The 138,941-nt window shown below is 46.2% G+C and overlaps 1 protein-coding gene across 7 annotated transcripts; it reads left to right on the top strand.

Annotated features, from left to right (window-relative positions):
* The first annotated feature begins 19,164 nt into the window (after positions 1–19,164).
* PATZ1 (POZ/BTB and AT hook containing zinc finger 1) lies at positions 19,165–111,617 on the top strand. 7 transcript variants are annotated; one of them, XM_063913087.1, is made up of 7 exons: positions 19,165–19,232; positions 85,917–87,099; positions 90,252–90,315; positions 90,689–90,748; positions 93,408–93,579; positions 108,139–108,276; positions 110,682–111,617. In XM_063913087.1, the coding sequence occupies exons 2-7, from the start codon at positions 85,928–85,930 to the stop codon at positions 111,203–111,205; spliced, it is 2,130 nt and encodes a 709-aa protein (XP_063769157.1). In that variant the 5' UTR covers positions 19,165–19,232; positions 85,917–85,927; the 3' UTR covers positions 111,206–111,617. The 7 variants fall into 7 exon arrangements, with proteins under 7 accessions (XP_063769157.1, XP_063769156.1, XP_063769155.1 ...); XM_063913086.1 differs by lacking the exon at positions 19,165–19,232 and adding an exon at positions 84,373–84,610; XM_063913085.1 differs by lacking the exon at positions 19,165–19,232 and adding an exon at positions 84,373–84,596.
* Positions 111,618–138,941: the final 27,324 nt, after the last annotated feature.

Consider the following 138,941-nt stretch of genomic DNA (forward strand, 5'->3'; position numbering starts at 1 on the left):
AAAATGTAGTGACATGTGATGTTATGTATAGCAAACAGAAGCAGAACATGTGTCCTAGATATTTACATACACAAATAATAATACTCTACTTTGCCCCTCTTTCACAATACATATGTAGGTGGGCCGACTTCAAATCCCGCCTGAAGGCAAAGAGGTCTGCGGAGTGGAATGCCTCAAGGGCTACAGGGGGAGGACCATCTGTCGCTGTGGAGTTTACAGACTTGGAGGAGATGGCGATGCCCTGTATCAGTTATGAGGAGGCCCAAGGGGTGTCAAATATGGACACGGACCTGCCTGAGATCCTGACGGGACATGACTTGCCAGGTAAGTTTACACATGTATTTGTCTGCAATTTAAACAGTATTTATAAAATTAAATCTAATTTTTTATTGTACTCTTTTCCCACACATTCTTCTATTTGCTTTCCACAAAACACAGCACAGGGGGATGATCAGTTTGAGTCACAGGAGGGTTATGTGGCTGAGGCTGAGGTGGAGGGACCTAGTGGGTCTGCCAGTGTGGGGCCACAAATCCCACCTCTGCAGGTTCCTACTGGCCCCCCCACCCAACCCTCTGCTATCCCGGAGATCCTGCTTGAAATCGCTAGGTATGGTGAGAGCCTAAATGCGTTTCAAGACGGGATCCTCCGGGAGGTAAGCCAGATAGCTGTCCGGCTCACTGAGCACCGAACCAGTGTTGAGCAAGGTGTTGCTCAACTCTGCCAAGGTCTGGCAGAGATCAGGCAGGGCCAAGAACAACTTGCCTCCTCATTCCAAAGCCTTGCAAATAACATCTTGCAAGGGCTCCAGGCCATCTCTGTCTCCCTTGCCCACAGTGGCAGAGAGCCACCCACATCGGCTCCCTCCCCTGCCCCTGCCCAGGAAGAACAGCCCACTGGGCAGGCCCAACGAAGGTCGCTCCGCAGACCAAGCCAAGAAGAACAGCCTCAGGCGGGGAGAAAAAAAAGAAAGTGATGTCTCTCCAGATGGGCAGCACCCATGTTTTTCATGTTGCCTCTATGTTATTTTGGAATTGGCTTGTGTGGCCAGAATGGATAACTCCCTCTTAGTGAAATGTATTATTTATGTTTGGAGGTATTGAAGCCTGTGAGTTTTTGGGTATAAACACCAGAGCCATCTTCCTCTTACTAGTGTGCTATGTATTGTTGTGTTTGTGTGGTGGATCCTAATTCTTTCTCAGTTGTGGCCAAATTTTTGTGTGGCAGGGTGTGTAATATGTATTATTTTTGATTACAAATTATAATTTAGTCAGAAGCTGAATTTTGCAGAGTACTAAGTTCTGCTCTATCATTTGTGTCAGTGCCATATGCTTGCTGCTTGGTCCATCTCTGCCTGTGAGACTCACGTGTAGCCATGTTGTTTTCATGTTGTGAAATCTTACTACAGTAATAAAAAAAAATTAATTAAAAATTGTGCAATTTATTCAAGGTAATGCATTAGGTAAATGTTAGTTCCAGAAAAATTAGGTCAGCATATAGACACTTGTGGACCAATCTGCAATTTCTCCCACAAAATTGCATCATCCAACAAATACAGGTATGCTTTGCACCACACTTTAATGTCCATATTAAGTAAACTGACACAACACTTTTTAGATTTATCTATTGATCAACAGGACATCATTTAAAACATTGTCAAATATTATAAACAAAAATTAATGTTACATTTCTGACAAAATGAAAGGGTATGCTGCATTATGTGGGTGTCGGTTTCTTTAGCAAAAATGTTGCAGCTTTAAATTTAAATGTTTATTTCACTTGTTTGTATTTGTTATTCTTACAAACATTAAAAAAAAAATTAAAAATGTTTACACACCAACTTTAACACTAAAAACAACCTTATTTGGCAGTGTGTGTGATTTATATGTGAGTAGAATAAACATGTAATGTTGGTTCAGACAATTGCTATTTGCTAACTTTCATCTGCGCAGTAATTAGCTAGTAATTGGCCATCAGATGAATGTGCTCTCCAATTAACAGCTAATTACTGCATACACACTTGGTAACAGTACTTCGCACATGTAGAGTAACTGCAGACCTACTCGGCTGCTGCGTGAAGGTTGCTACGGTTTCCTATGTTAGATTTAACAGCGACAAGGTATAATTGCGAAAAACACGCCCATTGCGAGTTGCATACTCCCACACTGTACGCCCACTTTCACGCCCATGTCGGAGCATTGCGAAGTCTCGCCTCCGCCACGCCTCCGCCACTCCTCGTTTTCGTTTGCCAGTTACGTGTTGGTTTAAATTTGGCATTTTTGCACTAATGTCGTACGTATGTACTCGCGCATGCGTATTTACGCTTTTGCGCATGCACAGACACTTAGTTTTCGTACATTTGCGATGCGATGAATCTCAGCGACCAACTCGGAATGAGGGCCATTGGTGCATGGCTGCTCAGTGAAGTATATAGGGCCTAATTCAGATCTGATCGCAGCAGCAAATTTGTTAGATAATGGCCAAATCCATGTGCACTGCAGTGCAGCACCACAGATATAACATGTGCAGAGAGAGTTGCAGTGTAAAAATAAAGCAGCCAGTATTTACCCTTCACAGAAACAATATAACCCACCCAAATCTAACTCTCTCTGCAAATGTTACATCTGCCCCCCTGCAGTGCACATGGGGGGTCATTCAGACCTGATCGCACGCTAGATTTTTCGCTGCACTGCGATCAGGTCAGAACTGCACATGCGTATGCACAGCAATGTGCATGCATGTCGTACGGGTGCAAAGCGGATCGTTGCTGTGCGATGAGTTTTACGAAGAATCCATTCGCACAGCCGATCGCAAGGAGATTGACACGAAGAAGGCGTTTGTGGGTGGCAACTGTCCGTTTTCTGGAAGTGTTTGGAAAAACGCAGGCGTGTCCAAGCATTTGCAGGGCGGGTGTCTGATGTCAATTCCGGGACCTGACAGGCTGAAGTGATCACAGCGGCTGAGTAAGTTCTGGGCAACTCAGAAACTGCACAAAACTTTTTTGTAACGCTCGGCTGCACATGCGATCGCACACTTGCAAAGCAAAAATACACTCCCCTATAGGCGGCGACTATCTGATTGCAGCGCTGCAAAAAATAGCTAGCGTGCGATCAGGTCTGATTTAGGCCCCTGGTTTTTCCCATTTGCTAATAAATGTGCTGCTGCAATCAGACCTGAATTACCCTCATAGTGTATGCATAGTACTAAGGGCTAAATGTAATAGCCCAGAATTTGCTTAGCCAACGCAATTCTGGCAATATAGTTATCATATTTAAATAAGATGTTGGTTTTGCCTTTAAATTATTTGCTTCTCTAAAGGTAGTCACTACCTTACTGGAATCGCATCGGCTCCTGCAAATCGTAGGCTATTACATTTAGCTGTAGGTGGTGTATGTATAAGCTGCAGTGTTTCTAATACCCCTTTTCCACTAGCTTTTTTAAACACGGGTAAATGCGCGGGGGCGCGCATTTACCCGTGTTTTTCCCTAGTGGAAACGGGTCCTCCGGCAAATTCCCGGATCAAGTGATCCGGGAATCCTACCCTGGTAGCTAGCCGGGTTGAACACGTGTTCAACCCGGCTAGCTGTCTAGTGCATAGTGCATAGGAAGGGCGGCGCTGGGAGATCATGTGATCTCCCAGCGCCGCCTCTGCCGCGTCACTAGCGCGTCACCAACCCGGCAATTGCCGGGTTGGTGAGCGCTGTCTGCAGGGGGCTATAGCACGGGTCGCAGCCGTGTCAGGCGACACGGCTGCGACCCATGCTATGCTAGTGGAAAAGGGGTATCAGTGAGCCTGACCTCAAGATTCAAAGCAGCACTAATATCAACCACTTACCTGGCATGGTCGCATCAGATGTGACCATGCCTGCAAGCGCTTTATCTGACCTGGTCGCACAGGATGCAACCAGTCAGATAAACTGTGTTAGCAGCAGCAGGGAAGGGAAACTTCCCTCCGCTGCTGCTGTCAGAGGGACCGGCCTCCCTGCACTGTCCCCTACTTATTGCCGTGCTGCCAATCACTGCTGATCGGTCAGCACGGCAGGACCCCCTCCAGCGGCTGCAGTCAATAGCAGCCGCTGGGGAGTGTAAATTAACCCTCCCAAGTCCCGCCTGTGTACCTGGAGGCTGATCCGGCGTTCAAAATGAAAGCCGCGATGGTCACAATGTTTCGCTGGTCGCAATGTCTCTGAATGATGTTTCAATGTTTGAAAAAAATATTTAAAATAAATATATATATATATATTTATTTATTTTTTTACTAAAATCATTTTGGATAGGGTTAAATGCATGTTCTTCACCTAATTCGCTCATAAAACCCCCCAACAATTTTGGAGCGCTTTTTTTTTGGTTAAGTACAAAACATGCCGGCCTTTGCATATAATATTAGTGCTGCTTTACATTTTGAGGTCAAACCCACAGAGAAGTCAGTTTCCAAAAGCTGCTGTTTTGCTAAGTCACCACTAAGGGTACACGTTTACCTGAAATGTCATTGTGCCTCTTGTCCAGTACCATGTATCAGTCTTCAGATGTATCATGTAAGCACCTCATAGCAGCTCCAAAGGAGTTGATAATAGAACTCTGTGAGGACTGTTTCTCTTTTTACGTTTGTTTTTCTTCTTCTTCTTCTTCTTCTTCTTCTTCTTCTTCTTCTTCTTCTTCTTCTTCTTATTATTATTATTATTATTATTATTATTATTTTTTTTTAATTATTAGTATTATTATTATTTTTATTATTATTATTTTACTATATACAACCAGAAATATTCGATCATAAAATAAAGATATGGGGTAGAAATTTTAATTCAATATATAAAATAATAAATATATTCAAATAATAATAATAATAGGGAAAAAACAAGTGGGGTGGGTGAAGGACTCACACTAGACGGATGAGTAAGGGCCTAATTCAGCATGGAATGCTGCAGCAGCAGCGTTCGAATGCTGAAGCCCTGTTAAGTGTGCGCACATGTAGCAATCGCACTGCGCATGTGCACAAAGTCAGATGCAAAAGCATTTCAATTGTGCAAACGCCTCTGCCTGATTGACAAGCCTTGCTAAATCATGCCTCTTTCCCAGAGGCTACGCCCCCTTTTCGGGAACGGGCATAGCTTTGCAGCGCCAAAGTCCCGCTTACACCTTCCTCAATGTTGGGAGGTATGATCCTATCCACTAATTTATTTAAACTTGTTTAGACGCTTTAAAAAGTTATATTATTATTATTATTATTATTATGTGATTCATTAAGTTATTTATATTGAGTATACACATTCGCAGTGCTTTACAGAGAATATTTGGCCATTCATAAATGGAGATTACAATCTATGGGTTTCATTCAGGACGCATCGCTAATGAGTACGAGCAGTACAGATGGTGTAGCATTACTGCCTCACAGCACTAAGGTCATATGTGCGATTCTCACCATGGCCCTTCCTGTGTGGAGTTTGTATATTCTCCCCGTACTTGCGTGGGTTTCCTCCAGGTACTCCAGTTACCTCCCACAATCCAAAAATATACTGGTAGGTTGTCTCCCAACAAATTTAACCCTAGCGTGAATGTGTGTGCGTGTGTGTATGTGTGTGTGTGTGTATGTGTGTGCGTATGTGTGTGTGTGTGTGTGTGTGTGTGTGTGTGTGTGTACACATGTGGTAGGGAATATAGATTGTAAGCTCCACTGGGGCAGGGACTGATGTGAATGGCCAAATATTCTCTGTAAATCGCTGTGGAACATGTGTGCGCTATATAAATAACTTGTAATAATAATAATAATAAGGAGACTGCATTTTCTCATCCCGGGTGGCCAGTGCGCGCGTGATCGGACCATCTGACCGCCAGCTATCAGGTCATATAGTGCCAATCATCACAAAGAAAATACACAAGTATCTGGAGTAAAGCACATAAGTTACAAATATTATAAAAATATATATCCTTAAAATTACACATTCATGCCAGCGATCTTCAACTGGTCTTGGCACATATTTGGATTTAGATTTAGACAATCTCATTGCTTATTGAATTCAGCCTCAAACTCATAAATATTTACCCATGATGCATCGCTGGTTGGTTACTCTGCCAGAGTATCTCTGGTCAGATGGTCCGATCACGTGATTATAGTAATGCTGTTGATGGTAGGCGTTATGTTGCCTAGCAATGAGCTATTAAGAAATCCTGACAGGTGATTGGATTAATGGTCCGGTGCTTATAGGAACCAAAGTGTTTCCAGCAATCGGCGTCATGATGCCTGGTAACCGAGGGTCAGGTGACGGGTCACATGATAGAGATAATTCAGGAAGGCCATCGCTGAAACATGATGACGGCGCGGTCATGTGACTGGTCACGTGTCCGGAATAGATGAGCTGGTATTATTGATATTATGTGTGATGCTGCCTAGCAAACACCCATTAAAGGAATTTATACAAAGAAACTCAAACTTAATGATGGGTTGGGCTATTATGACAACTGAAGTATTTTCGTCAATCGGCGTCATGGCACCTAGCAACAGAAGGTCAGGTGACGGATCACATGATCAGGACAATCCAGTAAGACCGCCGCTATATGGGATGGCGGACGGTCATGTGAGCGGTCACGTGTCCGCAGTCGAAAAGGCTGTTATTAAGGTTATATATGATGAAGCTTTACTCTTGGAGAAAATTGATGTATATAAAAAGTTAATTAGAAACTCCATAATTAAAGGAGTAGAGGTTATGGGCAATAGATATGTGGAATACTACTTTGTTGCCTGGTAACGATCCTTCCCCAAGATTCTGATTGGCCAAATTGGGTCACATGATCGGAGGAGGAAGTTGGCAATTGTAAATTAAAACTGTCAAAAAATAAATGAAATTTTGAAACGATTGATTAAATTTTAGTCTGTGTATCGTTAAGGTTTTAATGGGTCTGCCTCCTATTAATTATTCTGCTTATTATAGCGTGAATTTGTTGATGAATATTACCTGGTAATTAGCGTCCATATTGGGCCTATTGGTATATAAGAACCGAAAAGTGATCATCTAGCCACCTTTGAAAAAGCTGCCAGGAGCAGTGAAACGCGTAAGGTTGTCACTTACCTCATTGGGGACTTATTCAGCCATCTCCGGACCAGCCTCCTACAATTGAATATCCTTTGGAATCAAATACCGGTTCCGTGGACTGCATTTATCTTTGTCACAGATTTGGTGAGGACTTGGGACTGCAATTCACCCAGTTTAGAGAATCCTCTAGTGACCTAGGTATTTATACCAACGGACAATGCCATTATACTGGGACCATTGACCATAGTGGATAAGGAGGTATTAGAACAGGAACGGAGGAATGTTTTTGTGCTGTTGTGCAATACCCGATATGTGTGGTTGTTTTATGTCACGTGACATTTTAATAGTGTTCATGCGTTCCTGACGTCAATTCCGGTCCCGTACAGGCTGAAGTATTCGCATCGGCTGAGTAAGTCCTGGGCTACTCAGAGACTGCACAAGATATGTTTGTACAGCTCTGCTACACATGCAATCGCACACTTGCAAAACTAAAATACACTCCCCTATGGGCGGCGACTATGCGAACGCAGGACTGCAACAAAAACCCTAGCAAGTGAACAGGTCTGAATTAGCCCCAATCTGCTATTCAGCACTGAGATGAGGGTAGCAGGTCCTAGAACAGCACGCATGGTAGCTGCTGCAGCACTCATCATACAAAATATTTCTATAAACATAAATATTTCTAAAACACATTTGCAAAACTGCAAAATACTCACATTACTCACATTATTGCATAATACACATTACTCACTACTTATTCTTCTAGAGCTCTCTGCTGCTTTTGACACTGTTGACCACTCTCTTCTCCTACAAGCACTGCAATCCCTACTGTAGGTCTTCAGGACACGGCCCTCTTTTGGTTCCTATCCTACCTATCTAATTGCTCTTTCAGTGTCCATTTCTCTGAATCCACCTCCTCATCGCTACCTCTTTAAGTTGGCGTACCGCAGTGCTCAGTCTTAGGTCCTCTGCTTTTCTCAATCTATACCTCATCTCTTGGGAAACTAATCAGCTCTTTAGGATTTCAGTATCATCTGTACGCAGAATGATACTCAAATCTACTTATCCTCCCCTGATTTGTCTCTATCTGTATTAGGCCGGGTCACTGAATGCCTTTCTGCTGTTTCATCTTGGATGTCAGCTCGCCACCTTAATCTTAATATTTCTAAAACAGAGCTAATTATATTTCCACCAGCCAATTGCAATTACCAACCTGATATTTCTATCACTGTTGAGAACTCTACAATCAACCCTACAGCACAAGCTCGCTGCCTAAGTGTCATACTTGACTCAGAACTGTGCTTTGCTCCCCACATTCAACCTGTCTCAAAATCATGTTACATACATCTAAGAAACATATCCAAAATACGATCATATCTCACACAAGACACTGCAAAAACTCTAATCCATGCTCTCATTATCTCCCGCATTGATTATTGCAATGGTCTTAATAAGAAGAGACTCTCACCATTACAATCTATTCTGAATGAAGCTGCGAGGTTAATCTTCCTCGCTAGACGTTCATAGCCTGCAGACCCACTATGTCAGTCCCTCCATTGGATATTCAATATAAAATACTGTTTCTTACACACAAGGCCATTAACCATACTACACCAACGTACATCTCTTCGCTTATGTCAAATTATCTCCCAACCCGACCTCTCCAATCTTCACAAGATCTACGTCTCTCACCCACACATATTACTTGCTCCCATGCATGATTACAGGACTTTCTTCGGGCTGCACCCACTCTGTGGAATGCCCTACCACGTACATTAAGACTCTCCTCTGGTCTTGAAACCTTCAAGCGGTCCCTGAAAATTCACCTACAGTATTCAGACAAGCTTATCAAATGCCAGAACTGCTCACATTACCTTCATAGCTTTCCTATCCAATTGTATACCCACAGTACAGTCCACACATATCCCCCAAATATTTAATTCTTCACTCTCCCTTCCTCCTGACCTTGGTTTATCACTGCTGTGATGTGATATCATGCAGCCCACCAAGAACCATTGCAATCTGGTGGACAACTATGCAATAGATAGCACCTATACTTGTATATCAATGCCTATTTTTCTTACGTCCTAGAGGATACTGGGGTCCATTTAGGACCATGGGGTATAGACGGGTCCACTAGGAGCCATGGGCACTTTAAGAATTTGATAGCGTGGGCTGGCTCCTCCCTCTATGCCCCTCCTACCAGACTCAGTTTAGAAAATGTCTCCGGAGGAGCCGGTCACGCTAAAGGAAGCTCCTGAAGAGTTTTCTGCACTTATTTTCTCTGTTTGTTATTTTTAGGCAGGACTGGTTGGCACCAGCCTGCCTGCTTCGTGGGACTTAGGAAGGGGGATGGCCCAACCTCTTGAAGGGTTAATGGTCCCGCTCCCCGCTGACAGGATACTGAGCTCCTGAGGGAACTATTCGCAAGCCCCACCAAGGCGAGCGTACATTTCCGCAGCACGCCACCACCCCTAACAGAGCCTGAAGAGTGGTGAGTACTAAGCTGCCATCCTGGTTAGCAGGGCGCCGGCCATTATGGCGGCACAAGGGTACGGAGACGCACGGCTTCTAAATGGGGCGGAACGCGTCTCCAGACACAATACACATCTGCGTCTCAGTACACTGTACACAGTACCCAAACTGGCAAACACATCTTTAAACCGGTTCTGCTCCATTTTAAGCACAAAAATCACCTCAGCCAGTATGAAAAAAAGCGGGAAGACCGCTTGCCATTGAAGGGGCGGGGCTTCACTATGGGAGGATCCAGCAGCTCAGCAGCGCCATTTTCCCTCTGCAGTGGACACAGACGCTGACTGACACGGATGCGCAGCTCCTCCAGTGTGACTCCAAATTACCTCAGCGGTACCAGCGGGTCATAGCGGGGGGGAGCAACTATTAGTGTACTAAGTCCCCTATCAGGGTACTTAGTCTGCGACCCGGCTAAGCTTGGCATTAGCGGTAAGGGCGCGGTGGGGGCTGGCTCCAAACAATTCTGTGTCTCCCTGAAGGGCTCTTTGTGGGTTACTTGTGCAGCGGAGTGTTCCTCTTCACCAGGGGGCTCACTACTGGGTACTCAGGGTTCACAGAATAGCGGGGCTGAACCGGAGTGGGTTAATTCTCTTAAAGAAATGATCTCCACTTTTTCTACAAAATTGCCCTGCAATGAGAAAGAGACGCAATACTTAAAACAGACTGTGGATGAGTTTATGAACAGAGACTCAGTCCCCAAAACAGCATCTCAATCCCCTTCCATTTGATCGCAAAAGCAATCACTGGCTCATATCCTGCAGTCTGACTCCGACGCTAACAGGTCAGACATGGAGGAGGGGGAGGTGCACTCAGAGGGAGGGGATGCAGCTCTGTCACAGGGAATAGAGGCTATCAGAGATGTTCTGCATATTCCTGATAAGGAGTGTGAGAAATCTTATTTTAATGTAAAAAATAAGTCCTCAGTTACTTTTCCTGTGTCAAAGGAATTGAATACCCTGTTTGAAGAACCATGGGTTAATCCTGATAAGAAGTTTCAGATCCCTAAAAGGTTGCTCTCATCTTTTCCTTTTCCTCTGGAGGATAGGAAAAAATGGGAAAATCCACTGATAGTGGACGCATCAGTCTCTAGGCTGTCACGTAAAATTGTATTGCCTGCTCCTGGTGCAGCCTCCCTGAAAGACACGGCTGATCGTAAAATTGAGACTACACTCAAATCATTGTACATAGCTGCTGGGGTGGCCCAAAGATCCATTATTGCATGTGCGTGGATCACAAAAGCCATTGCTAAATGGTCAGGTAACCTAATTGAGGGTTTAGATTCCTTATCTAGGGGGGAGGTTGTCTTACCCCTGCAGCATATACAGGACTCTGCAAACTTTATGGTGGAAGCCATAAAATAATAGACGTGCTTAACGCACGTCCCACTGCTATGACAGTGTCGGCACGCAGGGGCTTGTGGCTACGCAAGTGGACTGCTGACGCGGACTCCAGTAAAGGCGTGGAAGGCCTACCATTCACAGGAGAGATGAATTAGACAAATGGATCTCCACAGCTACTGAGGGTAAGTCTACATATCTTCCTTCCGCAGCCCCCCCAAACAGGAAGACTTATTCAGCTTCTAAGTTACAGTCCTTTCGGACGGACAAGTTCAAGGGCAAATCCAGAGGTGCTTCTACGTCCTCCAGCGGCGCAAGAGGCAAACCACACATTCCAGCAACAGCAGGTGCTCAGGAACAGAGCTCAGGCTCTGCTTCCTCAAAGTCTTCAGAATGACAGTGGACCGCAATGCCTGGAAGGCTGTCAGGTGGGAGCCTGACTACAATTCTTTAGTCAGATTTGGTCAAATGGGATGCGGTCAAGATCCCGCCGGACGGAATACCGACACCGGGATCCCGACCGGCACAATCCAACATATTCTCCCTCTGTGGGTGTCCACGACACCCATAGAGGGAGAACAAATTAGTGTGCCGAGCGCAGCAAGGCACCATGGCCCTCATTCCGAGTTGTTCGCTCGCTAGCTGCTTTTAGCAGCATTGCACACGCTAAGCCGCCGCCCTCTGGAAGTGTATCTTAGCTTAGCAGAATTGCGGACGAAAGATTCGCAGAATTGCGAATAGAAATTTCTTAGCAGTTTCTGAGTAGCTCGAGACTTACTCCTACATTGCGATCAGTTCAGTCAGTTTCGTTCCTGGTTTGACGTCACAAACACACCCAGCGTTCGCCCAGACACTCCCCCGTTTCTCCAGACACTCCCGCGTTTTTCCCAGAAACGCCAGCGTTTTTCGCAGACGCCCAGAAAACGGCAAGTTTCCGTCCAGAAACACCCACTTCCTGTCAATCACAGTACGATCACCAGAACAATGAAAAATCCTTGTTATGCCGTGAGTAAAATACCTAACTTTTGTGTAAAATAACTAAGCGCATGCGCTTTGCGAACCTTGCGCATGCGCAGTAAGTGACTAAACGCAATATAGCAAAAATCGTCAACGAGCGAACAACTCGGAATGAGGGCCCATGCCCGTAAGGGGCTGCGTTGCGCTCACCCCCCTGTCGGGATTGTGCCAGTCAGGGATCCCGGTGTCGGTATTCCGACTGCTGGGATTCCGTCCAGTGGTATGGCGTACTGATCCCGGTCAAATTCGTGCCAGGATCCCTGGGTCATAGATCTTATTTCCCAGGGCTACAGACTGGAGTTCCAAAAGCTCCCACCTTACAGATTCTTCAAATCAGGCTTGCCAGTTTCACAAGAGGCAAGCAAGTATAACTTTACAGCATGCCATCCAAAAACTGGTACAGACTCAGGTCATTGTTCCAGTTCCACCTCATCTACTAAACAAGGGGTGCTATTCCAACTTGTTCGTAGTACCGAAGCCGGACGGTTCGGTAAGACCAATTTTGAACCTAAAGTCTTTGAACCCATACTTACGAGTGTTCAAATTCAAGATGGCGTCTCTGAGAGCAGTGATCTCAGGTCTGGAGGAGGGGGAATTTCTAGTGTCTCTGGATATCAAGGATGCGTACCTTCATATTCCGATCTGGCCGCCTCATCAGGCCTATCTCCGGTTTGCACTGCAGAACTGTCACTACCAGTTCCAGGCCCTGCCATTTGGTCTCTCCACGGCACCGAGGGCGTTCACCAAGGTGATGGCAGAGATGATGTTTCTACTCCGCAAACAGGGAGTGAACATAATGCCGTACCTGGACGATCTCCTGATAAAAGCGCCGTCCAGGGAAAGGTTGCTGGACAGCATTGCTCTCTCAAGCAAACTCCTCCAGGATCACGGGTGGATCCTGAACCTTCCGAAATCTCACCTAGAGCCAACACTGAGGCTCCCATTCCTGGGAATGATACTGGACATGGAGTCACAAAAGGTGTTCCTTCCATTGGAAAAGGCATTGGTAATCCAGTCGATGGTTCGATGGTCCGATTGCCCTGAAGCCAACCCGGGTGTCGGTGCATCTGTGCATTCGCCTTCTGGGGAAAATGGTGGCCTCTTACGAGGCACTTCAACATGGAAGGTTTCACACAAGACCCTTCCAGCTCGATCTGTTGGACAAATGGTCCGGATTGCATCTTCACATGCACCAGAGGATCCGTCTGTCGAAAAAGGCCAGGATCTCCCTTCTGTGGTGGCTACAGTCTTCTCACCTCGTCGCAGGATGGAGTTTCGGAATTCAGAACTGGATTCTGTTAACCACAGATGCAAGCCTCAGAGGTTGGGGAGCAGTCATTCAGGGGGTGCAGTTTCCGGGAAGATGGTCAAGTCAGGAAGTCATCCTTCCAATCAACATTCTGGAGGTGGCGATAGAAGCCCTGACAACTCCATTGTCACAACTGAGGGCTGGAGCTGACGAGAGGAAGCCTCAGTTGTAGGGGCTGAGGTAAACTTAAACTTAGAGGGTTGAATCAGACCCCTAGACATGCAGATGAGCTGCAGTATAAATGCCCGAAGATGTGACCACGACAAATGAGATAAAAGTCTATGGATTTTATTGAGCACAGTTCTTTAAACACAGCAGTAGTACTTTGCACAAATATAATGAATGCAGAAATAACCACAGTTCCTTAGAGCTTGCAGAATGGTGAATGCCACAGGGCACTGGTAATATCAGGTACAGTTCTTATAGAACAGGAGTTGGTATGTCCTTAACCAGAGAACCCGTCTGCAGGAAACAGAAGTAGAGATAATGAACTAGCCAGCAGGTGTTTCTTAGAAGCTGGCAATACTGGGTAATGTGGTAGACTGCTGGGGGTACCGGACGGAACCGGTCAGATGACAAGGTAACAAGTACTGTGCTGGTATGATGCTAGAGTGCGATGAAACAGTAGATACACAGCGGCAAGGCACTGGTAATGTGAGAAGACAAAACGCCACTGTTAGCTTGGTGCTGGAAGCTGGTGTAACAATAGCCAGGAGTGACAAAAAGCAGAGCACTTGGGAGTCAGGCGGCACCGCAAGGTGGTCGGCTGGTACGGGTCTCTAGTGGAGGTTGAGAGCAGGAGCTGGAAACCTGTAACAGCAATGTCCACAGCAAGGAGAGACCTGGTAACACAAGGTTTGACAACCAAAGCACTGACAGATTCTAGGCCCAGACACAGGATACTTGTACCTGCAGGGAGGCAGGCATTGGCTGAGCAATCATACAGCTTTCAGTGGAGCAGCGGATTGGAGTAAAGTGAATCATGTGACTGAAACCAACATGGCTGTGCCCATGCAGCGCTTGGAGGGAAAAGTTAGTTTGAGAAAACCATATGGAAAGTTCAGTAGTAATGGCGGCGGATGCCGCAGAGAGCAAGAGCTGTCACACAAACAACTTGTACACTGGAACTCCCAAGTGACATCAGAAGCCGCAGCAGATAGTAGACGCTATCCTGAAGACTCTGTGAATTGCAAACATAGGAGCGGCGGTGGAGGCTGCGGCAGGCCGGAGACGCCAATCTGAAACCAACATGAGGCCGCTGTGACAGCGCTGCGGGATGACAGGAGGGAAATACAGATTATGGATCTCAGCTACACCGCTGAGATCCGGCCCTGGAATGCTGAGCCAGCCTCAGGAGACAGTTGGATGGTAAGTAATGGCATCCAGTTACCCGGATCGTGACATCCATGGGTCTATCAGATGGTGTACGTGTGTTTCCTCCACTTCCTCTGATCCCAAGAATTCTAAAACAAATAAAAAGTGAAAAGGTTCAAGCAATACTCATTGCTCCGGACTGGCCAAGAAGGGCCTGGTACGCGGACCTTCTGGAGATGCTCCTCAAAGATCCGTGGCCTCTACCTCTTCACGAGGATGGTCTGCAACAGGGCCCGTTCGTCTATCAGGACTTACTGCAGCTACGTTTGACGGCATGGAAGTTGAACAGCTGACTCTAGTCAGGAGAGGGATTCCTAACAAAGGGGGTAATTCCAAGTTGATCGCAGCAGGATTTTTGATAGCAACTGGGCAAAACCATGTGCACTGCAGGGGAGGCAGATATAACATGTGCAGAGAGAGTTAGATTTGGGTGTGGTGTGTTCAATCTGCAATCTAATTTGCAGTGTAAAAATAAAGCAGTCAGTATTTACCCTGCACAGAAATAATAACCCACCCAAATCTAACTCTTTCTGCACATGTTATATCTGCCTCCCCTGCAGTGCACATGGTTTTGCCCAGTTGCTATCAAAAATCCTGCTGCGATCAACTTGGAATTACCCCCAAAGTTATCCCAACTATGATCCAAGCCAGGAAGGGGGTAACGTCTAAGCATTACCATCGTATTTGGAAAAAATATGTCTCTTGGTGTGAGAGCAGAAATAATTCTGCGGTGGAATTTCATCTGGGACATTTCCTGCTTTTTCTGCAGGCAGGCGTGGATGTGGGCCTGTGTCTGAGCTCCATAAAAGTCCAGATTTTGGCCTTGCCCATTTTCTTTCAGATACAATTGGCTTCTCTCCCTGAGGTCCAGACGTTCTTGAAAGGTGTTCTGCACATCCAACCTTCCTTTGTGCCTCCCATGGCACCTTGGGATCTCAATGTGGTGCTGCAGTTCCTCCAATCGGACTGAATTGGACTGTTACAGGAGGTGGATGTAAATATCTTAAGTGGAAGACCGTCACACTGTTGGCCTTGGCTTCAGCAAGATGTGTGTTGGAGCTGGGGGCTTTGTCTCACAAAAGTCTCTATTTAATTTTCCATGAGGACAGAGCTGAACTCAGAACTCATCCGCAATTTCTTCCTAAAGTGGTGTCCGCATTTCACATCAACCAACCTATTGTGGTTCCGGTTGTCACCGACACCTCTGCTACTTCAAAGTCTTTGGATGTTGTGAGGGCTTTGAAGGTGTATGTGAAAAGAACAGCTCGTCACAGAAATACGGACTCGCTGTTTGTTCTTTATGATCCCAATAAGATTGGGTGTCCTGCTTCAAAGCAGACAATTGCATGCTGGATCAGGCTCACTATCCAGCATGCTTATTCCACGGCAGGGTGTCTCGGCTTTACAGCTCTGCCGAGCAGCTACTTGGTCAGGTTCAAACACGGTTGCTAAGTTCTACAAGTTCAATACTTTGGCATCTGAGGACCTTTAGTTTGGTCAATCAGTTCTGCAGGAACCTCAGCACTCTCCCACCTGGTTTGGGAGCTTTGGTACATCCCCATGGTATTAAATAGACCCCAGTATCCTCTAGGATGTAAGAGAAAATAGGATTTTAATTACCTACCGGTAAATCCTTTTCTCGTAGTCTGTAGAGGATAATGGGCGCCCGCCCAGTGCTTCGTTTCTTCCTGCACTGTTACTTGGTTAAGTAATGTTGGTTCAGCCGTTGCTGTTCCTGTTTCAAGTTTGGCTAGCATGGCTTTCCTCTTGTTGTGTGTGCTGGTTCGGAATCTCACCACTATCCTTATCTATCCTTCTCTGAAGTATGTCCGTCTCCTTGGGCACAGTTTCCTAGACTGAGTCTGGTAGGAGGGGCATAGAGGGAGGAGCCAGCCCACACTTTGAATTTTTTAAAGTGCCCATGGCTCCTAGTGGACCCATCTATACCCCATGGTACTAATGTGGACCCTCTACAGTATCCTCTATGGACCACGAGAAAAGGATTTACCGGTAGGTAATTAAAATCCTATATTCCCCATAGATTGTAAGCTTGCGAGCAGGGCTCTCCTACCTCTATTACTTTATTTTTACCCAGTTTTGTCTTCTAATTGTGTCCAGTTGTAAAGCGCAACGGAATTTGCTGCGCTATGTAAGAAACTGTTAATAAATAATAATGATAATAATAATAATAATAATAATAATAATAATACAGTCGTAGTCAATAACGAGAGCACTATTCAATGTCAATCCGAAGTAACCTAGCAAGTGCTGATGACCGTCATCATCACCATCATCAGTGCTTATTTGCAACAGTCCTCAAGCACAGGTCAGTGATACAGCTACTGATAGACAAGTCTGCCACTTGGACACCGATTTCCTTCCTCATTTCACCAGCATAAGGAGGAAACAAGGGTCAGATCTGCATACAGCACAAAAAATGATTTTTGCAGCCATGCACAGTTCACATTTACAATATTTTATTCTGGTCAAACACGCATATACCGAGTTTAGCATGAGTACCAGAGTGTGTCACTGTGGCAGCTATGCACATCATTATCGACACCAGATTTTTTGAAGAACCCACTTATGGAGCAAAGTAAAATAGTTCCAGTGAGAAAAAATCTCAAGGAGAGCAAAGTATTCCTTTTTAGGCACTCACAAACTAATATAATTACTTAAAGTCATACACCCCTTGGGTAGATGGCCACTAGTTTATTAAAATGTAACATTTAATTTATTTATTTAAAACAGCAAGCAAAATATAGTGCAAGTGAAATAAGTGGAAAGGTATTTGTGATTACAGTGAAAATAAAATGCTGAAGCACTCTATCTGTCTTTGTTTTTCTTCATACAGTGTGTCCAAATATTGTATCTTAGTCGGAATTATTTGTTGCCACAATAACTTCTTCTGGTTAGAATTGTATCCACTGAATTATCTTTCAGTCAGTTCTCTGTGGCTGGGTCGGGAAGCCTGCTAACAAGGTCCAATGCCGGATGCCACCCGGGAAGGACCCGTTTCCAATTCCTGGGTGGGATCCGGCATTGGCGACGTGAAAGGGGTATTATTGGCATGGACATGCTAGCCAGTAAATTTCACAACAAACACTACTTATATTTTCCAACATGTAAGGTTATACATGGTAAGTCCTGCTGCTCCCTAACACTGGAACTCTCTCTCTCTCTCCATATCACTCGCCACCTCTCTGCAAAATGTCCAACGGCTCTGAAGACCCCCTTCTTTAGCAGAGCTTTTCAGCCCACTTCACTCATCTGCTTTTCCTTCCCTCACTTATACCATCATCTGCTTCCCGGTATCCGTTCACATGGTCGACCATGTTATGGTCGACAGTCATTAGGTCGACCACTATTGGTCGACATTGACATGGTCGACATGGACACATGGTTGACACATGAAAATGGTCGACACCTGAAAGGTCGACACATGAAAAGGTCGACGTGAGATTTTTAACTTTTTGTCTTTTGGGGAACTTTTCCATACCTTACGATCCACGTGGACTACGATTGGAACGGTAATCTGTGCCGAGCGAAGGGGTAGCGGAGCGAAGGCACCATGCCTGAAGCATGGCGAGCGAAGCGAGCCATGCGAGGGGACGCGGTGCACTAATTGGGGTTCCCAGTCAATTTACGCAAAAAATGACACCAAAAAAAGTTAAAAAAAAACTCACGTTGCCCCCTTTTCATGTGTTGACATTTCATGTGTCGACCATTTTCATGTGTCGACCATGTGTCCATGTCGACCATGTCAATGTCGACCAATAGTGGTCGACCTAATGACTGTCGACCATAACATGCTTTCCACTGTCAACAACAGCATCAATCACGTGGATGTCGCCGTCTGCTGCTCATCTGGGTATGGCAGCTACAGCAGCAATGTTTATATACCTTGTCCATGTTCTGCAATGTTTTGTATGAAAAATTAAGTTTTATTGTTCTGTTCACACTGTTTCTGTTTCTGTACTCTGTATGATGCTTAAGGGCCACTTGTGGCGCCATATAGAGTATGATGATGATGATAATAGGAGTGTGCACTGCGTGACCGGCGGCCAGCATACCTCCGCCTGCATCCCGGCAGCGTAATGCCGCCGGGAAAGGGAGGGGGGGGGGGTGTGAGCATAACAAGCCCCTAGCATTCTATTCCCAATCTATGGGTGTCGCGGAGCCTCACCTGTCATGCTCCCTATCATACTCAGAGTTCTCATTATAAAAATGATTGGAAGAACACAAAGAAGATATTTATAACTTACAGTATAAGCATCTTCTTTCTATAATTGCAATCATCTTTATAGATAAAATTCACCAGAGTTGCGGGGCTCATTCAATTGCAGGGAGAGAGCGATGAGGCAGCAGCAGCTCAGCCTCATCTCTCACACTGTCGGATACTGCCTCCACAGATGGGCGGGGCTACACAGTGGGCAATTAGACCGCGTAGAACAGAGAAATGTGAGGCATGCCTCACAGTGGGGGCGTGTGTGAGATCTGATGGACAGCTCAGTTTGGTCATGTGACCAATCCAGGAAGTGAAGAAAGGCAGACACCAGAGCTGAGCTGCTTGTCAGGGGAGGAGGGAAATAGGGACCCGCAGTTACAGCAGCAGCCACCCGTGCATAGTGACTGGGGTGAGTAGCTGCCAGAACCTGGACACTGTGTGTGTGTGTGGGTAACATCTGCAGTGTGTGTGTAACATTTGTAGTGAGTGTGGGGACAGGACTGTGTGTGTGTGATCTGTAGTGAGTGTGGGGACAAGACTGTGTGTGTGCGTGTGTGTGTAATCTGTAGTGAGTGTGAGGACAGGTGTGTGTGTGTGTGTGTGTGTGTGTGTAATCTGTAGTGGGTGTAGGGACAGGACTGTGTGTGTAATCTGTAGTGAGTGTGAGGACAGGAGTGTGTGTGTATGTAATCTGTAGTGAGTGTGGGGACAGGACTGTGTGTGTGTGTAATCTGTAGTGAGTGTGAGGACAGGAGTGTGTGTGTATGTAATCTGTAGTGATTGTGGGGACAGGACTGTGTGTAATCTGTAGTGGGTGTGAGGACAGGAGTGTGCGTGTATGTAATCTGTAGTGAGTGTGAGGACAGGAGTGTGTGTGTGTGTGTAATCTGTAGTGGGTGTAGGGACAGGACTGTGTGTGTAATCTGTAGTGAGTGTGAGGACAGGAGTGTGTGTGTATGTAATCTGTAGTGAGTGTGGGGACAGGACTGTGTGTGTGTAATCTGTAGTGAGTGTGAGGACAGGAGTGTGTGTGTATGTAATCTGTAGTGATTGTGGGGACAGGACTGTGTGTAATCTGTAGTGGGTGTGAGGACAGGAGTGTGCGTGTATGTAATCTGTAGTGAGTGTGAGGACAGGAGTGTGTGTGTGTATGTAATCTGTAGTGAGTGTGAGGACAGGAGTGTGTGTGTATGTAATCTGTAGTGAGTGTGAGGACAGGAGTGTGTGTATGTATGTAATCTGTAGTGAGTGTGGGGACAGGACTGTGTGTATGTAATTTGTAGTGAGTGTGAGGACAGGAGTGTGTGTGTGTATGTAATCTGTAGTGAGTGTGAGGACAGGAGTGTGTGTGTATGTAATCTGTAGTGAGTGTGAGGACAGGAGTGTGTGTGTGTGTGTGTGTGTGTGTATGTAATCTGTAGTGAGTGTGGGGACAGGACTCTGTGTGTATGTGTGTGGCATTTGTGGTGAATACACTCCCTCCCCAGGTGCTGTTGACAATATCACTGATGATTGTATTGCCCTGTGTAACCTGCTGCACCAGGCCAGCTGTATTTCTGCAGGTTAGGGATGCTGAAAAGGCTTTCGACCTAGTCACCTGTTTGATACCATGCACAGGTTTGGGTTCCCGGATGCCTTCATCCATGCAGTGTGTCTTCTATATTACAATTCCTCATCCCAAATTCTTTCTAATAATTATCTTTCTTCCCAGATTCCTCTTTATAGGGGAACCAGGCAAGGTTGTCCCCTCTCGCCTCTTTTATTTGCTATAGCCATAGAGTCACTAGCCATTGCCCTACGTACAACTCCCTTGTATACTGGTATTATCATTAAAACAACTGAAGTAAAACTCAGTTTGTTTGCTGATGACATGCTATTGTTTATCTCAAGGCCCCAATCCTCCATCCCTGCTATAAAACAAATGATTGAACACTTTGGTTCCTTCTCAGGCTTCAGAATAAACGATGATAAATCCTGTCTCCTCCCCTTGAGCTCTGGCCATTCTTCAACCCCCCATTATCTTCTACAATGTCACAATTCACAATTTATCGCTCCCTGCTCAAGTATTTGGGTATTATGATCCCCCCTGCCTTGGACGCCCTTTATTCTACAAATTTCCATCACATCTACTCCTCTGCGGAGAAAATATTGAAGGGTAGGATAGATTTACCTTTGTCATTATCTGGTAGAGTAGTGGTTATCAAGAACTTTGTTTTTCCCAAATTGTCTTATGTTCTCCAAATGCTCCCACTTAGCTGTCTAAGTCTAATATCCAACGGTTTGATTCTCTCTTCACAAGATTTATTTGGTCAAGGAAGAAGTCTAGAGTCTTCCGCCACACTTTGCGATTGCCAAGGGTGGGGGGTGGCTTTGGGATGCCAGACATCCCTGCTTTTTCGAATGCTGCTATGTTTCGCTACATTGCAGACTGGTTTTCTGGTGGCTCGGTATACACCCTCCCTGATATAGAAGAACACATTTTTCACCCCTTTTCTCCAGCTGCCTTACTCCATACACCTACCTCACTGATTCCTTCACATTTAAAGTCTAATGTACTCTTCTGCGACACTTTGGGGTAATCCCCAATTACCCCTGGTCTCGAAAACCATACTTACCTTACATGGAAGGAAAAGGGCATTTCATCTATTTGAAATATCTTTGACCCTGGCGGTGTAATATACCCCTTCTCTACCCTGATTAATAAATATAAATTACCAAATTGTCATTTCTTTATGTACCTACAATCTCGCCATTTTGCACACTCATTACCACCCGCGATGTCCCTTGATACTGATATTGACCCCCTTACTCCTCTTCTGCATTCAAATTTGGGTCTTGGTTATAGGATACGTAACTTGTACTCTATTCTTGTGAACTCTGGGAAGGGAACTTTACAATATAAACTTCGTTCCCGCTGGTTGCAGGATATGCCTGATTTCCCGACTATGTCGGACCTTATGTCCACGTTACCTTCCACACTCTTACGTTTTAAAATCAGCAGCCTTACCGGAAACATACCTTAAGTTCTTGAATAGAGCCTACATCTCCCCGAAGCAACATTACTATTTTACCCTGACCTCTTCAGGTCGTTGTTTTAAATGCGGGAAGGCTGACGCCACATACTATCATAATTTTTTGGCCTGTAGGAAAAATAAGATTTTACTTACCGGTAAATCTATTTCTCGTAGTCTGTAGTGGATGCTGGGGACTCCGTAAGGACCATGGGGATAGACGGGCTCCGCAGGAGACATGGGCACTTTAAGAAAGAATTTAGGTTCTGGTGTGCACTGGCTCCTCCCTCTATGCCCCTCCTCCAGACCTCAGTTAGAGAAACTGTGCCCAGAAGAGCTGACAGTACAAGGAAAGGATTTTGGTAATCCAGAGCAAGATTCATACCAGCCACACCAATCACACCGTATAACAAGTGAAAACAACCAGTTACCAGTATGATAAACAACAGAGCATCAGGTCAACCCTGATGCAACCATAACATAACCCTTATTGAAGCAATAACTATATACAAGTATTGCAGAAGAATTCCGCACTTGGGACGGGCGCCCAGCATCCACTACAGACTACGAGAAATAGATTTACCGGTAAGTAAAATCTTATTTTCTCTAACGTCCTAGTGGATGCTGGGGACTCCGTAAGGACCATGGGGATTATACCAAAGCTCCCAAACGGGCGGGAGAGTGCGGATGACTCTGCAGCACCGATTGAGCAAACACGAGGTCCTCCTCAGCCAGGGTATCAAACTTGTAGAACTTTGCAAAAGTGTTTGAACCTGACCAAGTAGCCACTCGGCAAAGCTGTAATGCCGAGACCCCTCAGGCAGCCGCCCAAGAAGAGCCCACCTTCCTAGTGGAATGGGCCTTAACTGATTTTGGCAGCGGCAATCCAGCCGCAGAATGAGCCTGCTGAATCGTGTTACAGATCTAGCGAGCAATAGTTTGCTTTGAAGCAGGAGCACCCAGCTTGTTGGATGCATACAGGATAAACAAAGACAAAAAATGTATTACCAAGAGGGTCTGGGGCGCTTGATTCAATTAGTCGTATTCACCGGGAATATGGCTCTTAAACAAAGATAACAACAAATACAAACATAGCGTATAACTGTGATGATGAATGAAATAATAAGACAGTGTGGCCGGACTCGTACCCCAAGGTGGATAAAATGCACTTTGAACAATCCAACCACTGCTGTAAACGATCCCAAATTCTATTCTTAGTTCTCCCGACAATTCAGATTCTTCCCGATACACTCACAGATGGTACATGTGGGAGTAAAATTCCAAATAGTGTAATACTGTTTATCAGATGTGAAAACACAGATAGGAGTATCAAATGGACTCTCACCATTAATTAGATGTTTAATAGGCATATACGGAGAAACCACTCCAAGTGTGTGCGTGGGTCCCTGTTGTGATTGGACTCCTTGTCTTTACTCTCCTGAAAGTCAGGATCCTCCCCAATCCATTCACAATAGGTATATGTGAAAAGAAGGCTCCAAATAGTGTAAAAACATTTATTATAACTAATTAAAACATAAACATGGGCAGAAAATGGACTCTCACCATCCAATAGATGCAAAATGGACAAAAAGCAAGTTTTCAGATGATCGCCAGGCGTCCCCAGGATTCGTCGCCAAACAACCTATTCCAGACATAGACATAGACCAATACCAGACATAGACCAAGCAAAAACCTAGTTGGTCTATGTCTGGTATTAGGTTTTTACTTAGGTTTCATTGTTTGGTATAAATACCACTCACCATGCAGTTACCTCCTACACCTTGAAAAAGATAACAGAAGGTTATCGAAACTGTCAAAGTCAGAAAAATATCTCTATACACACTGCCATATTTGCACCTCACACTGGTCCGCGCTGCGCATGCGTGCGCTCTCCCGTGAAGGCGCATACCCGCTGTTGCGTGCACCCGCTGGTGCACGGTATGCGTATTTACGGTAAGGTTTGTGTAGTCGTAGCGTGCGACTCAATCGTTACATATTTTCACAAATAATGTATTTTGTAGATCATGGTCCCTTTGATAGATTCTGAAAGTTTGGTTAATATAGAATGTTTATGAACAGAGGAATCCCTCTTTGTTTGATACGAAGGGTCAGATAGGAGTAATACAGTGGTGTTTAGTATCCATCGGAAGAATATTTAATTAGAAATATTCCGGTGTTGGTTTGAAGCAGATCAATCGCTCGTGCGAATAGTTATGGACATAAGAAGTTTATGAACATTTACTTTATTTGCACTTTATTACCCATGCGGCGGGAAACCCAGTTTCCCTCCCACCTGAGCAGTTGGAAATAGTCACAGCCCACCTGTATGAATCAACCTATGACCTTTTGTTACAATACGAAGCCGAATTCCTGTGTCCAATGAACAATGAGATTGTAGGGACCATTGAATTGTATTGTGTGTGGGGCATAAATAGCAGGCCGACCATATCCAACTTCACTCTCTTCAACGGTTCTCATTGCTGATAATCGGGAGCTGGATATCGAGGCGCATGCGATCGTTCCCCTTGTGCGTAAGTTCTCTCCGTAATCATATTGTCTTACTGTGAGCCATTTCTCTCTCTCCCTCTCTTCTCTTTCTCTCGTATTTTCCCTTGATTAGACTTAATTGTATTATATTGTATTTCCTGTGTAGTTATCTGGTTAGTTGGTTTATGTTATATTGTAGTGTATGCTTTGTACTGTGATTCTTTTTGCAAGTATAATAGTCATAATACACATAATAGGTTTCGGACCCTAAGCCCAGGTATCTGTGTATTCTTTTTTAGTGTTAAATATTCCCTGAGCGTCGGTGACGCTCAAGCAGCTTTGTAGTTAATCAGGTTACACTAGGTTGCACTTACACTTTGTCTCTACACTAAGGTTTGCTGTGTATTTCATTGCTAAAGGTATAGATATAAAGGTTTAACGTTGTGAGCGTCTGCATCGCTGGTGATCTCCTCGTGGTCCCGAGCGCCGCTGCGCTATAGCGAATCATTACGATAGTCAACAGCCAATAGTCTGCCTGCCTGTGATCACTTGGCCGTGAGTGAACGTGACGCCTGAGCGTCTCGATCACGGCTAAGCGATCGATACGCAACTTGCGTACCCTTACGGTACTTCTTACGTAGATAGCGTACAGTGTTCTAAGACCTCATATAAGGTTATATACACGATAAATATTTAGCTTTATCAATTGGCGGCTCGTCCTGTCCTTCACATATCTGCACTAGGTAGATCAGCAGACATTATCCCTCAGCAAAGGGCAGGAGGTTGTCTCGTAGTGCTGACGGGATAAGCGTCTGCTTCGCTTAGATAAAAGAGTGCTGAAGGAATCCGGGAACCGGAGGTAAGAACAAAACGCTAGTGTCTTTTAAAACTGTTTATTTTTCTGTCCTGCGTACACACGCACGCACACATATATATATCTGCATTTCTTTTTCTTTTTCATTTTCGTATATCACTCTCCTGTCTGCCAGTTTTATAGTTGAAAAAAAGTGCTAAAAAAAGATTTGCCGTTATTTCATAGTTTAAGAGTAAAGGTAATATAGTTAAAAGATAGACAAACACACAGTTTTGCCTGGGAGATAAGGCGAAGTCAGTGTGTTGTGTGGTAGATGATCAAGGATCATCTACATTGATAAAAGTATAAATTGTGTTACGGTGGATCTTTGCTTTGCGTACACGTGTCCCTAACAAAAGACTTGTGTACGCAATCCAAAGGCAGACGCACGCAGCGTACATTACGCAATGGAGCGTCCGGTTACGCCCACGTAGCTCAAGTCACGATAAGTTGATTTTTAACGCAACGCGATAAGTAACGCAAAGCGGTAAATAGCGCCACAGGCGATAAATAACGCAAGTCTATTTTTGGAAATCCAAAAATTTAAATTAACAGATCCTGCTCCTAATTGGTAACACAGCTGGGTTAAAGAAAAATTTCTGCGCAGAAATAGAAATAGAAGCAAAAGTGTACATGTGATGAGTGAGTGTTTTTGTATTACATAAGTTTATATAACTTAAAGGTTGAACCACAAGAAAAGTCGAGTACTCGTGAGGTACACGCGTGTAAGTGACGTGCACGGTGGCTAGGGAGGCATCCTTAGTTAAACATAATATTTGAGCATTAGAGTATAGCGGACCAGTATAGAACAAGACCAGGAGGTCAGACCAGGAGGTCGTACAGAACAAGACCAGGAGGTCATAGTAGACCAGCAGGTCCAGGTACAGTAAACAGGGAAGTCCGCTATACAGTTCAGAGGCACAACACCAAAAGAAGGGTTGGTGCAAGACCCATATAGGCCGTACAAGCTCTGGCTGAAGGAATTCGCAGTCGTAAGTTTCGATTCCATTGGTCTTTCCGTACACAAACTTAGTTGTTTATGTACTGAACGACTGGACCGCACGTAATTGTGTGCAGTAGTTAGTAATCTGACCTAGTACCATTAGAGTAAAGGGGTCACAAACGCTATTTGTACATTCTGACGTGATTTGTGTAATTTTTTATTTTTTCAAGAAGGGAAGTTCGCTGGTCACTCAGGAACTATCTGACAAACCTCACCTTTACTGGAAAGAGTAAGTGTTCTGCGGATAACCCTCGCATGTTCCAGTAAACAACGGTTTTTATAGGTGCCCTGGGTCGAGTGCGCCAGCACCATATCGGTGTGATCAGGTCGCATTGGTCGGCGTGGGCGAGTGAGTGGGGTACTCGGTAAACCGCCACCGTCAGCCTATTGTGAACAATCTGGTTTTCTGTAAGGGTTCGCTGAAGACCTTGATATAGAGATCAGAGGTAGAGCAAGCAACGCCTGCAGAGTTATGGGGGCAAGTTGTTCAGGTAGGGGGCGATCAACCTCGGTTCGGGTTGATTCAGTGGTCCGACCAATTGGGTCGGCCAGGTATATCATGTGTGAGAAATATGGAAGTCACACAGAGGTTTTATGTGATGAATGGGAGAGAATGACGGTACAAGACCGGGAGAAATTCCCAAGAATAGGTAGCTTCAGCCCAGAGGTGTTACAAAATTTAAGGAGGAGGATATGTCTCATAAAATCAACAAAGAGACGAGTTCAGCATTATGATTATTTACAGTTGTGGCAACAGGAAGGTGAGATACAGAGAGGTTTGGCTCAGGCGGCAGGATCTGGCTCTAACAGAAAACTGATTGCCACGGCCCCGCCGCCACCATATATATCAGGAGAGAAGTTGATTACGGAGAAAGACGCACTAAGGTGTAACACAAAATCACTTAGTAACTGTGTAAATGTTAATGATAATGTCAACCCATTAACCCATGCAAGTATTAACCCGTGCAAGTTGTACCCTGTTTTGAACTCTCCTCAGGAGTGTGATCAAGAGGACGAAGCGACAACGATTTCAGCGCTCTCTCTAGCAGCCACCATAGCAGAGACCACAGTAGGCACAGCAACACCCACGAGACTAGTAAAGGCCCCTAGCGGAGGGATAGGTGAGGTCGTATCAACTGGTAAGTACGGCACCATGCATTATGCTGAGACTATTTCACCACAAGCTGTAGAATCTACACAGAATGAGGTTGTTAGAATTACTCCTGTTAGGGTAATAGCAGTTCCCAATGGGAAAACAGATGTATCAGGAGCCACTCCCATAAGGAACATTGCCATGTACAGCCCATTTTCCCGAATGGAATTAAGGACCATAGTGTCTGAATTCCCTGACCCTAGAAAAGATTTAGTTGCCAGCCAAAAATACATCACAGACTTAGGAAACACTTTAGAGCCCAATAATAAAGATTGGCAGATATTGCTAAAAGCTTGTTTACCCTCCAATGTCGACTCAGCCCAATTTTTAGCTGACTGTGGACTAGATCTGGACGTACCTCTTACAGATGTGTACAACAAAGATAACGTAAGAAGGATAAACTTACAGTTAAAGGAGCATTTCCCAGCAGTTGTTAAATGGAACAAAATATTTTCCATTAAACAAAAAGAGTCAGAAACAGCTGCAGAATATTTTCACCGGGCACTATTAGAAATGGCAAAGTACACTGGTATAGAGGACATTAGGACAAATCCAAACCATCGAGAAGTAGCAGTATCTGTACTAATGGATGGTTTGAAGGAAACCTTAAAGGCAAGGGTACAGACCACGCAACCATGTTGGCGAGGTCTGTCAGTGTCCACTTTGAGAGAGGCTGCTATTGATCACGACCGAAACATCACCAGACACAGGGAGTCGCAGAGTGATAAGCTAATGTCGGTAAGTATACAGGCCCTGACCACAAAGCAGCCTGCGTATGTACCATCCAACCCTGTGGGTAAGTCAACTATGATAACATGTTATTCTTGTCAAAGACAGGGACACTATGCACGAGACTGTAGAGCGAAAAATTCGCAAAGATCATACCAACCCCCTAGACAACGACACGACACACGACATTGGGAGCAAGGTCCGCAGAAACGGAGTTATGAGCCACATACAGGGGAAACAAAAAGATATCCCCCAAACAAAGACTGGCATGCCTCTGGTAGTTCCCAACTATCTCCCTCACAAATAGTTGCTGCCAGCGGGATTCAGGGAGGTCACCATACCCAATAGGGGTGTGGCCACACCTGTAATCTGCAGCCAGTGAAATTGATTGCCAACCTTGAAAGTGAACCCGAGGTCGCAATTAATGTAGCTGGTAAAACTTTAAACTTTCTTGTAGACACAGGGGCGGCCAAGTCAGTGATAAATTCGACAGTGGGCATGAGAACCACTGGTAGGACAATTCCAGCCATGGGAGTAACAGGAGTAGTCCAGCACTACCCTGTTAGCAAACCAGCCGAGATTACAATAGGGCCTTTGCATACCAAGCATTCCTTTTTGCTGGCTGCATCGGCACCAACCAATCTCCTGGGAAGAGACTTACTGTGTAAAATGGGGTGCGTCATTTATTGTACTCCTGAAGGTGTATTCTTGGACATACCTGAGAATCACGCTCAGGAAGTGCGAGACATGTTAGACTCCCCATCAAAATTAATGTCACATACTATTATGACAAGTAGGAATCCATCCCAAGTAGAAGAAATGACATTTCAGATACCAGAGTCACTTTGGACAAAAGACGGACAGGACACTGGATTAATGGCAAACGTAGCTCCAGTAGTTGTGCAAGTAAAAGATGGTAGGATAGCTCCAAAAATCCCACAGTATCCTCTGAAGCCAGAGGTGGAGTTAGGAGTTTACCCAGTAATAGAGCGCTTGCTACAACAGGGCATTCTGGTAAGAACGTCCAGCACTGCCAATAGTCCCATCTTCCCTGTTAAAAAGAGTGGGGGGAGGGGTTACAGGCTAGTGCAGGATCTAAGGGGGATTAACAAAATAGTTGAGAGTCAGTTCCCCGTAGTGCCAAATCCAGCTGTCATCCTAATGCAAATCCCTCCCACTGCCAAATTTTTCACTGTTATTGACCTCTGCTCCGCCTTCTTTTCGGTACCTCTGCACCCTGACAGCCAATATTTGTTTGCATTCACATACAGAGGAGTCCAATATACGTGGACTCGACTACCCCAAGGTTTCATAGACAGTCCAAGTATATTTTCCCAGGCTTTGCATGATTGTTTACAGTCTTTCCAACCAGACAGTGGATCAGTATTGATACAGTATGTGGACGATTTATTACTGTGTTCAGATTCACTGGAAGCATCTCTGAAGGATACGAAACAGCTCCTGTTTCATCTTTCAGACACCGGACACAAGGTGACCAAAGACAAGTTGCAATTATGCCAAACTAAGGTAAAATATTTGGGACACTGTCTAACACAAGGACTGAGACACCTGACCGCTGATAGAATCCAAGCAATTAGAGACATGACCCTGCCACAAACCCAGCAACAGATCAGAACGTTTTTAGGAATGTGTGGGTATTGCCGCAATTGGATCCCAGGGTTTTCCATTTTAGCGTTACCTTTGCAGGAAATGGTCTCCTCAAACAAACCTGATAGGATCTCGCATACAGACGAGTCCGAAACAGCATTTGAGAGACTCAAACAGTGCCTAACGCAGGCACCAGCACTAGGTATGCCAGACTATGGGAAACCCTTTGAACTATACGGAACAGAAAGTGCTGGTTGCGCGGCAGGCGTACTAACCCAAAAACATGGTGATGCCAGCAGGCCAGTTGCATACTACAGCGCTCAGCTAGATATGGTAGCGCGATCCCTCCCCACTTGCTTGCGAAGCGTGGCTGCAATAGCATTGCTAGTGACAAAAAGCGAAGATGTCGTGCTAGGCCACAACCTCACAATCCATACACCACATGCAGTGTCAGCCTTATTGAATTCTGCCCAAACCAGACACGTCTCATCAGCGAGGTTTACAAGATGGGAATTAGCACTAATGGCCCCCGTAAACATCACCATAAGGAGATGCAGTGCATTAAATCCTGCAACATATCTCCCAGGTGTGCCTGGTCAGGCACAAAGGGTGGAAGGTGAGAGTGATGGGGAAGGAGGATTTAATACAAAGGAAGATACACATGATTGTATGGAATATTTGACCCAAAATTTTACCGCAAGGCCTGACATCAGTGACAACCCACTGAAAGATGCAGAACTCACGTTCTACACGGACGGTAGTTGTCACAGACAGTCAGACTCGGGAGACTTGTGTACTGGATACGCAGTCGTAGATGACCAAGACACCATAGAAGCGGAACCGCTAGGCCCACCTCACTCAGCCCAGGTTGCTGAACTGGTCGCCCTAACCAGAGCATGTGAATTGGCTAAGGGTAAGTCAGCCAATATCTACACCGATTCTAGATACGCATTCGGGGTAGTCCATGATTTCGGAGCCCTATAGAAGCGGAACCGCTAGGCCCACCTCACTCAGCCCAGGTTGCTGAACTGGTCGCCCTAACCAGAGCATGTGAATTGGCTAAGGGTAAGTCAGCCAATATCTACACCGATTCTAGATACGCATTCGGGGTAGTCCATGATTTCGGAGCCCTATGGCGCCTCAGAAATTTCATGACGGCAGCTGGTACACCGGTAGCGCATGCAGCTCACATAAAAAGGCTTCTAACAGCGATACAGGAACCCGACAGAGTGGCTGTTATCAAATGTAAAGCACACACATATAGCCAAGACCCGGTATCACTTGGTAACAGCCGAGCAGACGAAGCTGCTAAGTTAGCAGCTGCTACCCCCATACAGACAGACACCACACAACTGATGGTATTCAATACCATCAACACACAGAAGTTGTGTAAAATGCAAAATTTGTGTTCCACACAGGAAAAGGCAGTCTGGAAGGCAAAGGGATGTGGCCAAGAGTCCTCAGGACTCTGGACGGATGGACATGGTAAACCAGTGGCCCCCAGAGCATATCTTCCATGTCTGGCTGAAGCAGCTCACGGGCTGACTCATCTAGGCAAGGAGGGAATGTGCAAATTGGTAAGAGCATATTGGTGCGCCCCAGGATTCTCCTCTCATGCGAGTAAAAGAGCAATGTCATGCCTTACCTGTCTGAGAAAGAATATTGGAAAGGCAATACCTACAGAACCATCCCATATCCCACCTGCCGGCGGCCCTTTCCAGGTAATACAAATTGACTTCATTCAATTACCCCCTTGTCGGAATTTGAAATATGTACTTGTTTGTATAGATGTTTTCTCAAATTGGGTCGAAGCATTTCCTGCAGCTACAAATACCGCTATGTTTACAGCTAAGAAAATTGTGCAGGAATTTGTATGTAGATATGGTATCCCTAGAATAATCGAAAGTGATAGGGGTACCCATTTTACAGGTGATGTCTTTCAAGGAATGTGTAAGTTGATGGGAATTGATAGCAAGCTGCACACTCCGTACCGTCCACAGGCGAGTGCGAAGGTCGAAAGAGTGAACAGCACTATTAAAAATAAATTGAGTAAAGTGATGGCAGAGACAGGAGTGACATGGCCAGAAGCTTTACCCATTGTATTGTACAGTATCAGAACCACTCCCAGGTCCCCTCTTAATCTGTCCCCCTTTGAAATCTTATTTGGTCGACAACCGCATGTCATGATTAACCCTCAGGATGATTTGAAATGTAACAATGAAGTAACTGTAAAGTACTTGATTAACATGAGTAAACAGTTAAGGAATCAAAATGATAATCTAAAGTTGGTGATTCCTGATCTACCTGATAGTAATTGTCATGACATTGAACCTGGGGATTATGTAATGATACGAAATTTTCTACGCTCAGGTTGCCTTATTGACAGATGGGAAGGACCATACCAGGTCTTACTGACTAGCACTACAGCATTGAAAGTTGCTGAGAGAGAGACTTGGGTCCATTCATCCCACTGCAAGAAGGTTGCTGATCCAGAGAAGTCCCGTGATAAGGAACAGACGGTAGAGGTTGTATAACTGGAGTGTCTGTTCCAGGAGGACTGAAGCGGCACCTGAGCCTTGAAGACCGAAAGCAGTTGTCGACTCCCCACTCCCTTTTATTGTTTTTCTCCACTTCCCATCCCCTCTCCCTTGAAAATTCTTTTTCCCCTTTCTCATTTTTCTCCGTTTCCTCCTATAAGATGGACTTGCCCCAAGAGACTGTGATCCGGATTTTCCTGTTGACCATGATGTTGACCAGAGCAGTCTGTTCCGGCGAGAGTACCATGGAGGTCGATAGAGGTTCTGGAATGAGTTCTGATGATAAAGATGGAGGCGTAGTTTTCCAAGATCAACCTAACCAACAAGCAAAGGCGAGTATCAGAAAACGATCCGATAGCATTGACCATAGAAGAAATTGTGACGGATTGTTAGCTGAAGAAAATTGTATCTGTAGGCTCTGTAACAATGTCATTGAAGATGGGTGCATTAAGAAATGCCAATCCAGTTTTAATATCCATATGGACCGGCATCCATTGAGTGATTATCACTCCTTAGTGGGTAATGTATTAAACAAAACAGATTGTTGGGTATGCTCTCAAGTACCTCAGGGTCATAGCAAATCAGGGCTAGTACCATTTCCTTTAACGATAGGAGAGGTACTTGAGTTAAATGGTGGGAGACCGGTGGACCGGAGGTTTAATATCTCCAGCCCTCCTAGTTTGAAGCTCCACCAATACCACGTGGATAGGTCCCTATTATGTTTTAACATCTCCAATCCCAGAAAGCCGGGAAATTGGGAAGTATCATGAAGTAACCACACCATGACCTTTTCACATAGAGCAGATAGAATGCCTACAGATACAGAGCTTGTACGCCACATAGCCAGCAGAGGAAAATCTTTCCGGTATAGATACACCTTAGGAAATAGGATTACTAGAGTTGGAGAAGTATCACCAGGATACTGTGCACATATCGTACAACCTGATACGTGCATTAAGCAGATGGAAGAATTAGGGCTAGGAGATTTCACCTGGAAGGTGTGTAATATGGTAATGTCTTTCTCCGTCCCATATCTTCTCCCCGATGATGCATATTTCATATGCGGGAGAAAGGCGTACAAGTGGCTTGCCCCAAACTCTGAAGGATTGTGTTATATTGGAAGAGTATTGCCTGAAGTAATGACTGTAACACATGATAAAATGAAAGACATACACCGTGGTGCCCAAGCTCCTTATACTCACACTCATTACGAGCACCTCGTTAAAAGACAACTGTCAGAAAGGTTAGAGCATCCGGCCTCTGATCTGATCCATGAATCCACCGGGATTCAGGTTCTGGTGGCGTTAGATTTCACTCGCACCGCTCGAGGAGTGATGAATTATAGATACATTTCCGCACTCGCCAATTTGTTAGATAATATCACTGAAATGTATGATGACACGTTTAGATATACTGGAAGAGAACTTCAGGCTTATAAAACAGAACTGGTACAGCATAGAATGGTTCTTAATTACCTCACAGCAGTGACAGGCGGATATTGTGTTACATTGGCAACACAGTACGGCGTGAAGTGTTGCACGTATATCACGAATAGCACCGAGGATCCGGTAGAGGTCATAGACCAAAAGATGGACGATATTCTCCAATTAAAGTGGGAATTTCGTCGAAAACACAATCTCACTCTTGCTGCTGTAGGTAATGAGCTGACTGGTTGGGTGTCATGGTTGAACCCGCGAAATTGGTTCTCCGGTTTGGGAGACTGGGCTCAAGGAGTCATAATGGATGTTGGGAAGTTTCTACTATGTATCTTAGGTGTCGTTATATCGATTGGATTGATATTTAGATGCGGGCAGGCTTTAATGAGGTGCAAACAAAGTACCAGAGTGATGAGTTTGAGGAGTGAGGAAACTGTAATTAACCTGGATTTGATTTATGACCCAATGATAGAAACAATAATGTGATGAAAATGCGATTTCTACGGTCCGTTTCTTTCACCTGTTTTTCTGGTTTTTCTCCAAGATAACAAGACCCCCTTGGACGAGGAAGTTGATGAGACGCTATACAGACAACGGATGGACCAAAGAAGGAGTTTTGACCACTTGAGATATGGACATTTGATGAACTTTGCCATGGATCCCCAGTTTCCCTAGAATTCTTAAAATTACGCTAGCCCAACATTTTTTGTAAATCTAATGGCATTGACAAAGCTTATTGCTCACGCCTAATGAGCAAAACAGCGCAAAGAAGACGACTTTCAACTGATACCGAACAAAACTTCAACCGACAGATGTACATTAACCTGACATAGAATACCACCGCATTTACCGTAATTATGTCTTTTCTTCATTTCTACAACCCTCAGGTAATGACACACATAGTATAGGGAATACAGGCACAGATATCAGCAATCACATATTCCCCCATTCATGTATCATCAACTAAAATGTGCTCCCCATTTTGTTCAAAATCCGAAAAGAGCTCGGTAAAGTTTGACAGCCCATCCACAGACCCGTACCACGGGATAAGAAGGAATTCAAATGTATACTTCGCAATACCTCGAAGCTTGATTTACAACACGTACGGCACGATGATACATGACCCCCCCAAACATGGACTCATACACACATGCTTCTGCTATCACACTAGGTCATACCTTCTTCACACCTACTCCTCTCTTCTCCCTCACCCAACCATGGAAATGAATTAACCCCTGACATATATTTTTCTCCTTTTGAAATGTTTTAGAAGGTGGCAGTTATTATTGACTGCCAAAGGGTGGACTGTCAAAGTCAGAAAAATATCTCTATACACACTGCCATATTTGCACCTCACACTGGTCCGCGCTGCGCATGCGTGCGCTCTCCCGTGAAGGCGCATACCCGCTGTTGCGGGTGCACGGTATGCGTATTTACGGTAAGGTTTGTGTAGTCGTAGCGTGCGACTCAATCGTTACATATTTTCACAAATAATGTATTTTGTAGATCATGGTCCCTTTGATAGATTCTGAAAGTTTGGTTAATATAGAATGTTTATGAACAGAGGAATCCCTCTTTGTTTGATACGAAGGGTCAGATAGGAGTAATACAGTGGTGTTTAGTATCCATCGGAAGAATATTTAATTAGAAATATTCCGGTGTTGGTTTGAAGCAGATCAATCGCTCGTGCGAATAGTTATGGACATAAGAAGTTTATGAACATTTACTTTATTTGCACTTTATTACCCATGCGGCGGGAAACCCAGTTTCCCTCCCACCTGAGCAGTTGGAAATAGTCACAGCCCACCTGTATGAATCAACCTATGACCTTTTGTTACAATACGAAGCCGAATTCCTGTGTCCAATGAACAATGAGATTGTAGGGACCATTGAATTGTATTGTGTGTGGGGCATAAATAGCAGGCCGACCATATCCAACTTCACTCTCTTCAACGGTTCTCATTGCTGATAATCGGGAGCTGGATATCGAGGCGCATGCGATCGTTCCCCTTGTGCGTAAGTTCTCTCCGTAATCATATTGTCTTACTGTGAGCCATTTCTCTCTCTCCCTCTCTTTTTCTCTCGTATTTTCCCTTGATTAGACTTAATTGTATTATATTGTATTTCCTGTGTAGTTATCTGGTTAGTTGGTTTATGTTATATTGTAGTGTATGCTTTGTACTGTGATTCTTTTTGCAAGTATAATAGTCATAATACACATAATAGGTTTCGGACCCTAAGCCCAGGTATCTGTGTATTCTTTTTTAGTGTTAAATATTCCCTGAGCGTCGGTGACGCTCAAGCAGCTTTGTAGTTAATCAGGTTACACTAGGTTGCACTTACACTTTGTCTCTACACTAAGGTTTGCTGTGTATTTCATTGCTAAAGGTATAGATATAAAGGTTTAACGTTGTGAGCGTCTGCATCGCTGGTGATCTCCTCGTGGTCCCGAGCGCCGCTACGCTATAGCGAATCATTACGATAGTCAACAGCCAATAGTCTGCCTGCCTGTGATCACTTGGCCGTGAGTGAACGTGACGCCTGAGCGTCTCGATCACGGCTAAGCGATCGATACGCAACTTGCGTACCCTTACGGTACTTCTTACGTAGATAGCGTACAGTGTTCTAAGACCTCATATAAGGTTATATACACGATAAATATTTAGCTTTATCAAAACGCGTTGGTGGAGGTTCTGGGCGGTGATTGGCACTACTTACCTTGTTTGGCGACGAATCCTGGGGACGTTTGGCGATCATCTGAAAACTTGCTTTTTGTACATTTTGCATCTATTGGATGGTGAGAGTCCATTTTCTGCCCATGTTTATGTTTTAATTAGTTATAATAAATGTTTTTACACTATTTGGAGCCTTCTTTTCACATATACCCATTGTGAGTGGATTGGGGAGGATCCTGACTTTCAGGAGAGTAAAGACAAGGAGTCCAATCACAACAGGGACCCACGCACACACTTGGAGTGGTTTCTCCATATATGCCTATTAAACATCTAATTAATGGTGAGAGTCCATTTGATACTCCTATCTGTGTTTTCACATCTGATAAACAGTATTACACTATTCGGAATTTTACTCCCACATGTACCATCTGTGAGTGTATCGGGAAGAATCTGAATTGTCGGGAGAACTAAGAATAGAATTTGGGATCGTTTACAGCAGTGGTTGGATTGTTCAAAGTGCATTTTATCCACCTTGGGGTACGAGTCCGGCCACACTGTCTTATTATTTCATTCATCATCACAGTTATACGCTATGTTTGTATTTGTTGTTATCTTTAAGAGCCATATTCCCGGTGAATACGACTAATTGAATCAAGCGCCCCAGACCCTCTTGGTAATACATTTTTTGTCTAGTTCGTTTTAAAGTGTGGGTGACACTTCTTTACCTATTGGGACAGGGGCAGCTTTAGGCGCATGGTCTTTACCACCAGTTCTTAAATTTCCTAGGATAAACAAAGACTCTGTTTTCCTGACCCTAGCCGTTCTGGCTACATAAACCTTCAAAGCCCTGACCACATCAAGTAACTCGGAATCCTCCAAGTCAGTAGTAGCCACAGGCACCACAATAGGTTGGTTTATATGAAAGGATGAAACCACTTTTGGCAGAAATTGTGGATGGGTCCGCAATTCTGCTCTATCCACATGGAAAACCAGATAGGGGCTTTTATGTGACAAAGCCGCCAACTCTGACACACGCCTAGCCGAAGCCAAGGCAAATAGCATGACCACCTTCCACGTGAGATATTTCAACTCCACCGTTTTGAGTGGTTCAAACCAGTGGGATTTCAGGAAACTCAACACCACGTTAAGATCCCAAGGTGCCACTGGAGGCACAAAAGGGGGCTGAATATGCAGCACTCCCTTTACAAACGTCTGAACTTCAGGTAGAGAAGCCAACTCCTTTTGAAAGAAAATGGATAGGGCCGAAATCTGGACCTTAATGGAACCCAATTTTAGGCCCAAATTCACTCCGGACTGTAGGAAGTAAAGGAAACGGCCCAGCTGGAATTCCTCCGTAGGAGCATTCCTGCCCTCACACCAAGCAACATATTTTCGCCATATACGGTGATAATGTTGAGCTGTCACGTCCTTCCTAGCCTTTATCAGCGTAGGAATGACCTCATCCGGAATGCCTTTCTCTGCTAGGATCCGACGTTCAACCGCCATGCCGTCAAACGCAGCCGCGGTAAGTCTTGGAACAGACAGGGCCCCTGTTGCAACAAGTCCTGTCTTAGAGGAAGAGGCCACGTGTCCTCTGTGAGCATTTCTTGCAGATCTGGATACCAAGTCCTTCGTGGCCAATCTGGAACAATGAGTATTGTTCTCACTCCTCTTTTTCTTATTATCCTCAGCACCTTGGGTATGAGAGGAAGAGGAGGAAATACATAGACCGACTGGAACACCCATGGTGTCACCAGGGCGTCTACAGCTATCGCCTGAGGGTCTCTTGACCTGGCGCAATACCTCTGTAGCTTTTTGTTTAGGCGGGATGCCATCATGTCCACCTGTGGCAGTTCCCACCGACTTGTAATCTGTGCGAAGACTTCCTGATGAAGTCCCCACTCTCCCGGGTGGAGGTCGTGTCTGCTGAGGAAGTCTGCTTCCCAGTTGTCCACTCCCGGGATGAACACTGCTGACAGTGCGCTTACGTGATTCTCCGCCCAGCGAAGAATTCTGGTGGCTTCCGCCATCGCCACTCTGCTCCTTGTGCCGCCTTGGCAGTTTACATGAGCCACTGCAGTGATGTTGACTGACTGAATCAGAACCGGTTAGTCGCGAAGCAGGGTCTCCGCTTGACGTAGGGCGTTGTATATGGCCCTTAGTTCCAGGATGTTGATGTGAAGGCAAGTCTCTTGACTTGACCAAAGACCTTGGAAATTCCTTCCCTGTGTGACTGCATCCCAACCTCGGAGGCTTGCGTCCGTGGTCACCAGGACCCAGTCTTGAATGCCGAATCTGCGGCCCTCAAGAAGGTGAGCGCTCTGCAGCCACCACAGAAGTGACACCCTGGCCCTGGGGGATAGGGTGATTAACCGATGCATCTGAAGATGTGATCCGGACCACTTGTCCAGTAAGTCCCATTGAAAATTCCTCGCATGGAACCTGCCGAAGGGAATGGCCTCGTATGATGCCACCATCTTTCCCAGGACACGAGTGCAGTGATGCACTGACACCTGTTTTGGTTTTAATAGGTTCCTGACCAGTGTCATGAGTTCCTGAGCTTTCTCCATCGGGAGATAAACCCTTTTCTGGTCTGTGTCTAGAATCATGCCCAGGAAAGGCAGACGAGTCGTAGGAACCAACTGTGACTTTGGAATATTGAGAATCCAGCCGTGTTGCCGTAACACTTCCAGAGAAAGTGCTACGCTGATCAGCAACTGCTCTCTTGATCTCGCTTTTATGAGGAGATCGTCCAAGTATGGGATAATTGTGACTCCTTGCTTCCGCAGGAGTACCATCATTTCCGCCATTACCTTGGTAAATATTCTCGGTGCCGTGGAGAGACCAAACGGCAACGTCTGAAATTGGTAATGACAATCCTGTACCACAAATCTGAGGTACGCCTGATGAGGTGGATAAATGGGGACATGAAGGTATGCATCCTTTATGTCCAGAGACACCATAAAATCCCCCCCTTCCAGGCTTGTGATGACCGCTCTCAGCGATTCCATCTTGAACTTGAACCTTTTCAGGTATATGTTCAGGGATTTTAAATTCAATATGGGTCTGACCAAACCGTCCGGTTTCGGGACTACAAACATGGTCGAATAATAACCCCTTCCTTGTTGAAGGAGGGGAAACTTGACCACCACCTGTTGAAGATACAATTTGTGAATTGCAGTTAACACTATTTCCCTCTCGTGGGGGGAAGCTGGCAGGGCCGATTTGAGGTATCGGTGAGGGGGCATCTCCTCGAATTCCAGCTTGTATCCCTGAGACACAATCTCTATTGCCCAGGGATCCAACTGGGAGTGAACCCACTTGTGGCTGAAATTTCGAAGACGCGCCCCCACCCGGCCTAGCTCCGGTTGTGGAGCCCCAGCATCATGCGGTGGATTTTGTAGAGGCCGGGGAGGACTTCTGTTCCTGGGAACTAGCTGCGTTGTGCAGCTTCTTTCCTCTGCCCCTGCCTCTGGCAAGAAAGGACGCACCTCAGACTTTCTTGTTTTTCTGTGATCGAAAGGACTGCATTTGATAATACAGTGCTCTCTTGGCTGTGAGGAAACATATGGCAAACAATTTGACTTTCCAGCCGTAGCTGTGGAGACCAGGTCCGAGAAACCCTCCCCAAACAATTCCTCACCCTTATAAGGTAAAACCTCCATATGCCTTTTTGAGTCGGCATCACCTGTCCATTGCCGAGTCCACAGGACCCTTCTGGCAGAAATTGACATAGCATTTATTCTAGAACCCAGTAGACTAATGTCTCTTTGAGCATCTCTCATATAAAGGACAGCGTCTTTAATATGCCCCAGGGTCAATAAAACAGTATCCCTATCTAGGGTATCCAACTCCTCTGATAAGGTATCAGTCCATGCCGCTACTGTACTATAGACCCAGGCCGACGGGATTGCCGGTCTGAGCAAGGTACCTGAATGTGTATAAATGGACTTCAGGGTACCCTCCTGTTTGCGATCAGCAGCATCCTTGAGGGTAGCCGTATCCTGGGACGGCAGGGCTACCTTTTTGGATAAGCGTGTTAAAGCTTTGTCCACCCTAGGGGAGGATTCCCATCGTAACCTGTCCGTTGGCGGGAAAGGATACGCCATAAGAATCCGTTTGGAAATCTGCATTTTTTTATCTGGAGATTCCCAAGCTTTTTCACATAACTCATTCAGTTCGTGTGAGGGGGGAAAAGTTACCTCAGGTTTCTTTCCCTTATACATATAAACCCTTGTGTCAGGGACATCCTTGTGTCATCCTTAATTGCTATAATCATATATCGGAGTGATTTAGCCAACTTAGGCTGTAACTTTGCATCATCGTCATCGACACTGGAATCAGAATACATGTCGGTATCTGTGTCAATAATTTGGGATAGTGGGCGCTTCTGAGACCCTGACGGCCTCTGCGACATAGGATCAGGCACGGGTTGGGACCCTGACTGTCCTGAGGCTTCAGCTTTATCTAACCTCTTATGCAAGGAAATGTCGCTGGTGAGTGCTGAGGAAGAAGCCCCGCCCCCTCGACGGCGGGCTTCTGTCCCGCTTAAATATGCATTTTCTTGGCGGGGGCTCATACATATATACAGTGCCCAACTGTATATATGTGTACTTTTGCCCCCCCCCCCCCCCTGCGCCTCACAGTGACCGGAGTATGTGAGGTGTGTGGAAGCAATGGCGCACAGCTGCAGTGCTGTGCGTTACCTCAGTGAAGAACGGAGTCTTCTGCCGCCGATTTAAAGTCTTCTTGCTTCTCATACTCACCCGGCTTCTGTCTTCCGGCTCTGCGAGGGGGACGGCGGCGCGGCTCTGGGATCGGACGGCGAGGGTGAGATCCTGCGTACGATCCCTCTGTAGCTAATGGTGTCCAGTAGCCTAAGAAGCAGGACCTAGCTTCAGAGAGTAGGGCTGCTTATCTCCCCTCTGTCCCACGATGCAGGGAGTCTGTTGCCAGCAGAGCTCCCTGAAAATAAAAAACCTAACAAAATACTTTCAGCGAACTCAGGAGAGCTCACTGAAAAGCACCCAGCTCGTCTGGGCACAGTATCAAACTGAGGTCTGGAGGAGGGGCATAGAGGGAGGAACCAGTGCACACCAGAACCTAAATTCTTTCTTAAAGTGCCCATGTCTCCTGCGGAGCCCGTCTATCCCCATGATCCTTACGAAGTCCCCAGCATCCACTAGGATGTTAGAGAAATAAGGACTTTTTTGGACAGGTTAATGAACTATGTTAATGTTGTCTTCTCACTCCACCTTCGCAAACTCCTGGTCCCCTGCCTACTTTATTGCTTCTCAGACTGGGATTTAATCCTACAGAAAACGAGGATTGTACCTGCTCTAACTGTTATACTTACTATTGCCAAGGAGTTAATTCTTACTCATTGGTTGCATAGTCACTCTCCATCTATTGCAGAATTGAAAGCATCTCTACTAAATAATATCTTTTATGAAAGACAAGCTGTAGTGCTTGACGTAGAGTCAGGGGCTCCTAGATTTGATAGGAAATGGGATACTGTTATACAGAGTTATGATGACTCCACTCAACTCAGTATTCAAAAGAATTTTGAGTCTACTACTTGGTTCCTGCTTAGACAGGTTACCTGAATGTTTTATATCCAAGGGTTTATATACAATGTGACCTTACATGTTTTGACTGTGTAACCGCATTCACAGAATTTAAGTGCTTCACACCTCCTCTGTAGGATCCTTACTCCTCTCAGGACTAGTGGTGCATACTGTCTTTGTCTTGGTTTTGTGTATTTTGTGTGTCCCCCCCCCCCCTTTCCTCTTCCCGCCTCTTTCTCTTTTGTCTCTTTTTCCTCTACCCTTTTTTTTCTCGCTTCTATTTTGCAAATTATATTGTTACAATTTTTGTCTTATATACCTTTTTTATAAAATAGAACATTTATCATTGACGGACGGGTTACCTTTATATAATTTTCTACTGTTGGTTGATTTACTGATGTTCCGTGCTCATGTCGTCCGACATGATGGTATATGGCCGATTCTCTTTCTCTTTAGGTTCCCTCACGTTCTCATACTGAAATTATTATGACCAATTCTGCAGAATGCGCTCCCTAGTTAAATGAGACCACATATTCTTCATGCTTGTCATGTATGATCATCTTGTCTGCTGGAGTGGGGGAGTTGAAACTCAGTTCTTACATTGCCCTGCATATTGGCGTGCTATCTAAAAGATAACATTGCGATAATGACAAGGGCACTATAACTTGCACACTCCATCGCTGTCATTCATGGGGGGGGGACACCACCGTATCAGTGCACATAGCGTGCGCTACCTCCCCCACCTCCATAAAGACAATTTAGATATTTACCCCATTGCTGTCAACACAGCTCACTGACCCATCACCTCACCTATCCCCAAACACTGTCCCCCCTACTTCACAAATACACACTTACCTCACAAGCAGCCTAGGATCTGCATCTGTATGACAGAAGTAGACCTCTGGGTCACTAGTACCTCCACCCCTTCAGCCTCTCCTTTCCATGTGGAAAAAAAAACAAGGCCCTGCTGCTCCAAAGTGGCAAGAGGCAGGGTCCAACCTGCTGTGCCGCCCTCAACTAGTAGCAAACCTAGCACATGCCAAGGAGGAAATCCGCCACTGACAGATAAGCCGTTCCAAAGGTTTAGATAGCTGTATGAAATGGTGTAATGAATAGAGCGAAAGGGTCTTTGTTACTGTCTAAGTCAGTGATTTTCAACCTTTTTCAACTCGCGGCACACTCATAAGATTTGTAAATTGCCAAGGCACACCATTAGTGCGCCACGGAAAAAAAAAACACATTGGCCCCCACAGTAATTAAACAGACGGGATGCCGCTATCGGTATACTGACAGCCAACATCCCGTTTGTCAGTAAAACATATCTATTTCTTAATAATGCCACACACTGTTCCCCCAGTGATTCTACTACACACTGCCCCCCCCCCCCCCGGTAATTCCACTCACTGCCCCCAATAATAATTGCTGCTGTTCACCTCCTCCCTCCCTCCTCCCTCCTCCCCCCCCCCTCCAGTGATTCCAAACATTCCCTACATAAATAAATACATTTTTTATTTTAAATGTAAAACCTGCAGCTGTAATGCTGTGATGGCAGCATGGATGGAGGAGCTGCAGTGGCCAGTGGACGGACGGGCGCTCCAGGCAGGAATGCGACATGGAGTGGCCAGTGGGCGGGCGAGCAGGCACTGCAGGCAGGAATGAGACGTGGCCAACTCATAGGTCACGCACGCGGAAGTGCACACTGCACAGCGCTGCCCGAGCCGGCTATTGATTGCAGCGGGCGGCGGGTCTCTGCCTGGCAAGCGGCAACGGATCTGTCTGGCGGGCAGCGGCATCTCTGACTGCCGGCGGCACACCTAGAGACCGCTCACGGCACACTAGTGTGCCGCGGCACAGTAGTTGAAAATCGCTGGTCTAAGTTATATGCTCATGCACAAACCATAATTGCTGTCAGGAAAATGGCCAGATCACAAAGTAGATGACCCAGGACCCCACCTGCTTGGCTTTTGTTGGCAGATATTGGCAGGGGGCCTTTCTTCCATAGTGGCTGACCTGCCTTACGTGGATAATCACGACCATTTCTGGTCTGAAGGTGGCCACCATGACACCAATTCACTGCACCCCAGATCTGTTACTTCCTTTGGGATGCAGTCAAAATGCCGGCAGTCAGGATCCCGGCATTCAGGATACCAACGCTGGAATCCCAAACGCAGCCACTTGAACAACGGCTGCCATACTGACACCCGCCCCTAATTCCCACTCGGTTGGTGGGTCCACGCCACCAAGTGGGAATAGAACCTGTGGCGAGCGCAGCAAGCTGAAAGGGGACTCGGAGCCGGTATTCCGGCAGACAGGATGCTGCTGTCAGGATACGAACAGCCAGCATCCCGTCTGCAGGTATTTCATTCCGGACCCATTCCTTCACCTCCCCACACATGTCTGCTCCTCTCCCCCCACAAACAATAGGTATCTGTATGTGTGCATATATACAGGAGGTGTGCCACTGGCCTTGGCACACTGCTATCCCTCCGTGACACTACTGAGACTCCACAGCCAGAGGGCAGCTACCACCTACACATACTTCACACACACACTGCCCCCCTGCCTCTGCTCATACCCACAACGACAGAATCCGCGCACCATGCCTGGTTACACTGGCACACCTTATGCACACTATTGCACATGTGCACAGCTATGACGGCATTTCAGGGACCGCTCCCGCCACACAGTGATCCTGTGTACAGAGTTCCGCCAGCATGCAGTGCTTACCAGTGGCTGGGGTAAAGGATTATAGAAGACGCTTAGACTCGGCCAGAGCCCGGCCTGGAGTAGGACAGCCATCTGGCCAGCCACAGACACACGGAGGGAAGGAGAGAGGCGCAGGGATCCACCTCTGGATGACAGGTAGGAGGAGGAGAAACCCGGCGGCTCTGTCTTATTTTGAGTGCCGCCCTCAACAAGCAGCGCCCCTAGGCACATGCATAGTGGGAAATACGCCACTGCCTGCCATAATGGCAACCAGCCCAAACTGCTCAGCGCAGGGCTGGAATCCCTCGAAAAGCACCAGTGTTTCTCCCAAGCTCCCCAACCACAAGCAAGTCTATTGTTGGGGTGCGTGGTTTCTCTGCGGTTTTGGCCTTAGTAAATCGGTGCAACACCAAGAAAAATCCGTCAAGATTTAGAACCCGCTGCTTAGTATATTTTGATCAAGCATTGCAGACATACAAATACAAGCAATAATAATAATAATTCAAATGTACTAGAAAGTTTGTCACATATTTCTTTAAATAACAAAACTGTAACCACAATAAATAAGATTTTACTCACCGGTAAATCTATTTCTCGTAGTCCGTAGTGGATGCTGGGAACTCCGTAAGGACCATGGGGAATAGACGGGCTCCGCAGGAGACTGGGCACTCTAAAAGAAAGATTAGGTACTATCTGGTGTGCACTGGCTCCTCCCTCTATGCCCCTCCTCCAGACCTCAGTTAGGATACTGTGCCCGGAAGAGCTGACACAATAAGGAAGGATTTTGAATCCCGGGTAAGACTCATACCAGCCACACCAATCACACTGTATAACTCGTGATACTATACCCAGTTAACAGTATGAAATATAACTGAGCCTCTCAACAGATGGCTCAACAATAACCCTTTAGTTAGGCAATAACTATATACAAGTATTGCAGACAATCCGCACTTGGGATGGGCGCCCAGCATCCACTACGGACTACGAGAAATAGATTTACCGGTGAGTAAAATCTTATTTTCTCTGACGTCCTAGTGGATGCTGGGAACTCCGTAAGGACCATGGGGATTATACCAAAGCTCCCAAACAGGCGGGAGAGTGCGGATGACTCTGCAGCACCGAATGAGAGAACTCAAGGTCCTCCTCAGCCAGGGTATCAAATTTGTAGAATTTAGCAAACGTGTTTGCCCCTGACCAAGTTGCAGCTCGGCAAAGTTGTAAAGCCGAGACCCCTCGGGCAGCCGCCCAAGATGAGCCCACTTTCCTAGTGGAATGGGCTGTTACTGATTTAGGATGCGGCAATCCAGCCGCAGAATGCTCCAGCTGAATTGTGCTACAAATTCAGCGAGCAATAGTCTGCTTAGAAGCAGGAGCACCTATTTTGTTGGGTGCCTACAGGATAAAAAACGAGTCAGTTTTCCTGACTCCAGCCGTCCTGGAAATATAAATTTTTAAGGCCCTGACTACGTCCAGAAACTTGGAATCTTCCAAGTCCCTAGTAGCCGCAGGCACTACAATAGGTTGGTTCAAGTGAAAAGCTGATACCACCTTAGGGAGAAACTGGGGACGAGTCCTCAATTCTGCCCTATCCATATGGAAAATCAGATAAGGGCTTTTACATGACAAAGCCGCCAATTCTGACACACGCCTGGCCGAAGCCAAGGCCAATAACATGACCACTTTCCACGTGAGATATTTCAAATCCACAGTTTTAAGTGGCTCAAACCAATGTGATTTTAAGAAACTCAACACCACGTTGAGATCCCAAGGTGCCACAGAAGGCACAAAAAAGGGGCTGAATATGTAGCACTCCCTTTACAAATGTCTGAACTCCAGGCAGTGAAGCCAGTTCTTTCTGGAAGAAAATCGACAGAGCCGAAATCTGGACCTTAATGGAACCCAATTTTAGGCCCATAGTCACTCCTAACAGTAGGAAGTGCAGAAAACGACCCAGCTGAAATTCCTCTGTTGGGGCCTTCCTGGCCTCACACCACGCAACATATTTTCGCCAAATACGGTGATAATGGTTTGCGGTTACTTCTTTCCTGGCTTTTATCAGCGTAGGAATGACTTCCTCCAGAATGCCCTTTTGCTTTAGGATCCGGAATTCAACCGCCATGCCGTCCAACGCAGCCGCGGTAAGTCTTGGAACAGACAGGGCCCCTGCTGTAGCAGATCCTGTCTGAGCGGTAGAGACCATGGGTCCTGACAATGCTAAATTCTTTTGTCGTATAAACAACCCTTAATGAAGTCTAAGAACACTGTACGCTGATCACTTAAGAAGTACCGTAAGGGTACGCTAGTTGCGTAACGATCGCTCAGCCGAAGGCGAGGCGCTCAAGCGTCACGTTCGCTCACGGCCCAGTGATCACAGGACAACACGTTATTGGCTATGACTAGAGTAATGATACGCTACGGCGTAGCGGACGCTCGAGACCACGAGGAGATCACCAGCGGCGCAGACGCTCACAACGCTATACCTTTATGTCTAAACCTTTTATCAAAGTAATACACAGAATACCTTAATGTGAATACAGGGTGTAAGTGCAACCTTGTGTAACCTGACTAACTACAAAGCTGCTTGAGCGTCACCGACGCTCAAGTGAACACTTAACACTATGAGAAAAATACACAGATACTTGTTTAGGGTCCAAAGCCTATTATCTGTATTATAACTATTATACTTGCAAAAAGAATCACAGTACAAATGATACACTACAATATAACAGAGACTTCCTAACCAAATAACTATACAAGAAATACAATACAATACTATGCTAATCTAATACAATATGATAATAGTCAATGGGAGATACAAGAGAAAGAGAAGGGAGAGAGAGAGAGAGAGACGGAGAGAGAGAGAGAGACGGAGAGAGAGAGATTGGCTCACAGTAAGACAATGATTACGGAGAGAAACTTACGCACAAAGGGTATGATCGCATGCGCCTCGATATCCAGCTCCCGATTATCAGCAAGAAAACCGTTGATGAGAGTGAAGTTGGATATGGTCGGCCTGCCTATTTATGCCCCACACACAATGCAATCTCATAGTCCCTACAATCCCATTGTCCATTGGACGAAGGAATTCGGCCCCGCATCATAACAAAAGGTCATAGGTTGATTCATACAGGTGGGCTGTGACGATTTCCAACAGCTCAGGTGGGTGGGAAACTGGGTTTCCCGCCGCATACCTGAGTATGAGTAAATAATAGAAATGGACATAAACTTCTTATGTCCATAACTATCCGCACGAGCGATTAATACGCTCCAAACCAACACCGGAATATTGTTAATTAAATACTCTTCCGATGGGTACCAAACACTGCTGTATGATTCCTGTTAGACCCTTCGCACAATACAAAGAGGGATTCCTCCGTTCAGGGACATTCTATATTAACCAAACTTTCAGAATCTATCAAAGGGACCATGGTCTACAAACTACATTAATTGTGAAAATATGTAACGAATGAGTCGCACGCTACGGCTACATAAACTCTACCGTAAATACGCATACTGTGCGTCCGCGGGTGCACGCTATTGCGGGTATGCGCCTTCACGGGAGAGCGTACGCATGCGCAGCGCAGACCAGTGTGCGGTGCAAATATGGCAGAGTGTATGGGGATATTTTTCTGACTTTGACAGTCCACCCTTTGGCAGTCAATAATAACTGCCACCTTCAAAACATTTCAAAAGGAGAAAAATATAAGTCAGGGGTTAATTGATTTCCATGGTGGGGAAAGGAAGAAGAGTGGAGTAGGTGTGAAGAGGGTATGACCTAGTGAGAAAGCAGAAGCATGTGTGTATGAGTCCATGTTTGGAGGGTCATGTATCATCGTGCCGTACGTGTGGTAAATCAAGCTTCGAGGTATTGCGAAGTATACATTTGAATTCCTTCTTATCCCGTGGTACAGGTCTGTGGATGGGCTGTCAAACTTTACCGAGCTTTTTTCGGCTTTTGAACAAAATGGGGAGCACATTTTAGTTGATGATACATGAATGGGGGAATATGTGATTGCTGATATCTGTGCCTGTATTCCCTATACTATGTGTGTTATTACCTGAGGGTTGTAGAGATGAAGATAAAGAACACTTATGGAAAATGCAATGATATTCTATGTCAGGGAAATGTACATCTGTTGTTGAAGTTTTGTTCGGTATCTGTTGAGAGTCGTCTTCTTTGCGCTGTATTGCTCCTTGGGCATGAGCAAATAGCTTTGTCAGTGCCATCAGATTTACAAAAAAATGTTGGGCTAGCGTGAGTTTAAAAAATACTAGGGAAACTGGGGATCCATGGCAAAGTTCATCAAGTGTCCATATCATAGGTTGTCAAGACTTCATCTTTGGTGCTTGTCTGTTGTCTGTATAGCGTCTCGTCAACTTCCTCGTCCAAGGGGGTCTTTGTATCTTGGAGAAAAAGCAGAAAAACAGGTGAAAGAAACGGACCTTATAATCGCATTTTCATCACATCATGGTTTCTATCATTGGGTCATAAATCAAATCCAGGTTAATTACGGTTTCCTCACTCCTCAAGCTCATCACTTTTGTACTTTGTTTGCACCTCATTAAAGCCTGCCCGCATCTAAATATCAATCCAATAGATATAACAACACCTAAGATACATAGGAGAAACTTTCCAACATCCATTATGACTCCTTGAGCCCAGTCTCCTAAACCGGAGAACCAATTTCGCGGGTTCAACCATGACACCCAACTAGTCAGCTCATTACCTACAGCGGCAAGGGTGAGATTGTGTTTTCGGCGAAATTCCCATTTTAATTGGAGAATATCGTCCATCTTTTGGTCTATGACCTCTACCGGATCCTCGGTGCTATTTGTGATATACGTGCAACACTTTATGCCGTACTGTGTTGCCAATGTAACACAATATCCGCCTGTTACTGCTGTAAGATAATTAAGAACCATCCTATGCTGAACTAGTTCTGTTTTATAAGCTTGAAGTTCTCTTCCAGTGTATCTGAACGTGTCATCATACATTTCAGTGATATTATCTAACAAATTGGCGAGTGCGGAAATGTATCTATAATTCATCACTCCTCGAGCGGTGCGAGTGAAATCTAACGCTACCAGAACCTGAATCCCGGTGGATTCATGGATAAGATCAGAGGCCGGATGCTCTAACCTTTCTGACAGTTGTCTTTTAACTCGGTGCTCGTAATGAGTGTGAGTATAAGGAGCTTGGGCACCACGGTGTATGTCCTTCATTTTGTCATGTGTAACAGTCATCACTTCAGGCAATACTTTTCCAATATAACACAATCCTTCAGAGTTTGGGGCAAGCCACTTGTACGCCTTTCTCCCGCATATGAAATATGCATCATCGGGGAGAACATATGGGACGGAGAAGGACATGACCATATTACAAACCTTCCAGGTGAAATCTCCTGACCCTAATTCTTCCATCTGCTTAATGCACGTATCAGACTGTACGATATGTGCACAGTATCCTGGTGATACTTCTCCAACTCTAGTAATCCTATTCCCTAAGGTATATCGATACCGGAAAGATTTTCCTCTACTGGCTATGTGGCGTACAAGCTCTGTATCTGTAGGCATTCTATCTGCTCTGTGTGAAAAGGTCATGGTAAGGTTGCTCCATGACACTTCCCAATTTCCCGGCTTACGAGGATTGGAGATATTAAAACATAAGAGGGACCTATCCACATGGTATTGGTGGAGCTTCAAACTAGGAGGGCTGGAGATGTTAAACCTCCGGTCCACCGGTCTCCCACCACTTAGCTCAAGTACCTCCCCTAACGTTAAAGGAAATGGTACTAGCCCTGATTTGCTATGACCCTGAGGTACTTGAGAGCATACCCAACAATCTGTTTGGTTTAATACGTTACCCACTAAGGAGTGATAGTCACTCAATGGATGCCGGTCCATATGGATATTAAAACTGGATTGGCATTTCTTTATGCACCCATCCTCAATCAAATTGTCACAGAGCCTACAGATACAGTTTTCTTCAGCTAACAATCCATCACAATTTCTTCTATCGGATCGTTTTCTGATACTCGCCTTTGCTTGTTGGTTTGGTTGATCTTGGAAAACTACGCCTCCATCATCATAATCGGAACCCATTCCAGAACCTCTCTCGACCTCTATGGTACTCTCGCCGGAACAGACTGCTCTGGTCAACATCATGGTTAACATCAAAATCCGGATCACAGTCTCTTGGGGCAAGTCCATCTTTGAGGAGGAAATAGAGAAGGATGAGAAGGGGGAAAAAGAAATTTTAAGGGAGAGGGGATGGGAAGTGGAGAAAAACAATAAAAGGGAGAAGGGAGTCGACAGCTGCTTTCGGTCTTCAAGGCTCAGGTGCCGCCTCAGTCCTCCTGGAACAGACACTCCAGTGATACAACCTCTACCGTCTGTTCCTTATCACGGGACTTCTCTGGATCAGCAACCTTTTTGCAGTGGGATGAATGGACCCAAGTCTCTCTCTCAGCAACCTTCAATGCTGTGGTGCTAGTCAATAAGACCTGGTATGGTCCTTCCCATCTATCAATAAGACAACCTGAGCGTAGAAAATTTCGTATCATTACATAATCCCCAGGTTCAATGTCATGACAATTACTATCTGGTAAATCAGGAATCACCAACTTCAGATTATCATTTTGATTCCTCAACTGCTTACTCATGTTAATCAAGTATTTTACAGTTACTTCATTGTTACATTTCAAATCATCCTGAGGGTTAATCATGACATGCGGTTGTCGACCAAACAGAATTTCAAAAGGGGACAGGTTAAGAGGGGACCTGGGAGTGGTTCTGATGCTATACAAAACAATGGGTAAAGCTTCTGGCCACGTCAATCCTGTCTCTGCCATTACTTTACTCAATTTATTTTTAATAGTGCTGTTCACTCTTTCGACCTTCGCACTCGCCTGTGGACGGTACGGAGTGTGCAGCTTGCTATCAATACCCATTAATTTACACATTCCTTGAAAGACATCACCGGTAAAATGGGTACCCCTATCACTTTCAATGATTCTAGGGATACCATATCTACATACAAATTCCTGCACAATTTTCTTAGCTGTAAACATAGCGGTATTTGTAGCTGCTGGAAATGCTTCGACCCAATTCGAGAAAACATCTATACAAACAAGTACATATTTCAAATTTCGACATGGGGGTAATTGAATGAAGTCAATTTGTATTACCTGGAAAGGGCCGCCGGCAGGTGGGATATGGGATGGTTCTGTAGGTATTGCTTTTCCAATATTCTTTCTCAGACAGGTAAGGCATGACATTGCTCTTTTACCCGCATGAGAGGAGAATCCTGGGGCGCACCAGTATGCTCTTACCAATTTGCACATCCCCTCCTTGCCTAGATGAGTCAACCCGTGAGCTGCTTCAGCCAGGCATGGAAGATATGCTCTGGGGGCCACTGGTTTACCATGTCCATCCGTCCAGAGCCCTGAGGACTCCTGGCCATATCCCTTTGCCTTCCAGACTGCCTTTTCCTGTGTGGAACACAAATTCTGCATCTCACACAACTTCTGTGTGTTGATGGTATTAAATACCATCAGTTGTGTGGTGTCTGTCTGTATGGGGGTAGCAGCTGCTAACTTAGCTGCTTCGTCTGCTCGGCTGTTACCAAGCGATACTGGGTCTTGGCTATATGTATGTGCTTTACATTTGATAACAGCCACTCTGTCTGGTTCCTGTATCGCTGTTAGAAGCCTTTTTATGTAAGCTGCATGCGCTATCGGTGTACCAGCTGCCGTCATGAAATTTCTGAGGCGCCATAGGGCTCCGAAATCATGTACTACCCCGAAGGCGTATCTAGAATCGGTGTAGATATTGGCTGACTTACCCTTAGCCAATTCACATGCTCTGGTTAGGGCGACCAGTTCAGCAACCTGGGCTGAGTGAGGTGGGCCTAGCGGTTCCGCTTCTATGGTGTCTTGGTCATTTACGACTGCGTATCCAGTACACAAGTCTCCCGAGTCTGACTGTCTATGACAACTACCGTCAGTGTAGAACGTGAGTTCTGCATCTTCCAGTGGATTGTCACTGATGTCAGGCCTTGCGGTAAAATTTTGGGTCAAATATTCCATACAATCATGTGTATCTTCCTTTGTATTAAATCCTCCTTCCCCATCACTCTCACCTTCCACCCTTTGTGTCTGACCAGGCACACCTGGGAGAAATGTTGCAGGATTTAATGCGCTGCATCTCCTTATGGTGATGTTTACTGGGGCCATTAATGCCAATTCCCATCTTGTAAACCTTGCTGATGAGACGTGTCTGGTTTGGGCAGAATTCAATAAGGCAGATACTGCATGTGGTGTATGGATTGTGAGGTTGTGGCCTAGCACGACATCTTCGCTTTTTGTCACTAGCAATGCTATCGCCGCAACGCTACGCAAGCATGTGGGGAGTGATCGCGCTACCGTGTCTAGCTGAGCGCTGTAGTATGCAACTGGCCTGCTGGTATCACCGTGTTTTTGGGTTAGTACACCTGCTGCGCAACCAGCACTTTCTGTTCCGTATAGTTCAAAGGGTTTCCCATAGTCTGGCATACCTAGTGCTGGTGCCTGCGTTAGGCACTGTTTGAGTCTCTCAAATGCTGTTTCGGATTCGTCTGTATGCGAGATCCTATCAGGTTTGTTTGAGGAGACCATTTCCTGCAAAGGTAACGCCAATATGGAAAACCCTGGGATCCAATTACGGCAATACCCACACATTCCTAAAAACGTCCTGATCTGTTGCTGGGTTTGTGGCAGTGTCATGTCTCTAATGGCTTGGATTCTATCAGCGGTCAGGTGTCTCAGTCCTTGTGTTAGACAGTGTCCCAAATATTTTACCTTAGCTTGGCATAATTGCAACTTGTCTTTGGAAACCTTATGTCCTTTGTCTGAAAGATGAAACAGGAGCTGTTTCGTATCCTTCAGGGAAGCTTCCAGCGAATCTGAACACAGTAGTAAATCATCTACATACTGTATCAATACTGATCCACTCTCCGGTTGGAAAGACTGTAAACAATCATGCAAAGCCTGAGAAAATATACTTGGACTATCTATGAAACCTTGGGGTAACCGAGTCCACGTGTATTGGACTCCTCTGTATGTGAATGCAAACAAATATTGGCTGTCAGGGTGCAGAGGTACCGAAAAGAATGCGGAGCAGAGGTCAATAACAGTGAAAAATTTGGCAGTGGGAGGAATTTGCATTAGGATGACAGCTGGATTAGGCACTACGGGGAACTGACTCTCAACTATTTTGTTAATCCCCCTTAGATCCTGCACTAGCCTGTAACCCCTCCCCCCACTCTTTTTAACAGGGAAGATGGGACTATTTGCTGTGCTGGACGTTCTTACTAGAATGCCCTGTTGTAGCAAGCGCTCTATTACTGGGAAAACTCCTAACTCCACCTCTGGCTTCAGAGGATACTGTGGGATTTTTGGAGCTATCCTACCATCTTTTACTTGTACAACTACTGGAGCTACGTTTGCCATTAATCCAGTGTCCTGTCCATCTTTTGTCCAAAGTGACTCTGGTATCTGAGATGTCATCTCTTCTATTTGGGATGGATTCCTATTTGTCATAATGGGATGTGACATTAATTTTGATGGGGAGTCTAACATGTCTCGTACTTCCTGAGCGTGATTCTCAGGAATGTCCAAGAATACACCTTCAGGAGTACAATAAATGACGCAACCCATTTTACATAGTAAGTCTCTTCCCAGGAGATTGGTTGGTGCCGATGCAGCTAGCAAAAACGAATGCTTGGTATGCAAAGGCCCTATTGTAATCTCGGCTGGTTTGCTAACAGGGTAGTGCTGGACTACTCCTGTTACTCCCATGGCTGGAACTGTCCTACCAGTGGTTCTCATGCCCACTGTCGAATTTATCACTGACTTGGCCGCCCCTGTGTCTACAAGAAAGTTTAAGGTTTTACCAGCTACATTGATTGTAATCTCTGGTTCACTTCCAAGACTGGCAATCAATTTAACTGGCTGCAGATTACAGGTATGGCCACACCCCTATTGGGTATGTTGACCTCCCTGAATCCCGTTGGCAGCAACTACTTGTGGGGGAGTTAGCTGGGAACTACCAGAGGCATGCCAATCTCTGTTCGGGGGGTATCTTTTTGTTTCCCCTGTATGTGGCTCAAAACTCCGCCTCTGTGGGCCCTGCTCCCAATGTCGTGTGTCGTGTCGTTGTCTAGGGGGTTGAAAAGATCTTTGTACACTCTTTGTTCTACAGTCTCGTGCATAGTGTCCCTGTTTGTTACAAGAAAAACATGTTATTACACTTGACTTACCCACAGGATTCGGTGGTACATACGCAGGCTGCCTTGTGGTCAGCGCCTGTATACTTACTGACATCAACTTATCACTTTGCGACTCCCTGTGTCTAGTGATGTTTCTGTCGTGATCAATAGCAGCCTCTCTCAATGTGGACACCGACAGACCTCGCCAACATGGTTGCGTGGTCTGAACCCTAGTCTTTAATGTTTCCTTTAAACCATCCATCAGTACAGATACTGCTACTTCTTGGTGGTTTGGGTTGGTCCTAATGTCTTCTATTCCAGTGTACTTTGCCATTTCTAATAGTGCCCGATGAAAATATTCTGTTGCCGTTTCGGACTCTTTTTGTCTAATGGAGAATATTTTGTTCCATTTAACAACGGCTGGGAAATACTCCTTTAGCTGTAAATTTATCCTTTTTACGTTATCTTTGTTGTACACATCTGAAAGTGGTACATCTTTATCTAGTCCACAATCAGCTAAGAATTGAACTGAGTCGACATTTGAAGGTAAACAAGCTCTTAGCAGTATCTGCCAATCCTTGTTGTTGGGTTCTACAGTGTTACCTAGATCCCTGATGTATTTTTGGCTAGCAACTAAGTCTTTCCTGGGGTCAGGAAATTCGGACACTATTGTTCTTAATTCCATTCGGGAAAATGGAGTGTACATGGCAATGTTCCTTATGGGAGTGGCTCCTGATACATCTGTTTTCCCATTGGGAACTGCTATTACTCTAACAGGGTTAACTCTAACAACCTCATTCTGTGTAGATTCTACAACTTGTGGTGAAATTGTTTCGGTATAATGCATGGTGCCGTACTTACCCGTTGACACGACCTCACCTATCCCTCCGCTAGGGGCCTTCGCTAATCTCGTGGGTGTTGCTGTGCCTACTGTGGTCTCTGCTATGGTGGCCGCTAGAGAGAGAGCTGAAATTGTTGCTGGATCGTCTTCTTGATCACACTCCTGAGGAAAGTTCAAAACAGGGTACATCTTGCACGGGTTAGTAATTGCATGGGTTACTTGGTTAACATCATTAACATTTACAGGGTTACTAAGTGTTTGTGTTTTACAACCCAGTGCGTTTCTCTCCGTAATCAACTTCTCTCCTGCTATGTATGGTGGTGGCGGGGCTGTGGCTATCAGTTTCCTGACTGCCCCAGATCCCGCCGCCAGAGCCAAACCTCTCTGTATCTCACCTTCCTGTTGCCACAACTGTAAATAATCATGATGCTGAATTCGTCTCTTTGTTGATTTTATGAGACATATCCTCCTCCTTAAATTTTGTAACACTTCTGGACTGAAGCTACCTATTCTTGGGAATTTCTCCCTGTCTTGTACAGTCATTCTCTCCCATTCATCACATAAAACCTCTGTGTGACTTCCGTATTTTTCACACATGATGTACCTTGCCGACCCGACTGGTCGGTTCTCTGAATCAACCCGAACCGAGGTTGATCGCCCCCTACCTGAACAATTGGCCCCCATAATCTGCAGGTGTTGCTTACTACTCCTTTGATCTTTATATCACGGTCTTCAGCGAACCCTTACAGCAAACCAAATTATTCAAAATAGGCCGGCGGTGGCGGTTTACCGAGTACCCCACTCACTCGCCCACCTCGACCAATACGACCTGATCACACCGATATGGTGCTGGCGTACTCGATACAGGGCCCTACCAGAAACCTTCTGTTTACTGGAACATACGAGGGTTACCCGCAGGACACTTACTCTTTCCAGTAAAGGTGGGGTTGTTAGATAGTTCCTGAGTGACCAGCGAACTTCCCTTTAAAAATAAAAAATTACACAAATCACGTCAGAATGTACAAATAGCGTTTGTGACCACTTTACTCTAATGGTATTAGGTCAGATTACTAACTACTGCACACAATTACGTGCGGTACAATCGTTCAGTACATAAGCACTACCTGTTATGTACTGAGAGATCAATGGAATCGAAAATTGCGGCTGCGAATTCCTTCAGCCAGAGCTTCCAATGGCCTATATGGGTTTTAGCACCAACCCCCGGGGTTGTGCTTCTTGTACCTTTATAGCGGACCTTCTTGTACCTTGTGACCTCCTGGCCTTGTACCTTGTGACCTCCTGGTCTTGTTACCTTGTGGTCCGCTATACTCTAATGCTCAAATATTATTTAACCAGGGATGCCTCCCTAGCCACCGTATATGTCACTTACACGTATGTCCTTTACGAGTACCCGATTTCTTTTTTGGTTCAACCTCTAAGTTATATAAACTTATGTATACAAAAACACACTCACTCAACACATGTACACTTTCGTTTCTATATCTATTTCTGCGCAGAAATTTTCTTTAGCCCAGCTGTGTTACCAATTAGGAGCAGGATCTGTTAAACTAAATTTCAAATTTTCCAAAAATAGATTTGCGTTATTTACCGCGTCGCGTTATCTACCGCTGTGCGTTACTTATCGCCTTTGCGTTACTTATCGCCTTTTCACAACTTGAGCTACGTGGGCGTAACCGGACGCTACGTTGCGTAATGTACGCTGCGTGCGTCTGCCTTTGGATTGCGTACGCTAGTCTTTGTTAGAGACACGTGTACGCAAAACAAAAGATCCACCGTAACACAATTTCTACTTTTATCAATGTAGATGATCCCTGATCATCTACCGCACACCACACTGACTGCCTTATCTCCCAGACAAGCCGTGTGTTGGTCTATACTTTAACTATTATCTCTACTATGAAATAACAGCAAATCTCTTTTAGTACTTTCTATCAACTATAAAAATTGGCAAACAGGAATAGTGATATACGAAATTGAAAAAGAAATGCAGATATATATGTATGCGTGCGTGTATACGCAAGACAGAAGAGAAATAAACAGTTTTAAAAGACACAAGCGTTTTGTTCTTACTTCCGGTTCCCGGATTCCTTCAGCACTCTTTATCTAAGTGAAGCAGACGCTTATCCCGTCAGCACTGCGAGACAACCTCCCACCCTTTGCTGGGGGATAATGTCTGCTGATCTACCTAGTGCAGATATGATAAGGACAGGACGAGTCCCCAATTGACAATGCTAAATTCTTTTGTCGTATAAACAACCCTTAATGAAGTCTAAGAACACTGTACGCTGATCACTTAAGAAGTACCGTAAGGGTACGCTAGTTGCGTAACGATCGCTCAGCCGAAGGCGAGGCGCTCAAGCGTCACGTTCGCTCACGGCCCAGTGATCACAGGACAACACGTTATTGGCTATGACTAGAGTAATGATACGCTACGGCGTAGCGGACGCTCGAGACCACGAGGAGATCACCAGCGGCGCAGACGCTCACAACGCTATACCTTTATGTCTAAACCTTTTATCAAAGTAATACACAGAATACCTTAATGTGAATACAGGGTGTAAGTGCAACCTTGTGTAACCTGACTAACTACAAAGCTGCTTGAGCGTCACCGACGCTCAAGTGAACACTTAACACTATGAGAAAAATACACAGATACTTGTTTAGGGTCCAAAGCCTATTATCTGTATTATAACTATTATACTTGCAAAAAGAATCACAGTACAAATGATACACTACAATATAACAGAGACTTCCTAACCAAATAACTATACAAGAAATACAATACAATACTATGCTAATCTAATACAATACGATAATAGTCAATGGGAGATACAAGAGAAAGAGAAGTGAGAGAGAGAGAGACGGAGAGAGAGAGACGGAGAGAGAGAGATTGGCTCACAGTAAGACAATGATTACGGAGAGAAACTTACGCACAAAGGGTATGATCGCATGCGCCTCGATATCCAGCTCCCGATTATCAGCAAGAAAACCGTTGATGAGAGTGAAGTTGGATATGGTCGGCCTGCCTATTTATGCCCCACACACAATGCAATCTCATAGTCCCTACAATCCCATTGTCCATTGGACGAAGGAATTCGGCCCCGCATCATAACAAAAGGTCATAGGTTGATTCATACAGGTGGGCTGTGACGATTTCCAACAGCTCAGGTGGGTGGGAAACTGGGTTTCCCGCCGCATACCTGAGTATGAGTAAATAATAGAAATGGACATAAACTTCTTATGTCCATAACTATCCGCACGAGCGATTAATACGCTCCAAACCAACACCGGAATATTGTTAATTAAATACTCTTCCGATGGGTACCAAACACTGCTGTATGATTCCTGTTAGACCCTTCGCACAATACAAAGAGGGATTCCTCCGTTCAGGGACATTCTATATTAACCAAACTTTCAGAATCTATCAAAGGGACCATGGTCTACAAACTACATTAATTGTGAAAATATGTAACGAATGAGTCGCACGCTACGGCTACATAAACTCTACCGTAAATACGCATACCGTGCGTCCGCGGGTGCACGCTATTGCGGGTATGCGCCTTCACGGGAGAGCGTACGCATGCGCAGCGCAGACCAGTGTGCGGTGCAAATATGGCAGAGTGTATGGGGATATTTTTCTGACTTTGACAGTCCACCCTTTGGCAGTCAATAATAACTGCCACCTTCAAAACATTTCAAAAGGAGAAAAATATAAGTCAGGGGTTAATTGATTTCCATGGTGGGGAAAGGAAGAAGAGTGGAGTAGGTGTGAAGAGGGTATGACCTAGTGAGAAAGCAGAAGCATGTGTGTATGAGTCCATGTTTGGAGGGTCATGTATCATCGTGCCGTACGTGTGGTAAATCAAGCTTCGAGGTATTGCGAAGTATACATTTGAATTCCTTCTTATCCCGTGGTACAGGTCTGTGGATGGGCTGTCAAACTTTACCGAGCTTTTTTCGGCTTTTGAACAAAATGGGGAGCACATTTTAGTTGATGATACATGAATGGGGGAATATGTGATTGCTGATATCTGTGCCTGTATTCCCTATACTATGTGTGTTATTACCTGAGGGTTGTAGAGATGAAGATAAAGAACACTTATGGAAAATGCAATGATATTCTATGTCAGGAAAATGTACATCTGTTGTTGAAGTTTTGTTCGGTATCTGTTGAGAGTCGTCTTCTTTGCGCTGTATTGCTCCTTGGGCATGAGCAAATAGCTTTGTCAGTGCCATCAGATTTACAAAAAAATGTTGGGCTAGCGTGAGTTTAAAAAATACTAGGGAAACTGGGGATCCATGGCAAAGTTCATCAAGTGTCCATATCATAGGTTGTCAAGACTTCATCTTTGGTGCTTGTCTGTTGTCTGTATAGCGTCTCGTCAACTTCCTCGTCCAAGGGGGTCTTTGTATCTTGGAGAAAAAGCAGAAAAACAGGTGAAAGAAACGGACCTTATAATCGCATTTTCATCACATCATGGTTTCTATCATTGGGTCATAAATCAAATCCAGGTTAATTACGGTTTCCTCACTCCTCAAGCTCATCACTTTTGTACTTTGTTTGCACCTCATTAAAGCCTGCCCGCATCTAAATATCAATCCAATAGATATAACAACACCTAAGATACATAGGAGAAACTTTCCAACATCCATTATGACTCCTTGAGCCCAGTCTCCTAAACCGGAGAACCAATTTCGCGGGTTCAACCATGACACCCAACTAGTCAGCTCATTACCTACAGCGGCAAGGGTGAGATTGTGTTTTCGGCGAAATTCCCATTTTAATTGGAGAATATCGTCCATCTTTTGGTCTATGACCTCTACCGGATCCTCGGTGCTATTTGTGATATACGTGCAACACTTTATGCCGTACTGTGTTGCCAATGTAACACAATATCCGCCTGTTACTGCTGTAAGATAATTAAGAACCATCCTATGCTGAACTAGTTCTGTTTTATAAGCTTGAAGTTCTCTTCCAGTGTATCTGAACGTGTCATCATACATTTCAGTGATATTATCTAACAAATTGGCGAGTGCGGAAATGTATCTATAATTCATCACTCCTCGAGCGGTGCGAGTGAAATCTAACGCTACCAGAACCTGAATCCCGGTGGATTCATGGATAAGATCAGAGGCCGGATGCTCTAACCTTTCTGACAGTTGTCTTTTAACTCGGTGCTCGTAATGAGTGTGAGTATAAGGAGCTTGGGCACCACGGTGTATGTCCTTCATTTTGTCATGTGTAACAGTCATCACTTCAGGCAATACTTTTCCAATATAACACAATCCTTCAGAGTTTGGGGCAAGCCACTTGTACGCCTTTCTCCCGCATATGAAATATGCATCATCGGGGAGAACATATGGGACGGAGAAGGACATGACCATATTACAAACCTTCCAGGTGAAATCTCCTGACCCTAATTCTTCCATCTGCTTAATGCACGTATCAGACTGTACGATATGTGCACAGTATCCTGGTGATACTTCTCCAACTCTAGTAATCCTATTCCCTAAGGTATATCGATACCGGAAAGATTTTCCTCTACTGGCTATGTGGCGTACAAGCTCTGTATCTGTAGGCATTCTATCTGCTCTGTGTGAAAAGGTCATGGTAAGGTTGCTCCATGACACTTCCCAATTTCCCGGCTTACGAGGATTGGAGATATTAAAACATAAGAGGGACCTATCCACATGGTATTGGTGGAGCTTCAAACTAGGAGGGCTGGAGATGTTAAACCTCCGGTCCACCGGTCTCCCACCACTTAGCTCAAGTACCTCCCCTAACGTTAAAGGAAATGGTACTAGCCCTGATTTGCTATGACCCTGAGGTACTTGAGAGCATACCCAACAATCTGTTTGGTTTAATACGTTACCCACTAAGGAGTGATAGTCACTCAATGGATGCCGGTCCATATGGATATTAAAACTGGATTGGCATTTCTTTATGCACCCATCCTCAATCAAATTGTCACAGAGCCTACAGATACAGTTTTCTTCAGCTAACAATCCATCACAATTTCTTCTATCGGATCGTTTTCTGATACTCGCCTTTGCTTGTTGGTTTGGTTGATCTTGGAAAACTACGCCTCCATCATCATAATCGGAACCCATTCCAGAACCTCTCTCGACCTCTATGGTACTCTCGCCGGAACAGACTGCTCTGGTCAACATCATGGTTAACATCAAAATCCGGATCACAGTCTCTTGGGGCAAGTCCATCTTTGAGGAGGAAATAGAGAAGGATGAGAAGGGGGAAAAAGAAATTTTAAGGGAGAGGGGATGGGAAGTGGAGAAAAACAATAAAAGGGAGAAGGGAGTCGACAGCTGCTTTCGGTCTTCAAGGCTCAGGTGCCGCCTCAGTCCTCCTGGAACAGACACTCCAGTGATACAACCTCTACCGTCTGTTCCTTATCACGGGACTTCTCTGGATCAGCAACCTTTTTGCAGTGGGATGAATGGACCCAAGTCTCTCTCTCAGCAACCTTCAATGCTGTGGTGCTAGTCAATAAGACCTGGTATGGTCCTTCCCATCTATCAATAAGACAACCTGAGCGTAGAAAATTTCGTATCATTACATAATCCCCAGGTTCAATGTCATGACAATTACTATCTGGTAAATCAGGAATCACCAACTTCAGATTATCATTTTGATTCCTCAACTGCTTACTCATGTTAATCAAGTATTTTACAGTTACTTCATTGTTACATTTCAAATCATCCTGAGGGTTAATCATGACATGCGGTTGTCGACCAAACAGAATTTCAAAAGGGGACAGGTTAAGAGGGGACCTGGGAGTGGTTCTGATGCTATACAAAACAATGGGTAAAGCTTCTGGCCACGTCAATCCTGTCTCTGCCATTACTTTACTCAATTTATTTTTAATAGTGCTGTTCACTCTTTCGACCTTCGCACTCGCCTGTGGACGGTACGGAGTGTGCAGCTTGCTATCAATACCCATTAATTTACACATTCCTTGAAAGACATCACCGGTAAAATGGGTACCCCTATCACTTTCAATGATTCTAGGGATACCATATCTACATACAAATTCCTGCACAATTTTCTTAGCTGTAAACATAGCGGTATTTGTAGCTGCTGGAAATGCTTCGACCCAATTCGAGAAAACATCTATACAAACAAGTACATATTTCAAATTTCGACATGGGGGTAATTGAATGAAGTCAATTTGTATTACCTGGAAAGGGCCGCCGGCAGGTGGGATATGGGATGGTTCTGTAGGTATTGCTTTTCCAATATTCTTTCTCAGACAGGTAAGGCATGACATTGCTCTTTTACCCGCATGAGAGGAGAATCCTGGGGCGCACCAGTATGCTCTTACCAATTTGCACATCCCCTCCTTGCCTAGATGAGTCAACCCGTGAGCTGCTTCAGCCAGGCATGGAAGATATGCTCTGGGGGCCACTGGTTTACCATGTCCATCCGTCCAGAGCCCTGAGGACTCCTGGCCATATCCCTTTGCCTTCCAGACTGCCTTTTCCTGTGTGGAACACAAATTCTGCATCTCACACAACTTCTGTGTGTTGATGGTATTAAATACCATCAGTTGTGTGGTGTCTGTCTGTATGGGGGTAGCAGCTGCTAACTTAGCTGCTTCGTCTGCTCGGCTGTTACCAAGCGATACTGGGTCTTGGCTATATGTATGTGCTTTACATTTGATAACAGCCACTCTGTCTGGTTCCTGTATCGCTGTTAGAAGCCTTTTTATGTAAGCTGCATGCGCTATCGGTGTACCAGCTGCCGTCATGAAATTTCTGAGGCGCCATAGGGCTCCGAAATCATGTACTACCCCGAAGGCGTATCTAGAATCGGTGTAGATATTGGCTGACTTACCCTTAGCCAATTCACATGCTCTGGTTAGGGCGACCAGTTCAGCAACCTGGGCTGAGTGAGGTGGGCCTAGCGGTTCCGCTTCTATGGTGTCTTGGTCATTTACGACTGCGTATCCAGTACACAAGTCTCCCGAGTCTGACTGTCTATGACAACTACCGTCAGTGTAGAACGTGAGTTCTGCATCTTCCAGTGGATTGTCACTGATGTCAGGCCTTGCGGTAAAATTTTGGGTCAAATATTCCATACAATCATGTGTATCTTCCTTTGTATTAAATCCTCCTTCCCCATCACTCTCACCTTCCACCCTTTGTGTCTGACCAGGCACACCTGGGAGAAATGTTGCAGGATTTAATGCGCTGCATCTCCTTATGGTGATGTTTACTGGGGCCATTAATGCCAATTCCCATCTTGTAAACCTTGCTGATGAGACGTGTCTGGTTTGGGCAGAATTCAATAAGGCAGATACTGCATGTGGTGTATGGATTGTGAGGTTGTGGCCTAGCACGACATCTTCGCTTTTTGTCACTAGCAATGCTATCGCCGCAACGCTACGCAAGCATGTGGGGAGGGATCGCGCTACCGTGTCTAGCTGAGCGCTGTAGTATGCAACTGGCCTGCTGGTATCACCGTGTTTTTGGGTTAGTACACCTGCTGCGCAACCAGCACTTTCTGTTCCGTATAGTTCAAAGGGTTTCCCATAGTCTGGCATACCTAGTGCTGGTGCCTGCGTTAGGCACTGTTTGAGTCTCTCAAATGCTGTTTCGGATTCGTCTGTATGCGAGATCCTATCAGGTTTGTTTGAGGAGACCATTTCCTGCAAAGGTAACGCCAATATGGAAAACCCTGGGATCCAATTACGGCAATACCCACACATTCCTAAAAACGTCCTGATCTGTTGCTGGGTTTGAGGCAGTGTCATGTCTCTAAGGGCTTGGATTCTATCAGCGGTCAGGTGTCTCAGTCCTTGTGTTAGACAGTGTCCCAAATATTTTACCTTAGTTTGGCATAATTGCAACTTGTCTTTGGAAACCTTATGTCCTTTGTCTGAAAGATGAAACAGGAGCTGTTTCGTATCCTTCAGGGAAGCTTCCAGCGAATCTGAACACAGTAGTAAATCATCTACATACTGTATCAATACTGATCCACTCTCCGGTTGGAAAGACTGTAAACAATCATGCAAAGCCTGAGAAAATATACTTGGACTATCTATGAAACCTTGGGGTAACCGAGTCCACGTGTATTGGACTCCTCTGTATGTGAATGCAAACAAATATTGGCTGTCAGGGTGCAGAGGTACCGAAAAGAATGCGGAGCAGAGGTCAATAACAGTGAAAAATTTGGCAGTGGGAGGAATTTGCATTAGGATGACAGCTGGATTAGGCACTACGGGGAACTGACTCTCAACTATTTTGTTAATCCCCCTTAGATCCTGCACTAGCCTGTAACCCCTCCCCCCACTCTTTTTAACAGGGAAGATGGGACTATTTGCTGTGCTGGACGTTCTTACTAGAATGCCCTGTTGTAGCAAGCGCTCTATTACTGGGAAAACTCCTAACTCCACCTCTGGCTTCAGAGGATACTGTGGGATTTTTGGAGCTATCCTACCATCTTTTACTTGTACAACTACTGGAGCTACGTTTGCCATTAATCCAGTGTCCTGTCCATCTTTTGTCCAAAGTGACTCTGGTATCTGAGATGTCATCTCTTCTATTTGGGATGGATTCCTATTTGTCATAATGGGATGTGACATTAATTTTGATGGGGAGTCTAACATGTCTCGTACTTCCTGAGCGTGATTCTCAGGAATGTCCAAGAATACACCTTCAGGAGTACAATAAATGACGCAACCCATTTTACATAGTAAGTCTCTTCCCAGGAGATTGGTTGGTGCCGATGCAGCTAGCAAAAAACGAATGCTTGGTATGCAAAGGCCCTATTGTAATCTCGGCTGGTTTGCTAACAGGGTAGTGCTGGACTACTCCTGTTACTCCCATGGCTGGAACTGTCCTACCAGTGGTTCTCATGCCCACTGTCGAATTTATCACTGACTTGGCCGCCCCTGTGTCTACAAGAAAGTTTAAGGTTTTACCAGCTACATTGATTGTAATCTCTGGTTCACTTCCAAGACTGGCAATCAATTTAACTGGCTGCAGATTACAGGTATGGCCACACCCCTATTGGGTATGTTGACCTCCCTGAATCCCGTTGGCAGCAACTACTTGTGGGGGAGTTAGCTGGGAACTACCAGAGGCATGCCAATCTCTGTTCGGGGGGTATCTTTTTGTTTCCCCTGTATGTGGCTCAAAACTCCGCCTCTGTGGGCCCTGCTCCCAATGTCGTGTGTCGTGTCGTTGTCTAGGGGGTTGAAAAGATCTTTGTACACTCTTTGTTCTACAGTCTCGTGCATAGTGTCCCTGTTTGTTACAAGAAAAACATGTTATTACACTTGACTTACCCACAGGATTCGGTGGTACATACGCAGGCTGCCTTGTGGTCAGCGCCTGTATACTTACTGACATCAACTTATCACTTTGCGACTCCCTGTGTCTAGTGATGTTTCTGTCGTGATCAATAGCAGCCTCTCTCAATGTGGACACCGACAGACCTCGCCAACATGGTTGCGTGGTCTGAACCCTAGTCTTTAATGTTTCCTTTAAACCATCCATCAGTACAGATACTGCTACTTCTTGGTGGTTTGGGTTGGTCCTAATGTCTTCTATTCCAGTGTACTTTGCCATTTCTAATAGTGCCCGATGAAAATATTCTGTTGCCGTTTCGGACTCTTTTTGTCTAATGGAGAATATTTTGTTCCATTTAACAACGGCTGGGAAATACTCCTTTAGCTGTAAATTTATCCTTTTTACGTTATCTTTGTTGTACACATCTGAAAGTGGTACATCTTTATCTAGTCCACAATCAGCTAAGAATTGAACTGAGTCGACATTTGAAGGTAAACAAGCTCTTAGCAGTATCTGCCAATCCTTGTTGTTGGGTTCTACAGTGTTACCTAGATCCCTGATGTATTTTTGGCTAGCAACTAAGTCTTTCCTGGGGTCAGGAAATTCGGACACTATTGTTCTTAATTCCATTCGGGAAAATGGAGTGTACATGGCAATGTTCCTTATGGGAGTGGCTCCTGATACATCTGTTTTCCCATTGGGAACTGCTATTACTCTAACAGGGTTAACTCTAACAACCTCATTCTGTGTAGATTCTACAACTTGTGGTGAAATTGTTTCGGTATAATGCATGGTGCCGTACTTACCCGTTGACACGACCTCACCTATCCCTCCGCTAGGGGCCTTCGCTAATCTCGTGGGTGTTGCTGTGCCTACTGTGGTCTCTGCTATGGTGGCCGCTAGAGAGAGAGCTGAAATTGTTGCTGGATCGTCTTCTTGATCACACTCCTGAGGAAAGTTCAAAACAGGGTACATCTTGCACGGGTTAGTAATTGCATGGGTTACTTGGTTAACATCATTAACATTTACAGGGTTACTAAGTGTTTGTGTTTTACAACCCAGTGCGTTTCTCTCCGTAATCAACTTCTCTCCTGCTATGTATGGTGGTGGCGGGGCTGTGGCTATCAGTTTCCTGACTGCCCCAGATCCCGCCGCCAGAGCCAAACCTCTCTGTATCTCACCTTCCTGTTGCCACAACTGTAAATAATCATGATGCTGAATTCGTCTCTTTGTTGATTTTATGAGACATATCCTCCTCCTTAAATTTTGTAACACTTCTGGACTGAAGCTACCTATTCTTGGGAATTTCTCCCTGTCTTGTACAGTCATTCTCTCCCATTCATCACATAAAACCTCTGTGTGACTTCCGTATTTTTCACACATGATGTACCTTGCCGACCCGACTGGTTGGTTCTCTGAATCAACCCGAACCAAGGTTGATCGCCCCCTACCTGAACAATTGGCCCCCATAATCTGCAGGTGTTGCTTACTACTCCTTTGATCTTTATATCACGGTCTTCAGCGAACCCTTACAGCAAACCAAATTATTCAAAATAGGCCGGCGGTGGCGGTTTACCGAGTACCCCACTCACTCGCCCACCTCGACCAATACGACCTGATCACACCGATATGGTGCTGGCGTACTCGATACAGGGCCCTACCAGAAACCTTCTGTTTACTGGAACATACGAGGGTTACCCGCAGGACACTTACTCTTTCCAGTAAAGGTGGGGTTGTTAGATAGTTCCTGAGTGACCAGCGAACTTCCCTTTAAAAATAAAAAATTACACAAATCACGTCAGAATGTACAAATAGCGTTTGTGACCACTTTACTCTAATGGTATTAGGTCAGATTACTAACTACTGCACACAATTACGTGCGGTACAATCGTTCAGTACATAAGCACTACCTGTTATGTACTGAGAGATCAATGGAATCGAAAATTGCGGCTGCGAATTCCTTCAGCCAGAGCTTCCAATGGCCTATATGGGTTTTAGCACCAACCCCCGGGGTTGTGCTTCTTGTACCTTTATAGCGGACCTTCTTGTACCTTGTGACCTCCTGGCCTTGTACCTTGTGACCTCCTGGTCTTGTTACCTTGTGGTCCGCTATACTCTAATGCTCAAATATTATTTAACCAGGGATGCCTCCCTAGCCACCGTATATGTCACTTACACGTATGTCCTTTACGAGTACCCGATTTCTTTTTTTGGTTCAACCTCTAAGTTATATAAACTTATGTATACAAAAACACACTCACTCAACACATGTACACTTTCGTTTCTGTATCTATTTCTGCGCAGAAATTTTCTTTAGCCCAGCTGTGTTACCAATTAGGAGCAGGATCTGTTAAACTAAATTTCAAATTTTCCAAAAATAGATTTGCGTTATTTACCGCGTCGCGTTATCTACCGCTGTGCGTTACTTATCGCCTTTGCGTTACTTATCGCCTTTTCACAACTTGAGCTACGTGGGCGTAACCGGACGCTACGTTGCGTAATGTACGCTGCGTGCGTCTGCCTTTGGATTGCGTACGCTAGTCTTTGTTAGAGACACGTGTACGCAAAACAAAAGATCCACCGTAACACAATTTCTACTTTTATCAATGTAGATGATCCCTGATCATCTACCGCACACCACACTGACTGCCTTATCTCCCAGACAAGCCGTGTGTTGGTCTATACTTTAACTATTATCTCTACTATGAAATAACAGCAAATCTCTTTTAGTACTTTCTATCAACTATAAAAATTGGCAAACAGGAATAGTGATATACGAAATTGAAAAAGAAATGCAGATATATATGTATGCGTGCGTGTATACGCAAGACAGAAGAGAAATAAACAGTTTTAAAAGACACAAGCGTTTTGTTCTTACTTCCGGTTCCCGGATTCCTTCAGCACTCTTTATCTAAGTGAAGCAGACGCTTATCCCGTCAGCACTGCGAGACAACCTCCCACCCTTTGCTGGGGGATAATGTCTGCTGATCTACCTAGTGCAGGTATGAGAAGGACAGGACGAGTCCCCAATTGACAATGCTAAATTCTTTTGTCGTATAAACAACCCTTAATGAAGTCTAAGAACAATGTACGCTGATCACTTAAGAAGTACCGTAAGGGTACGCTAGTTGCGTAACGATCGCTCAGCCGAAGGCGAGGCGCTCAAGCGTCACGTTCGCTCACGGCCCAGTGATCACAGGACAACACGTTATTGGCTATGACTAGAGTAATGATACGCTACGGCGTAGCGGACGCTCGAGACCACGAGGAGATCACCAGCGGCGCAGACGCTCACAACGCTATACCTTTATGTCTAAACCTTTTATCAAAGTAATACACAGAATACCTTAATGTGAATACAGGGTGTAAGTGCAACCTTGTGTAACCTGACTAACTACAAAGCTGCTTGAGCGTCACCGACGCTCAAGTGAACACTTAACACTATGAGAAAAATACACAGATACTTGTTTAGGGTCCAAAGCCTATTATCTGTATTATAACTATTATACTTGCAAAAAGAATCACAGTACAAATGATACACTACAATATAACAGAGACTTCCTAACCAAATAACTATACAAGAAATACAATACAATACTATGCTAATCTAATACAATACGATAATAGTCAATGGGAGATACAAGAGAAAGAGAAGGGAGAGAGAGAGAGAGAGACGGAGAGAGAGAGAGAGACGGAGAGAGAGAGATTGGCTCACAGTAAGACAATGATTACGGAGAGAAACTTACGCACAAAGGGTATGATCGCATGCGCCTCGATATCCAGCTCCCGATTATCAGCAAGAAAACCGTTGATGAGAGTGAAGTTGGATATGGTCGGCCTGCCTATTTATGCCCCACACACAATGCAATCTCATAGTCCCTACAATCCCATTGTCCATTGGACGAAGGAATTCGGCCCCGCATCATAACAAAAGGTCATAGGTTGATTCATACAGGTGGGCTGTGACGATTTCCAACAGCTCAGGTGGGTGGGAAACTGGGTTTCCCGCCGCATACCTGAGTATGAGTAAATAAAAGAAATGGACATAAACTTCTTATGTCCATAACTATCCGCACGAGCGATTAATACGCTCCAAACCAACACCGGAATATTGTTAATTAAATACTCTTCCGATGGGTACCAAACACTGCTGTATGATTCCTGTTAGACCCTTCGCACAATACAAAGAGGGATTCCTCCGTTCAGGGACATTCTATATTAACCAAACTTTCAGAATCTATCAAAGGGACCATGGTCTACAAACTACATTAATTGTGAAAATATGTAACGAATGAGTCGCACGCTACGGCTACATAAACTCTACCGTAAATACGCATACCGTGCGTCCGCGGGTGCACGCTATTGCGGGTATGCGCCTTCACGGGAGAGCGTACGCATGCGCAGCGCAGACCAGTGTGCGGTGCAAATATGGCAGAGTGTATGGGGATATTTTTCTGACTTTGACAGTCCACCCTTTGGCAGTCAATAATAACTGCCACCTTCAAAACATTTCAAAAGGAGAAAAATACAAGTCAGGGGTTAATTGATTTCCATGGTGGGGAAAGGAAGAAGAGTGGAGTAGGTGTGAAGAGGGTATGACCTAGTGAGAAAGCAGAAGCATGTGTGTATGAGTCCATGTTTGGAGGGTCATGTATCATCGTGCCGTACGTGTGGTAAATCAAGCTTCGAGGTATTGCGAAGTATACATTTGAATTCCTTCTTATCCCGTGGTACAGGTCTGTGGATGGGCTGTCAAACTTTACCGAGCTTTTTTCGGCTTTTGAACAAAATGGGGAGCACATTTTAGTTGATGATACATGAATGGGGGAATATGTGATTGCTGATATCTGTGCCTGTATTCCCTATACTATGTGTGTTATTACCTGAGGGTTGTAGAGATGAAGATAAAGAACACTTATGGAAAATGCAATGATATTCTATGTCAGGGAAATGTACATCTGTTGTTGAAGTTTTGTTCGGTATCTGTTGAGAGTCGTCTTCTTTGCGCTGTATTGCTCCTTGGGCATGAGCAAATAGCTTTGTCAGTGCCATCAGATTTACAAAAAAATGTTGGGCTAGCGTGAGTTTAAAAAATACTAGGGAAACTGGGGATCCATGGCAAAGTTCATCAAGTGTCCATATCATAGGTTGTCAAGACTTCATCTTTGGTGCTTGTCTGTTGTCTGTATAGCGTCTCGTCAACTTCCTCGTCCAAGGGGGTCTTTGTATCTTGGAGAAAAAGCAGAAAAACAGGTGAAAGAAACGGACCTTATAATCGCATTTTCATCACATCATGGTTTCTATCATTGGGTCATAAATCAAATCCAGGTTAATTACGGTTTCCTCACTCCTCAAGCTCATCACTTTTGTACTTTGTTTGCACCTCATTAAAGCCTGCCCGCATCTAAATATCAATCCAATAGATATAACAACACCTAAGATACATAGGAGAAACTTTCCAACATCCATTATGACTCCTTGAGCCCAGTCTCCTAAACCGGAGAACCAATTTCGCGGGTTCAACCATGACACCCAACTAGTCAGCTCATTACCTACAGCGGCAAGGGTGAGATTGTGTTTTCGGCGAAATTCCCATTTTAATTGGAGAATATCGTCCATCTTTTGGTCTATGACCTCTACCGGATCCTCGGTGCTATTTGTGATATACGTGCAACACTTTATGCCGTACTGTGTTGCCAATGTAACACAATATCCGCCTGTTACTGCTGTAAGATAATTAAGAACCATCCTATGCTGAACTAGTTCTGTTTTATAAGCTTGAAGTTCTCTTCCAGTGTATCTGAACGTGTCATCATACATTTCAGTGATATTATCTAACAAATTGGCGAGTGCGGAAATGTATCTATAATTCATCACTCCTCGAGCGGTGCGAGTGAAATCTAACGCTACCAGAACCTGAATCCCGGTGGATTCATGGATAAGATCAGAGGCCGGATGCTCTAACCTTTCTGACAGTTGTCTTTTAACTCGGTGCTCGTAATGAGTGTGAGTATAAGGAGCTTGGGCACCACGGTGTATGTCCTTCATTTTGTCATGTGTAACAGTCATCACTTCAGGCAATACTTTTCCAATATAACACAATCCTTCAGAGTTTGGGGCAAGCCACTTGTACGCCTTTCTCCCGCATATGAAATATGCATCATCGGGGAGAACATATGGGACGGAGAAGGACATGACCATATTACAAACCTTCCAGGTGAAATCTCCTGACCCTAATTCTTCCATCTGCTTAATGCACGTATCAGACTGTACGATATGTGCACAGTATCCTGGTGATACTTCTCCAACTCTAGTAATCCTATTCCCTAAGGTATATCGATACCGGAAAGATTTTCCTCTACTGGCTATGTGGCGTACAAGCTCTGTATCTGTAGGCATTCTATCTGCTCTGTGTGAAAAGGTCATGGTAAGGTTGCTCCATGACACTTCCCAATTTCCCGGCTTACGAGGATTGGAGATATTAAAACATAAGAGGGACCTATCCACATGGTATTGGTGGAGCTTCAAACTAGGAGGGCTGGAGATGTTAAACCTCCGGTCCACCGGTCTCCCACCACTTAGCTCAAGTACCTCCCCTAACGTTAAAGGAAATGGTACTAGCCCTGATTTGCTATGACCCTGAGGTACTTGAGAGCATACCCAACAATCTGTTTGGTTTAATACGTTACCCACTAAGGAGTGATAGTCACTCAATGGATGCCGGTCCATATGGATATTAAAACTGGATTGGCATTTCTTTATGCACCCATCCTCAATCAAATTGTCACAGAGCCTACAGATACAGTTTTCTTCAGCTAACAATCCATCACAATTTCTTCTATCGGATCGTTTTCTGATACTCGCCTTTGCTTGTTGGTTTGGTTGATCTTGGAAAACTACGCCTCCATCATCATAATCGGAACCCATTCCAGAACCTCTCTCGACCTCTATGGTACTCTCGCCGGAACAGACTGCTCTGGTCAACATCATGGTTAACATCAAAATCCGGATCACAGTCTCTTGGGGCAAGTCCATCTTTGAGGAGGAAATAGAGAAGGATGAGAAGGGGGAAAAAGAAATTTTAAGGGAGAGGGGATGGGAAGTGGAGAAAAACAATAAAAGGGAGAAGGGAGTCGACAGCTGCTTTCGGTCTTCAAGGCTCAGGTGCCGCCTCAGTCCTCCTGGAACAGACACTCCAGTGATACAACCTCTACCGTCTGTTCCTTATCACGGGACTTCTCTGGATCAGCAACCTTTTTGCAGTGGGATGAATGGACCCAAGTCTCTCTCTCAGCAACCTTCAATGCTGTGGTGCTAGTCAATAAGACCTGGTATGGTCCTTCCCATCTATCAATAAGACAACCTGAGCGTAGAAAATTTCGTATCATTACATAATCCCCAGGTTCAATGTCATGACAATTACTATCTGGTAAATCAGGAATCACCAACTTCAGATTATCATTTTGATTCCTCAACTGCTTACTCATGTTAATCAAGTATTTTACAGTTACTTCATTGTTACATTTCAAATCATCCTGAGGGTTAATCATGACATGCGGTTGTCGACCAAACAGAATTTCAAAAGGGGACAGGTTAAGAGGGGACCTGGGAGTGGTTCTGATGCTATACAAAACAATGGGTAAAGCTTCTGGCCACGTCAATCCTGTCTCTGCCATTACTTTACTCAATTTATTTTTAATAGTGCTGTTCACTCTTTCGACCTTCGCACTCGCCTGTGGACGGTACGGAGTGTGCAGCTTGCTATCAATACCCATTAATTTACACATTCCTTGAAAGACATCACCGGTAAAATGGGTACCCCTATCACTTTCAATGATTCTAGGGATACCATATCTACATACAAATTCCTGCACAATTTTCTTAGCTGTAAACATAGCGGTATTTGTAGCTGCTGGAAATGCTTCGACCCAATTCGAGAAAACATCTATACAAACAAGTACATATTTCAAATTTCGACATGGGGGTAATTGAATGAAGTCAATTTGTATTACCTGGAAAGGGCCGCCGGCAGGTGGGATATGGGATGGTTCTGTAGGTATTGCTTTTCCAATATTCTTTCTCAGACAGGTAAGGCATGACATTGCTCTTTTACCCGCATGAGAGGAGAATCCTGGGGCGCACCAGTATGCTCTTACCAATTTGCACATCCCCTCCTTGCCTAGATGAGTCAACCCGTGAGCTGCTTCAGCCAGGCATGGAAGATATGCTCTGGGGGCCACTGGTTTACCATGTCCATCCGTCCAGAGCCCTGAGGACTCCTGGCCATATCCCTTTGCCTTCCAGACTGCCTTTTCCTGTGTGGAACACAAATTCTGCATCTCACACAACTTCTGTGTGTTGATGGTATTAAATACCATCAGTTGTGTGGTGTCTGTCTGTATGGGGGTAGCAGCTGCTAACTTAGCTGCTTTGTCTGCTCGGCTGTTACCAAGCGATACTGGGTCTTGGCTATATGTATGTGCTTTACATTTGATAACAGCCACTCTGTCTGGTTCCTGTATCGCTGTTAGAAGCCTTTTTATGTAAGCTGCATGCGCTATCGGTGTACCAGCTGCCGTCATGAAATTTCTGAGGCGCCATAGGGCTCCGAAATCATGTACTACCCCGAAGGCGTATCTAGAATCGGTGTAGATATTGGCTGACTTACCCTTAGCCAATTCACATGCTCTGGTTAGGGCGACCAGTTCAGCAACCTGGGCTGAGTGAGGTGGGCCTAGCGGTTCCGCTTCTATGGTGTCTTGGTCATTTACGACTGCGTATCCAGTACACAAGTCTCCCGAGTCTGACTGTCTATGACAACTACCGTCAGTGTAGAACGTGAGTTCTGCATCTTCCAGTGGATTGTCACTGATGTCAGGCCTTGCGGTAAAATTTTGGGTCAAATATTCCATACAATCATGTGTATCTTCCTTTGTATTAAATCCTCCTTCCCCATCACTCTCACCTTCCACCCTTTGTGTCTGACCAGGCACACCTGGGAGAAATGTTGCAGGATTTAATGCGCTGCATCTCCTTATGGTGATGTTTACTGGGGCCATTAATGCCAATTCCCATCTTGTAAACCTTGCTGATGAGACGTGTCTGGTTTGGGCAGAATTCAATAAGGCAGATACTGCATGTGGTGTATGGATTGTGAGGTTGTGGCCTAGCACGACATCTTCGCTTTTTGTCACTAGCAATGCTATCGCCGCAACGCTACGCAAGCATGTGGGGAGGGATCGCGCTACCGTGTCTAGCTGAGCGCTGTAGTATGCAACTGGCCTGCTGGTATCACCGTGTTTTTGGGTTAGTACACCTGCTGCGCAACCAGCACTTTCTGTTCCGTATAGTTCAAAGGGTTTCCCATAGTCTGGCATACCTAGTGCTGGTGCCTGCGTTAGGCACTGTTTGAGTCTCTCAAATGCTGTTTCGGATTCGTCTGTATGCGAGATCCTATCAGGTTTGTTTGAGGAGACCATTTCCTGCAAAGGTAACGCCAATATGGAAAACCCTGGGATCCAATTACGGCAATACCCACACATTCCTAAAAACGTCCTGATCTGTTGCTGGGTTTGTGGCAGTGTCATGTCTCTAATGGCTTGGATTCTATCAGCGGTCAGGTGTCTCAGTCCTTGTGTTAGACAGTGTCCCAAATATTTTACCTTAGTTTGGCATAATTGCAACTTGTCTTTGGAAACCTTATGTCCTTTGTCTGAAAGATGAAACAGGAGCTGTTTCGTATCCTTCAGGGAAGCTTCCAGCGAATCTGAACACAGTAGTAAATCATCTACATACTGTATCAATACTGATCCACTCTCCGGTTGGAAAGACTGTAAACAATCATGCAAAGCCTGAGAAAATATACTTGGACTATCTATGAAACCTTGGGGTAACCGAGTCCACGTGTATTGGACTCCTCTGTATGTGAATGCAAACAAATATTGGCTGTCAGGGTGCAGAGGTACCGAAAAGAATGCGGAGCAGAGGTCAATAACAGTGAAAAATTTGGCAGTGGGAGGAATTTGCATTAGGATGACAGCTGGATTAGGCACTACGGGGAACTGACTCTCAACTATTTTGTTAATCCCCCTTAGATCCTGCACTAGCCTGTAACCCCTCCCCCCACTCTTTTTAACAGGGAAGATGGGACTATTTGCTGTGCTGGACGTTCTTACTAGAATGCCCTGTTGTAGCAAGCGCTCTATTACTGGGAAAACTCCTAACTCCACCTCTGGCTTCAGAGGATACTGTGGGATTTTTGGAGCTATCCTACCATCTTTTACTTGTACAACTACTGGAGCTACGTTTGCCATTAATCCAGTGTCCTGTCCATCTTTTGTCCAAAGTGACTCTGGTATCTGAGATGTCATCTCTTCTATTTGGGATGGATTCCTATTTGTCATAATGGGATGTGACATTAATTTTGATGGGGAGTCTAACATGTCTCGTACTTCCTGAGCGTGATTCTCAGGAATGTCCAAGAATACACCTTCAGGAGTACAATAAATGACGCAACCCATTTTACATAGTAAGTCTCTTCCCAGGAGATTGGTTGGTGCCGATGCAGCTAGCAAAAACGAATGCTTGGTATGCAAAGGCCCTATTGTAATCTCGGCTGGTTTGCTAACAGGGTAGTGCTGGACTACTCCTGTTACTCCCATGGCTGGAACTGTCCTACCAGTGGTTCTCATGCCCACTGTCGAATTTTATCACTGACTTGGCCGCCCCTGTGTCTACAAGAAAGTTTAAGGTTTTACCAGCTACATTGATTGTAATCTCTGGTTCACTTCCAAGACTGGCAATCAATTTAACTGGCTGCAGATTACAGGTATGGCCACACCCCTATTGGGTATGTTGACCTCCCTGAATCCCGTTGGCAGCAACTACTTGTGGGGGAGTTAGCTGGGAACTACCAGAGGCATGCCAATCTCTGTTCGGGGGGTATCTTTTTGTTTCCCCTGTATGTGGCTCAAAACTCCGCCTCTGTGGGCCCTGCTCCCAATGTCGTGTGTCGTGTCGTTGTCTAGGGGGTTGAAAAGATCTTTGTACACTCTTTGTTCTACAGTCTCGTGCATAGTGTCCCTGTTTGTTACAAGAAAAACATGTTATTACACTTGACTTACCCACAGGATTCGGTGGTACATACGCAGGCTGCCTTGTGGTCAGCGCCTGTATACTTACTGACATCAACTTATCACTTTGCGACTCCCTGTGTCTAGTGATGTTTCTGTCGTGATCAATAGCAGCCTCTCTCAATGTGGACACCGACAGACCTCGCCAACATGGTTGCGTGGTCTGAACCCTAGTCTTTAATGTTTCCTTTAAACCATCCATCAGTACAGATACTGCTACTTCTTGGTGGTTTGGGTTGGTCCTAATGTCTTCTATTCCAGTGTACTTTGCCATTTCTAATAGTGCCCGATGAAAATATTCTGTTGCCGTTTCGGACTCTTTTTGTCTAATGGAGAATATTTTGTTCCATTTAACAACGGCTGGGAAATACTCCTTTAGCTGTAAATTTATCCTTTTTACGTTATCTTTGTTGTACACATCTGAAAGTGGTACACCTTTATCTAGTCCACAATCAGCTAAGAATTGAACTGAGTCGACATTTGAAGGTAAACAAGCTCTTAGCAGTATCTGCCAATCCTTGTTGTTGGGTTCTACAGTGTTACCTAGATCCCTGATGTATTTTTGGCTAGCAACTAACTGCTGTATGATTCCTGTTAGACCCTTCGCACAATACAAAGAGGGATTCCTCCGTTCAGGGACATTCTATATTAACCAAACTTTCAGAATCTATCAAAGGGACCATGGTCTACAAACTACATTAATTGTGAAAATATGTAACGAATGAGTCGCACGCTACGGCTACATAAACTCTACCGTAAATACGCATACTGTGCGTCCGCGGGTGCACGCTATTGCGGGTATGCGCCTTCACGGGAGAGCGTACGCATGCGCAGCGCAGACCAGTGTGCGGTGCAAATATGGCAGAGTGTATGGGGATATTTTTCTGACTTTGACAGTCCTCTGATATTATTTCTTGAAGTTCTGGGTACCAAGCTCTTCTTGGCCCATCCGGAACCACGAGTATCGTTCTTACTCCTCGTATTCTTATTATTCTCAGTACCTTTGGTATGAGAGGCAGAGGAGGGAATACATAAACCGACTGGTACACCCACAGTGTCACTAGAGCGTCCACAGCTATTGCCTGAGGGTCCCTTGACCTGGCGCAATATCTAGTTTTTTGTTTAGGCGGGACGCCATCATGTCCACCTGTGGCCTTTCCCAACGGTTTACCAACAGTTGGAAGACTTCTGGATGAAGTCCCTACTCTCCCGGGTGTCGGTCGTGTCTGCTGAGGAAGTCTGCTTCCCAGTTGTCCACTCCCGGAATGAACACTGCTGACAGTGCTAAGACGTGATTTTCCGCCCATCGGAGAATCCTTGTGGCTTCTGCCATCGCCATCCTGCTTCTTGTGCCGCCCTGTCGGTTTACATGGGCGACTGCCGTGATGTTGTCTGATTGGATCAGTACCGGCTGGTTTTGAAGCAGAGGCCTTGCCAGACTTAGGGCATTGTAAATGACCCTCAGTTCCAGAATATTTATGTGTAGGGACGACTCCTGACTTGACCAAAGTCCTTGGAAATGTCTTCCCTGTGTGACTGCCCCCCAGCCTCGAAGGCTGGCATCCGTGGTTACCAGGACCCAGTCCTGTATGCCGAATCTGCGGCCCTCTTGAAGATGAGCACTCTGCAGCCACCACAGTACAGATAGCCTGGTCCTTGGAGACAGGGTTATCAGCCGATGCATCTGAAGATGCGATTCCGACCACTTGTCCAAGAGGTCCCACTGAAAAGTTCTTGCATGGAACCTGCCGAATGGAATTTTGCTTCGTAAGAAACACTTTTTTTTTCTGTTCTGTGTCCAGAACCATCCCCAGGAACAGCAGGCGTGTGGTAGGAATCAGCTGTGACTTTGGAATATTTAGAATCCAACCGTGCTGTTGTAGCACCTCCCGAGATAGTGCTACCCCGACCAACAACTGCTCCATGGACCTCGCCTTTATCAGGAGATCGTCCAAGTACGGGATAATTAAAACTTCCTTTTTTCGAAGGAGTATCATCATTTCGGCCATTACCTTGGTAAATACCCTCGGTGCCGTGGACAGACCAAACGGCAACGTCTGGAATTGGTAATGACAATCCTGTACCACAAATCTGAGGTACTCCTGGTGATGATGGTAAATGGGGACATGTAGGTAAGCATCCTTGATGTCCAGGGATACCATGTAATCCCCCTCGTCCAGGCTTGAAATAACCGCCCTTAGCGATTCCATCTTGAACTTGAATTTTTTTATATATGTGTTCAAGGATTTCAAATTTAAAATGGGTCTCACCGAACCGTCCGGTTTCGGTACCACAAACATTGTGGAATAGTAACCCCGTCCTTGTTGAAGGAGGGGCACCTTGACTATCACCTGCTGGGAATACAGCTTGTGAATTGCCTCTAGCACTGCCTCCCTGCCTGAGGGAGTTGTTGGCAAGGCAGATTTGAGGAAACGGCGGGGGGGGGGGGGGGGGGGAGACGTCTCGAATTCCAGCTTGTACCCCTGAGATACTACTTGAAGGATCCAGGGATCCACCCGTGAGCGAGCCCACTGATTGCTGAAGTTTTTGAGACGGGCCCCCACCGTACCTGGCTCCGCCTGTGGAGCCCCAGCGTCATGCGGTGGACTTGGAGGAAGCGGGGGAGGACTTTTGCTCCTGGGAACTGGCTGTATGCTGCAGCTTTTTCCCTCTACCTCTGCCTCTGGGCAGAAAGGACGCGCCTTTAACCCGCTTGCCTTTATGGGGCCGAAAGGACTGTACCTGATAATACAGTGCTTTCTTTGGCTGTGAGGGAACATGGGGTAAAAATGCTGACTTCCCAGCTGTTGCTGTGGAAACGAGGTCCGAGAGACCATCCCCGAACAACTCCTCACCCTTATAAGGCAAAACTTCCATGTGCCTTTTAGAATCTGCATCACCCGTCCACTGCCGAGTCCATAATCCTCTCCTGGCAGAAATGGACATTGCACTTATTTTAGATGCCAGCCGGCAAATATCCCTCTGTGCATCTCTCATGTATAAGACTGCGTCTTTTATATGCTCTATGGATAGCAATATAGTGTCCCTGTCTAGGGTATCAATATTTTCCGACAGGGAATCTGACCACGCAGCTGCAGCACTGCACATCCATGCTGAAGCAATAGCTGGTCTCAGTATAATACCTGAGTGTGTATATACAGACTTCAGGATAGCCTCCTGCTTCCTATCAGCAGGCTCCTTTAGGACGGCCGTGTCCGGAGACGGTAGTGCCACCTTTTTTGACAGACGTGTGAGCGCTTTATCCACCCTAGGGGATGTTTCCCAACGTGACCTATCCTCTGGCGGGAAAGGGTACGCCATTAGTAACCTTTTAGAAATTACCAGTTTCTTATCGGGGGAAGCCCACGCTTCTTCACACACATCATTTAATTCCTCAGATGGGGGAAAAACCACTGGTAGTTTTTTCTCCCCAAACATAATACCCTTTTTTGTGGTTCCTGGGGTAATATCAGAAATGTGCAACACATTTTTCATTGCCTCAATCATGTAACGTGTGGCCCTATTGGAATGTACATTTGTCTCATCGTCGTCGACACTGGATTCAGTATCCGTGTCGACATCTGTGTCTGCCGTCTGAGGTAGCGGGCGTTTTAGAGCCCCTGATGGCTTTTGAGACAGCTGGGCAGGCACAAGCTGAGAAGCCGGCTGTCCCACATCTGATATGTCGTCAAACCTTTTATGTAAGGAGTTGACACTTTCACGTAATTCCTTCCACAAGTCCATCCACTCAGGTGTCGGCCCCGCAGGGGATGACATCACATTTATCGGCACTTGCTCCGCCTCCACATAAGCCTCCTCATCAAACATGTCGACACAGCCGTACCGACACACCGCACACACACAGGGAATGCTCTGACTGAGGACAGGACCCCACAAAGCCCTTTGGGGAGACAGAGAGTATGCCAGCACACACCAACAGCGCTATATAACACAGGGATTAACACTATAACTGAGTGATTTTTCCCAATAGCTGCTTGTATACACAATATTGCGCCTAAATTTAGTGCCCCCCCCTCTCTTTTTTACCCTATGTAGTCTGGAAACTGCAGGGGAGAGCCTGGGAGCGATCCTTCCAGCGGAGCTGTGAGGGAAAATGGCGCCAGTGTGCTGAGGGAGATAGCCCCGCCCCTTTTTCGGCTGACTTCTCCCGCTTTTTTCTATGTATATCTGGCAGGGGTATTTTACACATATATAGTCTCTATGACTATATTATGTGTTTTTTTGCCAGCCAAGGTACTTAATATTGCAGCCCAGGGCGCCCCCCCCAGCGCCCTGCACCCATCAGTGACCGGAGTGTGAGGTGTGCATGGGAAGCAATGGCGCACAGCTGCAGTGCTGTGCGCTACCTTGTTTGAAGACCGAAGTCTTCTGCCGCCGATTTCCAGGACTCTTCTTGCTTCTGGCTCTGCAAGGGGGACGGCTGCGCGGCTTCGGGAACGGACAAACGAGGTCGGGCCCTGTGTTCGATCCCTCTGGAGCTAATGGTGTCCAGTAGCCTTAGAAGCCCAAGCTAGCTGCAAGCAGGTAGGTTCGCTTCTCTCCCCTTAGTCCCTCGTAGCAGTGAGTCTGTTGCCAGCAGATCTCACTGAAAATAAAAAACCTAAAATAAACTTTCTTTTTCTAGGAGCTCAGGAGAGCCCCTAGTGTGCATCCAGCTCAGCCGGGCACAAAATTCTAACTGAGGTCTGGAGGAGGGTCATAGAGGGAGGAGCCAGTGCACACCAGGTAGTCCTAAAGCTTTCTTTAGTTGTGCCCAGTCTCCTGCGGAGCCGCTATTCCCCATGGTCCTTACGGAGTCCGAAGCATCCACTTAGGACGTCAGAGAAATATAGGCAATTCGTATCTAGCTGATGCAGTTAAATTGCCGGCAGTCTAGATCCCGGCGGTCAGGATACCGATGTCGGAATCCCACTGCTGATAATGCCACCTGACGAAATCCCGGCTCACAGGAGCTATTCCCACTCGGTGTCCACGACACCCATAGAGTGGGAATAGAACCTGTGGCAAGCGCAGAAAGCCACCGAGCCCACAAGGGGACTCTCTGCGCTCGCTCTGATGCCGGCATACTGACTGTTGTCTGTATACTGACGGACGGCATCCCGACCACCGGTAATTCATACTGATCCGGCTTTTACTAGGCTACTAGAAATACCTCTCCAATAACTTAAGTTGGATTCTAAAACAATATGCTCTTAAATGCCAATGAAAATGGCATCTTACAATATATTGCGCAGTCGCAAGCTATATCGTTCTGTGTGTACTGACAACCAATGTATCTTTATGGTGCCCATACACTTGTGCGATTGAGCGCGATGCAATATCGCGCTTTGATTTCCCTTGAAGCTCTCCATGCGATAAATCGCATCCAAAGAGCTTTTTTTGTGCATTCGATGTGCAATCATGCAATTTATCGCATGCCCCTTGCGACCAGAAATCGGGTGACCAGAAATGGATGGAGGGGAGTGTCCAGGAAGTGAGCTAAATACCTCAGAGATCGCACATCGCAGTGCGATAAATCGAATGTGGTAAAAACAGCATGCGATTGCACGTGCGATCCGATAAATATTAAGTGCAGCACATAATATCTTCAGATGCGAGATTCGACCAGCGTGCCCGCGCATCGCGGGACACATTCGATGTGCATACCATCCTGCTATTTATCGCACCGATGTGGTCGAAAACGAAGGGTTGTACCAGATATCTCACAAGTGTATGCACCATGACGTCGTGGTCCCATCTGCAACAGGTCAGGTTGCTGTAATGTGTACTGGCCTAGTGATAAAACTCTGACGACGCTGCATATCTTTTTGAAGCCTCAGTGTGAGCGTACCCTGGCCCTCATTCCGAGTTGTTCGCTCTGTAAAAATCTTCGCATCGCAGCGATTTTCCGCTTAATGCGCATGCGCAATGTCCGCACTGCGACTGCGCCAAGTAAATTTGCTATGCACTTAGGAATTTTACTCACGGCTTTTTCATCGTTCTGGCGATCGTAATGTGATTGACAGGAAATGGGTGTTACTGGGCGGAAACAGGCCGTTTTATGGGCGTGTGGGAAAAAACGCTACCGTTTCCGGAAAAAAAACAGGAGTGGCCGGAGAAACGGAGGAGTGTCTGGGCGAACGCTGGGAGTGTTTGTGACGTCAAACCAGGAACGACAAGCACTGAACTGATCGCAGATGCCGAGTAAGTCTGAAGCTACTCAGAAACTGCTACGAGGTGTGTAATCGCAATATTGCGAATACATCGTTCGCAATTTTAAGATGCTAAGATTCACTCCCAGTAGGCGGCGGCTTAGCGTGAGCAACTCTGCTAAAATCGCCTTGCGAGCGAACAACTCGGAATGACCTCCCCTATTCACTAGGTGTCTGCACAGAGTGATTATAGTATCACGACCACTAGTGCTTTATCAGCTGGAAAATGGCTTGCATTTGTAGCACCCACTCTCACTCCATTTACACGGTAAATCTGTGTTTTGGAGGCTAATCATTTTGAGGTACCTCTGAATAGGATTCGTTAGAGAAGTTTTTTTATTATGAATTATGTCAAGAAAAAAAGTTACAAAAGCATTATTTCTGCCACACAAAATAGTATCACAAAGCTCTGTCCCCGTTGAATTGAAATACTTATTAGAAGATAAATTTAATACATTTAAAGTTTTGGCTGAGACAAACCCTGGGAGTGGGAGGCTTTTGTGCAATGCAAGTAAATGCATGGCACCTCGGTGTCTATCACTCACTATACCAGGAAACACCTTGTCTGGGATTGTATTAGATCCTGCAAATGTCATATTATTGAGGACGTATAGATAAAGATTTCACATCATTGAGGAGCTATATATTAGAACAGCCCTGGCAGCATACAATCACAGTGACAATGTATATTATACGGGGATACTTGGGTAGAGGTACAGCAATATACTACAGATAGAGGAATGTTTTGATTACTGTAGCTTGTTGGCGGCGAACATAATTTTGGGGCTTCCCCCCAGGCAAGAAATAACATATATATTTTTTTCTAGGGGCGGGGGGCTGGGAAGTCTTGTGCACAACACTATAGCACGGTTGCAGATTACCTTGTGTCCATAGTGTATATGCACATTATTCCGGGAGGGGTGAAAGTGGGGGGGTCGGCATGTGCGGGGTCTCCCAGTCTGTCTACAGGGGCGGGGGGAGTGCTCACAGGGAGGGGGGGACCGGGGGGCGGACGCAGATTCTCAGCCTGGGGGGGGATCAGACACAAAGAGGCTGCGGAGGATCCGGTCAGAGCTACCCCAGTGTCCGGTGCGGGGGGGTCCCGGTGTCCTGCTGGGGGTCGGTGTCCGGGGCGCGGAGAGAAGAGCGCTGCAGCACACCGACAGTCTGCACCGGAGCCCCAGATTGATTCCACCGGCCCGCGCAGCGCGCGCCCGTGTAAGGGCAAGGGGAGGAGCCACGCGGGTACGCGCACCCAGGTGACATCACCCCGAAACCCCAATATATGTTAGGAGACCCCCCCATACCCTAACATAGAAGACCCCCTAGTGAGCCTTCTGCCGACCCTGTATAATGCAGGCCTCGCTGTACGCCCTGCACCTCCCGGCACCCACTGGGTTCCCGCCCCCCAAACATTTCAGTAATAAATGTGCTCCCCGCTATAGTCATAGCACCAGGCAGCACATCTCTGCCATCCCCAGCCGCCTACTCTGCAGCGCATCATTCACAGCTCTGTACACTTTCTGGCTACTGTCCTTCCCCCCTGGTGTATGTTATAAAGCCCGTGTGTGCTCGGGCCTCTAGAGAGTAATATATTGGACCACTATACCAATACCACTCACTGCTAAGATGCAACATTTGTACTTCATCTGTGTCTTGTAAATATAGTTTCCTTATTGAACAAACACCTGTATTTAGTTTTTGAAATCAATGGATGGTTACACAGGCATATGGCTTCACAGTACTATACTGTAGTTTAAATGGTAGTAAATTACATTGCTGCCTTCTTTTTAATGTCTTTAATAGAAATACCAGCTTCTCTAAAGGTACCCACATACTGAGCAATTCACAAATGATGCAATATCGTTTGCGATTTCCCTTGCACCCCCCCCCCCCGAGACACGATTTTGTCAAAAAAGTGTTCTTTTAACAAACAATTTATCGCACGATGTTGATCGTTTTATATCGCTAGATCGTTAACAATTTATTGTTTGCTACAAACACTGCTAAATTATCTTATAGATTTCTTAAAAATGTAAATATTAATAATGTACAGGAAATGTCCTTAAAATGACGCAGAACGTACGATACATCGTAAGTGCAAAAAGGAAACGATCTGCATCCAATTCACTAACGGCATTGCCAGATTTTGACTGCAGCAGGTAAGATCAGAGCATACATCATACGAGCCGCGGGGAGGCAAATTGTATCGTTATCGTTTGAGGAGAACATACGATTTGCACTTTTGTGAACGATATATCATTACGATCTATTGTTTTCGTACAAATTGACCGCAAAAGCGCTCAGTGTGTGGGCACCTTTACAGTTACCTTTTTTCCACTTAGGGATTTGCTCTCAGGTAGTAACTGTTAGTAGCTCACATTTAAAGTGTGAAACAGCCATCTAGATATGTAAAGATACATTGAAGCACTGAATGTGGATATCTTAATACACTCTTCTGTATTCTAGATTCTCTTTAATCAGTAAAAGTTTCCTTTATCACCATTATTTGTCTTAACCAGTTTCAAATGACATAATTGCAGTAGTCTCTATTTCCTTTCTCAGGTCTCAATTACATGCCCTTGGATCTACATCCCGCCAGCATGGAGCGGTTGTCAGAGGGCTGTGGCCCATCATACTACACATACCAGGTGAGCCAGCACAGCTCAGATGTTCTCAATCAACTGAACCAGCAGCGAAAGAGCGGAGGGCGTTTTTGTGATGTAGTTCTACGTGTTGGTGAGGATAGCTTTCCGGCCCACCGTGCCGTTTTGGCTGCCTGTAGTCAGTACTTTGAGTCTGTACTTGGAGAGTCAGAAGGGCCAACACCACGGGAGCTCGAGATGCACACCATCAGCTCCAAGGTTTTTGGGGACATTTTGGACTTTGCATATACTGCTCGCATAATTATACGGCTGGAGAGTTTTCCAGAGCTAATGACAGCTGCCAAGTTCTTGCTGATGCGGTCAGTTATTGACATTTGTCAGGAGGTCATTAAGCAATCTAATGTACAAATCCTAGTTCCCCCTGCACGACCAGAACTCATGCTTTTTAGATCAGGGGCGTCTGACCTTGGATTTCCATTAGACATGACAAATGGGACTGTTCTGAGTGGCTCGGGAATTGCAGGGTCATTAGGGGAAGAGGAAGAAGACTCTGTACGCCCAGGACAAGCTGTACCAAGTCAGGCCTCTCTTCTAGCACTCGGGGGAGCTTCACAAATTCTTCCCTCTCAATACCAAGTAGGAATACAAGGACTTGGATCCAAGAGAGGCCGTGGAAGGCCAAGAAAACCTAGTGTTTTAGACTCTGTGCTCTTTGGAGCAGTTGGTGGCTTGCGGGATGGAGGGGTGCTTCCTTGTGGCCTTTGTGATAAGGTCTTCACAGATCCCTTGCGACTGCGTCAGCATGAGGCCCAGCATGGAGTCACCAGCCTGCAGCTGGGATATGGAGACCTTCAAACACCCCGTCTAGGAGAGAATGGCTTAACCCAAGAGGAACCAGGTACCCCTAGAAAGAGGAACAGAGCAAGGAAACAGGTAGCTTGTGATTTGTGTGGAAAGATCTTTCGGGATGTGTACCACCTGAACAGGCACAAGCTATCTCACTCTGGGGAGAAGCCTTACTCCTGCCCTGTGTGTGGACTGCGCTTCAAACGGAAAGACCGAATGTCGTACCATGTCCGCTCACATGATGGCTCTGTAGGGAAGCCCTACATCTGCCAAAGCTGTGGAAAAGGATTTTCTAGGTAAGTGCAGCCCAACAAAGTTTTTGAGGTAGCATGTGCCCGTGCACCTAAAATACAATGGGATGTTAGCAGGACTGGGTTATCCAACATTGACACAGAGATACACTGTTAAGGTATAGTTTCTAAATACATAAATGGGTTGTCCATTTTCACATGCCTTTTAGTTAAATATTAAACATGCCATCCTGCAACTTTAACTTTTTACATTCTTTTACCTCTGAGTTCTCATTTCCCATTTTTCAGCTATGTAGTTAAATCATGAGGAAAAGTTCTTAATTTTTATTGCCCTGAGGTAAAACTAGTGCCTGCTTCCTATTTACATCTGCACTCAATTCAGAGAGTACAGCAGAGAACTGTATCATAACCATGGACAATGAAAACCTGCCTGATGACATAAATGCATAGCTGAAAAGCTCAGGGAAAAATAAAACAATTATGTAGCAAAATTTATAGGGCCTATATCCCAAATTCAATTTTGAATATATGCCCTGTAACTAAGGAAACGTGATAATTAGATGGATACTGTTCCGTTTGAGTAATTAATCCTACATGGGGGAAGATGTACTAAGCCTTGAAGAGTGATAAAGTGGAGAGAGACAAAGTACCGGCCAGTCAGCTCCTATCTGCCATGTGACAGGCTGTGTTTTGAAAAATTACATTTAGAAGCTGTTTGGTAGTTTATCTCTCTCCACTTTTATCACTCTCCAAGGCTTAGTACATCTTCCCCGTAGAAGCATAAGCACGTATCTAAAGACAAGTCATGAGCAGGAGTATGCACAGTGAGAAAACTGCTTTATCTTGGTGATATGCCTAGGTAAAATAACAGCATATGATATGGGTACAAGTGGAGCCTTTTATGCAGAATTACAGATTTCACCATAATTTTCCACTGGGTGGCATATTGCTGTTGAAATTTATTAGAGAAACCTTTTACTTCTTTTACTTCACCAGCCTATGGTCTTGATAGCTCTTATTCATATCAGTTTATGGAAATAAGCCCAAGGAACAAGATACTCTGGGCCTGATTCATAGATGTACGCTAGTGCAACAACAACTGCTAATGTGTATGTAACGACTGTGCGACAATGTGCAAATGCTGCACTGGCAGCTGTGCAGGTCCCGGTGGCTATGTAGAGAGGTGCAGTGTCGGTCGCAGATCAGTCAATAATCAAACTTCTAAGACCTATGGTTGCGCAGCATGGCTGCTGGAAGTTAAGCCAAGTACACTCTAGATGTGTACCGGGCCGATATTGCGGGCATACACACTTGCCGAAGCAAGGGGGCGACGGGGGATGCCATGCTGCATTCAGATGTCTTCTGATTGACCCTGCAGCAGGGCTGACAAGAAGACATCACACATGATCGCGGGAGGGCTCAGATCAGGCGTACACACTAGAGGATATGGCCGATCTACCGTTCCGATCCGCATTGGAACTATATATTGGGTTATATATCGTCTAGTGTGTACCCAGCTTAAGACGCCAGAGCCATTTCAGCTACGCACAGGTTCGCAGTCGCAGGCTGAGTCACGCCCTGAAAATGGTTGCAACACTCTGGCATTTTTACTGCCACTCCCAAATGGTCCCAGACTATCAGCCTCTTAGTGAATTAATCTTCTCTGCGACCAACGGCACAAGACCATCCCAGCATATGCGCAGTGTGACCTAGATGCACGCGCAATCACACCATAAAATCAGGTTTGCATACAACTCAGAATCAGGCCCTGTATGCAGAACAACTTGTCATAGATTTATTATACATATATACAAATATAGGAAAAACAAATCCTTATTTTAAATTACGGTATATCTGAGATTTGCAAATGCCATTAAAAAGTGCATTTATTTTTTCGCCAAATAGCAGTTATACTTTGCTGTAACTTGAATTGCACATTTTCCATGTCACGTTTTAGGGCAACAGTAGGAAAAGAAAAGAAAATGACTACTTCTAGTATAGAAAGTGAATGTATGTGTAGTAGTTGGAGAAATGAGGGAAGATAATATCTGCTATAAGCTGTTACCTGGTTTCTGACATTGTACATTGACAACCTGCATTTTATAAGCTTTGTAGAATGTAATTCTTTTCCCCCAGAGATTGAGGGTCATTTTCTGTTATTTATTTTTACATGTCAGTTGCAATGTAAGCTGTTTGCATACAAAATATTGTCAGTTCCCCACACCCCCTCTTTTTCATTTGCCCATGGGACGCCATCTCAGAACGTGTGCACCAAGGGCCCCCCACCCAAATGGAGGATTGTAGCTTGTTCTCAGTGATTGGTCAGAATGAGTTAGGGAGGGTTGCCAGAAGAACTACAAAGGCAGACTCTCCTCCCCCAGCAGGAAAATGTGGAGTCCACCCTCCTCCCTGCAAAGCATAGGGAGATAGATATGGGAGGGTGTTAGAGGCAGCAACTCTCATTACTCAGTGTGTGTAGATATGTGCAGGGACAGAAGCAGTGGAAAAACACCCGCACACCTTAATATGCAGGGATAGATAGATAGATAGATAGATAGATAGATAGATAGATAGATAGATAGATAGATAGATAGATAGATAGTGTACATGTGGAATAACAGGAGATAAAGAGTGAATGCAATAAGGTGGGAAAATGTAGTCAAATATCTATAATGAAGGCAGGATAGATAGATAGATAGATAGATAGATAGATAGATAGATAGATAGATAGATAGATAGATAGATAGATAGACAGACAAATGGCTCACATTTATCTGAACACAGCCTTTTTTATAATGTGTTTTAATGGCTGTTAAGCTAAGTAGACAGTCTCCCTGATTTACTCTATTTTTTTCATTAAATGTATCAACGATAGTATCTGTTCTGTAATTCTGTTTTTGCCATATATGTTTTTACTTTCATTAACCGAGTTTGTAGTGCACCTTATCAGTGACTGCACATTAAAGAATGCCACTAAACAAATTATATATTTCTTTCTGTATCCCATGCTATTCCCACCATAGTTTGGTATATTTTATTCTCCAAGATGCCTCTTTTTCAGCCTAGGGGATAGTGTGCTCATGTAAGATGTTATGCCTCTCCGATAACTGCACTTTACTAGAGGAGATTTGTCATTGTGTAATGATCTCTGCCTCAGTCTGTCTCTTAAGTTCTATGTGATGCACTTTCCTCCACAGGCCGGACCACCTCAATGGACATATAAAACAAGTTCACACATCAGAGAGACCCCACAAGTGTGAGGTACGGAAAAGGGGGACTGGTGGTTATACTATAGTGTGAGAGTGAAAGAATGTCAGAGACTTATCATGTGTGACTTAAAGCACCAGTCCCACTTTACAGTGACTATTTCTGCAGTCTGTTCTTAATATACTATTATCCATTCCCTGTATCTTCCAGTCCAGTGTAAGAGTCACAATGAGAATTAAACAGAACAGTATTTGCTTTGGAATTGCATTCATGTCTTACTGGTAGTAATTATTAATAATGCTTTCATATCCCCTGCTGAAATAACAGTGATCTGCTGATCAAGGCGTGATAAAGTTTTGAAAAATCACATTTCTCCTATTGGAAGGGCCCTCAAAAATGATTTTACACCCATTTTTTTCCAAACTAGAAAACTGCAGAAGGATTTCCCAGTCAAGTGCGCAGTGAGCAGGAGAGAGGAGGAGGACAGGTAATCCAACATGAAAAGCGAAACCAAATGCTTTTTGGACCAAGGAAGCGGGACTGGTGATTTAATGGGCCTGAGTAACACGAGTCTCTAGGCCTGTATGTCTGTTTGGTATGTCTCTGAGCATATCTGCATATTGGTAACTTCCTGTCCCATGTGTGTATAAAAGCTTCCTGTGCTGCAGTTTATGCTGTGTCTCTTAAGGCCCTGGTTTCATAGAATAACACAGGCAGCATTATCTCCTACGTATACACGAATGTCTGTGTGTGACGGTTGCATTACACAGGTGCTGGTGTGTCTGTAAATGACTGGCGGTGATTGGCCAATTAATGAGCAGACCTGTTCTTACAGTGAGCTAATGATATGTTTTTAATTTTTCAGTATAGCTAAGCAATATATATGTAACTAAAAGCCTGTTCAATACTTCCTTTATGGTATACTTCCAGTGTGCATAGGTCTAATAAGGCACTGTGTGGAAACAACTGTCATCTTTATTTACACTAGATAGGGAAACAAATGCAAATATCCTATGTAATAAAAGGCTAACGCTGCTCCTCACCTCTATGGGGGAAAATCAAGTGTTTTGAGTGCCGGGGGCCACTAGATGGTGCACAACAGAGCAATTAAATTGTTGCTCCATTTGGGTGCGCACAGCCACCGGTGCTGACAATACTGTTATATTGGGGCAGATGTATTAAGCATGGAGAAGTGATAAAGCATTCTTAAAGAAGTGATATGGAAGATGATAATGCACCAGCCAATCAGCTCCTAACTGGCATTTTTCAAACTCTTAATGATTGGCTGGTGAGTTATCAACTTCCACTTATAACTGCTTTATCACTTCTCCAGGCTTAATACATCTGCCACAGATTTTCGTCATTTTGTCGGACTGGTAACTAGTATATATATAATTTTTTTTAAATACACTTTCATAGCTCCTACATTTAATATCACAGGCCCTATTCAGCAATCTTTTTTTTTTTAATGTTAAAACTGAAGAAATGTTTCCACATAACCCCAGTATTCAGCAAAGGGTTAAAATATTCTCCGTATAAACCCATCCTGCACAGTTTTGCACTGTAGAAAGCAAACCATTGCTCTCTATAGCTCTTTAACGTTCTATGCTATTCAGCAAGCATAAAAACGTAAGTTCTCGATAAGATAACACCATCTCGCCATAACTTTATAAACGCCATCTCAAAATGGCTACAATTCCGGAACAGTGCGCACTATTCGCATTGTTCAGGAAGTGCATGACCGAGCATGTGCAGAACGAGAAATAGAAGGTTTTGTTTTTATTACTTCCGAAAACAAAGCCGTCTAGAACTTCACCGGAACAGTGTGTTACCACAACCGCTTTCCCTGCGCAGTTTAATGCTGAATAGGTGGGATAAATTTTGAGTGGAAACAATATCAACAATAATGTGGAATAGAGCCCTATGCAGTTAGCCCAATCCTAGAAATAATTCCATAATGTATTCATCTACATCTGTTTATGTTAAGAATACTACAAACAATGTACTTTATATGAGGCTTATAATTTGTGCATCATTAAGCTAGCTACCAATTAAGTGCAGTAGAAAAGATCATGCTGCTTAACCGGGTCCAGTATGATAAACTGTCCAGTATACCGACAGCGGCATCCCATCTATCATAATCCCAACAGCCCCCTGACCCTCATCTTTACCCTAACCCTCCCCGGTGGTGCCTAACCCTAACCCTCCCCGCTAGGTGCCTAACCCTAACCCTCCCTTCCCCGTTACCTAAACCTAACCCTCCCTGCTAGGTGCCTAACACTAACCTCTTCCTCTCTCTGCCTAACACTAACCCTCCCTCTCCGGTCCCTAACCCTAACATTCCCACGCATGGCCCGTGAGCCTAGCCCTCCTTCTGCTGGTTAAACCTAACTCTCTTCTCATCCCCCCCCCCCCCCCAGCATCCCGCTTGGCATCGGTATATTGATGCCGGGATTGTGTCCTCCCTCGGGATTCCGGCGTCGGTATATCGACCGCCGGGATCCCGTTCGTCGGGTAGCTGACTACTTCCTTCTTTACCAAATGTCTGGCTGTATGTTTAGACACAACACTGTTACGAGCCCCATTCAGCATACATCTCCACCATCTAGCTAGCAGATTTTCATTCATACATCTGTAAAGTGGGAAAATATGTAAATCAGGTTTAATACAAAACAAGAGGAAATGTAATTTGTTTCTGTGTCCATATTTTATCCAGTTTGCTCGTTAAATAGGTACCTATGCATGTGTAGGTGTTTTATCTACGTGCAGAATATTTGAAGGATAATGAAGAACAAGCTCTGTCTGAGATAACTTTCTCAAGCTACTCACCGTAAGAGCATGGGATAAAAACACCCACTTTGGAGGGGGAGGGAATTCAGTTGTTTTTTTAGGCACCCTTATGTAATGGATGACCAAAGGTAGCTATTCAATTGTTTCTGTCGATGGGCGTCAGTTCCGCGGACACCCATTATTTCTGCTTGCAAACTACTCTAGTGGTGAGCAGAAATCCACAGGCTTTTTGGAGCCCAAAAACGCAACGCGCCCATTACTTTAAACGGGTTTAGCCAGTAAAAAACAATTGAATTGCCCCCCTTGTGTTTATTTTATAACTATTTTGACACCAATTTATATTGCTCTAATTTCAGACATGTAATGCCTCCTTTGCCACACGTGACCGACTGCGTTCACACTTGGCATGTCATGAGGACAAGGTACCATGTCAAGTGTGTGGGAAATACTTGCGGGCTGCCTATATGGCCGACCATCTGAAGAAACACAGCGAGGGACCTAGCAACTTCTGTACCATCTGTAACCGAGGTAACCAGCAGGGTAGATCCACTGCAAGACTGGGGTTACTCATAGAGTGAAGGTGTTCTTGTGTCTCTATCTATTAATGTCTCTCATTGAAACTTGCATCATTAAAATCATCTACAGTGTGATTTGACAGCTCTACATGAAAAGAGGGAGAGGGTGAGTGCATGTGTGCTGCTGGGAATGTGTGTTTATAAGGCAGACGGACTTTAGCATGAAAAGGGCACACAGTACATCTTTTTCTGTGTTAGTGGTTCTCAGTGAACTGATTGGCTAGTCTTGTGAATAGAAGATAATCACACTAATCGGCTGCTTCAACTGTACATAGGCAACACGGTCATTTTAAAAGAGCTTTGTCAAAGGGCGCTGAAGAAAGAAAGTGAAGATACAAATTATTATAGATTTCATTTTTTATTTATGCTAACCATAAGGATAGGATTCTTAAGCCATCTTTGAACACGTTGTTTTATCCTTTATTATTTTAATAACTTATACCCCTCACAGACCGCCTGAGGCAGGTCGCACCCTGGTGCTTTCCAGGTGCAACCTGCCTCCAGCCCTTCGCAGCCGCTGTCCCCAACCTGGCATATTGCCGGATTGGAGACATCAGCGGTGACGCGGGCGGGCAAGCGCTGCCCATCTACACAGAGTGACTGGGAAACGGGTCACATTGATCCGGCTTCCCGTTCACACAGAACAGTGAGCCGGGTTCAACACGCGTTCAATCCTGCTCACTACCCGAGTTGGAATACCGGGTCTCTCGACACGGAATATTCCAAATGGGCCCTTTCAGACTGCACAGCAACATCGGTATTGCCGCTCATGTGCAATAAACCGTGTTTAAAGCTGGTGGTATAAAAGGGGTATTAATCTATTCTGCATTCAGTCTTTATGCTGTCAGATCATACATTTAGGAGGTGAGATTGGCCCTATTCTAAGTAATAAACATTTGCTTGGAAAGAAAATAGGATTTTAATTACCTACCGGTAAATCCTTTTCTCGTAGTCCGTAGAGGATACTGGGGTTCCATTTAGTACCATGGGTATAGACGGGTCCACTAGGAGCCATGGGCACTTTAAGAATTTAATAGAGTGGACTGGCTCCTCCCTCTATGCCCCTCCTACCAGACTCAGTCTAGGAAACTGTGCCCGAGGAGAGGGACATACTTTGAGAGAAGGATATATAAGGATAGTGGTGAGATTCCGAACCAGCACACACAAACAAGAGGAAAGCCCTGCTAACCAAACTCGAAACAGGAAAAGCAACTGCTGAACCAAACAACAGTACTTAACCAAGTAACAGTGCAGGAAGAACGAAGCACCAGACGGGGCACCCAGTATCCTCTACGGACTACGAGAAAAGGATTTACAGGTACGTAATTAAAATCTTATTTTCTCTTAATGTCCTAGAGGATACTGGGATTTAATTTAGTACCATGGGGAAGTACCAAAGCTCCCAAACCGGGTGGGAGAGTGCTGAGGTTCCTGCAGAACTGATTGACCAAACTAAAGGTCGTCAGAGGCCAAAGTATCGAACTTGTAAAACTTAGCAAACGTGTTCGAACCTGACCAAGTAGCTGCTTGGCAGAGCTGTAAAGTCAAGACACTCAGGGCAGCCACCCAAGAAGAACCCACAGACCTACTCAAGTGTGCCTGAACAGATTTTGGAACCGGTAAGCCTGCCATGGAATAAGCATGCTGGATAGTGAGCCTGATCCAGCGTGCAATGGACTGCTTTGAAGCAGGACCCCCAATCTTATTGGGATCATAGAAAACGAACAGCGAGTCAGATTTCCTGTGACGAGCTGTCCTCATTACATACACCTTCAAACCCCTCCAAACATCCAAAGACTTTGGAGTAGTAGAGGTGTACGTAACAGTCGGAACCACAATAGGTTGGTTGATGTGAAACGCGGACACCACCTTAGGAAGGAATTGCTGACGAGTTCTGAGTTCAGTTCTGTCTTCATGGAAAATTAAGTAGGGGCTCTTGTGAGACAACACCCCTAGCTCCGAAACACGTCTCGCTGGCCAACAGCGTGACTGTCTTCCATGTAAGATATTTAACATCTACCTTTTGTAACGGTTCAAACCAGTCCGATTGGAGGAACTGCAGCACCAAATTGAGATCCCAAGGTGCCGTAGGAGGCACAAAGGGAGGTTGGATGTGCAGAACACCTTTCAAGAACGTCTGGAGCCCAGTTGTTTCTGAAAGAAAATAGACAAGGCCGAAATCTGGACTTTTATTGAGCCCAGACGTAGGCCCACATCCACACCCGACTGCAGAAAAAGCAGGAAACGTCCCATATGAAATTCCACCGCAGAATATTTTCTGCTCTCACACCAAGAGGCGTATTTCTTCCAGATACGGTGGTAATGTTTGATGGTAATGTCGAGGAGCATCTCCAGGAGGTCCGCGTACCAGGCCCTTCTTGGCCAGTCCGGAGCAATGAGAATTGCTTGAACCTTTTCCCTTTTTATTCTTTTCAGAATTCTTGGAATCAGAGGAAGTGGAGAAAACACGTACACCATCTGATATAGCCATGGAGTCGTGAGAGCATCCACTGCCATGGCTGTGGGTCTCTCGACCTGGAACAATACCGCTTGAGCTTCTTGTTGAGACGAGAAGCCATCATGTCGATCTGTGGATATCCCCATCGACTTGTCAAGCACCTGAACACCTCCGGGTGAAGGCCCCACTCCTCCGGGTGCAGGTCGTGTCTGCTGAGGAAGTCTGCTTCCGAGTTGTCTACTCCCGGAATGAAGACCGCCGACAGCGTATTTTTCTACGCAACGGAGAATTTTTGACACCTCTGACATTGCTGCTCTGCTTTTCGTTCCTCCCTGTCTGTTTATGTACGTTACTGCCGTCACATTGTCCGTCTGCAGAAGGGCGTTGTATATAGCCCTTAGTTCCAGAATGTTGATTGGAAGGACGACTTCCTGACTTGACCATCTTCCTTGAAACTGCACCCCCTGGGTGACTGCTCCCCAACCTCTGAGGCTTGCGTCCGTGGTTAGCAGAATCCAATTTTGAATCCCGAACCATCGGCCCTCGATCAGGTGAAAAGTCTGTAGCCACCACAGAAGGGAGATCCTGGCCTTTGGCGACAGACGGATCCTCTGGTGCATGTGAAGATGTGATCTGGACCATTTGTCCAACAGATCGAGCTGGAAGGGTCGTGCATGAAACCTTCCGTACTGAAGAGCCTCATAAGAGGCCACTATTTTTCCCAGAAGGCAAATGCATAGGTGCACCGATATCCGGGTTGGCTTCAGGACATCCTGAACCATTGTCTGGATTACCAATGCCTTTTCCAACGGAAGAAAAAATAAGATTTTACTCACCAGTAAATCTATTTCTCGTATTCCGTAGTGGATGCTGGGGACTCCGTAAGGACCATGGGGAATAGACGGGCTCCGCAGGAGACTGGGCACTCTAAGAAAGATTTAATACTACTGGTGTGCACTGGCTCCTCCCTCTATGCCCCTCCTCCAGACCTCAGTTAAGGAAACTGTGCCCGGAAGAGCTGACATTATAAGGAAAGGATTTTGGAATCCAGGGTAAGACTCATACCAGCCACATCAATCACACCGTATAACTTGTGATAAACTTACCCAGTCAAAAGTATGAACCACAACAGAGCATCAACAATGGATACCCACATAACATAACCCTTTATTAAGCAATAACTATGTACACGTATTGCAGAAAGTCCGCACTTGGGACGGGCGCCCAGCATCCACTACGGACTACGAGAAATAGATTTACCGGTGAGTAAAATCTTATTTTCTCTAACGTCCTAGTGGATGCTGGGGACTCCGTAAGGACCATGGGGATTATACCAAAGCTCCCAAACGGACGGGAGAGTGCGGATGACTCTGCAGCACCGAATGGGCAAACTCAAGGTCCTCCTCAGCCAGGGTATCAAACTTGTAGAACTTTGCAAATGTGTTTTAACCCGACCAAGTAGCAGCTCGGCAAAGCTGTAATGCCGAGACCCCTCGGGCAGCCGCCCAAGAAGAGCCCACCTTTCTCGTGGAATGGGCTTTCACTGATTTTGGATGCGGCAACCCAGCCGCAGAATGAGCCTGCTGAATCGTGCCACAGATCCAGCGAGCAATAGTTTGCTTTGAAGCAGGAGCACCCAGCTTGTTGGATGCATACAGGACAAACAGCGAGTCAGTCTTCCTGACTCCAGCCGTTCTGGTCACATAAATCTTCAAAGCCCGGACTACGTCAAGCAACTTGGAATCCTCCAAGTCACCAGTAGCCGCAGGCACCACAATAGGTTGGTTCAAATGAAAGGATGACACCCCCTTTGGCAGAAATTGCGGACGAGTCCGCAATTCTGCCCTATCCATATGTAAAACCAGATAGGGGCTTTTACATGACAAAGCCGCCAATCCTGACACACGCCTAGCCGAAGCTAAGGCCAACAGCATGACCACTTTCCACGTGAGATACTTTAGCTCCACGGTCTTAAGTGGCTCACACCAGCGGGATTTCAGGAAACTCAACACCACGTTAAGATCCCAAGGTGCCACTGGTGGCACAAAATGGGGCTGAATATGCAGCACTCCCTTAACAAACGTCTGAACTTCATGAAGAGAAGCCAGTTCCTTTTGAAAGAAAATGGATAGGGCCGAAATCTGGACCTTTATGGACCCCAACTTCAGGCCCATAGTCACTCCAGACTGTAGGAAGTGCAGGAACCTGCCCAGCTGGAATTCCTCTGTAGGGGCCTTCCTGGCCTCCCACCAGGCAACATATTTTTGCCATATACGGTGATAGTGTCTTGCTGTCACGTCCTTCCTAGCCTTTATCAGCGTAGGAATAACTTCCTCCGGAATGCCTTTTTCCGCTAGGATCCTGCGTTCAACCGCCATGCTGTCAAATGCAGCCGCGGTAAGTCTTGGAACAGACAGGGCCCCTGTTGCAACAGGTCCTGTCTGTGCAGTTCCGGGTACCAAGTCCTTCTTGGCCAATCCGGAACAATGAGTATTGTTCTCACTCCTCTTTTTCTTACGATTCTCAGCACCTTGGGTATGAGAGGAAGAGGAGGAAACACATAGACCGACTGGAACACCCACGGTGTTACCAGTGCGTCCACAGCTATCGCCTGAGGGTCTCTTGACCTGGCGCAATACCTTTGTAGCTTTTTGTTGAGACGGGACGCCATCATGTCTACCTGTGGCAGTTCCCATCGATTTGTAATCTGAGTGAAGACTTCGTGATGAAGTCCCCACTCTCCCGGGTGGAGGTCGTGCCTGCTGAGGAAGTCTGCTTCCCAGTTGTCCACTCCCGGAATGAACACTGCTGACCGTGCTTGCACGTGATTCTCCGCCCAACGAAGAATCCTGGTGGCTTCCGCCATCGCCACTCTGCTTCTTGTGCCGCCCTGGCGGTTTACATGAGCCACTGCGGTGATGTTGTCTGACTGAATCAGCACCGGTTGGTTGCGAAGCAGAGGCTCCGCTTGACTCAGGGCGTTGTATATGGCCCTTAGTTCCAGGATATTTATGTGCAGACAAGCCTCCTGACTTGACCACAACCCTTGGAAGTTTCTTCCCTGAGTGACTGCCCCCCACCCTCGGAGGCTCGCATCCGTGGTCACCAGGACCCAGTCCTGAATGCCGAACCTGCGGCCCTCGAGAAGGTGAGCACTCTGTAGCCACCACAGAAGAGACACCCTGGCCCTCGGGGACAGGGTGATCAGCCGATGCATCTGAAGATGCGATCCGGACCACTTGTCCAACAGATCCCACTGAAAGATCCTCGCATGGAACCTGCCGAAGGGAATGGCTTCGTATGATGCCACCATCTTTCCCAGGACTCGCGTGCAGCGATGCACCGACACCTGTTTCGGTTTTAAGAGGTCTCTGACTAGAGTCACGAGCTCTTGAGCCTTCTCCGCCGGGAGAAACACCTTCTTCTGGTCCGTGTCCAGAATCGTGCCCAGAAAAGGCAGACGCGTTGTAGGAATCAGCTGCGACTTTGGGATATTCAGAATCCAGCCGTGCTGTTGCAACACTTCCTGAGAGTGTGCTACGCTGATCAGCAACTGCTCTCTGGACCTCGCCTTTATGAGGAGATCGTCCAAGTTAGGGATAATTGTGACTCCTTGCTTTCGAAGGAGCACCATCATTTCTGCCATTACCTTGGTAAATATTCTCGGTGCCGTGGAGAGCCCAAACGGCAACGTCTGGAATTGGTAATGACAGTCATGTACCACAAATCTGAGGTACTCCTGATGAGGTGGATAAATGGGGACATGCAAGTAAGCATCCTTGATGTCCAGAGACACCATAAAATCCCCCTCTTCCAGGCTTGCAATGACCGCTCTGAGCGATTCCATTTTGAACTTGAATCTTTTCAGATAAATGTTCAGGGACTTTAAATTCAATATGGGTCTGACCGAACCGTCCGGTTTCGGTACCACAAACATTGTGGAATAGTATCCTCTTCCTTGTTGAAGGAGGGGAACCTTTACCACCACCTGCTGGAGATATAACTTGTGAATTGCCGCTAACACTACTTCCCGTTCCATGGGGGAAGCTGGCAGGGCCGATTTGAGGTAACGGTGAGGGGGCATCACTTCGAATTCCAGCTTGTATCCCTGAGACACAATCTGTATAGCCCAGGGATCCACCTGTGAGCGAACCCACTGGTGGCTGAAATTTCGGAGACGCGCCCCCACCGCTCCTGGCTCCTGTGGAGCCCCAGCGTCATGCGGTGGATTTAGTGGAAGCCGGGGAGGACTTCTGTTCCTGGGAACTAGCTGTATGGTGCAGCTTCTTTCCTCTACCCCTGCCTCTGGCAAGAAAGAACGCACCTCTGACCTTCTTGCTTCTTTGTGATCGAAAGGACTGCATTTGGTAATACGGTGCTTTCTTAGGCTGTGAGGGAATATATGGCAAAAAATTTGACTTCCCAGCCGTAGCTGTGGAAGCTAGGTCCGAGAGGCCGTCCCCAAACAATTCCTCACCCTTGTAAGGTAAAACCTCCATGTGCTTTTTGGAGTCGGCATCACCTGTCCATTGCCGAGTCCACAGGACCCTTCTGGCAGAAATTGACATTGCATTTATTCTAGAGCCCAGTAGGCAAATGTCTCTCTGGGCATCCCTCATATATAGGACAGCGTCTTTTATATGCCCCAGGGTCAGTAAAATGGTATCCTTGTCTAAGGTATCCATTTCCTCAGACAGATTATCTGTCCATGCTGCTACAGCACTACACATCCAGGCCGACGCAATTGCCGGCCTCAGTAGAGTACCTGAATGTGTATAAACAGACTTCAGGATACTTTCCTGCTTCCTATCTGCAGGATCCTTTAGGGCGGCCGTATCCTGTGACGGCAGGGCCACCTTCTTAGATAAGCGTGTCAGAGCTTTATCTACCCTAGGGGAGGATTCCCAGCGCACCCTGTCCGTTGGCGGGAAAGGGTACGCCATAAGTAACCTTTTGGAAATCAGCACTTTCCTATCGGGGGAATCCCACACTTTTTCACATAATTCATTTAACTCATGTGAAGGGGGAAAAGTCACCTCTTGCTTTTTCTCCCCATACATATAAACCCTCTTGTCAGGGACAGGGTTTAACTCTGATATGTGCAAAACATCCTTCATTGCTATAATCATGTAGCGGACGGCTTTAGCCATTTTAGGCTGCAATTTTGCATCATCCTCATCGACACTGGAGTCAGAATCCGTGTCGATATCTGTGTCAACAATTTTGGATAGTGGGCGCTTCTGAGACCCTGACGGCCTCTGCGCTGTAGGATCAGGCATGGGCTGAGACCCCGACTGTCCCAAGGCATCAGCTTAATCCAACCTTTTATGCAAGGAGTTTACATTATCATTTAACACCTTCCACATATCCATCCAATCAGGTGTCGGCGCCGTCGGCGGAGACACGTCATTCATCTGCACTTGCTCTGCCTCCACATAGCCCTCTTCGTCAAACATGTCGACACACGCGTATCGACACACCACACACACAGGGGATGCTCTATATGAGGACAGGACCCCCACAAGGTCTTTTGGAGAGACAGAGAGAGAATATGCCAGCACACACCCCAGCGCTATATGACCCAGGAATCACACAGTAACTTAGTGTTTACCCAGTAGCTGCTGTATATATGATTAATGCTCTAAATTTATGTGCCCCCCCTCTCTTTTTACCCTTTCTACCGTGAGTCTGCAGGGGAGAGCCTGGGGAGCTTCCTCTCAGCGGAGCTGTGGAGAGAAAATGGCGCTGGTGAGTGCTGAGGAAGAAGGCCCCGCCCCCTCAGCTGCGGGCTTCTGTCCCGCGATTTTGTGTGAAATTAATGGCGGGGGCTCATGCATATAACAGTGTCCAACTGTATATATGCTGCTTTTGCCAGGAGGTACTTAATTGCTGCCCAGGGCGCCCCCCCCTGCGCCCTGCACCCTACAGTGACCGGAGTGTGTGGGTTAGTGTGGGCGCAATGGCGCACAGCTGCAGTGCTGTGCGCTACCTCATATGAAGACAGGAGTCTTCTGCCGCCGATTTTGACATCTTCTTGCTTCAACCCGCCGGCTTCTGTCTTCTGGCTCTGCGAGGGGGACGGCGGCGCGGCTCCGGTAACGGTGACCAAGGTTAGGTTCCTGTGTTCGATCCCTCTGGAGCTAATGGTGTCCAGTAGCCTAAGAAGCGCAACCTAGCCGCAGTTAGTAGGTTTGCTTCTCTCCCCTCAGTCCCACGTAACAGAGAGTCTGTTGCCAGCAGAAACTCTCTGAAAATAAAAAACCTAACTAAAATACTTTCTTATTAGCAAGCTCAGGAGAGCTCACTAAAATGCACCCAGCTTTGTCCGGGCACAGATTCTAACTGAGGTCTGGAGGAGGGGCATAGAGGGAGGAGCCAGTGCACACCAGTAGTACTAAATCTTTCTTAGAGTGCCCAGTCTCATGCGGAGCCCGTCTATTCCCCATGGTCCTTACGGAGTCCCCAGCATCCACTAGGACGTTAGAGAAACTTTCTGCGACTGTGTGTCCAATATAATTCCCAGGAATGGGAGCCTCCTGAGTTGGCACTAAGTGAGATTTTGGTAGTTTCAGAATCCAGCCGTGATCCAGGAGTAGTTGAGTTGTGAGGCCAATGCTGTTCAACAACCTCTCCCTGGACGGAGCCTTTATCAGAAGATCGTCCAGGTACGGAATTATGTTCACTTCCTGCTTGCGAAGGAGAAACATCATCTCTGCTATCACCTTGGTGAACTCCCTCTGTGCCACGGCGAGACCAACAGGTAGGGCCTGGAACTGGTAGTGACAGTTCTGCAGTGCAAACCGTAGATAAGCCTGGTGAGGCGGCCAGATCGGAATGTGAAATCCAGAGACACTAGGAATTCCCCCTCCTCCAGACCTGAGATCACCGCTCAGACCCCATCTTGTACTTGAACACTCGTAAGTACGGGTTCAATGATTTTAGACTCAGAATCGGCCTTACCGAATCGTCCGGTTTCGGTACTACAAACAAGTTGGAATAATACCCCTTGTTTTGGAGATGAGGTGGAACTGGAACAATGACTTGCGTTTGTACCAGTTTTTGAATGGCATCTTGTAAGGTTATACTTGCCTCCTGTGAAACTGGTAAGCCTGATTTGAAGAATCTGTGAGGTGGGAGTTCCTGAAACTCCAGTCTGTAGCCCTGGGAAATAAGATCTATGACCCAGGGATCCTGTCATGATGTTGTCCAGATGTGACTGAAATTTTTTAGTCTGGCTCCCACCTGCCAGTCTTCCAGGTATCGCGGTCCACCGTCATGCTGAAGGCTTTGCGGAAGCAGAGCTGGAGCTCTGTTCCTGAGAACCGGCAGTTGCTGGTTTGCGTGTTTTACCTCTAGCTCCTCTGTTGGCTGCAGAAGATCCTCTGGCTTTGTCCTTAAACTTGGCAGTCCGAAAGGACTGTAGAGTAGTTCCTGAGTAGGTCTTCCTAGCTGGGGAAGCTGCAGAAGGAAGATATATAGCCTTACTGCAGTAGCTTTGGAGATCAATTTGTCTAGTTCGTCTCCAAATAAGGCCTCTCCTGTGAAGGGTAGGCCTTCCACGCCTTTCCTGGAGTCCGCAGTCCACTGGCGTAACCTTAAGCCCCCCCCCCCCCGTGCTGACACTGTCATAGCCGTGGTGCGTGCATTAAGCAAACCCTACTTCTTTTATGGCTTCCATCATAAAGTTCGCAGAGTCCTGTATATGTTGCAGGAGTAAATCAATCTCCCCCCCTAGATAAGGAATCCAACCCCTCAATTAGGTTACCTGACCATCTAGCAATGGCTTTAGTAGTCCATGCACATGCTATAGTGGGTCTCGGGCCACCCCAGCAGCCGTGTACAAGGATTTGAGTGTAATCTCAATCTTTCGATCAGCAGTGTCTTTCAGGGAGGCTGCACTAGGGACAGGCAACACTATTTTCCGTGACAGCCTGGATATTGATGTATCCACTATCGGTGGATTTTCTCATTTTTTCCTATCCTCCAGAGGAAAAGGGAAAGATGAGATTAACCTTTTAGAGATCTGAAATTTCTTATCAGGATTATCCCACTGTTCTTCAAACAGGGTATTCAATTCCTTTGACACAGGAAAAGTGACTGAGGATTTCTTTTTTACATTAAAATACGATTCCTCGCACTCCTCTGCCACTTTATCAGGAAATTGCAGAACGTCTCTGATAGCTTCTAGAAGAGCCGCTATTCCCTGTGATAGAGTTGTGTCCCCCCCTCTGAATCCACCTCCACCTACTCCATGTCTGACCCCTCAGCATCAGAGTCAGACTGCAGGATATGGGCCAGAGTTCGCTTTTGTGTACAAATGGCAAGGGACTGAGACGCTTGTTTGGGGAGTCTCTATTCATGATCTCATCCACAGACTGTCTTAAGTATTGCATCTCTTTCTCATTGCAGGATTTAATTTATTAGATATATTGGAAATCATTCCTTTAATGGAATCCAGCCACGCTGGTTCAGCCAGCGCCAGCCTGAGAAGGTGCACTACACTGAGTACATAGTAGTGAGCTCCCTGGGGAGGAACACTCTGCCATACATGAAACACACTCTTTTCCTGACATATTGTAAATGTGACCGCGCACACACACTGGAAAGGTTAAAAGCACAATTAACCCACAAAGAGCCCTTCCAGGGGGACACAGAGATATTTTGGAGCTAGCACACAGCGCCCTTATTGCTAATGCCAAACTTAGCCGAGTCGCAGACTAAGTAACCAGATCGGGAACTTAGTACACTAATAATCGTCCCCCCCCCCCCCCCTGCTATGACCCCCTGGTACCGCTGAGGTAATCTGGAGCCACACCGGAGGAGCTGCGCGTCTGTCAGTCAGCGTCTGTGTCCACTGCAGGGGGAAATTGGCGCTGGTGAGCTGCTGGATCCCCTCAAAGTGAAGCCCAGTCCCCTTCAGTGGTGCGCAGTCTTTCCGCTTTTTTTGTATTGGCTGAGGTAATTTTGTGCTTAAAATGGAGCCAGATCCGTTTTAAGACTTTGTCTGCCGGTGTGGGTACTGTGTACAGTGTACTGAGACGCATTTGTGTACGGAGTCTGGAGACGCAATCCGCCCCGGTGAGAAGCAGTGCGTTGCCGTACTCTCATGCCGCCATAATGGCCGGCTCCCCGCTTACCGGGACGTTGGCTTAGTACTCACCACTCTTCTTTCTTCCGGCTCTGTTAGGGGTGGCTGCGTGCTGCGGGAATGTACGCTCGCCGTGTTGGGGCTTGCGAATAGTTCCCTCAGGAGCTAGTGTCCTGTCAGCGGGGAACGGGACCATTAACCCTTCAAGAGGTTGGGCCGTTCCTTCCCCCTCACCTCCCTAAGTCCCACGAAGCAGGCAGGCTGGTGACGTCCAGACCTGCCTGAAAACAACAAACAGAAAATAAATGCAGAAAACTCTTCAGGAGCTTCCATAAGCGTGACCGGCTCCTCCGGGCACATTTTCTAAACTGAGTCTGGTAGGAGGGGCATAGAGGGAGGAGCCAGACCACACTATCAAGTTCTTAAAGTGCCAATTGCTCCTAGTGGACCCGTCTATACCCTTGGTACTAAATGGAACCACAGTATCCTCTAGGACGTAAAAGAAAGCCAGGTTATTACTGCATTGTCACTAATGATGTCCTTGTCTTGATGTGATAGGGAAGCTTATAAGCAACTATTAACTACTGCTGTGCCTCACCTCTATGGGGGGAATTCTAGATGGCGCCCGACGGAAGAATTCAAGGACAGCTCTTTTGTGATACTAATAACATATGTTAGTAGATAAGTGGTGGGATGCACAGCAAAGACTTGGTACAAAGTTAAGTGAAGGCATATTAATGAGAAAGTGGGCTATGCAGTCGGTTGTAAGTGTAAATACACGTTTCCAGGAGTGTCTCTTGCACTAAGTATAGGTGAGTAGTAAGTACAAGTGCACACTGATGATGATGAATAGCAAACCAATCATACAGATAGTGGCCTACAGCTTTGTATATGTGCAGATATAATAAAATATCCATTTTCCATGTACACAATGCTCAATCACAAATGGATGATTTCCATCCAACTCTGCATCAAGCCTTCTGTGTGCATCAGATCCAATAATTTGCAGTTGTTCTGTGTGATCTGCTTGCAACATGTGTCTCGATCTTTATATTAGGCAAGTGCTGGGCAAAGTGTAGCAACTTCGCCTTTTGTAGTCAGCAACTGTGCTAACATATGCAAATGTATTGTACTGAGATGCCCACGGGCTGCGTCTCTAAACCACCGCTTGTCTACTAAGACATAGCCATCAGTCGCTTGTTGGAAAAACAGCCCTGTGGTTGCATGGCTGCTGGTAGCAAGCTACCGGAGCCATTGTAATTGCATACGGGATCACAGTCGCAAGCTGTGACAAACCCCGTTACAGCTCACAGAACTCAGACTGTCAATTATTTTGTAAATAAACCCTCATTACGATCGCTTCACAAAACCATGGCATGCACAGTGGCAAGTAAATGCTCTACTGTGTCCGACATCAACATTGCATCCATCTCTGAATAAGGTCCACAGTCAATCAGTGGGAGATAAAAAGGTTCAATGCAGAGTCTATTATGTAGACCCACATCCATGAGCATTACAGACTAGAGAACAATCAGTCAGTGAACTGTTGGGCAGTATATTCATAGAATCATTAGATCAGGAATACAGTCAGTCAGTTTAAGCAAATATAATTGTAGAAATCTATTGATGAACCTTATGCAATGCAGGGAAGAATTTATGAGCACTCTTAGGCTGAAGAACAGTTTATGAGTAGGCCATTAGTTAAGAAGGATAACACCGTAAGCATTCTTGTGGCCAGACCAGTGGTTCCCAAACTGTGTGCCATGGCACCCTGGGGTGCCTCGAGGCATTTGCAGGGGTGCCTTGGATTGGTGGTTCAGAACCAAATCAAATTATTTACATTCAACTCAATAGGCAAAACCTGTGCTTGTGGCTGCAAATGATATAATATGTGGGAAAAAAGGAAGCAAATCCTGTCCCTCGCCACATCACTGAACCTAAGGATGACATATAAACACAATTTACTTAATTTTTTATTTTTTTTATAAATTACCCAGTAAGAAAACGTTTGGCCTAGTGGTGCCATGAAAAAAATTCTAATACTCTATGGCGCCGTGATTCAAAAAAGTTTGGCAAACACTGGGCCAGACCATAGCAGCAAGATATTTATTGCTTGACAGGGAACATTATTGTGTGGACAATGGAGTAGTCCTTGAAAACACAGTTTACCATGGAAGTAGCATCTAGCAGTTGGCTGATACCTTGTCTGCAGATGCATCCCAGTCTTCAAAGCACATGCTGCCCATCTGTTAGCGCTCAGATATGTGGGACAGTTTGGACATGAGGTCTGTGGAATTCAGTGGGAGTTCTTGGGATGTTACATGGGGAGGGGAGGCAGATGCTGGTCCATAGTGGCTTTGTCCGTAGGTGTACAGCTGCTCACACAGGAGGCCATGGTCAGACGGTGCACCAGTGGTGTGTCTAAAGATGGAAATGCACTGCAAGTGGGCGTCTCAGTATAACGAAAATCAGTCCCGGTATTGGCAGAAGACGTGGTTGCGGCAAAAGATACAGGCGCTGACGCATCTGGGTGCGAACAGGAAGGGGGGTTCTTTTTTTCCCCCTGGTATCCCCCTGCACACTTAATAGTACTTGCAACAATATTTGAAAACTATATGATAATAGAAATATATTTTTTGCATATACAGGTTGAGTATCCCTTATTCAAAATCACACATTTTTGGTTCCACTACTGAAATAATGACACAAATATATATATATATTATATATCTATGTAATATATCTATATATACACATATTATATAATATGTATGTCATCTCATTAGGGGACCCAAAAATGTGGGATTTTTAATTTTGGATAAGGGAAGCGTAGCCAGCGAATGAGCATTGTGTACATGTATTAGTAATTACTGAATGAACAGTCAGTGTGTGGATATGTCATTGATGACTGAGATCAGCTGTAGGTCTGTCTGTGGCAGCATCTTACCTGCTTTTATCTTGTTTAGGTTTCTCCTCTGCCTCATACTTAAAGGTCCATGTAAAAACACATCATGGCGCCCTCCTCAGCGCGGGCCCTCACCGGCCGGAGTCCGTCCCAAATGGTGCAGCGCTGTTCCACTGTGTCCGGACCTGTGGCGTGAAAGGCAAGCGTTGCAAGGCCGGCTGTCCGTGCAGAGGGGGGCGCAAGTGTGAGCTAGAATGGGTTGTTAGGTGTACATTACATTACCAGTGAAAGCACTAAACATTAGGCACTGATGAATTATGGACCACGAACACTTAACCAATATGTTCCTATTTCTGATAGGGAAATTAAACATAACACAGCCCAACTAAAGAAAAATGTTTAATTGCCCAGAATATTTGAAAGAATTTAGGGTAATTTAGATTTGCTGAATTCAAAAATAGAAAGTGATATTTTCAAATTGGCTTTAGTTCTTGAGATAATGGATACACTCAATTAATAGGGAACTTTGCCATAAAGCATGCATGTGGGGATTTAACAGAACATTCTAGAAGGTAAGCCACTCGAATATTCTAGGTGTACACTCCACAATCATTCTAGAATTTTCCCCCTCCGTAAGTGATTGGCCACTGTCAGTTAGTAGTTGAGCACTTTCTGTTGTTTTTCTTGTTTCTCCATGTATCTCAAAAATTAGAGCTAATCTAGAAAAGCAGATGCCATATTCGGAATCCCCCAATCACTCCAATATGATTGGCAATAAAAATAGTGTTGATCAGAGCAATAATGATGTGAGTACATGCAGTAAACTGAAACAGATACTCAAAATTTTGAGGTAGAATTAGAAAACATTCCCCCAAATGAGGACTTTTTAAAACATGACATTAAAGAACATAGGAGCAAAAATTAAATCTGCGCTATGGCCCTTATTCCGAGTTGATCGCTTGCTAGCTGCATTTAGCAGCAGTGCAAACGCTAATCCGCCACCCTCTGGGAGTGTATCTAAGCTTAGCAGAAGTGCGAACGAAAGGTTAGCAGAACAGTGCTGAAATGTTTTCATGCAGTTTCAGAGTGGCTGCAGACCTCCTTCCTTGCGATCACTTCAGTCTGTTTAGTTCCTGCTTTGATGTCACAAACACGCCCTGCGTTCGGCCAGCCACTCCTGCGTTTTATCCTGACACGACTGCGTTTTTTAGGACACTCTCGGAAAACGGTCAGTTACCACCCAGAAACACCCACTTCCTGTCAATCACTCACCGATCAACAGAGCGACGGAAAAGAGTCGCTAGACCTTGTGTAAAACTAAATACTATTGTGTGAAAGTACGTTGCGCGTGCGCACTGCGGCCCGTACACATGCGCAGTTTTGCCGTGTTTTTACCTGATCGCTGCGCTGCGGAAATCGGCAGCGAGCGATCAACTCGTAATGACCCCCAATGTGTGAAAGTTCAAGGTATCAATAACTGGTGCCTTTATAGTTTTCTTGTTAACTGTCAGAGATAACATATAGTGTAGGGGTGGCCAACTGGTTTAAAAGTAGCAGTCATAAAAAATCTATAGATACTACAAAGAACCATTGCATCCAGACATCCCCACATGTTATCAGAACCCACAAACATGCTATCAGATCCCCGCTTCCCCAGTGTGAAGTTCAGATCTCCCTAAGATGCCTCTTACATCTCCAAAATAAATCCCCTCACCTCTCTTCCCACTGATGCCATGAATACAACACGTTCTTTGTCTCTTGTTTAGATGGGCCTTTTGACCTTATATTGTAAAGAGATGGTCACGTGATGCATGCAAAAGTGCTGAATGGCCCCTACTGGTGTCTGCCCTTGCAACCAGTGCCATGACCCTGCTTCCAGATGGCAAGCGGGGAGACATTGGGCTCGATTCAATTAATTGCGAATTGAATAGCGCTATTAAATTCAGCGCGCTGTCATCCCCGACTACAGGATTTCTTCTCGCACCTCTCCGGGGCAGCGAGCAGAAATCCAACAAATCTTAGGTCTGCGATGCTGTTTTGTGCCGCAGCACGGACAAAACAGCATTGCGCCAGTTCTTGCGCCTAAACACCATTTAGTCCCGTGAACCGGCTTTCCCCAACATGACAGCGCGCAGAATTAAATAGCATCAGGAGCTAATTCCCGGTGATATTCAATGTGTGCTGAATTGAATCTAGCCCATAGTTCACAGTACAGAGAGTAGCTGGTTTGCTAACCTGGGTCTATCTATAATTGGGACCACAGCATATTGTAAGTTTAATGCCATAAAGAACCCCCAAAAACTAACATTTTCAAAGGAGACCACATTGTTAACCATGTCACAAGTATGAATACATTTTTCCTGTCATTTTGTATATGATGCAGTGAGTTTGTATGATATCATATTTGGATTTTCACTGCAAACCACACACCCACATATTCAATAACTATGAAGTTTTAACAAAGTAGATTGTTACTGGTTCTACAGTTCAGGGTATCAGAAAATAACCTGAGATAGGCTGGTAGCTTGGAATTGGCTTTGCCGAGATCACTGCATGTAAATAAAACAGCGGGCCTATTTGTCACCGTTTTCTATTTCCTTACAGAGGGGGAGAAGTGTCAGCATGGTGAGCAGGAGAGCTCCGATTCCTATGGTGACCTGTCAGATGGAAGTGACCTCAAATCTCCAGAGAAGCAGAGTTCTAATGGATCGTATGCAGCTTGTGACTTGGTGATTCCCAAAAAAATTGAAGCAGAGCCTGAGAAACGATATCCCTGTTCAGAATGTGGCAGCTTCTTTCGCTCTAAGGCCTATCTCAACAAGCACATCCAGAAAGTTCATGCCAGGCCATTGGGACCAGGGCTTGGGGATTTGGGGGCAACGCTGGGCCCAGCACTTGGCCCTGCCCTTGGACCCACATTGGGTCCTGCTCTTGGGCCCTCACTTGGCCCAACTCTTGGTGCTTCTCTTGGGCCAGCTTTGGGGTCTGCCTTGGCATCACCTTTCTCCCCACAACAGAATATGTCCCTTTTGGAGTCATTTGGTTTCCAAATTGTGCAGTCTGCTTTTGCTTCTTCCCTTGTGGAACCTGAGGTAGAACAGCAGGGGCTAGGGAGTGAAGGGAAGTAAAGTAAGAGTTAAAAGTGATTCATGCTTAACAAATATGGAGGAGGAGGAGTAACATGGTAGTGCAAATGTGGGAAAATTATGTGAAAGGCATCACTATGCATGAATCAAAGAGCCCCAGAAAAGAACTACAAAACATTGGAAAGGAACTGGGGTTCACAATGAAATGAATTTGATAAGCTGTATTTCAGTGGAAACCACCAGACCAAGAAAGAAGCCTAACTGGGTAGATCTAAAACTGTCATGTTTACACTAAGCTCTGAACTATACAATGCCTCCTGAACTAATGGGGTTAAAGTGTCTTAGTGGGGGCCGACCATGAACAGTTTCTATGTGAATGTTTTGTACTTTCCTGAAAACTATTCTAAACCTGCACAAAGCTGGCCACACATTGTAATAAACAGATTCCTCACAAGTTATAATGTGCTGCTTTTACACACAAACACACACTGCAAGTTTCCTTTTAAAAGTCACACTCAGTGTTTTAGTTCAGAGTGGAAGCAACACGAGGATGTTGGATGAAAGGTAAGATTCTATATAAAGATAGCAGCTCTAACTGATCTTCCTCTCCAGTTAAAGCAAAGATCCCCATACTTCCAAACCATTTGGACTCATCTCAAACAAAATCCTATTTTCAGTGGTTTCCGTACTATTTTTGTATTCTAATAATAAGGCTTATTAGGCCTACTTTCGTCAGATATTGAAATTCCCAGTGGACTGACTTTAATGTCTAAAGCTAGCTACACACTATACAATTAGGCAGATTTGCCATTCATCAGTTGATTGGCCTATTTTATTGCATAATGTGTAGGCTAATATAACAGTCAAAAAACATCCAGGAACGCTTCGATTATCCAATCAGTCTCATCAGAAGTGTGTGTGCATTCTCCGTAACCTGACCATATTTCTATGGCTTATCCTGATTATCTCATCCTGCTTGTGGGCAGACGTACGCAAATTCAGTTTGGTGTAACTTATATACCAATCTGTAACTTATATACAGTATAAAAAAACTGCTTCATGTGTGCTGCCCACATCGAACCCTTCCACTTGCAGAGAAATTGTTCCAATTGTCGTTACTATAAAATAAATTGCATAGTGTGCAGCAAGCTTTAGGATGTGATTGCAGTTCTGTCTATGTTAATCAATGATATAAGCATCCATCCGAGCAGTAGAAAATGAAGGCAGCTAAAACTTGACAAAAAGTTTAGCTGGTGCATACTGTAGTTTGAAGTATTAGAACCATGAGAGAGAGGGGACTATGTGTAATAGCCTGCGGCATAAGCGTTTCTAGAGAGGAGGGGACCAGTGTGCAGACTCCGTGTGTGGGCCCCCTCCTCTCCCGTCCCGTAGCCGGCAGCGGCGGCGCTGTTAGCGCTCTGAGTGAGCACTAGAGACTCTGGCACAGTGGCAGAACCTACAGCGCATGCGCAGGTCTCTGAAAAAATGGCCAGCACGCTGTGATCTCTCGGAGATCTAACAGCGCTGCCGGCTATGGGACTCAGGAGTGGAGGGGGCCCACACACGGACAGCGATGGACACCAGAAAGGTACGTATAGGAGAAATGGGTGCGGTGTGCGCCCCCTCTCAACCCAGGGCCCCGTGTGCACTGCACACATTGCATCCATAATAGATACGCCCCTGGCCTGCAGGTTGCCGGAGGTGTGGGACTTACAGCAAGTCTGCCCGTATTTTTAAAGCAGCAATCATTTGCAAAGCAAAACCAACCTGATTTTGCCTTGTAAATGACTGCTGCTTTTAAAAAAAAAAACGGGCAGATTCGCAGAAACTCCTGTAACCTCCGACAACTGGAAGACTATTACATATGTCCCCGGATCTCTGGATGGCCTACTGAATGCTGTAGCTACCATTAGATTACTTCCTACATGTCTACTGTACAGCTTTGGTTACACAGTAATTATCTACACTGGAAACTATTTGGGATGAAGTGCTTTTGATAATAAAACAAAAATGTAATTTTTCTCCAATAAACACAACACACCTCTGCAGCAACAATGGTGAAACATTTTCAGAAATAACTTAATAACCATTACGGATTAATATGGCCTATTATGCTGTAGGCTTGTCACAGTCTATTGCACAGGAAGCCTATGTGGGTGGAAGGCAGATTTAACAATATAGCAAAAGACTTAGGGGGTCATTCAGATCTGATCGCTGTTGTGCACAGCGGGTGATCAGGACATAACAGCGCATGCACCGCAATGCGCATACGCGATGGACAACAACGGGGCATCGCCGGTCTGCGACGGGCGTACGCATGGTGATTGACAGGAAGAGGCTGTTTGTGGGTGGCAACTAACCGTTTATAGGGAGTGTCCGGAAAAACGCAGGCATGCCCAAGCGTTTTCAGGGAGGGTGTCTGACGTCCACTCCGGCCCCGATCAGCAGGATTCTATCGCACTAGAGTAAGTCCTGGGCTGCGCACAGACTGCACACACAGAATTTTAGCAGCTCGGCGTACACATAGCATCGCACACTTGCACGGCGAAAATACATTGTCGCTGAAGGCGGTGACTATCTGAACGCAGGACAGCAAAAATGCAGCCCAGCGTTCAGATCTGAATGACCTCCTAAGACATTAAAATACCATAGTGAAGAGATTTAAGCTGAAAAGAGGATGTTTCTGCAAGAAAATAACTGGAAACAATCTCAACCCAATGATAAAATGGAAAGATTCAGGGATATCCTTTGCAGCACTCAGCCTTGAATATTACTTAAAATCCATGTGATTGTCCAGTACCCAGCACTGCATGCAAGGAAACCAAACATTTATAATACCCCTTTTAGACTGAATGAGGCAGGTCGCACCCTGGAGCCTGACACGGGTGCTTCCCGGCTGTGACCCACCTAAAGCCCCTCGCCAACGCTGTTTCGACCCAGCATAATGCCGGGTTCGTGACGTCTGCAAGGGGTGGCACTTGGAGAGCACATGATTTCCAAGCGCCGCCCGTCCACACAGAGTCAACCGGAAACAGGTTGCATCGACTCGGCTTCCTGTTTACACTGCACAGCGAGCCAGGTTGAACCCGTGTTCAACCCTGCAAGCTACCCGAGTTGTAATACCGGGTCACTCGACCCGGATTATTCCAACTGGTCCCTTTTACACCGCACCGCAACAAGGGTTATGCGCGCTCATGTGCAATAACCCGTGTTCAAAGCTGGCGGTGTAAAGGGGGTATAAGATTGAGGAGTAATAAATGACAGACTGAAAGGGGTATATTTACTAAAGTGTGGTTTATAGAAGTGGAGATGTTGTGCATAGCAACCAATCAGATTCTACTTATCATTTATCTAGCACCTTCTACAAGATAATGGGCTAGATGCATCATCGCTTGGAAAGTGATAAAATGGAGAGTGAAAAAGTACCAGCCAATGAGCTCCTAAATGACATTTTTCAAACAGGGCCTGTGACATGGCAGTTAGGAGCTGATTGGCTGGTACTTTTTCACTCTCCATTTTATCACTTTCCAAGCGATGATGCATCTAGCCCAATAGCTAGAATCTGGTTGCTATGGGCAACATCTCCACTTCTATAAACCCGCACTTTAGTAAATAAACCCATAAGAATCCCAAAGGTAAGAATAGAAAGACCCTTAGCTGGCTATGTGAAATGTTCGTAATTGTTACAAAAGAGGTTTTGAAAATTATTGTAAGAGGCCATACATTTTCACATTTTGCCATAATTAGTGTTTTGTTGTAGTAATTGTTCTTTATCATTTGAAGACAGATGTTGTATCCATCATAGTTCATACCAGTCTCTATTTTCTGTATTTGCCCTAACACACAATTCTGGCAGCCAGTTTGAATATTATATACATATTTGGCCTCAAATCACAGTGTTTATGATCCTACAGTCAACTTCTGATTGTGACCTGCCATATGTACGTTTTTAGGATTGGCAAATTACTATTCTACAACATAAACGTCAACTTATTGGTAAACAGATTGCTGTTCTAGCAGGATTTATGTACCAAAATGTGACTGAGAAAGAGAAGTCTCCCTACGGATGTTTGCCCCTTTTAAGCAGGTAGCAGAAAATATGGTACTCCTAAAATAAACACTTTAGGCTGGGCCTGCAGATGAACGTGCTGCGTGTCCAATCAGGTTCTGCTTTCACTGACACTTCTGGGTTTAGCATCTTCAATTGCACTTCATGGCTGCAAGTCACCTGCCATCTAGAGGGAACCTTCTGGCATTTATTACAGTCTAGTTACCAGCCCATCAAAATGATGGAACAGAAGAATAGTAATGTCAGCACTGGCGGCTGTGCGCGCCAGAATGGAAAAACACTTGAATTGCTCTATCCGGTGCCATCTAGTGATGGTAAGGTCTCCGCTTGACGTAGGGCGTTGTATATGACCCTTAGCTCCAGGATGTTGATGTAAAGACAAGTCTCTCGACTTGACCAAAGACCCTGGAAATTTCTTCCCTGTGTAACTGCTCCCCAACCTCGGAGGCTTGCGTCCGTGGTCACCAGGATCCAGTCCTGAATGCCGAATCTGCGGCCCTCGAGAAGGTGAGCACTCTGCAGCCACCACAGTAGTGACACCCTGGCCCTGGGGGACAGGGTGATCAACCGATGCATCTGAAGATGTGACCCGGACCACTTGTCCAGTAGGTTCCATTGGAAAGTCCTCGCATGGAACCTGCCGAAGGGAATGGCCTCGTATGACGCCACCATCTTTCCCAGGACTCGAGTGCAATGATGCACTGACACCTGTTTTGGTTTCAATAGGTTCTTGACCAGAGTCATGAGTTCCTGGGCCTTCTCTATCGGGAGATAAACCCTCTTCTGGTCCGTGTCCAGAATCATGCCCAAGAAGGGTAGACGAGTCGTAGGAACCAACTGCGACTTTGGAATATTGAGAATCCAGCCGTGTTGCTGTAACACTTTCAGTGAAAGAGATACGCTGTTCAGCAACTGCTCTCTTGATCTCGCTTTTATGAGGAGATCGTCCAAGTACGGGATAATTGTGACACCTTGCTTCCGCAGGAGCACCATCATTTCCGCCATTACCTTGGTGAAAATCCTCGGGGCCATTGAGAGACCAAACGTCAACGTCTGAAATTGGTAATGACAATCCTGTACCGCAAATCTTAGGTACGCCTGATGAGGTGGATAAATGGGGACATGAAGGTACGCATCCTTTATGTCCAGTGACACCATAAAATCCCCCCCTTCCAGGCTTGCGATGACCGCTCTTAGCGATTCCATCTTGAACTTGAACCTTTTCAAGTATAGGTTCTGAGATTTTAAATTCAATATGGGTCTGATCGAACCGTCCGGTTTCGGGACTACAAACATGGTCGAATAATAACCCCTTCCCTGTTGAAGGAGGGGATCCTTGACCACCACCTGCTGAAGATACAATTTTTGTATTGCGTTTAACACTATTTCCCTCTCTTGGGGTGAAGATGGTAAGGCCGATTTGAAATACCGGCAAGGAGGCACCTCTTCGAATTCCAGTTTGTAACCCTGAGACACAATTTCTATTGCCCAAGGATCCACCTGGGAGTGAACCCACATGTGGCTGAAATTCCGAAGACGTGCCCCCACCGGGCCCGACTCCGCCAGTGGAGTCATGCGGTGGATTTTGCAGCAAGAAAGGACGCACCTCGGACTTTCTTGTTTCTTTGTGAACGAAAGGACTGCATTTGATAATGCGGTGCTCTCTTAGGCTGTGAGGGAACATAAGGCAAAAAATTTGACTTTCCAGCTGTAGCTGTGGAGACCAGGTCCGAGAGACCTTCCCCAAACAATTCCTGACCCCTGTAAGGTAAAACCTCCATATGCCTTTTTGAGTCGGCATCACCTGTCCATTGCCGAGTCCACAGACCCTTCTGGCAGAAATCGACATAGCGTTTATTCTAGAACCCAGTAGACAAATGTCTCTTTGAGCATCTATCATATATAGGACAGCGTCTTTTATATGCCCCAGGGTCAATAATACAGTATCCTTATCTAAAGTATCCAATTCCTCAGATAAGGTATCTGTCCATGCCGCTACAGCACTACACACCCAGGCCGACGCAATTGCCGGTCTTAGTAAGGTACCTGAATGTGTATAAATGGACTTCAGGGTAACCTCCTGTTTGCGGTCAGCAACATCTTTGAGGGTAGCTCTATCCTGGGACGGCAGGGCTACCCTTTTGGATAAGCGTGTTAAAGCTTTGTACACCCTAGGGGAGGATTCCCATCGTAGCCTATCCGTTGGCGGGAAAGGATACGCCATAACAATCCGTTTGGAAATCTGCATTTTCTTATCTGGAGATTCCCAAGCTTTTTCACATAACTCATTCGGTTCGTGTGAGGGGGGAAAAGTTACCTCAGGCTTCTTTCCCTTATACATATACACCCTCGTGTCAGGGACAGGGGTTTCCTCTGTGATGTGCAAAACATCCTTTATTGCAGTGGCGTAAGTTCGCCCCAGTCGCCCGGAGGCATGATAAGTGTTGGTGCCCCCCCCCCCCCCCCCCCTACATACTGTAGACACACACGCCCTTCATATATAGCTATCCGGCACTCATGTTGAACAGTAGTAGCGTGCTCAGGTGCCTTTCCCAATAGTAATATAGATACACATACAAAGTGGACGCACTCCAAGTCAGTCATCACAATAAAATAGACACCAGCATACCTTTATAGCAAATCTACAGTACTCCCTCACCCACTAGCGTGTCACAATGTAGATGCTTTGGCGCAGTGGTGTGCCGATATACAGTATGTATATATCAAAAACACACAAACGCCACTTTCAAGAACAATACAGCAGGGGATTAAGTCCGACTGCCCTGGCTCAGTTAATAACAATCCCCATAATTATAGGGATTGATGAGGAGGGCTCCATGTGTAGGCTACACAACAGCTCTTCTTCCTATTTTAACACCATAAGTACCTGTGTAGCAGCCTATAAAGTGGGTGACCCCCGCATCAGCAGTGTGTGGATGGGCTCCGCAGCAGAATGACGGAAGACGCAGAAATAGCTCTGATATCCCGCTCAGTATAGGGGACACAACGTCCAGTGACTGCTCTCTACACTCTCACATACAGCAGGCAGGGTGTCATGCAGGGTGGCGGACATGGAGAATTAAGCTGATGTTCATCACAAGGCTTTCTCTCCTAGCGTTAGTCCTGATCACAGTTCAGGGACAAATCATAGGGAAGTGTGGAGGTGGCAGGTCACACTGGAGAAGGAGGAGGTGGATAACAGCTCCCAGGACTCTAGTCTGTATTCCCTCTCCCCGGCCGGAGGCGAGAACCAGACAGCTGTACTATTGCGAGACCTGTCACATAGAATTTGATGGCAAATAAGAAATACTTGGCCTATGTAGTCTGCCCCTGTACACTCATGCACTAGGGTTAATTTTTGTTGGGAGCCAAATAACCTACCTATCCAGAGTACCTGGTGGAAATCCACGCCAGCAATGGGAGAATATACAAACTCTACACAGTTAGGGCCATGACGGGAACAAAACCCATGACCTCAGTGCTGTGAGGCAGTAATGCTAACCATTACACCGTCCACACTAAAGGGAGTATGCAAGTCACTTTATTCCATGGACACTAACATACTGCGCACTGATACAGTAAATGATAATACTATATATATATATATATATATATATATATTCATCTTGTGGTTCAGTACTCACTATTGTATATGCAGTTGCCTGGGTGCCCTTGCTGATAATGATGTATATAAGTGTGGCGTCCTTTCCTTAGATGCTCCCAACACCAGGTGAGAGATACTGCATGGCACTCCAGGACTTATTTAAATCAATAAACTTTTACCGCAATATATCAACGATTCTGGGTTATATATTGCAGTAAAATGTAATTGATTCAAAGACGTCCTGGAGTGCCATGCAGTATCTCTTACCTGGTGTTGGGAGCATATAGGGATGTCACACTTTGCCTCTATATATATCTATATATATATATATCTATATATATATATATTTTATTTTTTTATAGGACTGTGAGCCTGACACTCCTTTGAGGGTACAATGAATTCTTGCTGTGGTGCCCTCCTTAGGTCAAAGCAACGGTCTCATATAGATGTAGAATTCAGTGGCACTCCACAGACTTGTATACAGTTAATACTCCATACTTTATTTAATTCATGGATTAATTATTTATTATTAATATATTCAAGTCTGTGGAGTGCCACTGAATTCCACATCTCTCTCTCTCTCTATATATATATACATTTACTTATTCTGGTGCCCCCACAAGAAGTTTTAATATATTGCTGGGAGGTGCTGCACTTAGGATCCCTTCAGTAATGACACACACAGCAGCACCTTTATATAATCAATATTTCAATCTGGTACTATAGATTGTCATCAGGTATGGTATCCTGGTGACAATCTATAGTACCAGATTGAAATATTGATTATATAATGGTGCTGCTGTGTGTGTCATTATTGAAGGGATCCTAAGTGCAGCACCTCCCAGCAATGTATACAATAAGACCCCCCTCCCGCGCGCGCGCCCGCCCGCCCAATCACCGGCATTCGGCACGCACGATAATGTGACCGTCACAAGGATGGGTAAGTGAGGCTGCCCTGGACCTCCACTTACCCGCAGAGCCGGAGCACACAGCGGCTGGCCGGTGGGATTTTCCCTCAGAACGCTGAGGGTGCGCATGCTGCTACGAGCTCCTCCTCCTCCGGTGACAGGTTCCAGGCTGCGAGTAGCTCCTCCAGTCCTCCTGATCTGCGGACTCCCCCTGACACTGACACGAAAGCTCCTCTTCAGGAGTCAGGCAGCGGGAGACAGTGTGGAGGAGATGCGCCCCCTTGAGGCCAGGAGCCCGGCGGCAGCCGACTCCACTGCCTCCCAGAGTTCCGCCCCTGCTTTATTGCTATAATCATATATCGAAGGGATTTAGCCAATTTTGGCTGTAACTTTGCATCATCGTAATCGACACTGGAGTCAGAATCCATGTCGGTATCTGTGTCAACAATTTGGGATAGTGGGCGCTTATGAGACCCTGACGGTCCCTGCGACAGAGGGTCAGGCACGGGTTGAGACCCTGACCGTCCCAATGCATCAGCCTTGTCAAATCTTTTATGCAAGGAATTAACATTATCCTTTAAAACCTTCCACATATCCATCCAATCTGAAGACAGTTCCCCCACAAGGCCCTTTGGAGAGACAGAGAGAGAGTATGCCAGCACACACCCCAGCGCTATAATATCCCAGGAATAACACAGTAACTTAATGTTAACCCAGTAGCTGCTGTATGTATAGTTTTTGCGCCTAATTATGTGCCCCCCCCCTCTCTTTTCAACCCTCTTCTACCGTGTACCAGCAGGGGAGAGTCCGGGGAGCTTCCTCTCAGCGGTGCTGTGGAGAAAAAATGGCGCTGGTGAGTGCTGAGGGAGAATCCCCGCCCCCTTGACGGCGGGCTTCTGTCACGCTTATACAGTAATTTTGGCGGGGGCTCATACATATATACAGTGCCCAGCTGTATATATGTGTACTTTTGCCAACATGAGATCCCAAATGCTGCCCAGGGCGCCCCCCCCCTGCGCCCTGCACCCTTACAGTGACCGGAGTATGTGAGGTGTGTGGAGCAATGGCGCACAGCTGCAGTGCTGTGCGTTACCTCTAGTGAAGATCATGAAGTCTTCTGCCGCCTGTGAAGTCTTCTTTTCTTCTCATACTCACCCGGCTTCTATCTTCCGGCTCTGCAAGGGGGACGGCGGCGCGGCTCTGGGACGGACGGCGAGGGTGAGATCCTGCGTACCAATCCCTCTGGAGCTAATGGTGTCCAGTAGCCTAAGAAGCAGGACCTAGCTTCAGAGAGTAGGGCTGCTTCTCTCCCATCAGTCCCTCGATGCAGGGAGTCTGTTGCCAGCAGAGCTCCCTGAAAATAAAAAACCTAACAAAATACTTTCTATCAGTAAACTCAGGAGAGCTCACTGAAAAGCACCCAGCTCCTCTGGGCACAGTATCAAACTGAGGTCTGGAGGAGGGGCATAGAGGGAGGAGCCAGTGCACACCAGGAACTAAATTCTTTCTTAAAGTGCCCATGTCTCCTGCGGAGCCCGTCTATCCCCATGGTCCTTACGGAGTCCCCAGCATCCTCTAGGACGTTAGAGAAATATAATTGTGAAAAACATTTAGTAAAACTAAAGTATTTTGAACTGATAAACCTACCCAAGCCTTGAAGAATATACTAACCCAATGAAACATTTCTTATATCTACCTTTTGTAGTGTTACAGTGGAAAATAAAACTGCGATACTGAATGTCTTGCTTATAAAACACAGCTGTGAAAGTAGAGTACTGGGTAACACGTGGCAATGCAGGTGTATGGGATATTACAGTCGTAGACGAGTGTCCATGTATAAGCGTTATCCTAGTGCATTCACTGTTTATTGTAGACAGGGAAAAATAGGATTTTAATACCTACCGGTAAATCCTTTTCTCTTAGTCCGTAGAGGATGCTGGGGATGCTTCAAGAACCATGGGGTATAGACGGGATCCGCAGGAGACATGGGCACTTTAAGACTTTAAAAGGGGTGTGAACTGGCCCCTCCCTCTATGCCCCTCCTCCAGACTCCAGTTATAGGAACTGTGCCCAGGGAGACAGACATTTCGAGGAACAGGATTTATTCAATTTATTTAAAACTAAGGTGAGATATATACCAGCTCACACCACTAACACGCCGTACAACATGGCATTCAACAACAACGCATGCAACGGCATGACTAACATCAGCCACAGACTGACTGAACTCAACACAACATGTGTGTAACCATAACCAATAACTGCAGATACAGCCCACACTGGGACAGGCGCCCAGCATCCTCTACGGACTAAGAGAAAAGGATTTACCGGTAGGTATTAAAATCCTATTTTCTGCTGCGGGGTACACTGGGCTCCACAAGGATAGACATTGGGGTGTAGAGTAGGATCTTGATCCGAAGCACCAACATGCTCAAAAGCTTTGACCTTCTTCCCAAGATGCATAGCGCCGCCTCCTATATCACCCCGCCTCTGTGCACAGGAGCTCAGTTTGTAGTTGGTGCTTGCAGTGCAAGCATGTAACAGGAAGAGCTGCTCACAGCAGCTCTAGAAAGCTTTTTCTGAGGAAAAAAGAAGACTACAAGGGCTGCAGCAGAGGCACAGATTGTGTTAGATGTCAGTAGACGTTACCTGCTGCAGCTCCATCTCTCCCCCAGCGGCGCTGTACACTCCCGCGCCCTGGTTGCCGGGTACCTACAGAAGGAGGCTCCGGTTTTCTTCCAAGTCAGTCACACACGGCTGGGGCTCTCCGGGATCGCGTGGCTGCACTTCGGGAGGAGGTAAGTGGGTCGGGACCCGCACTTTCTCGCGATCCGGCGCGGCCGGTGGGAGGCGGGCCGCATGCGCTGGCGGTGGACACTGTGGCAGTACAGACGATCCCACTAGATCACCATGGCATGGGTGCAGGTCAGGTTTTCTCTCTAAACCTTTTTACAAGTAGCCCGCAGTACCCGGTGGTTTTGCCAGCAGAGGGGATAAGGCTTAGACCTGGAGCCCCTCCCCCAGCCCCAGGGCGCCATTTCCAGTAAATGTTCCTGCCCTGGAGCTGCATATCTGTCTCTCCCTCACTCCCTGTCAGTGTTTGGGCGCCATTTCCCCAGCTACACTGTTCCTGGGACTGCTTGGGCAAATCCTCCTTTGTAAAGCCGCCTGGTTGTCAGCGCTGTGACTTTACATGACACTTAAGTATTCTACATGTCAATTAGACAGTGTTAGTTAAGAAAGAGTGCATTTAGTCAGGGTTCTCTGGTACAAGTACCCTGTGATATACATCCAGTTCTTACTGTGCAGTGTTATATCTATTGATTATAGAGCTATATATATATAAGCTGGTCCAGTGCAGTATTATTGTTAGTAATAACCTCTGCATTGTATAACTGTGACTATGTGTGTGTGCATTAGCTTGCTGAGTGATTTCCATTGCGTGTCTCTCACTCACCTTGCTATCCCTATATTCTATAACCTGTGGGGGCTTGGTGCATCAGGTTTTATAATAATATAGGATATTCACAAGATATACTCTAATACGTATTTTTATCTGTGATTTTAGTCACCATATCTCTCCTGAATCTCTGCTTGTGCTGACTACACTGTGCAGGGGTTTGGGCATGAAGTATTGTACTGCTGACAATTGTACTGTGTTACCTGATTTTGCAAGTTACTGTATATCATGTCTGCTTCTGAAGGTAACGGTTCTGGGACTGAACACACTGCCGGTGTTGCTGAAGCCACAGATCCCCATGAGGAGACTATAGCAGCTGCGGGCTCTGATTCTGGGGGCTCCTTGCCCCCCCAGTGGGACTGTAGCCACGGGGGTCCATAATGACCCACCGTGGGCTACTTTCTCCACGCTTCTAAATACGTTAGTTACTAAACTAACACCCCCTATGGGAACTCCTATGCCAGTTCAACCGTATGTGGTCCCCGCGGCTAACCCGCCGTGGGCAAATAACTTGTCTGCTCAATTGAAGAAATCAAACCAGTCCTTGACTACTAAAAAGTCCTCGCTCGCCTAAGACCATGGGGTCCTCTAAGCGAGCTCTTACCGCCTCACAATCCACTGCTGTCACTGACACCTCGTCTGATGAAGATGGCGCTTACACTGACCCCACAGATTCTGACACAGATACTGCTGATGGGGAGGGTAGTTCACATGTGGATGTTCCTGATCTTATGGAGGCTATTAAGTTGATTTTACAGATTACGGATGATCCCGAGCCATCCGTCCCTCCTAAGAAACTAGATAGGTTCAAGCGTCAGAAGGTGATTAAACAAGTTTTACCTCACTCTGACCACCTAGTGGATATACGTCAGGAAATCTGGGGAAACCAAGGAAAGAAGTTTATGCCTCAAAAGAAGATGCTGGCTCGCTATCCCCTCGCGCCAGAGCTGTCTAAAAGTTGGGAAACGCCTCCTCCAGTAGACTCGCATGTGGCTAGGATGGTGGTTTCCTCAGCTCTACCTGTCACTACCGTCACGTCTCTAAAAGAGCCTACGGATAAACGTGTGGAGGGTTGTCTGGAAGTGATTTCACCCTCACGGGTGCTGCACAAAGGCCCACTATTGCAGCAACATGGGCTGCAGAGGCTATTGATGCATGGGGCCTAGAGTTGGAAGCTGAAATCTCTTCTGACCATGCTAGACAATGCTTGTCATATATTGTCACAGCTTCTCACTATATTAAAGAGGCGGCTTCTGATGCCGGTATTCTAGCAGCCAAGGCCTCTATTACGTCAGTCCTGGCTCGCCGGATATTGTGGCTGAGATCCTGGTCTGTGGATCTGGACTCTAGAAAAACCCTGGAGGTACTCCCTTTCAAGGGAGATATTCTGTTTGGGGAGGACTTAAATAAGATAGTGGCTGACTTGGCTTCTGCCAAAACTGCCTGTCTGCCAAGTACCGCTCCTTCTGTGTCGAAGGCTAAAGGTACTTCCTTTCGCCCCTTTCGTCCTTCAGGTAAAGCAAAAGGTCAGGCGTACCACAAGCAGGCCCGCACTTCCAAACCTGGTAAGCCAAAAGCCCAAAAGAGCCTGGGTTGCCCGTCAGCCAGCTTCCAAGACCGATAAGCCTGCCGCATGACGGGGCGGGCCTCTCCGTGTGGGATCCCAGGGTGGGGGGCCGGCTTCTAGGGTATACCCAGGAATGGTTGAAGACCACTTCAGATGCCTGGGTACGGGAAGTCGTCACTCGAGGTTACGCCATAGCCTTCAAAAACCGTCCCCCTCATCGATTTTGCCTGACAGACGTCCCTTTGGACCAGACAAAGGCAAAACCTCTACACTCGGTGGTACAGACCCTCCTGGATACAGTGGCTTGCTCAGAGGGACCAGGGGTACTATTCTCCGCTGTTTCTAGTCCCGAAACCGAATGGGTCTTCTCGGCCCATTCTCAACCTCAAGGCATTGAACAGGTTTGTGAAAGTTTCCAAGTTCCGTATGGAAACCCTTTGCTCTATAGTTCTGGCCTTGGAACCTGGGGATTATATGGTCTCCCTGGACATACAAGATGCTTACCTGCATATTTCTATAGCAGTGTCACATCAGCAGTACCTGAGGTTTGCGATTGGCAACCTCCATTACCAGTTTCGGGCGTTACCTTTCGGTTTAACTACGGCTCCGCAAGTCCTCACCAAATTTATGGCGGTGATGACGGTGGTACTCCGCCGTCAAGGGATCAGGATCCTGCCGTATCTGGACGACTTGTTGATCCTGGCAAATTCCCCAGAACTTCTCCTACGTCATCTGAATATGACTGTCCGGTTTCTGCAAGCCACGGGTGGCTCATCAACTGGAAGAAATCCTCCCTGGTTCCTGCTCAGAGCATGGTGCACCTGGGAGCACTATTGGACACTCACAACCAGCGGTTGTTCTTGTCCCAGGAGAAAGTCCTGACACTTCAGGACAAAATTAGTTGCTTCCTTTCTCGTCCGCAAATGTAGATACATTCGGCGATGCAGGTGCTGGGCCTCATGGTGTCAGCATTCGACATGGTGGAGTATGCTCAATTCCATTCTCGCCCCCTCCAGAGGCTGATTCTAGCCAAGTGGGATGGCCTGCCCCACTGGATCAGGTCTCACATGATCTCATTGACTCCGGAGGTCCGTCTGTCGCTGCACTGGTTGCTCCAGGACCAACGATTGTGCAGGGGCCGTCCCTTCTGGATATCCGACTGGGTCCTGTTGACGACAGATGCCAGTCTAAGAGGTTGGGGTGCGGTGCTGGAGCAACACTATCTTCAGGGCCGGTGGATCTCCTCTCGATCAACATTCTGGAATTGCGGGCGGTCTTCAATTCGTTGAACCTGGCCCAGCATTTAATTCAGAACCGTCCTGTTTAAGTACAGTCGGACAACGCCACCACAGTGGCTTACATAAATCATCAAGGCGGTGCTCGAAGCCGTTTGGCAATGAAGGAAGTCTCACGGATTCTGCAATGGGCGGAACGCCATCTATCGACCATATCGGCAATCTTCATTCTGGGAGTCCTGAATTGGGAAGCGGACTTTCTCAGTCGTCAGGATGTACACGCCGGAGAGTGGGGCCTCCATCCAGCAGTGTTTCAACTCCTAGTGGAAAAGTGGGGCTTTCCAGACGTAGGTCTGATGGCGTCTCGACACAATCACAAGGCTTCGGTCTTCGGAGCAAGGACAAGGGATCCTCAAGCAGCATTTGTGGATGCGCTGGCGGTGCCGTGGAGGTTTCGGCTGCCGTACGTGTTCCCTCCGGTGTCACTCCTGCCCAGGGTAATTCAGAAGTTCAAGCAAGAAAGAGGAATTCTGCTTCTCATAGCTCCAGCGTGGCCCAGACGGCACTGGTTCTCAGACCTGCAGGGCCTATCGTCAGAGCGTCCAATTCTACTTCCACAATACCCGGACCTCCTCGTTCAGGGCCCCTGTGTCTACCAGGACCTAGCCCAGCTGTCTTTGACGGCGTGGCTCTTGAAGCTTCCGTCTTGAGTGCTAAAGGGTTTTCTGAGGCGGTCATTCAAACTATGTTGCGGGCCCGGAAACCGGCTTCTGCTCGGATTTACTATAGGGTCTGGCATTCTTACTTTCTTTGGTGCTCATCTAACAATTATGACGCTTCCAAGTTTAGTACAGCCAAGTTGTTGGCCTTTCTTCAGCAGGGCCTGGACTTAGGCCTGCGTCTGGCCTCCCTCAAGGTTCAAATATCTGCCTTGTCGGTGTGGTTTCAGAGAAAGATTGCGACCTTACCTGATGTGCATACCTTTACTCAGGGTGTGTTGCGTATCCAACCTCCCTATGTCCCGCCTGTGGGACTTGTCGGTGGTTTTGGAGGCGTTACAAGAGTCTCCGTTTGAACCTCTTGGTTCAGCTGTTCTTAAGTGGCTTTCCCTTAAGGTGGTATTTCTGCTGGCTATTGCTCAGCTAGAAGAGTGTCGGATTTGGGTGCCTTGTCCTGTAGTTCCCCATATCTGATATTTCACCGTGATCGGGCGGTTCTTAGGACTCGTCCCAGTTATTTGCTTAAGGTGGTTTCTTCATTCCACCTTAATCAGGAGATTGTGGTACCGGCCTTTGTCTCTCCTGATCTGTCTCCCAAAGTGCGGTCTTTGGATGTGGTACGGGCTCTCCGTATCTATGTGAAGAGAACTGCTTCTGTTAGGAAATCTGATTCTGTTTGGGTTTCACAAACGGGGCTGGCCTGCTCACAAGCAGACTTTGGCTAGATGGATTAGAATGGTGATTGCACATGCTTATGTGAGGGCTGGTCTGTCAGCTCCTGCTCACATTACGGCCCATGCTAATCTGTCTGTTGGACCTTCTTGGGCGGCCCGCCGTGGTGCGACCCTTGAACAATTGTGCATGGCGGCTACGTGGTCCTTAGTGAACACTTTCATAAGGTTCTATGCCTTCGATACTGCTGCTTCCCAGGATGCTTCCTTTGGACGCCGGGTTCTTGTGCCCGCTTCAGTGCATCCCCTCCCATAAGCAACTGCTTTAGGACATTCCCAATGTCTATCCTCATGGAGCCCAGTGTACCCCGCAGCAGAAAATGAGTTTTATGGTAAGAACTTACCTTTGTTAAAACTCTTTCTGCGAGGTACACTGGGCTCCACAAGGCGCTCACCCTGACGCACTTAGCTTCTTTGGGTTGGTGTGGCTATAGCCGCTGACACTTTCTCTGGTCGGGAGAGTGTGGTGTTTGTGGCAACTTGCAGTTGTCGTCTCTTTTCCTTGCTACTGCATTGGGCTGGTTAACAAAACTGAGCTCCTGTGCACGGAGGCGGGGTGATATAGGAGGCGGCGCTATGCATCTTGGGAAGAAGGTCAAAGCTTTTGAGCCTGTTGGTGCTTCGGATCAAGATCCTACTCTACACCCCAATATCTATCCTTGTGGAGCCCAGTGTACCTCGCAGAAAGAGTTTTAACAAAGGTAAGTTCTTACCATAAAACTCGTTTTCTCATACGTCCTAGAGGATGCTGGGGATGCTTCAAGAACCATGGGGTTTATACCAAAGCTCTAGAACGGGCGGGAGAGTGCGGATGACTCTGCAGCACCGATTGACCAAACAAGAGGTCCTCCTCAGCCAGTGTTTGATCCCGACCAAGTAGCAGCTCGGCAAAGCTGTAATGCCGAGACCCCTCGGGCAGCCGCCCAGGATGAGCCCACTTTTCTAGAAGAATGGGCCTTCACTGATTTTGGTAACGGCAATCCTGCCGTAGAATGAGCTTGCTGAATCATATTACAGATCCAGAGTGCAATACTCTGCTTGGAAGCAGGAGACCAATCTTGTTGGGAGCCCACAGGACAAACAGAGCCTCTGTTTTCCTAATCTGAGCCGTTCTGGCGACATAGATTTTCAAAGCTCTAACCACATCGAGAGACTTCGATTCTGCCAAGGCGTCAGTAGCCACTGGCACCACAATAGGCTGGTTTACGTGAAACGATGAAACCACTTTTGGTAGAAATTGCTGACGAGTTCTCAACTCCGCTCTATCATCATGGAAGATTAAATAGGGGCTTTTGTGAGACAAAGCCGCCAATTCAGATACCCGCCTTGCGGATGCCAAGGCCAACAACATGACTACTTTCCAAGTAAGGAATTTCAACTCAACCTTACGCAAAGGTTCGAACCAATGGGGGTGTGGCCTGGCAGCCATTGTATTCGGACGTGCTTCATCTGGGCTACAGCCTTAACTGCCTTAATAGCCCTTAATAGCCTCTGACCGCAGCTTCCTATCTCCCCCCTGCTTGCTCCCTGGGAGACTGCACAGCTTCCCCGCTGCAGGAGTCAGGTTTGCGGAGCTGGGAGGGGTCTCCTACCTCTCCGCGGGTTGCGGCCTGTCTCCCCTGCTGAAGCCGGGGACACGATTTTTTCCCCTCACTCTGGAGTGGCTGCTGCCTGCGCCCCTGGTACAGCCTGACACCTCCTCCGATCTGGACCCGACGGGCAGCTCACCGCGCTGCCTACCTCAGCGTCCTGGTCCGCCGCGACTGCCGCTTGCTGAGCCCCTGGACTGGCTCTGACGCCCGTCTGCACGGCCGCTTGCGGACGCGGGGTGGGAGGCCGCCCGCGGCGCCCGTTACTGACACTGCTCTCACCGGTCCCGGCGCTCAGCCTATACACCATCCCTGGAGCCGGAACTCGGCCTGCACGCTGCCCGCTTGCTGTGGCCTCCCTCCCTCACCTACACACGCATCTGGCGGCCATCTTTCCTGGGGCTAGGGAGCGTTGCCGTGGACTGCAGATTTCCTGGAGCTGGGGAGCACTGCCACAGACTGCAGCTTTCCTGGAGCTGGGTTGCACTGCCATAAGCTGCAGCCTTCCTGGAGCTGGGGAGCACTGCCATAGGCTGCAGCCATTGAACAGCATATTGTTGGTGCTGCTGATTCCTAGTGCCTGCGTTAAGTGTGAGCTGTGACATCCTAGCACCTCCAGCCCCCTTACTCCCTTCCATCACCAGCCAACTGGGAGACGTATGACTCTCTCCCTGTCTGAGTGGCACCGATTCCCCGAGGATTGGGCTGGATCCCTGCTGCCACGCTGTTATACCTGGCCTTCCAAGCCTGCTGAGTGGCATAACCACGGTGGCGACTACTCCCCTTACGCCCCACTTCCTCACCAGGGCATCTTATTGTACACGAGCCCTCTCTTCAGAATAGCACCTGAGGACACGCCCGGCTGTTAAGGGCGTCTGCATTATAGGTCGGCTGGAACCAACGGATTTGCTATACATTCCTAAGGATCCTCTGCTACTGTGTGATTGCCTTCTCTCCTGGTCTCTCAGTGCTACAGGTTGGTTCTTCACATGTTTCACTCACATGCCATCCTCACTGTCTAGCCTACTCTCTGCCTCTATGCTGCCCATGTGACACCTTTCGCACACACCCATGAAACCGCTAGCGTTCCTTTTTGCCTGATATAGAACCACAAGCCTTTACCTTTTAACGTTTTTATTGCTGTTTACTACTGCATTCCTCGGCCGTGCAAGATGCCTCCTAAAAAGTCCAAAATCTCCGCCCTGGCACCTCCTATTAAATTTGTTTCTAATCGCACTCCTGAACTCCCGCTCCCTGCCTCTGGGCCGGACCTTGTCTCGGACGCACCCCTTACAGTCCGTACACTCCACCAGATGCTCCAGGCCCTACGGACGGACATCACTACTGATCTCCAGTCTTCTATTACTCAACTCGCGGGTGAGGTATCCGATATAGGCATTCGCACTAATAACCTTGAGGATAAAGTACTGGAGTTGGTCTCTTCCCACAACGAGCTTCTTACCTCCCACAACTCGGCCTTGGCGGAACTGTCGGCTGTTAAAGACAAGCTAGCCGATCTTGAGGACAGATCACGTAGAAACAACGTTAAAATCAGAGGTGTTCCGGAGACAGTATTGACCGCTGACCTCCAGGACTTTGCCCTCTCCCTCTTTAAAAAGTTACTGCCCTCAGCCGAAACCCGGGACTTGTTGATTGATAGAATACATCGCTTACCAAAGCCTCGTTCCGCTCCCAGTAGCTCTCCACGAGACGTTCTCCTCCGTCTCCATTTCTTTCATATCAAGGAGGACATTCTCAAGGCCACCCGCATGGCAGAGGACTTGGATGTCATGGATAACCTACAAATATTTCCGGATTTGTCACTCCATACTATCAATAAACGTAGATCCTTCCAACCCATCACGAGAGCCCTCCGCGACCAGGAAATACAATATAGATGGGGATTCCCGGTTAAACTGCTGGTTCGTAAGGATGGCTCCACCTTTGTCATCTCATCGTTGGAAGCTGGCGTCAAGATTCTGACTGACTGGAATATCCCTGTTTCGGTTCCTCTGGCTTCTCGAGGCCCTCCTGTGCAACCGGACTGGTCTAAAGTGGGCTGACTATCTACTGACTCGATGCCTTTACCCTCTCTAGTTCTTGTTGATTGCCTCAAGGCGCCTGATGTCGGGACATTCTTTGTTTCTCGGTTCTGTTGACTCTTTACATTATTATGGATTGTCCCTGACATGGGTTTTCATTTGTGAACGGACTTTCGTTACGGTGCCCCCTGGACTGGCACTACGTCCTGATGTTATATTCGCAAGTATTGTTTATTACCCGTATCTACATATGGTATTTGACGTACTCTTTATGCTCTCATGTTTAGTTTATATGCATGTCTATTGTGGTTCTCCCATGTTTTGTTATGTATAAGGTTTCATGGGTGGGGCTCACACTGGCCTCCCCCCACAAGTTAACCATGTTGCCGCTATGTTTTTTTTGCGGCACCTACTGTGGCCCGATATACTGGGCCTTTTAGGTTCTTTTTGAGTTTTTCTGTTTTCCCCCACCCCTTTTTCTTATTTTTTTCTCTTTTCTCGTTTCTTTATATCCTTTTTTTTTCTACATTCTTCAGACAGGTACGCCCATGGCATTCATACGTGCTTTTGTTTTTCTGTTCATTGATGGTTAAGGTAATTTCTTTCAACGTCAAAGGCCTCAACTCCCTTCATAAGCGTAGACTGGCCCTCTCTACGTTTCATAACTATAGGGCTGACATTGTAGCTCTTCAGGAGACACATTTTTCTTCTTCATCCCCCCCTGTCTTCCATGACCATAGGTATCCCACCTGTTATACTGCTAATGGCTCCGCTAAACGTAACGGCGTGGCTATATTGTTCCATAGAAATACCCCTTTTACCTTACAGCGACAAGTTAAGGATAAAAACGGCCGTTACCTTATCCTCATTGGTACTATTGACAATGCCTTAGTGACCCTAGTATCTCTGTACGCCCCCAACTCCCGTCAAATTCCATTCCTGCGGGAAACCCTTGAGGATTTATATAAGGTTAGGCAGGGGGCGCTTATACTGCTAGATTTTAATCTTGTCCTCGATCCTAAAGTGGATAGGTCTTCCTCGCAAGGCCCTAGCCCCTCCCCTCGGGATGTAGGCCCGTCCCTTGCTTTTAAGGAGCTACTTACGGAGTTCGACTTGTATGATGCCTGGCGCGTCTTCTCCCCTACCGAGAGAGATTACACTTTTTTCTCTGCTGTTCACAACAGCTACTCTAGGATTGACCTTGTTCTTCTGGATAAGAGGGCTCTTCAACATACTCGGAAAATTTAAATTCACCCCATTACTTGGTCGGACCATGCTCCGATATTGTGGTCCTGGAATGTGGGTTCTCACTCCCCCCCCCCCCCCCCGCCGCCCCTGGCGACTCCCGGAATATCAGTTGACGAATCCTGAGACTCTGAAGGCCCTTACTGACTCTCAATGTACACGCAGACCAATGCCCTTGAGGATACTTCTATCTTCACGTATTGGTGTGCTCTGAAAGCGGTGCACCGTGGCACGTCTATCTAAAAAGGGGCTCAACTCAAGGCTCGCTCTAGGAAAACGCAAGCTGATTTAGAGTTGTCCTTGTGGTCTTTGGAGTCTCAGAATCAAACCCGCCCTACTAGGGTTTTACGTAAACAGCTACAGGAGGTGCGAACCCAACTCCAGAAGCTTTTCATGCTTTGCATTCAATCAGCCCTGGCCCACTTCCGCAGTAAATTTTACACGGCAGGAAACAAAGCTACTCGTTTGTTAGCGCGCAAACTCCGTAGTCGCCAGGCCCGTAATCGTATTAAATGCCTCATTGCCCCTTCAGGCAAACCATGCCTTAATCCCCTTGATATTGCTAATCTATTCTCAACATTTTATGCCAAGTTATATAACCTGCGTGAGGATTCTACTATACCTCAGCCCTCTGCGGCTACTATCTCCGCATTTTTAGATGACCTTCCCCTCCCGTCCCTGGATGACGATGCCCTGGCATCCCTGAACGCCCCTTGGTCTCTGGAAGAGATACAACTCGTAATTCGACAATTGCCAAAATACAAAGCTCCCACACCTGATGGCTTTATTAACTCCTTTTATTCCACGTTTAGTGAGGTACTCTCCCCTCTTCTTCTACAACTCTATTCCCAGGTTTCCAATACTGGGTCCTTCCCGGCAGAAATGGTTGAAGCCCAAATTGTAACCATCCCGAAACCCGGTAAAGACCCTTCTGACTGTAAGAATTACTGACCTATTGCCCTCCTTAACACGGATTTAAAAATTTATGCTAAACTAATAGCCAATCGTTTGAATCCTTTACTCCCACGCCTCATACACCCAGATCAAGTAGGTTTTGTCCTTGGCCGTCAGGCCCCTGACAACACCCAGAGAGTCCTCAATCTAGTTGAATAGTCTTCCAGTCTTAAATCGTCATTTCTCTTACTCTCTCTCGACGCCGAAAAGGCATTCGATCACCTCCATTGGGGTTATATGCGCCAGGTGTTGTCCAAGTTTGGTCTCCGCGGGGACATCCTACGTTCTATATTGGCTCTTTACGACGGTCCTTCTGCCAGGATGTTTAGTAATGGTTTCCTATCCTCCCTGTTCCTTATTTCCAATGGTACCAGACAGGGGTGCCCCCTTTCCCCACTAATATTTGTGCTTGCTATTGAACCCCTTGCCCAACTGATTCGACTCTCTCAAAAATTTCCCGGCCTTACAATATGTAACACCTCCCATAAACTCTTCCTTTTCGCAGACAATGTCTTATTGTTTGATTCAGACCCGGAGACCTTGTTGCCGGTTCTACATGATATATTGGGGTGCTTTAGCGCTGCTTCTTATTATAAGTTGAACACTACGAAATTGGACGCCCTTCCTATTAATATCCCAGCTACTGTCCTCCAGTCTTTGAAGGCACGCTTTCCGTATACGTAGAAAGACTCCTCCTTAACGTACCTAGGTATCTCCATACCCTCTCATTTCCAGGATGTACACTCTCTCAATTATGTGTCGCTACTGGCTCATCTAACCTCACTGACTTCTACTTGGATGGGCTACGAGGTCTCCTGGTTGGGCCGCCTGGCGGCATTTAAGATGATGTTGTTACCAAAACTTATGTATCTGTTTCGAGCCATCCCCTTTGCAATTCCTCGCAAACTAATAACCTAGATGCGAAGGTTAATGTTGTCATATGTATGGAAATATAAACCTCCTCGATTGGCCTACACGTGTATGATTCGCTCTAAGTCACAGGGTGGCCTCACACTCCCTGACCTACTCAGATATCATTAAGCATCTATGCTCTCCCAACTGCCCGACCTATCTCCCCCCTCCCACTCTAAACCATGGGTAGATCTGGAATGTGCTTTGTTTTGAGACTTTCCCCTCACTGATATCTTGTGGCTACCCCGACAACTATGCCCACATTATCCACTATCGCCCTCTTCCATATCCGATGCCTTGACAATTTGGGACTCTAGACTCTCCCCTTCCTTTAATATTATTGTACCCACTAGAAACATTTCTCTGTCTGCATTGGATAAAGTATTGCCTCATCTCCATTTCTCCTACTGGAGACGTTTAGGTATAGAATCCCTTACTGATATCTTATCCCCAGCCTCCCTCTTGTCATTTTCAGACCTACGAGCTAAATACCGCCTCGACCCCTCAGCCTGGCTCTACTATTACCAGCTTAAACATTGGATAGACGGTATGACCGTTAGCCCTAACGTCTTCCAACTCCCCACTAACAGTGTCCTGAATAGACTGACTAAACTTTCATCCTGTGGAGCCATCTCTGACTGGTATGATTTGCTGTCACCTCCACTCGCCAAGACTAAATCTGCTGTCAAATTAAGTGGGAAGCTGATCTCCATTGTACATTCACTCTCAAGCAGTGGGAATCTATTCATCTTTCTTCCTTCTCCCTTTCTAAATGCACTAACCACACTGAAATGCACATTAAACTATTACACAGACTATATTTCATCCCATCTAAACTACATAAGATCTGGCCGACCACTTCTAAGTTTTGCTGGCGCCTTTGTCACCACGAAGGTACGCTCTTACACGTTTTCTGGGAATGCCCTGCTCTGCGTTCCTTTTGGGGTAAAGTATATGACCTTATTCATTCAATTACTGACCTTCACCTGACCCAGGACCCTTCATTGGCCTTGTTGCACTGGTACCCGGACACTGTCCCCAAATCATCTCGTTATGTCTTTGGTCACATTCTTATTGCAGCCAGAGCTACGATTGCTCAAGACTGGAAATCTCCTTCCCCTCCTCCCTTTGAAAAAGTTGTTTCTAAGACCCACTTCCATTTCGAGATGGAAACCAGGGATGCTGCATATTCTCCAGCTCTCTCTTCCCCTATTATGAAGTGGCTCCCATGGCATACATGCATTTCCAAAAATAAGGTGATCTCTCCACTGTCCCCCTCCATACAGAGCCCCCCCCCCCCCCCTGTGACTTGAGCAACCCTCTATTTGTAGAAAATCCATGACTTGTGTGAATATTGGTGTGTTTTATGTACTGCTTTTGGATGTCCTGTCTCTTCCCCTATGATTTTGTTTTTGCCCCACTGTTACCCTATTCTCTTTTGTCTTTTCTGTATTTTTGTTCTGATACTATTTCATAAATAAAAACTTAATGTTGAAAAAAAAAAGAAAAAGGTTCGAACCAATGAGATTGCAGGAACTGCAACACCACATTAAGATCCCATGGTGCCACTGGGGGCACAAAGGGAGGTTGGATGTGCAGCACACCTTTCACGAAGGTCTGAACTTCTGGAAGAGAGGCCAAATCTTTCTGAAAAAAGATTGATAAGGCCGAAATTTGTACTTTAATGGAGCCTAACTTTAGGCCCGCATCCACACTTGCTTGTAGAAAGTGGAGCAAACGCCCCAGCTGAAAATCTTCCGTAGGAGCCTTCTTGGACTCACACCAAGACACATATTTTCTCCAAATACGGTGGTAATGCTTCGCCATTACCTCTTTCCTAGCCTGAAGTAGTGTGGGAATGACTTCACTGGGAATACCCTTTCGGGCTAGGATCTGGTGTTCAACCGCCATGCCGTCAAACGCAGCCGCGGTAAGTCCTGATACACGCACGGTCCTTGCTGTAACAGATCCTCCCATAGAGGAAGAGGCCAGGGATCTTCTATGAGCAATTCTTGAAGATCTGGATACCAGGCCCTCCTTGGCCAGTCTGGAACAATGAGTATCGCCTGAACCCTTGTTCTTCTTATTTTTACACATGGCTATCAGCCCCCCATCCGCAGCCCTTGGATGGGGGGGACAGCCTTGGGCTTCACCCCTGGCCCTTGGGTGGCTGGAGGGGGGGACCCCTTGATTTAAGGGGTCCCCACTCCTCCAGGGTACCCCGGCCAGGGGTGACTAGTTAGTGATTTAATGCCAGGGCCGCAGGGACCTATATAAAAGTGTCCCCCGGCTGTGGCATTATCTCTCTGACTAGTGGAGCCCGGTGCTGGTGTTAAAAATACGCTTTTTGTCCCCCGTATTTTTGGCACCAGGACCAGGCGCAGAGCCCGGTGCTGGTTGTTCAAATATGGGGGAACCCCTGTCAATTTTCCCCCCATATTTTTGCAACCAGGACCGGCTCAAAGAGCCCGAGGCTGGTTTGGCTTAGGAGGGGGGAACCACGCAATTTTTTTTCCAAGTTTTTACAGTAAACAGACCCTTTCCCATAGATAACCATGCACAGATCTCACTGATCCGTGCATGATTATCCAAACTCGCCTGGAAAAAGCAGGTCTATTTTTTTGCTGCTTTTTTTAACGAATCGCAAAAAAATACACCCGCACTTGAGCACTCAGAGACTAACACTCAAATACGAATGAATAGTGAATACCCGTGTTGTAGGAAATAACAGCTGCGTTTGACCGATGGTCTATTCATTCGTATTTCTGAACTTTGTCATTGAAACCATTACGAATAGTCCAAACACTGCCGAGATTTGTGCTTAGTGAATTCCCGTGTTGGGACTTAGAAAAAAAAACACAAATCGGACAAACTCGATTTTTTAGTAAATTTTGGCCCTGGAATGAAGACTGCTGACAGAGCGCTTGCATGTTTCTCCGCCCAGCAAAGAACTTTTGTGGCATCCGCCATCGCTGCTCTGCTCTTTTTTCCGCCCTGGCGGTTTATGTACGCCACTGCTGTTACGTTGTCTGACTGAATCAAGACAGGCAGACCGCGAAGAAGATGTTCCGCTTGCCGAAGGCCGTTGTAAATGGCCCTTAATTCCAGAATGTTTATGTGCAGACAAGCTTCCTGGCTTGACCATTTTCCCTGGAATTTTCTCCCCTATGTGACTGCTCGCCAGCCTCGGAGACTTGCATCTGTGGTCACCAGGATCCAATCCTGAATCCCGACCCTACGCCCCTCTAGGAGGTGAGAACTGTGCAGCCACCACAGGAGAGAGATTCTGGTTCTGGAAGATAGGATTATTTTCCGGTGCATGTACAGGTGAGACCCGGACCACTTGTCCAACAGGTCCCACTGAAACACTCTGGCATGGAACCTGCCAAACTGAATGGCCTCGTAGGCCGCCACCATCTTCCCCAGCAACCGAGTGCATTGAAGAATTGACACTCTTGCCGGTTTCAGAATCTATTTTACCATGTTCTGTATTTCCAGAGCCTTTTCCACGGGAAGAAAAACTCTCTGTAATTCTGTATCCAGAATCATACCCAAGAACGACAGATGTGTCGTCGGAACCAACTGTGATTTTGGCAAGTTTAGGAGCCAACCATGTTGCTGCAGAATTGTCAGGGAGAGCGTAACGTTTTTCAGTAATTACTCCTTTGATCTCGCCTTTATTAGGAGATCGTCCAAGTACGGGATAATTGTGATTCCCTGCTTGCGCAGGAGAACCATCATTTCCGCCATAACTTTGGTGAAAATCCTCGGAGCCGAGGACAGGTCAAACGGCAACGTCTGAAATTGGTAATGACAATTCTGAACAGCAAACCTCAGGTAAGCCTGATGTGGAGGATATATGGGAACGTGTAAGTAGGCATCCTTTGTGTCGACCGACACCATAAAATCCCCCTCCTCCAGACTGGAGATCACTGCTCGGAGAGATTTCATCTTGAATTTGAAATTCTTTAGATAGAAATTGAGGGATTTTAGGTTAAAAATCGGTCTAACTGAGCCATCCGGCTTCGGGACCACGAACAGGCTCGAATAAAAGCCTTTCCCTTGTTGTGACGGGGGTACCGTGACAATGACATGATTTTGACACAGCTTTAGTATTGCAGCGCATACTACCTCCCTTTCTGGAAGAGAAGCTGGCAAGGCCGATTTGAAATATCGGTGAGGGGGCTAGTCTTGAAACTCCAATTTGTACCCTTGGGCTACTATTTCTAATACCCAAGGATCCAGGGCCGAGCGAACCCAGAGTTGACTGAAGAGTTGGAGACGTGCCCCCACCGGTGCGGACTCCCGCAGAGGAGCCCCAGCGTCATGCGGTGCATTTGGTAGAAGCCGGGGAGGACTTCTGCTCTTGGGAACTTGCCACAGCCTGTGACTTTTTCCCCCTTCCTCTCGTAGCAAGGAAGGAAGACCCTCGTCCTTTTTTGTATTTATTGGGCCGAAAGGACTGCATCTGATAGTGGGGCGCTTTCTTTTGTTGTGCAGGCACATAAGGTAGGAACGATGACTTACCCGCGGTAGCCGTAGATACCAGGTCAGTGAGGCCGTCACCAAACAAGACACTACCGTTAAACGGCAGAGACTCCATAGTCTTCTTAGAGTCAGCATCAGCATTCCATTGATGAATCGACAATGCCCTCCTAGCCGAGACTGCCATGGCATTGGCCCTTGATCCCAAAAGGCCAATATCCCTCGCAGCTTCCTTTAGATAGGCTGCAGCGTCCCTGA

Source organism: Pseudophryne corroboree, chromosome 1, assembly GCF_028390025.1.
Source record: "Pseudophryne corroboree isolate aPseCor3 chromosome 1, aPseCor3.hap2, whole genome shotgun sequence".
Lineage (NCBI taxonomy): Eukaryota > Metazoa > Chordata > Amphibia > Anura > Myobatrachidae > Pseudophryne > Pseudophryne corroboree.

Bases quoted from the DNA above. Each gene is read 5' to 3' on its own strand.
- PATZ1 (XM_063913087.1), top strand. From the start codon at position 85,928: ATGCCCTTGGATCTACATCCCGCCAGCATGGAGCGGTTGTCAGAGGGC. The intron at 87,100-90,251 runs GTAAGTGCAGCC...TTTCCTCCACAG, and splicing joins TGTGGAAAAGGATTTTCTAG to GCCGGACCACCTCAATGGAC. The intron at 90,749-93,407 runs GTAATCCAACAT...CTCTAATTTCAG, and splicing joins AGGAGAGAGGAGGAGGACAG to ACATGTAATGCCTCCTTTGC.